This window comes from Onychomys torridus, chromosome 18 (assembly GCF_903995425.1).
Source record: "Onychomys torridus chromosome 18, mOncTor1.1, whole genome shotgun sequence".
Taxonomy (NCBI): Eukaryota; Metazoa; Chordata; class Mammalia; order Rodentia; family Cricetidae; genus Onychomys; species Onychomys torridus.
The window spans coordinates 13103718-13238977 of NC_050460.1; the positions used below are offsets into that span (position 1 = coordinate 13103718).

The 135260-nt window shown below is 39.9% G+C and overlaps 4 protein-coding genes and 1 pseudogene across 6 annotated transcripts; 4 read left to right on the forward strand and 1 right to left on the reverse strand.

Annotated features, from left to right (window-relative positions):
- Positions 1 to 33009: 33009 nt before the first annotated feature.
- Mmut (methylmalonyl-CoA mutase) lies at positions 33010 to 60082 on the reverse strand. Its single transcript, XM_036168252.1, has 13 exons — positions 59942 to 60082; positions 56102 to 56519; positions 54671 to 55038; positions 51972 to 52129; positions 49619 to 49790; positions 46913 to 47161; positions 44392 to 44503; positions 43151 to 43266; positions 41595 to 41710; positions 40433 to 40564; positions 38064 to 38211; positions 37352 to 37519; positions 33010 to 33363 (listed from the first exon to the last, which is right to left on the reverse strand). The coding sequence occupies exons 2-13, from the start codon at positions 56478 to 56480 to the stop codon at positions 33235 to 33237; spliced, it is 2247 nt and encodes a 748-aa protein (XP_036024145.1). The 5' UTR covers positions 56481 to 56519; positions 59942 to 60082; the 3' UTR covers positions 33010 to 33234.
- Positions 60083 to 60142: 60 nt separating this feature from the next.
- On the forward strand, positions 60143 to 77281 carry Cenpq (centromere protein Q). Of its 3 annotated transcripts, none has more exons than XM_036168411.1 (9): positions 60143 to 60344; positions 64657 to 64794; positions 65034 to 65088; positions 66385 to 66511; positions 67927 to 67995; positions 71265 to 71394; positions 76020 to 76139; positions 76274 to 76351; positions 77036 to 77281. In XM_036168411.1, exons 2-9 carry the CDS (start codon positions 64693 to 64695, stop codon positions 77165 to 77167), a joined length of 813 nt encoding a protein of 270 aa, XP_036024304.1. In that variant the 5' UTR covers positions 60143 to 60344; positions 64657 to 64692; the 3' UTR covers positions 77168 to 77281. The 3 variants fall into 3 exon arrangements, with proteins under 3 accessions (XP_036024304.1, XP_036024306.1, XP_036024305.1); XM_036168413.1 differs by having other exon boundaries at positions 60143 to 60341; XM_036168412.1 differs by lacking the exon at positions 60143 to 60344 and adding an exon at positions 60410 to 60573.
- A 6956-nt stretch (positions 77282 to 84237) lies between these two features.
- On the forward strand, positions 84238 to 84412 carry LOC118570120 (annotated as a pseudogene).
- Positions 84413 to 87139: 2727 nt separating this feature from the next.
- On the forward strand, positions 87140 to 96737 carry Glyatl3 (glycine-N-acyltransferase like 3). The gene is made up of 5 exons (XM_036167111.1): positions 87140 to 87217; positions 88135 to 88242; positions 90100 to 90226; positions 91340 to 91472; positions 96311 to 96737. The coding sequence occupies exons 1-5, from the start codon at positions 87140 to 87142 to the stop codon at positions 96735 to 96737; spliced, it is 873 nt and encodes a 290-aa protein (XP_036023004.1).
- A 27703-nt stretch (positions 96738 to 124440) lies between these two features.
- Positions 124441 to 129179, forward strand: C18H6orf141 (chromosome 18 C6orf141 homolog). Its single transcript, XM_036168421.1, has 2 exons — positions 124441 to 125167; positions 128226 to 129179. The coding sequence occupies exon 1, from the start codon at positions 124442 to 124444 to the stop codon at positions 124973 to 124975; it is 534 nt and encodes a 177-aa protein (XP_036024314.1). The 5' UTR covers position 124441; the 3' UTR covers positions 124976 to 125167; positions 128226 to 129179.
- Positions 129180 to 135260: the final 6081 nt, after the last annotated feature.

Here is a 135260-nt window from a genome sequence, read left to right on the forward strand (position 1 = left end):
AGCATATCAAAAACCATTCAATGAGAGCTGTCATGATCAAGAAGAGTCTAAGGAGAGAGCAATGACATGTAATTAGAGACTCACAGCCAGACATCATGCAGAGAGAGTCTAAATTGGAGGTCTCCATCAGATCCCATGCCCCCCTCGGAGCTTGGGAGGGAGAGGAAAGACTGAAGAAGCCAGAGGGGATGGTTGACTCCAGGAGAACATGGTCCACTGATTCAACTAAGCAGGGCTCCTGCAGACTCACAGAGACTGAAGCAGCAAGCAGTGGGCCATCATGGATCTACACCCAGTCCTCTGCATATATGTTATCATTTAGCTTGATGTGTTTGTCAGCCTCCAAACAGCTCCTAACAGTGGGAGTGAGTGTCTCTCTGACTTTTGCCTGCTCTTGGGACTTTTCTTCCTTTTGGGTTGCCCTGTTCAGCCTTGATAGGAGCAAGTTTTGCCTTTTCTTATTGTATCCTTTTCTGTCATGTTTCATTGTTGTCTCTTGTAGGCCTGATCTTTTCTAAAGGGAAATGGGGGCAGGGCGGGGGGAGGAGTAGATCTGGTGAAGAGGGACCATGTCAGGGAGCTGGTAGGAGTGCAGGGAGAGGAAACTGTGGTCAGAATATATTGTATGAGAAAATAATCTAGTTTCAATTTTTTAAATGTGTTTTTCCTAAAATATATTTCAATAAAATACCTGAAATTTTTAAAGGATATGAAACAACTTCTTTGAATCAACTTCCTTCCCTACTTTTATATTTCTTCCTTTCTCCAAAATCACCTACTTTTATGGTCGAGCTTTAGAAGACAGAGGTTAGGCAATGAAATTGCAGAGATCCATGGAATAGAGTATGCTGAGTTCACACATAAGAAAAGGTAGCATATCTATGAGACAGGATCAAGTTTCTACAAAGACACAAATAGCTACCACACCATGTGCTGCATACTATGAATGTGACCCATATTAACTTGTTAAATTTATAAACATATCAATGGTAGCCCTGTGTATGTTCACATACATGTAGGGGCATGTGTATGTTCAGATACATGTCTATAACCAGTCTTCCTATAGATTGCTAGCTCTCTAATAACAACATGGAGATTTTTATAAGTTATGAAAACTTGACCTCAGCTTAGAATTGTTCCCAACTAGTTCTTAAAACTTAAATTAGCCTATTTATATTAATCTACATTCTGCCACATGGCTCATTACCTCTCCTCAGTACTATACATCCAACTTCCTCCACATCTGGCTGGTGAATCCCCCACCTCAAATTCTTTCCCAGAGTTCCTATCTCTGCCAAGAAGTCCTAACTATCCTCTCCTGCCTAGCTATCAGCTCTTTATTAAACCAATCAGAAGGTGCCTTAGGCAGGTGAGGTAAAACACAGACACATCTTTACACAGTGTACAAAAAGATTATCCCAATACATGTCCATTTTCATGTGCACATGTCTGAGGTCCAGAGGAAAGTCAGTCATAGGCATAATTATTCAGGTGCCATCACCTTACTTTTTGAGACAGGATCTCTCACAGGACCTTGAGTTGGTCAATTCCACTAGACTATGGGACCATGGGTCCCCAGAAATCTGACTATCTCTGCCTCCACAGCCAGTGAAGTACACCATAAGTGCACGCTGACATAAACAGTGTTTTAGATCTTTCCTTCCTAGGTTCTCATAGTTATGTCATAAGAGCACTTTACCAACTGTCTTATTTCTATTACCTGATGATGGCACTCATCATCGTTTGCCCATGAGTCTTAGCTTATCATGATCCCAGAGCTAGCAAGTACTGGAGACAATTCGACATTTAATATCTCTTGTTCCTTCCCTCTGTGCAAACTGTCTCCTAAGAAAGCAGTAGAACTATCATTTGCCTTCTGCAGCCTGACACTTCCATTTGTGTATAACTGTCAAATATGTGGTGCTTCTGAAACCATCCCACTATGTTTCCTATTTTTATGGGTGAATGGAGGTAAAAGGATTAGAAAGAAACAGCAAACTTGGGAGGAAGAACTACAATTATTTAAATGGTTACTGTATCCCAAAGTACTTAATAGATGCATCTTACCTTCATAATTTTAATTTTTAATTGCATTGGCAGTATCTTTATCTCTGCTGTCATAAAGGGAAAAGTTCTTTTTCTTTTTATCACTCTCCACAATATTTGATGATATAGTATACTGCCTGCCCTGCTTTCTCTCTGCTTCATACCTGCTTTGTGCTGGTGTGATTTCATACACTATCTTCATATACACTGTAATTATTTAGGTAATGATGGCCTATGCACTTAGCTTTCAGATACCATCTAACTACAAACTTAATGAGTAAAGAGATAATACATATTTTGTTCTCATCTGCCTCATCAGCACAGTGTCTGACATTCTACACTTAAATATTTTAAGTTTGTGAACTAATAAATGATGTATAAATAATTACTTTCCTTTCTGAAATACGCCTATACTTTGCCAATGAAACATGCCCATATGCCTCTTATACATAGCTATGATTTTCAGTGAGTTTGTATGTATATTACACGTGTGCCTGTTGGAGGCTTCTCACATGCCTGTGTACATGTGTACGCCAGGAATCAGTACTGGATGTCAACCTTGTGTAGTTAGAGTTTTCCTGCCTGTCCCAGTCAGGACAAATCTCTCTTACCCGCCAGTCCCACAGTCGCTCAGACCCAACCAAGAAAGCACACAGAAACTTACATTGTTTACAAACTGTATGGCTGTGGCAGGCTTCTTGCTATCTGCTTCTTCTATCTTAAATTAACCCATTTCTGTTAGTCTATACTTTGCCACATGGCTTGTGGCTTACCAGTGTCTTTACATGTTGCTTCTCATGGCGGCGGCTGGCAGTGTCTCCCCCAGCCTTCTACTTCCCAGAATTCTCTTCTCTCTTGTCCCGCCTATACTTCCTGCCTGGACACTGGCCAATCAAAACTTTATTTACACAGAGCGATATCCACAGCACTTCCCCTTTTCTTTTTTTTTTTTTTAAAAGAAGGTTTTAGCTTTTACATAGTACAATTACATATAACAAAACAATTATCAAGCAAGAATTACAGTTACAATATTAAAGAAGATATCCTATCTATCTTATATTTGTGAGTCCAAGGTTTTATATCTAATTTATCTTTTATCATAACTGAGGAAATTATATCTAGTCTTCAACCACATCAAAGACCTCAGAAGGATATAATATTACCTGAGAACCGGGAGAAGGATGCAAACAACTTTCGGGAGTCTTGCAGGGTAGACAGAGACAGCTGGCAGCCTGAACAGTCACCTAATGTTCCTTTGTAATGTTGGGGCATTTGTCTTCAGCCCACAGGGCTAGAATCTCTTGGTCACTTCTCTCAAAGTCCTGTAAAATGTCTGGCATTTTCCTCTGTGAAGCAGGAACCTGAAGGACCATTTTGTCAAGCAAAGTTTATTGGTCACCTTTCTATGGGTCCTGCATGTCCAGTCGATCAAGCAGTCCAGGCAAGAACAGTTTCTTGCCCAAATGGCTATTTTTGCCAAGGTGAAGATAAGATATGAAGTGTCTTCAATGCCCATCGTTGTCTCTGAAGTAAATTGGTGTTGCCAGGAGCAGACATGTCTCACTGTCCAGAAAGTCTAAATTTTAAAAATATTTTAAATGCCATATTCTGTAGACCTTTGAAGTGTTTGAAGATTACCTGTCTATCTGAAATATCTCTATGTATATGTAGAAGACTTAAGTAACATGGCTACGAGTATGATTATCATAGATGACCAGTTATTAATCTATTTTTAATTATCCATTACAATTTTAAATGAGCTATACAAACATAATACCTTAAACACGAGTAGAAATATATACATAGTATAACAAAATTAACTTTAAGTTTGTATCAATAGACTAAAATCTAAACCAATGTAAAACATTTTAAACAAGTTGTTGCTCTTTAGAAGTAAGTTCCTTCCTTAATCTACCCTTTCATCCTATTATATCTATATCATATCCCCTTTTCTTCTTTAAAAAGAGATTGCATTTATAATCAATCTACTTTAAAGAAAAATATTGGTTTTTCTCTGTCCCACACCAGAGGGCTCTTCTGATTTGGGACACAAGAATCTCTTAACCTTTTCTTTTAGCAATATGTCTGGGTTTAGAGAAGGAGTGAGCCAATTCCATCTCCAAAGCCAGCTTGATAATTTTGGGAATGTGGGCGTAGTTTTTCTTACTACTTCCTGCTGGAAGGGGGCGCTGTACTTATGGGGATACAAAGAAAATTTTAGGATTATGGAGTAGTCCATTAGGGTGAACCTCTGAGCCAGTTGCCTTGAAACCATTCTGGATGTCGGATCATCTGGGCCATGGTGTCATTGGAGACCTTTCAGGTGGTCTTAGCTGATCAAACCTGATGTATCTTAATCTGGAACAAATCCATAGCCTCTGGCTTTCTGTGGAAACAAAAGCAGAGACTCCATTCCAAAGCAACATATCCTTATATCCAAATTTTGAAGTCAAGGTACCTTTAAAATTTACATAGTTGTTTAACTCAACAGCTTTTATGATCAAATCTTTTTCTGCAGTTAAAAATCCCAAAGACAACATAAGCCAGATTCTCTGTGTAATATCCATCTTTGTAAGATTGAAACGCCACTGTGGCTGCTGGCTCCACCCACCTCAGCTTCCCAACATGGCGGTGGTACAGTTTACTGCCAGCTCTGGGTCTGGAGCCATGTGTACCATCAACTATCAGAAGCAGTTCTATCAAAGCAGTGCATAGCCCAGAAATCTTTTTTTTTTTTTTTTTTTTTTTTTTTAACTAGCAAAGGCTAAATCCACCACGTAGCAGAGTAAAGTGCCGCTTGTAGACTCCTCATTCCCGCCACACTGCAGGTCAGACGCACACGCCAGGAACCCGCCATAGGAACTGAAACCGGCAGGCTGCCGCTAACTTGAAAGAGACACCTAGGAAGCTGTTTTTAGCTCCGTCTTAGAATCTTTTTTCTCAGGTTTTAGGTGGAAATTCTTGCCAACACATTGGGCGCCATTTGTAGTTGGAGTTTTCCTGCCTGTCCCAGTCAGGACAAATCTCTCTTACCCGCCAGTCCCACAGTCGCTCAGACCCAACCAAGAAAGCACACAGAAACTTACATGTTTAGAAACTGTATGGCTGTGGCAGGCTTCTTGCTATCTGCTTCTTCTATCTGAAATTAACCCATTTCTGTTAGTCTATACTTTGCCACATGGCTTGTGGCTTACCAGTGTCTTTACATGTTGCTTCTCATGGCGGCGGCTGGCAGTGTCTCCCCCAGCCTTCTACTTCCCAGAATTCTCTTCTCTCTTGTCCCGCCTATACTTCCTGCCTGGACACTGGCCAATCAAAACTTTATTTACACAGAGCGATATCCACAGCAACCTTGGTTTTTAATAGCGAAAACAATAAAAGGTCCAGCCTTTATTGTTTTCTCTCAGGGTCCATTGAAGTCTAACAACCAGCTGAGGATTCTAATCTGAGGGTTATCAAATGAATCTAAGCACACTGAGTTCTTTAGTCCATTCACTTTATTCTTCTAAGTCAATTCTGTCTACAGTTTCTTTTCTGTTCTCATCCTTAGCTCCTCTCGGTCCCTCCTGTCTCAGTCCCTTCTGCTGTTGTCTCATGTCTATCCAGTTCTTTCCATCTCCGTCCTCGTCTTTGTTCTAAATCCATTCCCCCAGTGCTCTGTGGAGACAGTATATATACACAAGCAGTAAATCTTGGGCAAAGCCATATGAGGCCTGAAGTTTTCAGGGTCTCAGAGAGAGGTGATAAAGATCCACACATAAAGCAATAAATGTCAGCTTCCAATTACAACCCAAAAGGGGAGTGACTAAAGGGGAGTTCTCTGGTAGGGTCAACTAAAGGCTAGGATCAATTAGGGAACCTAGGAATAACACCTGGTTGAGGAGGAATTGAAACTTAATTTGCACAAGAAAGAAGCTTGGCACCTATTGCCTGCCTGGCCTCCTTGAGTCAGTGGGAAGTAACTGCCAGTTAACTCAGTAACTAGCAAGCTGCTAAAACATCATCCCAGGAATGTGAGCAGTAAATCTCTTAAATTAGTGTCTTGTATAAATAACCTGGGGTGAAGGTAAGAAGTTGAGGATTTAATTGCTTAGTGGTTACTTTCTCTTATCTGTGAGATGAACTGATGTTTATCTACGTGCAGTTTTGTCCTTGGATAAAAAGGTATCTTTGCTGAAATACTTTTGTCCGGAGAATGGCCCTGGCCAGATATTTGTTAATAAAAAATAAACACAGCTGGGGATAGTTATCCGGTTACCCCAAATGTACAGGGAAAGTTGTGCCCCAGATTGAGATGCCATCGTGAGATTACATGTGCACATAACATGGAAATGCACAGTAGATGGGGAGAATCATGGCTGTTATTGCACAAGAAGTTTACAACAAGAGACAGCCAGTTCATTGAAGAGGCAGTAATTCCATAAACGCCTTGTGTGATGGGTCCTCTAACAGAACCCTTAGTTCTGATAGGTTGACCTTCTGCACTCTAGTTGTCACCTACTGTATACTCCATGGACTTTTAAGACCAGTCTCTCACTGAATATGGAGCTTACCATTTCGGCTGGACAGGCTAGCCTCTGCCCTACCTTTTCTAGAGTTACAGATGTTTGCTGCAGCACCCATACTTTATGTGGTGCTGGAGATCCAAATCCAGGTCCTCACACTTGAATAGCAAGCACTTTACCCACTAAGCCATCTCCCCAAGCCTTAAGGTTATTTTTTGCTCAACATTTCTTTAACTACACTCCAAGATTTATGAAAGAGCAGTTTTATCATTTTCATTCTATGTACCCTCTATCTCTTTATTCACACACTGTGAGCACCCTGTGTCACAGATGCCAATAATGACACCCTAGGTGAAAGAAAGGTGCTTAAAGCCAAAGAAAGAAAGCTTGGCTATGCTTTTACATCTTCCCTTCCTGGGACTGTTTTTACATAAAAGACACATTATTATAACAGATGCACAAAATGAATATTATCAAGAAACTTAATGACCCACAAAGTGAAAACCCATAGATAATAATGCTGTCCTGTATTATGTTTAATCAGATTGTAAATTGATTTAATGTATTGTGTTAGGGAATTATGTAAAAATAAAGTAATTGTACTTGGACTGGAGATATGACTCAGTAGTTAAGAGTATTTGGTATTCCTGTAGAGGACCTTGATTCAGTTCCCAACCCCAACAGAGCAGTTCACAACTCTCTGTAATTCCAGTAATTACAGTTCTAGAAGATCTAATGGCCTTTTTGAACCTCCTTGGGAATAAGCATGCATATGGTACACATACATCCATGCAGGCAAACACTCACATACATAGAATTAAATTAAACAATGCTTTTACAAAATAAGCAGTATTAAAGATATATTTTAGCTTTGCTCATCTCTGAAAGATGTAAATTTATAAAATAATATCTATCTTAGTTGGCTTTATTGTTATAATAATTTCCTATTTGTATTTCATGATATTATGAACCGCAAATGTAATTAATAAAATTGATTTTAAAATAATAAAAGATAAACCCGAAAGAGTATTCCTGAAGAGTGTGGCTGAAACTCACCAAAATGACTTCTCATGAAGACATTAGCATCATTAATGATTGTGAATGGAGCTTTAAAGATCAAAGGTCATTTTTCACTATTACCAAACCACATTCTAGGAATGAACTCCTCCCATTAGCCTAAACATTAACTTGCCTCTCTTTTAGGCTATGACTAGCAGAGAATAGGAGTAAACAGAGTTCTCAAAGCATTAAATAAAATGGCTAAGAAATACCTTTTTTGTTGTTTTGTTTTATTTTTTGAGAGAGAATTTCTCAGTGTCAGCGTGGATGTCCTGGAACTCACTTTGTAGACCAGGCTGAGCTTGAACTCAGAGATCTGCCTGCCTCTGTCTCTTAAGTGGACTACTTTGACATAGCCTCTTGCTCAAGTGTGGTGGTTTGAAAGAAAATTGTCTCCAAAGGGAGTGGTGCTATTAGGAGGTGTAGCCTTGCTGGAAGTAGTGTGTCACTGTGGGGGTTGGGCTTTGAGGTCTCTTTTGCTCAAGCTTCCCTCATTGTATGACAGTCAGTTGACTTCCTGTTGCCTATAAAATGCAAGACTCTCAGCTGTTTCTTCAGCACTACTTCTGCCTGCATGCCATGCTTCCCATCATGATGACAATGGACTGAGCCTCTGAAACTGTAAGTGAGCCATCTTAATTAATTTTTTATAAGAATTGTCATGGCCATGGTGTCTATTCACAGAAATAAAAACCCAAACTAAGGTAGAAGTTGGTACCAGGAGTGGGGGAATTGCTATGATAGGCTTGACCATGTGTTTTTGGAGGAATTTGGACTTGGGTACTTTGGGTTTAGAAGGCAGTGGAAGACTGGTGTTGAATGTGATTTGATGAACTGTCAGAGGCTACCTCAAGAGGTTTCAAAGAAGAATTTTAGTATGTTGCCTAGAGATTGTTCTTGTGATATTTTGGTGAAGAAAGTGGCTACTTTTTGCCCTTGTCTAAAAAGTTTGCCAAAGCTAAAGTGAAGGATTTTGGATTAATTCTGTTGGCAGAAGAAATCTCAAAACAGCCTAATATAAATTCTGTCATGTCATTTGTGGTGGTAACACTAATAAAGATTTATAGTGAAAAAGAACTAAAAAAAAAAAGCTTTGGGCTGAATATAATTATACTCCTTTAGTCTTGGCACTTCAGAGGCAGAGGCAGGCAGATCTCACTCAACTAAGTTTACAACTTGTGAAGAGGAATTTAAGAAAAGCTTAAAGCTAGGTGTAGTGGTGCATGACTTTTATCCCAGCACTGAGAAAGCAGAGATTGGCAGATCTCTGAGTTTGAGGCTGGCCTGGTATACAGAATAAGTCAAGAACACCAAGTTTAGGCAGTGAAGGTAGAAAATAGAAAACGGGTAAAGATTTAATTGAACAAGGGGGCCATGTTCCAGCCGCAGCAAGCAGTAGAACTTGGCAACTTTGGCTCTGGTTTTAGAGTTAAGGATAGAAGAAACAGGGTGTTGAAGAGTACCTCTACATCTAAGGAATGCAGCTGGAACCAGGCATGTGTCAGGGACATCCCTGAATGGAAACCTAGTAGAGAGGCCACACGTGAAGCTGTGAAGTTGAAGCCTGGATTGCCTTGGAGAATCCAAGATGTTAGAGATGCCAGTCATGGGATACCTGCCGAGGAGAGCTGCTAAATGGGAGTGAAATCAGCCCAAGAGAAATAAGTGTATTGCAGTCAACAAAGCTGAACAGAGTTGGAGAGCTCAAGAGCATTTCTATGCAAAGTTTGGAGTTTGCCCAGCTGGGTTTCAGTCTTGCTGTGGTCTAGTATTTCCTCACTATGCTCACTTCCCTGTGTTTTTGAATGGTAATGTATATCCTATGCCATTTTTATTTTGGAAGTATGTGATCTGCTTTTTTAATTTGATTTTTACAGGTGTATGACAATTAAGAGATTGCCATGAGTCTCAGAAGAGAATTTGGACTTTGGACTTTGAAACGAGTTTGGGATATTTGAAGTTGGACTGAATGCATTTTTTTTTTTGCACTATGATAATGCCTTTGGGGGTCAGGGAATGGAATTCAGTGGTTTGGAAGAAAATGGCCTCCAAAGGGAAGTAGCACTAATAGGAGGTTTTTTAAACTTGCCCTTGTTAGAGTAAGTGTGTCACTATGGGGACAAGCTTTGAGATCTCTTTTGCTCAAGCTTTCTTCAGTGACAGTCAGTCAACTTCCTGTTGCCTACAAGATATCGGATTCCCAGCTATTTTTCCAATACCATTTCTGCCTGCACACCATGCTTCCCATCATGACAACAATGGATTGAACAACTGAAACTGTAAGTGAGCCACCTCCAATTAATTGTTTTTTCATAAGAGTTGCCATGGTCATGGTGTTTCTTCACAGCAATAAAAACCCTAACTAAGACACCAAGTTGGACAGGTTAAGGTAAAAGAAGAAAGAAAGAGGTGGGGAGAGGGAGGGAGGAAAGGAGTAAGGAAGAAGGAGAAAAGGGAAAAGAAGGAAATGAGAGAAAGGAAGGAAGGAAAGAAGGAGGGAGGGAGGGAGGGAGGGAGGGAGGGAGGGAGGGAGGGAGGAAAAAAAGAAAGAAAAAGAGAAATAGAAAAAGAAAGATGACAAATTGACAAATGCTAAATGATGTCTGGACGCAGGGAAAGGTGAAAATTTATTGTCTGCAGGAGAGCAAACTGGGCAGCCAATATGAAAACAAGTGTGGAAGTTCCTCAAAGAGCTAGAAACAGATCTATCTTATGATCCAGCTATACCAGTCTTGGGTTTATTTCCAAAGGATTGCATATCTTAGTCTAGAGATAACTGCTCATACATGTTCTTTGATACTCTATCCACAGTAGTCAGAAAATGGAAACAGAAACAGTCCAGATGCCCAGCAACTAGGTGGACAGTGAACGTGTGTTGTATTTACCCAATGGAATCTTATTCAGCTGCTTGGAAAAGTGAAGTTGTGAAAATTGCAAGTAAATTAATAAAAATAACCATTCTGAGAAAAGTAACCTGGACCTAGAAAGACAAGCAAAGTGTTTCCTCAGTCCTTTGTGAAACTGTACAAGAGATGTTTTCTTTCAGGTTGGTGGGTGCTGTTTGTCCCTTCTCTGACATTTTTCCAGGATAAAGAAGTTCCACTTCCCATGTCTGTTTCCTTAGCACTTCTTTAAACTCTGTGAACTGCACATTTTCTTCTCAATGAATTCCACTCATTCAGCATTCATTTTGTTCTGCTGTGTTTCTTTTGTAACCAAGAATCTTGACTTGTTCAGATTTTACTTCTCTGCTCCTCCCCCTTCTAATAATTTTTGGTTTATGTCCATTTTGCTTGGAAGAAAAAAGAAGTACAGTTCTTAGTATATATGTTTTCCACAATTTTTAAATGCGTCTTGTTCTCCTAATACTTAACTCTGTAATGACCATATTGTTCAACATTAAATTTATACGGTATGCATTATTAAAAATATTTTAATGAGAAATAACTTGAAGAGGTTACATGGTTGCTGGGGAGGCGGTAGACTTCCAGGTGAAATTCAGATTCTCAGAGTGCCACTCTCAAGCAACTTCTACTCTACTCAGCCTTTTCATTGGTGTTCCCTCCTTCAAAGCCAGAAAGCATATTATCTTGCTTCTATTTGGGGGAGTAGCTTTTCATTGATGACATACTCTGCTTTGGGTTTGACTTTTTTGGCATAAATAACACTCAATATTGCATATATCCTCACAGATGCAGAGAACACAGTAGTGCTTCTGGTTCCAAAGGGCTGAGGGTGGGGAAGGTGAGGATATTGCAACATATATGTTGCTAACATTAACATTATCATACAATTCACTGCTTGTAGCACTTGTTTTAGCTAGCATCACTGAAGCCGTATGTCAAGGAAGTAGTTAACCATTTTATGTTTCCTTTGGAGAAACATCAGCTAAAATCTGTTGATCACATTTCCAGATTATATATAATTTTGGCGCTGAAAGTTTAGGGTTTCTTTATGTGTTTTGGAAATCAGCCCTTTTCCTTCCAAATTGTTTGAAGGTACCACCACCAACTTTCCCAAATAACCAAGTCCTGAAATTGCTTCCTGAATGCTCACCTCCTCTGGTATATGTAGCATTGCACACTTAATTTTGAGGAAGATATCAGCCTATTCCTTTCATTGGAACAGATGAGCTGAAATGACCAGGAATCACAGAGAGACTGATACTGCTGAGACCCACTGCCAATAACACTAAATCTCACTTTTGTCACTTTTGGCATTATGAAAAGTCAAGTCCACAACAGATGTGTCTTTACTAAAGCTGCTCCCTCAACCGGTTCTAGGCAACAGAGTTGAAAATGTCTGTCGAAGATTCTTTAGATTAAGGGTGTTTTCTGTAATTGGGTTCCCGTTGATGGTTTAAGTTTTCCCACTGTCATCTGTTAAGTCCCAGTGTCACAGCCTTCCTACACATGAGTCTTGATTCTGCCTAATTGAACAACTTACGTACAAATTGCAACGTTAGGTGACATACATAGCAAATTTGGTATCAATGTAAATTATGTGAGCAGGGCTATACACTTCCGTCTGAAATTCTTTCTGTCACTTGGGATGAGTCACAGTAAAGAAACTTATCCTAAAATCTAAAAAAAAAAAAAAAAAACTCCTGAGTTTTCAAGTACTGCTGCAAATAGCCTTCATTTTGGTCAATTTCTATCACCAATCATCACATTACAAAGCCATTTCAGGGGTCATAAACCTTTTTAAGCCCAGTAGAATAATTTGTTTAAAGCATTTGTCAGTCATTCAAAAAAGATTTGTATCTTCATGCTCAGAGTTAATTGCCTCGGATAGAATTAGAAAGCAAAGCTTTATGGCTAGGGCCATGGCTCAGCAGGTACAGACACTTGTCTCCAAGTGTAATGACCTGATTTGATCTCTGAAATCCACATAGTAACATACACACCATTCACACACTCACACACACACACACACACACACACACACACACACACACACACACTACACATACATACACACACAAACACCACACACATACATACCACATACACACACACACACACACACACACACACACACACACACACACACACCACATACACACATACCTGATAAACAATTTCAGGTGAACTATCTTGGTGATACCAGTTTCCACATTCTTAGAGTTTTCATAAAGCAGTACTTTCAGAAATGATACCTTTGATTTTGAGGATTTCCAAAGAAATATATTTGGGCAGTATTCCTGAATCTAAATTGTAACATAGGTCGTGAATGATACAAACTTGGTGCAATGACATCAGAAATGAGAAAAAGTAGTAAAAGAAGAAGCCGGCAGCCATCACAAATGGAGAAAGGGAGCAGTTTGCACACGAGGCTAAAGTTTTCCTTTTCCAGTTAGGAGCCATTGTTGGAAGTGCCGTCCACCATAGCTAACGTCTCTGGAATCTCTCTAGCTTGCCTACAGATGTCTTTTTCAATTGACGTCTTGTTTGCATCAGGCCTGGAGCCACTGGTATCTGGCTAATGACACAGTTACATGAGCTGAACAATCTGTTCCCACTTCCCTGTCTTGCAATGTCTTTGCCTTTGCAACCACTCTAAGACCTGAGTTCCCACTTCCAAAGCCATGCAGTAGAAATGGACACTGCAGTATTCAAACAGGGAGGAGGTATTTAAGAACCTAAACTTGGCCTTGATGCTGAAGGAGAAAATATAAACATGTATTAGAATAATTTTGATTAGAAGGAAGAGAACATGCCGGGGGAAAGTTTTCAAATCAATAAAAAGAAAAATAAGATCTACTTTCTCCTATGAAAAGGTTCTGGAGCCAGGACAGTTTCAGTGTCTATATAAAAACTCAGCAGTGGGACCAGAACACATCTTCCCCTGCCACACTTAGGTTATTGGAATTCATCTTGGTTTTTCTCCTGGGGGTTTCAAGAACATCATCAGAACCTCAATAAACCACAAAAGCATGGGTATTTTATTTTCATGAGTTTTTATACCTGGAGTGAAGTGTTTTCCAGGAACTATAGAACTACTATTTGGGACTCATACCCAGATCCTAAACATTAGGGTTGCAAGGATGAGCATTGCAGGCATCTTCAGCTTCAACAAGAAGTCCAGCATTCTGACAGCAAAGCATGTTAGGTGTGAGTGGGTGGTAGGTGGGAAATGAGTACAATCCACCACACAGTGTAAGGTATATTGTATTTCCAGAAGGCTTCCAATTTAGTACTCCTGTCATTTTGTATGGTTTTTTTTTTTTTGACAGTTCCTAACGCACTTTCAAATAAATTACCCCTTTTCATCTTCACATTACTTTGAAATATAGATTCTTCTGTTCAAATTTCTAGCCAGAAAAGTTAACTCCAGTAATCAAATACCCTAGTAATAGAGCTCAAATGAAAACTTTTTTGATTTTGTAACCATGGTGAAACACGAGTTTGGAACTCATTGATGTTGATGAGATTGTGACATTCAGACAGAGTCTCAGTGAGTAAGGGGAACCAGTGGCTGCACATCATGAGAGCAACCAAAACTTCCCTAGTGATCCAGGGGAAGAGGAAGTGAGTAAACAAGAAACGATTAGCACCACAGACATGGCCTTTTCTCACATCTGAGCTCACAGAGACCGAAGCAGCAAGCACAGGGCCTACATGGGTCTCCATCAGGTCATCTGCTTATATATTGTAGCTATTAGCCTCATATTTTTGTGGGATTCTTGACTGTGGGGACTAACGGGTCTTTGACTCTTTAGCAGGCTCCTGGGGCTTTTTCCTCCTTGTGATTTGTTGTGTCTAACTTCGATGTGATAGTTTTTACTTCACTTATATTTTATTTTGTCATGTTTGGTTGTTATTTCTTGGGGGACTTTTCTTTTCTAATGAGAAATGGCAGGGGCATGGATCCAGGGAGGGGAAGAACTGGGAGGAATGTGGGGAGGGGAGACTATGATCAGGATGTAATTATGAGAAGGAAATCTGATTTCAATAAAAGAAGAAAAGAAAGAAATGGCCATTTCTGACACAGGAACATGAAGCAAGAACAGCTGAGAAGCTTGATTTCACAGGACTAATTAGGCACCTATTGTATACAAGACAGCCCATGGAGAAAACTAATGTGAACTGGACTTTGTCTAGTCCTAAGAAAGCAGAATCAAACAATAATCAGTGTTCTAACTAAAACAAGGATAGTGCTATGCTATGAGCTCATGGGGAATGATGAAAGACACGAAAATACATTTGACAGTGGTCAGCATCACATTTGACAGTGAAGAAAAACTGAGACTCATGGGTGCACTCACTATAGGTGGCCATAAACCTCTTGGCCATGAGAGGTAGACTGGAGTCTCAGAAGCATGGTGAAGGGAGGCTAGCACAGCAGTGAAACTGTTTGGATAAGTAGGAATTGGTGAACAGCAAGGCTGGAGGATGGTCTCCTGGGACACACCCAAGCAAATAAAGGAGACAGAATGGAGGTGGGAGGTTCACAAAGACCAGATGGTATCACAGGTGTGTGCCACTGAGAACCAAGGAGCATATGCAGTAGCCATGGGAACGAGGATGGATGTGTGGTAAGAAGGTAGCTTATAAGGAAGAGGAAAATTCTCCTGTAAATAGATGAGAATTTATAAGAAAATAAGACAGTAGTTCTGCATACAGAAAAGTAGTAATTAGCATGGAACCCATGAAAGATTCAATGAGCTGAAATCTTGTGTTGGTGTCTAAGGCTAACGAGGAAGCAACAGCCTTCCTCACATGACATATGCTCGAGAGTAAACTGGTGGAAGCACTGAGCATGGAGAGAAATGCATCTCTGATAAATGCTAAAGAAATGCTGAATCACAGTGCAGCTCTATTTCCTGTTTTCTAAGGCTGTGTAATGTTTCCCTGCATTCCCTCGCATCTCCACCAACAGTGGATGAGTCCCCTTTGCTCTGCGCCCACTACAGTTTATTTCAGAGGCTCCTAAAGGAACTATTACCCAGCTAAACACAGAATGAAATTATCTTATTTTACCAGCAGCCTGGATGGAATTCGGGGATTATGCTATGTGAATATGTGAAATCAGCTAGAAACAAAGACAAGACCACACATCCGCAGTCATTTATAAAAGTTGATCCCAATAAAATAGAAAGGAGAATAGTGGTTTGTAGAAACTAGGAATAATCCAAGATGTAGGGATGGAGGACTAGAAGATGAATATCAAAATACAGTTAGAAAAGAGCAATCTGTTCTGTTGTTATACGCCACTGTAGGGTAACCACAGTTACAACCATGTATGAGATTCCCACAGAAAAGTAGAAGAATCCAAAGGTTTCTAACAGATAAAAATGATAAATGCGTGAGAAGCCAATATTAACAACCCTGATTTCATCATTACACTGTAGTCATGTATTAAATTAGACCTTACTATTAAATATGTAGAAATGTTTATGTCAATTAATTTTATGACTTAAGTTGAAAAACTCCGGAAACTGATGACAGAGGATTACAGAAGTGTCAGGAGAGTTTCTGAATGTTCTAGCCTGAAACAGAACAAATTGACATCATTTAGAGAAATGAATGTGGTCAGACAATTTGTCTGGAAGGTTGACTGATGTTTGCATCTGAGATACACTGATGTTTGCATCTGAGATACACTGATGTTTGCATCTGAGATACACTGAATCTGTGGGAATGATTAAAAAAAAAACCTTTATAAGATAGGTAAGATGCATATTCAGGATTTAGTGCTAAGGAAATAAAAATTGAAAAACCCTATGTTGAAACAATAACAACTCTTACATAGATGACTACAGGAGAAGAAGGCATGTTAGTGTGGTGGTGAGATGGACGCCTTAGAGAACCCTTCACTGGAATAAATGTGAACTTGTCAGTAGAGTTTAAAACTCCAGTTATCCACTTTTAAAGAATTAACATAAGGCTAAAGAGGATGTAGCTCAGCTGCTAGAGGGCTTGCCTAGAGTGCATGAAGTTCTGGGGACGATCTGAAGCATCTTATAAACGAAGCTGGTGGTCCATGCCTGGACTCCACACACTCTGGAGGTGGTAGGTAGGAGTATCTGGAGCTCCGTTGTGAGTTATAAGCCAACTTGTGCTATAAGATGCACTGATGAAACAAAGTACTCCTGGGGAGGAGAAGGGAAGGAAAGAGGAGGACAGAGAGGAAAAGGAGGGCTGGAAGGGGAAGGGCGAACATTGCAGAAATAGAGGCAGAGAAAGAATGGAAAAGAGGGAGGGAGAGAGAGTGTAGGGCTTTCGCACACTGATAGGACAGTGTGTGAAATGATCACCACATTTTCTGAAAGCTTGAATTAACTTTTTTATGTTTTTAATTAAAATTTAATTACACCACTTCGCACCTTCACTTTCCTCCCTCCAACTCCTCCCACACCCTCCTTCCAATCTCTCCCATGTACCCCACCCTCGATCCCCTCTCAAAATCATGGCCTCTTTTGCTTTTTATCTCATCTTCAAATTGTTTTGATGCCTATTTGCTTCTCTGAGGATCATCACTGTGCTCTGCCCTCTTTCCAACCTTCAAGCTGCTGTGCTCTCAAGGTGTCTGAAAGGGAATATTTTCTAAAATATCTCTGTATGTTTTATCTTCTTGTCTGTGTGTGTCACCATAAAATTTTGATTGTTGTGCTGAAATTCAGTGACCCAGACTCTGAGTGTAGTTAAAAAAAAAAAAAAAAAAAAATTCCATAAAACGAAACACATGAAGATGCAAAGCCTCCCACCCCTACCCCCATGGTGTCTGCTTGGGGCCAGGAACTCAGCCCCAAGTCTACGACTTTGCAGGTGGAGGATAGGATCCATGGGGTGAGTGCTCTGGAGTGTGCAGACGCTGCTCCTATTTTTGTCCTGTTTGGGATTACTGCTTAATACAGTTACCCGGGGGCACAGCCATTGCATCAAATCACCTTGTCTGTGAAGCGCTGCAGGGAGTTACTTCACCATCCATTTCCCCAGATGGTGTTGGGTAAGGTGGAATCAAATAGGTTAGAGAGCCACATACCCTGGTGAACTGTGTGATCTACGGTAGAGTTTGGACCACACTTCCATGAACAAACACAGGAAAAAAAATGTCTTCTTTGGATATTCAGAAGATCCAGGCCATCATCAATGGGCCTCTGTCAACTCCTCTCCTCCCTCTCATCACCTCTTCTTCCCTGATACCCTGATGGTTCCCTCTCAAGTCCCCTCGGGCAGATGAATCAGGAAATAAACACCTGATTCTTTTGCTTCTTAGTGTAGAGAAGAGGCATTTGGGGTCATTTGGAGCAGATGAGAATGGGCAACAGGGAAAAAAACAGTCCTTATATACTCTAAGCAAGTAAGGAGCAAACCTAAATTGAACAGCAATCGCACAAATGGCTGAGAGTCTCCTGCTGTAACAGCCTGGCTCGGGCCCTTAGTAGCTGTTCAGAGAGAAGACAAGGGAAGCATAAAGAATGAAGCAGCCATCTGTGGAAATGGAGCAGGCCCTGGCGATGCCCCTGGTTTCAACCCATGACTGCACAACTTGACAGAAAAGCCATTTAAGCATGCTGAGCCTCGTTTCTCATTTTATGTGGGAATCATAACTCATTCTCCTGGGAATGGCTGTGATAGTTAAAGGTTAAATGGCCAGTGCTGTCTAGGCAAATGCCACTTGTCCTTCCTCTCTTACAGCTCTTCCTCTGCCCCCCACACCTTTGTATTTCACCTCAGAGCATCACAATAGTGATGCAAACATCACTACGTACCACAGTATTTTATCCAGCTTTCTTCTCCCTCTACGTGAGGCAGCCCGTAGTCACAGAAATACATTCTGTTCTTATGGAACTATATTGATAGCCATATTATTTGACAAGAACATTGATTGGTCAGAATGATTATTGGCCAGTGTGCCATAATCTTATTCTCCAAGTCCTGTCGTTAAGAGTGTGAGTTGCTAAAGCCCTGTGATGGCTTCATGCAGAGCCCCTGGAGGGCTAAGATTAGCAGATCTCTGGAGTTTGTTTGTTTACCTCCTTCAGTTAGGCCTGAGTTACTCCCATTCATTTCAAAGCTGTTATGCCTGGCCATCACATTCCCAGTAACCATGTAAGTCAACACATGTCAGAATCTAAGATCTGCCCACAATTTAGCCAAAAATACATCTACTGAACCCTGATCTGATTCTTCTCTTTCTAAATCCCCCCCAACCCCTGTTAATCTATACTCTAAGTGGATTTGCTTCTGGCATATTCTTGTTAAAAAGATATAACTAGAAAGAGTGGAGAGCTTCTGGCAAAGGACAAAGTAAATCACAGAAAGCAGACAAGGACTTATCTCTGCTATTTGGAAAGTGAAAGTAAGAGTTAATCTATCTCTAGTGAATTCTTTTGACAAAATCGGGTTGATTGAACTTTACAACACAAATTCCTGTCTCGAACAATTGGGGTGTGCTCAGCAGAATAAACCCCAAGACGATAACTTTATTTTGTCCACTCCAAATTTTTCTGGGTTGGTCTATACTCAGCAAAAATTTCATCAGAGAGGTCAAAGGCAGAAATAATGAAAAAGTGGGATGCTTCAGCATTGCCTGACCTTCTAGGAAGCAGGGCAAATCCAGATTTGTGGTCACCTGAACAAATCCTTCAAGGACCTGCCCTCCAAGTGTCCTTTAGCTGGCTATGCCGCAATAGGAGCTCAGTGCATAGGAAAGTGAAAATTGCTGCTGCGATGTGAGCAACTGAAGGAGAATCGAAGCAGCCTTCTCCTCAGTAGCTAATAAAAGGCCATCTGGAAACACCCTTCAACTTTTGTGAAATTTTATTTTTTAATGCACCAGGGGTTGCATAGAAAATTAAGTTTTGTGGAAGCTAGAAAAGTGGCATATCTGTTGCCTTTCCTGGAGAGTCTGTCATTTATATTTATGACATTGTTTCAAAACTGACAAGGTGACTCAACTCCAATCCATTTGCAGAACTTGGGACGCACGCTACAGAGTCTGTGAATTACAAGTGCACACCTTGGAGAGTGACTAAATAAACACCACGTCTCAGGTACCAGTGTCCTTTAAGTCCTCTCGTAGACAATGCAAAGTGAAAATTCTCCTTTTGTTTCCCTTCCCACATGAACTGAGTTTGGAGCACCGGCTATCATGCAACTGCATAACCCACAGATTTGTTTCTCTCGCTAAAGGAAGCAAAACCTAACATGCAGGCAGTTGGCTCTGTCCGGGGTGCACATTTGTATTGAAGAAAAATACTGAAATAGTAAGAAAAAGGAGGCTCCAGAGAACAAGTAGATGATTTTTCCAAATCCAAGTGCTCTCGAAAGGCTGAATGATAGCTCCCTCCTCTACCCATCCAGTGTCTGAGTCACAAATACATTTATTTAGCTTACAAAATTAATAGGAGGTCATGTTCCAGGTGGACCTTGTGTTGCTTCTTGCCTTTGAGCTCTACGTTGAGGACTTGGGAAGCTGAGGCAGGAGGATTGCTAGATTAAAGTAAACTTCAACAATGTAATGAGTTACTTCTTTTACAAGGGCTCTAAAAGAAAGTGAAACTTTGATCAAAGGAACAAAAGGAACGGGCAATTCATTTTCACATTGGCATCAGAATCATACACATGACAGATAACATACCCATCAAAACCCAGAACTATGGTACTTCTCCCTCAGCTACACACGTGTTCATCTGCACACATACTCATTGGACACATGCTAAAATGCACATATGCACATATGCACAAACATGACTGTTCAAACCTCTCAAGTTATTTAATATGAGAATAAAGAACTTGACAGAAGAAAAATGTCTCTAGAGATGTGTAGGAAGCATTTCTTAGAACATTGATTCCTGCAACTGAGGTCCCTGTGGAGTGCAAAAGTCAATGTTTTCTGTCTCTTGAGGAAGTGTCTCTCTTCATACAACAGAAATTTTAGATACTTGAAGCAAAATGGCCTCATTAAATACATAGTTTCTTTGAGGCTAAATATTAGGGTAGGAGAAAGAACAGGAACTTGAGCTGAACATAGTGTGTGTGTGTGTGTGTGTGTGTGTGTGTGTGTGTGTGTGTGTGTAAGAGAGAGAGAGAGAGAGAGAATGCCAGCTTACTGCAAGAACAGATTCCAATCCCCTCCTCTGTGTTTTTTTCTGCACATTCTACATAAATTAACTTTTCACTTCCCCAACCCCTTTAGAGCAACTCCAAAATCAAAGCCCATGTGTGTAAGACAATAAAACACAGATTATACACCCCTGTTGAGGAAACAGTGTGTCCTCAGTTGTAGAGAGAATGATGTGGTCTGCCTGAGGTGAGTTTCCAGTAGAACTTAGCATTCATGGACTGGACTTTGGGCAGTAACTCTGATATCAGCTTGCTTGGTATTTCCTTTCCCTTGACAAGTCATTCTTAGCTACTGATTGATTAAAAACTGGATGTTAGAGATGGAAGCCTTCAATGTATAGCAAATGCAAGTTTGCAGTTATCTTGAAGAATAGAATTATTTTCCATGGTGGCAGCTGACATTTTAGAAGTAACAAAGAACACTTCAATTCTTGAGACAAAAAGCAAATAAACACATCTTCTGATTCTTAATCCCTTGCTTGTCAATTGAATACAACACAAATATTTGGATGAGAAATGTCTATAGGAATCACGTTGCCTATTAAATATATACTGTATATCTGTAAGTTCTATTTTTATCCACCAAAGAATGGTTTGTCAATAGTCTACCTATTAAATTTCTTTGTGACCAATAATTCAAATTACTGTAATAATCGTGGGTTCTAAAATGGACCTTAAAAAATGGATTGAAATTGAGAGTTCCGCTCTGCCATGACCAATGTTTTTAGTAATCACAATGGATTACAAAGAGTGTTGATCATATTCCACAACCTGAGAAATAGCTCCCTATGCACAAGGGGATTGACTATTCACAGGAAAACCACAGGAAAATACTTTCCCATTCCTATTTCACTGGCATTTTAAAATGCTATTGTCCCTCAATATCTTCAAATTCCTTAGATACAAAAAAAAAAAAAAGACACAAAATACAGAGTGTGTAAAAGGTTAGAAATTCTTTTAGAAGTAGAGAATTTTTTGATACATCAGTAATATGTCAATTTGAAATTAGCAAGCTCCCAGGAAGAAATCCATTTTTGAAACTGTTTCAGAGTAAGGTGTTAATGAGCGATACAAACTTAGAAAATATGTTCACCCTTATTGCCTTTTGTGGATTCCATGCTCTTCTCTCTAACTGCTCCCTTTTCCCTGAACATCCTGTATCTCTATGCATCTCTGCTATGCATCCTCACACATCTGCCCACTGTATCCCTCCCAAGGGATTAAGTTCCAGATGCTGATTCTTCCTTGGAGCTTTCCTTTATTCCACAGGAGAAAGTTAGCCACTCCCTCTCTACTTCCACTGCACTAAGGAGACCTCCTTCATGGCAGGTAGTCATAGTTACCATGAGGCATGCATGCATATTTCTTTTCATTTCTAGGGTCAAGCAGTGGGCTAGACATGAGGTATGCAATACATAATTAATACTGGGTTATGTAATAATGATTTCTATAGCAATAGGACGCGGGCTCTCAGAAAGTATAATATTTTCTATGCAGTAAATGTTTTACTTTGCAAATTTTACTTCACAGTTCAAAGACATCACAAACATTATCTCAGTCCTTCTACTAAAGAGTTTAGTGGGTCTCTGTCATCCTTTCATTAAATAGAAAATGGACCCAGCTCAAAATTAGCAGTGACACTCTTAGTGGTTTTGGAAATGAATTCAAATGATCACATTCATATTCAGCTTTTTCCAGGTATATTGCAATCATGGAGAATATTTTTAAAAGCATAATTACCTTAAATCAGAAAGAACATGTTGGAGACCGAGCCATTTGCTTTGTGTGCTTCAATACTTAATGTCTAGATATTGATGTATTCTCTCTGCAGGAAATTGCCACTAATATTGTTCTGATGACCATATGGTCTGACAGGACTGGCCACACTAGAGGGACTGTAGGACAGAAGCACCTGAAGTCGTGGGACCTGAGGATCACATCACATTGCTCTGGACCTGTACCTCTCTAAGCAGCTGTGAATGAAGCTGAACATTCACAGGATGACTGACCAGCAAAGTTGTCTGTCTGCTGCACAGACACATCAAGGTTATTGGATTTGCAGCTGTGCAAAATTTAAGAGCAAGGAAGTCACGCTTAGTGGACAAACCTGAGATCCTGCACTGTGAGGCGGAGGCAAAAGGACTGTAAATTCAAGGCAACAGTGAGAACCTGTCTCAAAAAATCAACAGTCACAACATCAAAAAAGAAGACAATCCTTACATTGCTTTTTTTCCCAAAGTAGTAATATATTATGATTTAACAAATACTAGTCAAAGCAAAAACACATTACACTGAAAACCATTTGCCTCTGAATACAGAGTAATACAAAGAATTGTTCTGAAACAAATTATTGATTTCTGCACTTCTCTTTTTAAGTATTTGCACTTAATTATTTATGATGTTTCACATGCAAAACAGATTCCAGTTCATAGCTTGGTCTCATGATGAATAGTAAGAGGTCAGCACAGTACTAAATTTGATATGAGACACAGGTCAGGAAAAATTTGCAACTTAAAATGAGTCAATGTGAATCAAAGATGGATTTACTCAACAAAATTCAACATTAATTTTGTCTTAGTTACAGTGCTAATAAACTGACCACCTCAGCAACCATGTGCATAAGCAATTACCAACAGAACATGCTCCAAATGATGACATCAAGAATGTCTAAATGGATTATTAAACAGACATGCTTTTTCTGTAAGTGCCTATGGGCCAAGGATTTTAAAACTGAGTATCATGTCAAGCAGGGAAATAGAGTAATCCTGAGCTTAGAGCGCCATCTACAGGTCAGTAAGGAAAAAAGAGAGGGTAGCTGTGAGAACCAAAGAAAAACAAGAACTATTAAGAAAACAGTGAGGGGGTGGTTCTTCTTTTAAAACGTTTCTAAAAGTCAAGAACATCTTCCATAGTAATAAATGTAACAGCCAAGGGCCAGTGAGATGGCTTTGATGATAAAGGTGCTTGCAAGTCTGATATCCTGAGTTTGATCCCAGGACCCATCATAGCACTTAAGACTGATCCTAAAAGTTGTTCTCTGACCTCTACATGTGTGCTGTGTCACATGTATGTCAAGCTGTGTATGTGCACATGCACAAACGTGCACACACACTCATGACTGTGCAAGTTTGCTTCTCGTTGCTGTGTTAAACACTATGCTTTGAAGGGATGAGTTCATCGGCTTATTATCATCAAGCTGAGTCACGGCAGGAGCTTGAAGTAAAAACTTAGGCAAAGTATAGAGTACCACTGCTTGCTGGCTTCCTTCCTCTGGCATTCAGTGACCTGCCCTATGTCTCCTGAGGGATGACACTGCCCATAGTGAGCTGGACTCTGCTATGTAACTTACCAATTAAGAAAATGCCTCACAGAAGTAGCCACAGGCCCTTCTGATGAAGGCACCCTGCCTCCCCAGATGAGGTTCCTTCATCCTAGCCATGCCTAGTTGATAACCGAGGTGAACCATCAGTATGTCTTAAAAGACATTCTTTACATGTGCTGTGAAAGCCTGAGTGCATACAAAGTTCTAGTCTTGATACACGAAAATTCTAGAACTTAAATTTAACAACTTGTAACTTATGTATAATGAGGGCTTGGATTTGGTTTTTCTGAAACGTGAGCTCTGTCTGTGGCTGCAGGAGAAAAGGTTCTCTTCCAGTGCACCCTTAGAAACCTTTAGACTGTTTATTTGCATTTGGAGCAAATCAATTTTATTACTCAGCTCATGGTCTTTTATAATTTTCTTCAAAGATGCTAAAAGGTGCCAACTAGCATTTTCCACAAATGTTCAAAGTTTTCATATACAGAGTTACTAAATTCCTCACACCTCACAAGATGTGAATTGAGATCAAGTGCATTTATCTCAATAAGTTGTTTGTCTGTTTGTGTGTTTGTTTGTTTGTTTTTATGGGTGATTATTTAACTTTATTATATTACTTATTTACATATAAGACACTAAAATTGATCATCACATAAGGTTTCATAGTATAATCATACATGAGATTATGATTAAGAGAGTGAATGAAAGTAAGTATGACTTGAATTTTGGAAAATACAAAGATGAATGAAAGGTAAGCAGATGCAGGGTTTCCTCACAAAATCAGGCAGGATGCACCCTGCAAAAAAGTCAGGGATGCTCTGGGACTTGTGTCTCTGGTATTGGTACATGCAGCGCCTAGGAAAGGGAAAAATCAGAGGACCATGGAGAACCATTGTGCCATTTAGAAATAGAATGGAACTAAACAGGCAAACCCAGTTCATGACTGTGCTAACTTTTCAATCTATTCTAAAGGAGTAGAATTTATGGAGAAACCAGGTAATAAAAGGGATATAGATCATTCTTGCCCGAGGGAACAGCCAGCCTAAAGTCACAGGGAGGGGAATCTATGTTGCACAGTTTTCAGAAAAGCTGTTAAGGCAAAGGCTCTACAAATGCTACCTCCACCCACCCTGCAGTGGCCCGCTTTTAGAAACCACATGCCCCAGAGAGGTGACTCATGCAGAAAGACTTCTCCTCCAGCATGCATTGGGGGACTCCAAAGATGGATGGATGAAGAAAGAAAAAATAGACTACCAAGCAGATGGGGTTGGGGGAAGGCTAGAATTAATTTTTATCTCCACAGATTTTTGAGGACCTTGGGTCTTCTCAGGAATCTGTAGTGGACAGGGCTGAAATTCTGGAGAAGAGAATGTATGTTCAACATCAATAAGTTCTTTAAATAGTACATACCATGGATTTCAGCATTCCAAATACTGTCTGAGGAGTCTTTGGTGACCAGGTTCTATGCAGCTGAATATTTAGTTCTAGGTACTACTAAAACCACTAGAGAAACTCATCCTTAAAATTTTGTTTCTCCAGAATCACTTTTGGTACCAATTTGTTTTAGTTAGAAGTTAGATTTTGCAGAGCAACAGAACCAAGGGGATGAATATGTATGTGTATGGGTTTGTATGTGCATGTGTGTCTGTTTGTACATATAAATTGTGTATACATTTGTGCATGTATGCATGCTTGTGTATATATCTGTGCATGTATATATGCTGTGTATATATTTGTTTATATGTATGGTTGTGTGTATGTGCATATATATGCTTGTGTATGTATGTAAGCTTATATATACTTATATATATATATATATATATATGGGTGTGTATATATGCTTGTGTATATATGTGTGTATGTGTGCTTGTATATATGTGTGTGTATGTAAACATATATAAATGTATTAAGAGAACTTTAAAATCACAATGAATCACACTTGAGATGCTGAGAAACTCATACTCAGGTGTTGTTGTTTTAGGGGGTCCACCACCAAGCTCCTAAATAAATCATACATGGAGGCTTATTCTTTTTTTTTTTTTTTTTTTTTTTTTGGTTTTTTGAGACAGGGTTTCTCTATAGCTTTTTAAGGCTGTCCTGGAACTCACTTTGTAGACCAGGCTGGCGTCGAACTCACAGAGATCCACCTGCCTCTGCCTCCTGAGTGCTGGGATTAGTCGTGCACCACCACCACCCTGTGGCTTATTCTTAATTATAAATGCCCAGCCTTACCTTGACTTGTTTCTAGCCAGGCTTCCTTAACTTACCCTATCTACCTTTTGCCTCTGGGCTTTTTCCCACTCTCTTACTTCTATAAATCTTATTCTTACTCTGTGGCTTGCTGGGTGGCTGGCCCCTGGAGTCCTCTTCCTTCTCTGGCTATTTCTTCTTTCCTCCTAGATTTCTCCTATATATTCCCTCTGCCTGCCAGCCCCACCTATCATTTCTCCTGCCTTGCTATTGGCCATTCAGTTCTTTATTAGACTGTTGGTGATCTAATAAAGCTTCACAGAGTTAAACAAATGCAACATGAACAAAAGTAACATACGTTGAAATATTAGTCCCCAACACTGCTTTCCTATTTTTAGGGAATATTTCATTGTAAATACATGCCACATTTTGTCAGTAGACAGATTCTGGGATTGCCTCTGCCTTTTGACTTTTATAAATAATGTCACTATGAACATAATGTCTATCAGTCAGATTGACAAAATAAAATAAAGTCCTGTAGACTCAATAGCCTAGAAAAGATGTTTAATTTTCAGTTTCAGAAGTAGTAAAGTTGCTGGGTAGTGTTGGCACAAGCCTTTAATCCCAGCACTCGGGAGGCAGAGGCAGCTGTTACTCAGAGAAACCCTGTCTCAAACAAAACAAAACAAAAAATTAGTGAAGTAAAAGATCAACACATCAGGCTTTGTCAAGGGGCATATTGAAGACAGCTCCCATCTTCTTACTGTAGTGGGGTTAGGGACCAGGGTCTTTGGCCTCTTAACAAGACATACATTCCATCATAGAGACTGGGCAATGATACCTTATCTAACCTACAAACACCATCACATTTCAGTATTCAAGATACAAACTGAGGCGACAGTCAGTACCTGACAACTGCTGCATAAATGTGTTTGAATCCCTGCACTCACCTTTTTAAAATATGAAAAAACAAAAACAAACCTACGTACCTAGAAATGGAACTACTCAACCATACGGTAATCATGTTAAGTCCTCCTCAGGACTTAACTGTTTTCCACAATAGATAAACCACAGTAAATTTCAGGAAATGAACAAGATGCCCATTTCCCACCCCCACCACCCCCATCCTAGCCTTTTGTTCATTTCCTTATTTTAGACTATGGAATAGACATTCTTATAGGAGTGAAATGAAATGCTACTTGGTACTGATTTTCATTTACTTTAAGACTAGGAAGTATGTGATGGTGAATATATTCTCCTATGCTTTGGATAGCTACAGGATTTATTTGGAGAAATGTCTATTTAAGTCCTTTGCCCACTTTAAAAAAAATATTTTCATTAATTCTGTGAGAATTACATACATGCGCATGCCTTTAATCCCAGCACTCGGGAGGCAGAGGCAGGTGGATCTCTGTGAGTTCAAAGCCAGCCTGGTCTACAGAGCTAGTCCTGGACAGGCTCTAAAGCTACAGAGAAACCTGTCTCAAAAAACACTACCATAATTCTTTCATTATGCAGCTGCACATTTCTTGTGTAGATAATGTACTTCGAGGCACAAGTTATTAATTTTTATTTTTATTCTTCTCTCATATATTACATCACAAATGCAGTTTCCCCTCCCTCCCCTCCTCACACTTCCCCTCTCCTCCAAATCCATCACACACACACACACTTGCCCTCAGACAAGAGCAGGCCTCCCAAGAAGTTTGAATAGATACAAGAAAATTGAAATATCCCCTGTATCCTATCAGAAAACTATGGACTAAAGGAAGACTTCAACAACAGAAATAGCAGAAAACCTACAAACTCTTGAAAACTGAACAAAGCCTACAAACTCCCTACTGAACAACTACTGGGTCAGAGGAGAAATAAACAAATTTTTAATTTTTATGATGTCAAAATATCCCCATTTTTCCCTGATATTGCTTGTGCTTTTGATATCACATCCAATAAACTACTGTGAAGTTCAGTCCCTTGTTAGCTCTTATTTTTATATTTGGTCCAATTTGGGTTACATTTTATAAACAGTACAAGGAAAGCATCCAACTTTATTTTTGTGTACTGCATCGCCATTGCCTTTTTGGGGGGGCCTACTCTACTGCTTGGAGGCACTTTTCTACTCACATCATACAGGTTTTACATGGGGCAGAATTTTCCAGAGAATATCTAGGTAAACCTTTGAGGAATAAAGAGTTGATTGCACAAATTGCTAATGCCAAAGACAGACAGAGAAGCAACAGCATGGTGAGAGCTTCGAGAAGAGTCCAGGCCCCATCACCAGAGACAAACGGCATGATGGGTAGAAGTGGAAGTCTGTTCTTACAGTTTTCTGAAGATAGGGAGGCTTCATGGCAAGAGATTGCAGCCAGGCTCTCCGGTTCCCAGGCAGAAAGAGGATAGGGGCAGAAATGTGGCCATTCTTTTTATGTGAGTGAGCTTCCCTGATAAGAACTGCTGGCAAGGGTTGCCTGTTATTCAGTATATAGGGTGTCTGTGGGAGAAGGGCTGAGCTGAGGCTGGATTCTTACCAGTCCCAGTGGGGAGAGGTTCCTTAGTGACTTTAAAGGAAAGCTGAGAACAAGAGTGAAGTCTAAGGGCTGGTTTTGAGAAAGACCATTCCAAATGGTGTAGCATGCATCTTAAAGCGTTCTTATTAATAAGAACAAACCTGAGGCAGGTTATTGGGGTGAATGCTGGAAGATCAGAGACACAGAACAAGCCACAGCTATCTCACCTTGCTAGTTCCACAGGTGATCCTGTTTCCTCAGGCTGGAAGCTTCTGAGTCCTCCTCCACATGAATCTCAGCTGAATTGTGTTGCTCCAAAGCTTAACTAACTACATGGTTTTTTTTTTTTTCCTTAGTTCCTGGTCCTCACGCCTTATATACCTTTTTCTTTCTGCCCCAACTCCCTGGGATTAAAGGCGTGGGTCACCATGCTTAGCTGTTTCTAAAGTGGCCTTGAACTCAGAGATATGGCTAGCTCTGCCTCCCAAGTGCTGGGATTAAAGGTGTGTACCACCACTGCCCAACTTCTGTTATGGCTTACTCTTCCCATTTTCTAGCCACCATTTCTGGCTCTGTTCTAGTGGCTGTCTGTTCTCTGACCCCAGATATGTTTATTTCGGGGAACACACAATATTTCAGGGAACACAATACCCACCACAAAATACCTTAGAGATAACCCGTTTGAGTCAGCATCCGTGTCCTTCTTCCTCAATTTTTTTTATCACCAAATATATATCTATTGTTTCTACATGCAGGGTGCTACACTAGATAGCAGACATGGACAGGCGTGAACCTCTGGGTCATGTGCCTTTCTTCATATAGGAATATGAACCCATACTCTGCTAATACAGTGTGTCTCTAGTTGTTTGGCTTCTAGGGTTAGTCACCTGAGATATGGTAGAAAGGTAAAAACAGTCAGTTCTGTGGTCACACACACACACACACACACACACACACACACACACACACACACACTATACCAATCCTTCCTGAATCTTTAAGGATACTGAGATGGAATTATATGTGATAACTCAAGTTCTTATTCAGTTGGCTTTAATCAAATGAGATGTTATCCTGAACGGCCCATTTGACCTACTCGCAGGAGCTCTTTGAAGGGGACCCAAAACCCTTCCTCCATAGACTCCAAATAGTGGCTGGACCTGCAGTTGCTATCCCAGAACCCTGTTGGCTTCCTGCCTGCCTGCCTACTTGCAGAGAGCATGCCTCCGCTTGTGCCTGAGAGCAGCTGCCTCCTTGTGGTCTTTTGTACATTTCTGTTCAGTTGTGTAAGCAAATTCCTCCTATAAATCATAAAGCATACATCACTCTTCCTGGTGATTGCTCTCATTACACCCCAACTGATAACAGAGGTTTTCTTCTCTCTCCAGTTCCATACTATGTGTGCAAGGGTCTACTGTTCCTCAATAATCTGTTTATCCTTTATCTGTACATACTTAAAGATTGGTGTCCTATGCCACATGGCACATGATTTTGTCACCTTTGCCCATACTATGGTTCACAAAACCAATGTTTGATCAAAGATGAATGCTGGGACTGAGATGTGGCTTTGACTGTTTTAGCAGCTGGTGGAGGTACTGACCTTCAACCCAGGTATCTCAGTAAACCTTCTTTGCAGTGTATTTTGAATGTGCTTTATAATATCACTAAACCTTCTGTTTTGAATCCAGTTCCCATCAGGAAGGTATGAAGTGGCAGATGCCTTCCTAATCTTTTTCTATTTTATAATATGTGATGACTGTGGAACATTCACTTTCTTTTTATACTTGGTCATTGTCTAATTCCAAAAGTGCCTATTGGTAAACAGTGAGGTTTTGATCCAAAGACAGAAAAATTAGACAGAATATTTTCTTTGGAATTTTCTGAAATAAATAAATAGTAAAATGTTTTTTAGATTTGTTTGTTTGTTTTTTAATGTGCCACAGTGATGTTTCCCTAGGTCCTCTGAAAGTTAGACAAACAGGTGGGATGCCTGGAGCAGACTACTTTATCTTTCCAGGCTTGGTCTCTTCCTTTTTTCCCTAAAAATTTATTTATTTATTATGTATACAATGTTCTGCCTGCATGTATGCCTGCATGCCAGAAGAGGGCACCAGACCTCATTCTACATGGTTGTGAGCCACCATGTGGTTGCTGGGAATCAATTCTCAGGACCTCTGGAAGAGCAGCCAGTGCACTTAACCTCTGAGCCACCTCTCTAGTCTTGAATAGTAAAATGTTTAAATGCTGGTATTTTCTATATACAATAATGATAAACACTTAATCTAGAGTAAGGCCAAGCTTACTACCTATGCATCATATTTCTGGGTACTTCAGGAAATATTGTCACATAGTGAGATTATTGGTTCTATTACTTTGGGGTTCAGGTAAAAAACACATGATAACTATCAAAATCTGGTAGCTTTTGATGACTAATCTTCTCAAAGTGATCATCAAAGAGAAATGTCAGGCCAAACCAAACTAATGGGAATTCATGAAAGTTGGATCAATGGCTGTAGAGCCTACATGGGACTGGACTAGGCCCTCTGCGTTGCGAGGCAATTGTGTAGCTTGATCTGCTTGGGGGGGCCCTGGCAGTAGGATCAGAATCCATCCCTGGTACATGAGCAGGTCTTTTGGAGCCCACTACCTATGATGGGACACCTCTCACAGCCTTGAGGCAGAAAGAGGGGCTTGGACTTGCCTCTACTGGATGTTCCTCCCCATGGGAGGCCTTGCCTTCTTGTGGGAGGGAGTGGAGGAGTGGGTTGGGAGGGGGATGCTGGGAGGGCAGGAGGAGGGAAGAGGGGGATCTTTGATTGGTGTGTGAAATGAATGGAAACATTTTCTTAATTAAAAAAAATGTCAGGAATTGTAAATATATAAAACGTAGTGCATGTCACGTCATCAAGCACATAAGGGAACACATCACAGGAACAACATATTTATTGAATATGCATTTCTTTTTAAAAAGTACATAAGATGACACAATGAATTTATTGCTGACCTTGAAGTCAAAACTGTTCATCTTTGAAATACAAACAATAATCATGATGCCCTACTAAGAGTTGTGTTCTGAAAATTAAACTGTATTATAGCGTACTTTAATTCTACAGCAATATATGATTATGCCCTCCCAAACCCAACTGTCTGATTTATAACAAGAAACATACAAAAGAACCCTTATTACTTACTTCACCTTCATTAAATACCTTAAGTTAACAAAGAATGATTCTCTTACTTTATTGAATGAATTAGTTAACATCACACTACAAGGGTTCTTTGGACTATTTTTATTTTTGTAACTTATCTTTGATAAGAAAACCTATACAGACAGATCAGCACATTTCTAGATCTGAAGACTTATTTTATGTAATGGACTTAGAATCAGCACTTCATTAAAGGAAGTGTTCACAAACATCCTTTCCTGAGTTTTGAATCAGGCCTGACATTAACGGTATCACATTCTTATGCTAAAGAAGAATTGAACAATCCTGGAAGACATATCTGGTCTTTGTCCCCTATTCCATCCTGCAGGGTATGATGCAATACTTTTATCGGAGCAATGGTAGATCTGGCTAAGGATCATAACCCCAATCTATTTCCATACATAAATACCATCCACTCTTTCTTCTAAAATAAATAGTATTTTATTAATATATTAACACAGGAACTTGATTTTCTAGTACTCAAAACAACACTAAATTGACAGAAGGAATAAGTCAAATGTTAATATGTAGGGTTTAATTATTTGCTGCGCACTTTGGCACACACCTTTAATCCCAGCACTCAGAGGCAGAAGCAAGTAGATCTCTGTGAGTTTGAGACCAGCCTAGTCTAAAAATTGAGTTACAGAACAGCCAGAGCTACATAGTGAGACCTTGTCTCAAAAAAACAAAACAAAACAAAAGTTTAATTGTTTATAAGTAATTGTACTATTAGTTATTTCTACGCAGTTCCTAGGGATGTCTTTCTGTATGCTGTGAAAGCATTGCTCTGATTGATTGATAAATAAAACGCTGATTGGACAATAGCCAGGCAGGAAGTATAGTATAGGAGGGACAAGGGAGAGGAGAATTCTGGGAAGTGAAAGGCTGAGTCAGAAGACACTGCCAGCCGCCACCATGAGAAGCAAGATGTGAAAGCAGAACTAGGAAAAGGTACCAAGTCACATGGCTAAACATAAATAAGAATTATGGGTTAATTTAAGTGTAAGATGTAGCTAGCAAGAAGCCTGCCGTGGCCATACAGTTTATAAGTAATATAAATCTCTGTGTGTTTACATGGGTCTGAGCAACTGTGGGCTGAGCAGGACTGGAGAAAACTCCAGCTACAAGCAGTATACCATTTTAATTTTTAATTTGGGTATAGATGATTTTTAGAGATTTTTACTTTAAAACTCAGACTCTTTAAATATGTGTATTAGCATGATTTCATGTTTATAACCAGGGTCTTTTATTGTGAGGCTGCCAAGACAGGCACATTAACAGGCACATAACATTTACTATCTTCTTTGGTCATAACTAAAGATCGAGATGTTATACAGATTGCTGCTTCTCTGTCAAACACTTCTCAATATCATCAAGCACTTGAACAGCGGCTTTGGGAATCCGGGTTCCAGGACCAAATACATGGGAAACACCAGCTTCATATAGAAATTCATAATCCTGTTGAACATATTTGCTTGATTAAGAGAGACATTATTTCAAGTTCAAAGAAATATACTTTATACATATGTGTCTGTGTAAGTGTGTATTCCTTTTCCTTTCTCTGCTGGTACACTGTTTGCATGTGGAGCTGAAACAAACACTTTTCTTGACTGGGGCAGGTAATAATATCCAGAAACACTATGCTCAGATCCCAAGTCTAAATCAGAACTCTGCCTGGGTTGTCTGTGATGTGAAGCTACGTGGCCCTAATGAGGAAGGAACTGAGCATAGAAACCTAATTCTTCTCTGTTCTACTGCTTATCATTCTCTGTGTTAAACTTAATATCATGATGTTTCCAAGTTTAAAAGTCTATTTATTTTCTCCTGGACATGTATCTGTCACTAGTGAATAGTGATACTTTGAATGTAGCCTCATGATAAATCAGATTTTCTGTTTATGAAGACCAGTCGTTTTTTTTTTTGTTCTGCTGCAGCAGTCATTAGCTTATTTTGGTGACAGCTAAGTTTTAGTGTAAGGAGTCCTGAGGCACAAGTTCTACCATAGGCTTTAGGCTGCATTAACAGCAGAACATATTTAGCTATAATAGTAAATTTAGGGTGTGCTCTGAGCGTAACCCTTACCATACACGACAGATGGTCTCGTCTATGTTTAACTGTTACAACAGTGGTCTTTTTCTCCCATTTTCAAATGATCAGAACTAGACAATAAATTACAAACCACATGAATTATCTGCCAAGTACCTTTTCCTACCTTTGTACTATTCTTACAATAGATAGTAAAATGTTTTTTGCAATAGCATTTAACACATACTCCTGAACCTGTGTCCTTTTTGCCTGAACTTCTGAGAACAGAGTTCATGTCCAGTCATCTTCATATACCCTGCACTGGACCTATAAGCACTGAAAACACATCACTGTCTGAAACAGCAGGTGCTTTGTGTTTTAAGAGCTCCTAAGAATGACTGAAGCATCTGGTTACAACCATCTCCAGAGGGTGACTGAGAGGCTGCCTTCTTTTCCTTTCCTAATAACACAACTTTCCATGGCATTATCCTTACATCGGAGCTGTGGACATAGAATGGGATATTGAGCTGGCAGCTTGTGGAGTCCTCTGAAATTCTGTAACTCAAAAGGTCTGACTTGCTTAAGTCTTATACAAGCTTTGTACAATATACCTTAGTGGGTGTGTTAAAAGTTAGCAGTTCCTAAATGTGGGCAAAGGGCACACAGATGTTGTTTATGCTATTTTTATTTTTGCACCTTAGGTATTAATTTGGAATTATTTTCAAATTAAAAGATACTTCACAAGGTCTTCCAGAAACCAGTCCAGGAAAATTATGCTTTAAAATGTAACTAGGATCCATGTGTTCACTCAGCTAGCCTAAATCATTTGAGGACAATGATGCAAAGAGGTCCAGATCCTGGCTGAATTGCAAAGTAGTGGAGATGGGACATGTTTAATCAAACTGCAGAAACTGTAAATGCTGAATCTGGAATGGGTACATCTGCTGGACTCAACACTGTGTCACTTTCTAGTTCAATAACTAAGTGGCTTTAAGTTGAATAACAGCAGCATTTCACATCCACCCTGTACTATAGTTTAATCAGTGTTCCCCAAAGGACCACACATTAAAGGGTTGGACCCAGGCCTTTGCATGACTGTAAGGTGCTGAAGAGGTACAGGTGGGATCCAGGAGTCTTGGGTCACTAGCCTGAGAATTCTTCTTTATTTTTCATGTTGGACCCTGAGGTGAATAATTTTCCTTCCCTATGCTCTCCTTGTTACAATGTAAATTCCCAAAAGCAACAGGAACAATAGACAATAGACTGAAATCTCCAAGACTGTGAGTTAAAATAGCTTTTTTACTTTGAAAGTTGTTTTTCTTAGATATTTGTTACAGTAACAGAAAACTAATAATGAGTATATGAGCTCTGACTGTTTTCACTACCTAATAAAGGCTACCCATACTAATAAAAGTATGTCAGAGAAAGCAGTCATGCTCAGACTTTAACTTTATAGTAAAATATTGCAAACGGTTAAAAAGAAAGTTAATGTGACTTGAATATATTTCTTGAAAATACCAGCTTATTCACACGGCATATTTAATTTTTTCTCAACTATTATTTTAATCCAACTATTTTTCACAGCTTAATTACTTTAATTCCTACATTTTAATATCATGCCCTAGAGCTTAGGAATTATAATTTCCATAGCTGCAAGACATACAAATTATTCCATAGATAAGCAATCTCAATAAATAATAGCCATTAGCAAAGTGTGGTAGCATGTGCCCGTGACTGACATAGGGACTGCTTGAGCAGAGTACTGAGACCCACATCTCAAGAAATAAAATGTATACAAATAAATTGGACTTTCTTTTCCCAAACATAAACTACACTTATGAAAATTGGAAAGTATATTAATAAGGACTTTTTCATGTTGACTATATCATGTTAAAACCTTATTGATGTAGGAAGAAAACAATATGCAAGCCACTCACTGCATCATCACCATAGTAGAGGAATAAAGATTGTACATCTAGATGCAAAATCATATTTTACTGATGGATGTGGTGGTGGGATCTCTGCAGCGCCTACAAACATTTACTTTCCTATACACTCATAGCTAAGTTTTTCCCATTCTGAATTAAAAAGGAAAAGTGGTTATCATTGGAAGCCAGATGGGGAACAGGCCTTTTTTGCATCTTAAGTAATTCTTCTAAACCGACAGTAATAACACAGGGTGGGTGGTGTCATTAACAGTTAACTGACATCATCTATTCTCCACTCCTAGGAGAACTCAAGTGTTTGCTAAAGTAGCCACTTCCTCCCGCTCTAGCCTACAACATTCAGGACAAGCTGATTCCATGTGCTAGCAGTATGGTATTTTTCACTCCAGAAAAACTGTCTCAATCAAAATAGTTTCATTAGTAAAGGAATTTTATAAAGCTGTGAAAATGGCATAACTCTAGGGTAGAACAACATTCAAGGATGGGGTCATCGAAGAAATAGGTGAGTGACTCTCTACCAGATGCAAGCTACCGAAACAACCCATCGAAAGCCACTGTACCGCTGCCTAGGGTTTGACAGACACACTGCATTTGCATCATCTGTCTCTTTCTATTGTGAAGCCCATTGCTCTTATTCAAGTCTCTCTGCCACTGTTCACTGAATATGAAGACGGTAGATAGCTATCGTAAATTCCTGGCAGTTTTCTCACACAATTTTTGTGGAGAGTTAAGTTAAATGTTATATAATGAATTAAAATATAACCTTAATAGAAAATAATAGTACCATCTGCAGAATTTACCCAGAGAAATCACCAGGATATAATTTGCCTCTACATCTAAAACAAATTCATCCTTAGAAATATGCCAATCTGTCTGTCTGCCTCTATGTATGTATGTATGTATGTATGTATGTATGTATGTATCTATCTATCTATCTGTCTATCTATCTATCTATCTATGCATGTGTTAGTCCTGCATTACCTTCAATTTTATAGCCTAATAGATATGCATGGGGGGTGGTCGATGTATAAGTGCTGTTTTACATAGCAATTTTCTCTGAATTATTGAGACCTTCCTTCAAGGAAGAAGCAAGGAGATTCCTGAGACTCAGGAAGGAAACTAAATCCCCATGTCTGGGACAGCTGAAACTTGCAGGATTCATAAGGACCCTACCCCAAGGCTACTGCTGGAGGACACTGACCAACAAAGCTGCCATGGGGAGATTTTTCAGACCTACGGAGGTGCCTATGTCCTACAGACGGCTCCAGGGAGGCATTTTCTTAAGTCTTTCCCCGGGGTCAGGGTGGGCTTTTTAGTGATGCTTTTTCAGTGATCTGTGTTTGAGTCACTCCTTCTCCTGTAAGAAAAGCCCTCACTCACAGTCTTGTTAGCAACTCCAATAAAAAGCTGTGCATATCCATGTGTGTGCACATATCCATGTACCTATGTGCACAAAAGTATGAAGAAAAAATTACCTGTGGAGGAATCACACCACCACACATGACCAGGATATCTGGCCGTCCCAGGACAGTAAGTTCTTTGATGAGCTCAGGTACGAGGGTTTTGTGACCAGCAGCTAGTGTGCTAATGCCCACAGCATGCACGTCTGCGTCCACAGCCTGCTGAGCCACTTCACGAGGGGTCTGAGAACACAGAAAGCAGAGAAAGACCTCTGGTTATTACCAGGGAAGGGTGAAGGAAAGCGCTGGGTACTGAAGTCAATCGTCCCGCACTTCTGTCACTGCCTAGTCCCTCATCTTAGGATTCTGGATAGTAGAGAAGCTGTGATGGAATAAACACCAATCCTGCATGTGCTTCTGGGACTGGAATTTATCAATTAAGTCTCAGTCAAAACAAAAAAATGTCCCCAAGGAATCTTCAAGGTAATCTTCATGGACCACAAAATACCAATCAACACTCAAAGACAATAAAAAAACCTTTAAAGTAAACTTCCCTTTCCAAGAGCCTCATTCTCAACTGACAATTATTTCCACAAAAACAAGAGTTAACATGAACTTTTTATTTTAATCATAAATTAAATGGATTTATATATATATATATATATATATATATATATATATATATATGTTGGAAAATGCAGAATTCATTGGACTTTTTGAAAACAATTTCAAAAACATCATCTTGGCTATTAACATTGACTTTACTTTTTCTAAATGTGGCACATACCTGAAAAAGAGGGCCTATGTCCACATCAAAACCAAGATCAGCAAATCCTGTAGCAATGACCTTGGCTCCTCTGTCATGGCCATCTTGTCCCATTTTTGCTACAAGAAGACGAGGTCTGCGACCTTCACGTTCCATGAATTTATCAACTCTGGGAAAATTTCAAAAGGCAATAATATTTAAATATTCACTGTCCAAATGTAAGATATAAAAACCACAATTTACCCACATAAATTTTTAAGAACACTCACTTATGTGCACGTCATTAATATCCATGTTTAATAGTGAGAATGCCATGCAAGCCTTGATTAAATGGTTATCTTCTGTTTAGAGCCAAGTTTGAAAGATGCACAGTCTGTGAGCCCATCACCACAAGGGCAAAAAAATTCCTAACAAATATAGCCTACTGAAATTAAATCAAAGGGCAAACACCTGACTGATCTACAACAGACAATGGGATCAAGGCAGAAATACTCTCCCAAGAAAGAAAAGCTTTGGACTGGAGAGCTCATTACCAATCACTGGAGAGTTCTACCAATCCTTCAAAGGAAAACAAACACCAATGCTTCTCAAATGGCTCCATAAAACAGAATGGGAAGGAACATTACCACAATCATTCTGTGGAGCCAGTATTACCAGACAATGTGGCCCATTGTGATGATACATAATCAGAAGGCTCATGTGTATGCAATGACAAATTATGGTGCTGGAGAGATGGCTCAGAGGTTAAGAGCACCGACTGCTCTTCCAGAGGTCCTGAGTTCAATTCCCAGCAACCACATGGTGGCTTATAACCATCTGTAATGAGATCTGGTGCCCTCTTCTGGCCTGCAGTCATACATGCTGTATACATAATAAATAAATAAATCTTTTTTAAAAAAAGTGACAAATTATACCAAACATGTCAAAACACAATATCAATTTTTGTTTTAAAAAAAAGGCTCCTTCTGATGACTTTCACATTGGCTATTATTACATAATACAGTATTAACAGACTGTATAAGTATTAATGCAGTTTTTAGAAGAAATGTGTTCCACAAGTTGAAAACACCAATCACCCAGGAGTCAATTTTATACCCAAGAAACAACACACATTACAGCTTCATGTCAGGCAGTGGCAATAGTCCTCACTGTCAACTCAATAAAGACTGACTTTACATTTTGTACGGGTAGCAGCCAGATGTTTATTTTTCAAATGGGAAAATTAAGTTTTAACTACTCAAGCAACTGAATCATGTGAAAAAAGTTATGAAAGTCTATAGCAATATGATGGTAAGCTCTCTACCTGGAAGATATGAAGCAATATCAGTATTAGTTAAATAAACAAGGTTTGAAATGAAAGACTCCTAATGGCGACTATGGTGCAAGGTAAAAACAGTATTCATTTTGCCAAATTTTAATATTTAATTTCATTCTCATTAGTCAGTAAATACTATATTTCATGTAATTATATGTAATCATTATAGTCATAAATTATTAAATAACGAAAGACATATTCAGAGAAACACATGGGGTGGCTTTGTCAATATGCAAACTTATACTATATATAAGCTTAGTGGTACAGCTTACTACACATCTAGGCTATGATGTGTGTATGTGTATGTGTGTATGTGTGTGTGTGTGTGTGTGTGTGTGTGTGTGTGTGTGTGTGTGTGGTGTAGCTTTCTGTTCCAACAAGTGTTAAAAAATAAACACAAAATTAAATCAAATTCAGGAGAAAATGGTGCAATTAAGATTCAGGAAGCAGAAACATGAGGCTGCTTAGAGCCTGCATACTATTTTGCAGTACACCATTTTTACCAGTAGGAAGAGTGCACTCTAAAGCGTGAAAATTAAAAGAACAGCAAATGAGTAACAGCACTGTTTGTTATCATCATTATTATGTACTGCACGTGACAGTAAGTGCTACACTTCTATATAACTAGCAGAGCACAAGTGTATAGCAGTGTCACCATCAACACATGACTGTGACCATAGCTACAACACCACTAGGTGGAATATGAATGGGAGACAGGAATTAGCACCATTAGAATCTTATGGGATCTCCCTATGTATACAATCTATGGTTGGTCAAATATTAAAGTTTCACATACTGACATAGGACAGTGTATTTATAATTATAGTTGTGAATAATAAATTACATAAATATTATAAATTATAGGTTAACCACATATTATATTAACTGTATTATATTATATAATATATTATATATATATAATATTTAATATTTATTAGTTTTATAAGAATAACAGACTAGAAGAAAAGTCGATGTATTTCCCAAGTAGCAAGGACACTAAGCCAGCAGCAGGCTCAAGGGAACTGTATTAACATCATGAAGATGAGCTCAGAGCTCACTAAAGCTCACACAGTACCTCTTGATGGCAGATGTGATCTCTTTACTTTCTCCAAACTCCTGCCGATAAGCCCCACTCACCATACGATCGTTAGCTTTATGCTCACCAAAAACCTTTTTCAAAGCATCTGTGATTTCTCCAACTGTACATCTACAATATTAAAAAAGAGGTGTCAGGGACAGCATTAATTGACAATAAGTAAATAAATGTTCACCTCAATATCAATACAATTAGAATATTTTGTTAGTAAGTAAAAATAGGCTGTAGAAACTCAAGAATGTTTTTAAGATAGTATAAAAGCATCTTTCCTGAGAATACTTAATATAAAAGTAATTCTTGGTGCCATTGTACATTGTAATTCCTTTATAATATTCATCAACCAAAATAAAGACTAAATGACCTAAAAGTTTCAAGTCAGTAAGCATCTGAAGACAAATCAACAACGTCCCATTTATCAATACAAATGGGCAGAGCAAAAGTATCACTGCGATTTTCTGATGAGATAGTAACCTTTCAGTGTGTTTCAGCCAAGCAGAGTGGTGAACTCAAGAAGACCAGGTAGATTACAGAAGAAACTGGAACAGGCCAAGCCATCAGCACAAACCAGAGAGGAAACCACTTCACAAGTACTCTCTTGCCACCCTCTCCCCGGCCTTGTCTCCCTTCCTTCTCCTTCCATTTTCCACCATGAGACTCATCTAGCCACAGAGGAGAAGGAATTAGTATTGCAGGTTGTGTATTCTCCTGGCTGCACCATGACTAATGATTCCAAAGCAATGATGTGACAATAACTTCTTCCGAACAATCACCAAGTAAGAGTTTCCCCTCTTTGCTTCAAGGACTATCTGTGTCACGGCTGTACACACAACCTTGATCATACGACTGAGTACTTCAGACCTCAACCTACCAATCAGAAACTGATACATTATCATAGTGCCAAGTGTTCTGAGCTACAGTGAATTACACAACTACTAATACCCCTCAAAATATTAGATATTAATTTTACACATTAATAAGTACTGAACGTGAGAAAAACCAGTATAGGCTTTCTAATAGTCTCCATTCTTTTCTTTTAGGCTCACAGAATTTACACAAGCAATGCTTTATTTGAGTGCAGTCTGAAAAGCTAAATTGGTCAAACTTCCATTATTTGGAACTCTCCAAATTCCTACATGTTCACCTTGCACGAGCTGCATCCACAGCAAGAGCCAAAATGTTGCCATCTCCACTGGCAGCACACTGGGTAAGTGCCTGGAGACACCGCTCAGCCAAAGCTGGATCTCTGCTGGATTTGATCTTAGAGAGAAGAGAAAGGGCAATAAAACAGGTATTACAAGATTAAACTCTGGCACACACTTTATTGGCCAAGTGCCATATTCTTTACCTCAAAACAGGGGAAGAAGTGGAAGAGAATAATATTCAACCTAAGAGGTGTGTTCATTTGTTTAATTCATTTATTCAGGATTCTGTAAAATAATTCTGATTTAGCATGAAGCCAACAAATTAGAAGCAAGCAGAGCGGTAACTTTCTAAATAGTTACCTAGGCTTTTCTGAAGCAACAATACAATGAAAACAGGTGGGCCCTTTATAGGGGAATGCCAAGGAACACAATTAACAGAGGGAAGAGCAGCAGACCGGAGCTTACAGTGGAGTTTAACTATCCCAGAAGTGTCCTTTAAATGACTGACAAATGCTGGCCATAATACATAGTGCTATTAGTTTTACTTAAAAATCATTCTAAGAAGAGACCTGGTCAGAGACAGAAAGAACCCGAAACAGATAACAGAAAGCATGGCTAAAGCCATGTCCCATCAGGTCCAAGCTCTACTGTGCTCTGTCATCAACTTGAACAATCAACATTACTCAAGCCCAAGTCTCACAAACTGCACCTCCTGCAAAAAGAGTCCAAACTGTGACATTTCCCAAGATGCCACTGAGAATATAGCATCTGTTATCAGAGATGGATGGAAAATGTGTATTACAGCAAGGAAAAAACTCAATTCAACTCCTCTTCAAAAAGCAAAGGTTTATTTTTCATTATTTTCTGGCTGCATGTTTTGAATCTCAATTTTCCATCTAAGGACAGTGTACAAGAGTGTGGTGCTTCTGAGTTATGACGTGTAATGTACTACATTATGATAGTGTAGAATTAACACTTGTGATAAACCTTTTATGGAATTTAAATAGAATAGAAAACATCTATGGTCATGGAGCTTGTTTACAAAAGTATTGTTTGCTGAAACTTATCTTTGTAACAGGTGCACTCACACAATGCACATAGCTAGGTATGTAGGAGAAATGCACCTTTTGCTCAGAGTTATGGTAAAAACAAAAAAGGAAATACACTAGTATTAGAATGAAGAGAACAGACACAGGAATCTACTTATACTGGGTTCAACCTCCATCTCACATTCACTTAAGAAAAATACAGACATCTCTCCAAACCGGCTTCCTGTCATATTGGATTAATTAACAGAATTAAATGAGGAAAATGTGTGTTCTTACTTTGTGACGTCAGCACTAAAGTCTTAAGAGACCTAGACTGAGTCATGATTGTCCAATTATTTATTCCAAGCAAGTTTCCCAACGTCTTACCTTTAAAAAAAAAAAAAAAAACAGGAGAAGTAATATTGACCTTTTCCACTCTTCCAGATATTGTAGAAGCTATGTGGAACAATGTAAGAACTCAAAACCCACAACCCAGGACATACTTAACAAACAATGGTCAACAATACCTTCTTAAGTTTTTCAATCTGCTTCTTACGCACTGAAGTATTGTCAATGGCCAGAACTTCTACAGTGTCTTCTTTTTCCAACTGATACTTATTTACTCCAACAATTACTTCAGAACCTATTGATTTCCCAAAGGAAAATAACATGTGGATTTACTCATAAATGGTCCTGTATTGAAAATGCTCTGATTATCACATATTTTTACAAGTTCAATATTTTTAAGTAGCATTCTTAACTCATAACAAATTTCAGCATAATGCAGAAACTCCACCCTGGGATACAGGTAAGGTGGGAAGAACAGTTACACAGTTACATGATGGGTTCTCTGCAAGGAAAGACTTTGCTATTCTCCTGAACTACATACTGTCTCAGTTCCTAACACACACACACACACACACACACACACACACACACACACACACAAATGAAAAAAAAAAAAAAAAAAAAGGACAGTCGGTTACCAGGACAGATTTAGAAAGCCAAGCAAATAGCCATGACCAATAGCTTTCCAATATTTTCTAGAATTTTCTTACAGCTAGTTGTTCTTAAATGTCAATAATAAATCAATATTATTAGCATACTTTCTCTCATCTAAAGGTAACTTATCATCACATCCCAGTTTATACTCTTACTTCCTTACAGCACTTAGTGTCATCAGTAATTACTTAGTTTCATTTCCTTCTTTATTGCAATGAAATCTCTATATGCAGAAGTGTTTGTGTCTGTCCTATTCACAGCTGCATGTATAGCCACCACAAGCAAATCAGAACACACCAAAAAGTATCTCCAGAGTGAATGAGTGAATTCTTCCTCCTAGAGTACAATGACTGCCAAGCATGCCATCCTGAATTCTCTGAACACACTGGCAATAGCTCATACATGCACATCTATGTTTTAAGTATATACAAGCTTGCCTGTGTGCTTGCAAGGATGCAAAGATGTAAGACACAGACATACAAATATATTTGAATGTGCAGATATGAGAAATATTCTACCAAAGCCCTACTTTTCCTTTTTTTTTTTCATTTTAAAATGTATTTGTGGGGTTGGGGATTTAGCTCAGTGGGAGAGCGCTTACCTAACAAGCACAAGGCCCTGGGTTCGGTCCTCAGCTTCAAAATAAATAAATAAGCAAATAAATAAATAAATGTATTTGTATCAATTGTGCATTATATCCATAGACAGAAACTAATAGTCCTCCTTAATCATTGAATTTTATATACAAGCTTTTCTATTCTCTTACCAGAATCTATTCGAGCTTGTCTTCGGGCAGCACATTCTTCAATGCGAAGTTTAGGTATTCCTTCAGCTACAGCTTTGGCCATCCCACCCATTTCTTCAATTTCGTTTATGAGCTAACCAAAAGAAATAAAAAGAAAGAAAGACAAAAAGGAAAGGTTAAAACTGAGAAATGATAAAGCATTTACCCTACCTGTATGTTATATATCCCCTAATAGCATTCAAATTACAAAGCAAATGTTAATTCTTTATAAGAAAGTAATCAAATAAATAGAATAGAAATAATTAGAATTTGTGTGTTTAAAGCTATCTAAAAGGACAAAAGAAAAAATTTTAAAGTATATTCTGGAAAACCTGAAATTTCTCAGTCATGTCTTGTGGGGAAATGCCAACAGTTCCAATTCTGCCATCTTTATTTTTAGTTACATGAACAAGATTTTTAAGGTTTACGACTCTTTAAGAAAAATATACATCAAAATGCAATTCTACTTTCAATATGAAAAACAAGTGATATCATATATGTGTGTATATGAGATAGAAGAGAACCATCAAAGACCCAGTATAAAATAGAATAAAATGTGCATATGAGATAGATACCAACACAAAATTCAGAAGAGATCTTGATGCTTTTAGAAAGAAAGATCTGGCATAAAATAGTATCAAATTTCTGATCACAAATACTAGAGGCAAGAGTGAGAATTTAGAATGGAAAGCAGGCTAGTATTTATAAAGTTGATCACAGAATCATGAATAGAAATAATTTTAAGCCAAGTCTGCTGTAGCTCATGCATGGGTTTGTGAACTTGACTGGGGTGACAGGAGATTAAAAGAGACAGGAAGATACAAGTAACATAATTAATGCTGGGATAGGGTGGACCATAAGTTCTCAGGTGGAAAGAAATGCACCAGTCAAGAGCAATGCCCAGGAAACTCAGTGCTTTTTATGTACACACAGGAGGAGAGGTTAGCTGGTCTCCCCGTGAAGTCTCTATAAGGCAACAGCCTTAGGCTGCAGTCATCCAGGTACAAGCTGCACTTGCTGTTCTTGAACACACTGTCAACATCTGCCCATGGACCAGAGGAAGGCTTTGGCAGTTCCCTGGTCTGAGGCACTGAGGTCTGTGACATGGCTGTGCTCAGGATTTCTCCTTACACATTCACCCAGGACTGTTCCTCTGCTTCCCATGCTAGTCCAGGATAAGAACACAATGGAGGAACTTTCAAGCACATAAAGTTATAAGTGATTCATCTCCTAGGAAGCTTCTATGAGAAGTGCATCAAGATTAGCATAAAGATGCACAACTGGTTAGTGCTTAGAGACCAAGAAACTGTGGAATGGGGTGTCTACATCCCATCTTTTCCCCAAAGGCTCAGGTGCCCATTTTGGAAGAGGAGGGGGAAGACTCTATGAGGTAGAGAAAGTAGAAGTCTGGAGAGAAGCAGTCTTGCCAGGCATGACCACACACTTGCACATGTGGACACACGGTGGCTGTCTGCGGCTGCACGCAAAAGAGCTGCACAAGACCAAGCCAGTTACAATCCCAGTGCGGATGGGAGGGAGTTCAAGTTCCATCCCATCTCAGGAGCTCCTGGCCATCAGACTCTAGAGGACGGGGAGCCCATTACCTGTAGGGAGGAGGCTTCTGACAGCAGACGGTCTGCATCCATGCAGAGGCAGCACAAATGAACTTGGTATTTTTTTTTTTTTTTTTTTTTAAGAGAGAGCAGGTGAAGTTAGGAGGGAAAGGTAGATGAGGAAGAATTCGAGCAGAAAGAATAGGGGGTAGATTTGATCCAAACACATACATGCATGTAAGAATATTAAGGAATTTTTTAAAAAGAAGTGCTTCAAAATAACAGGCATGAGATTCAGGTTTTATATTCCATAAATGTCAGATCTAGAGAGAAGCCAGTTCAAACCAAATGAGGACAGGAAGGGAGAAACTGAGATATCATTACACTGCTAGTAGGGGAAAGGAAGAAGTGGCATTTATCAGCTGAAATACTAAATATTACTAGACCAGGGAAGCAGAAGACAGTATCTGAAGCATTGTGTCTAATGCCTAAAGCCAACAAAATCTGAAGACACGGTACATTTGTGAGTTACAACACACAGATAAAAAGAAAAGAAAGTGTGTAGCTTACTCTAGTGAACAGAAAAGTCAGAACTGAAATATAATAGAGCACTGCCTCTCTCTCTCTCTCCTGTGTGTGTGTGTGTGTGTGTGTCTGTCTGTCTGTCTGTCTGTCTGTATCTGCCTGTTTGTGTGTTGTCTATGTGTGTGTGTCTGTCTGTCTGTGTCTGTACATCTATGAAAGCATTGCACTTTTAATAATAGCTATCTTTTAATTCTGCATAAAATTTAAAATATACTTTTAAATTATGTTTTAGTAATGAAAACTATAAAGGTAAAGATAAATTTTGCTTCTCTCACATATATTTTATGACTTTTAGTATAAATCTAAAAATGATTATAGATCAAAATAAATCTACAAAAAGCAAAGTTGAAAGAGGAGAAACTGACCTTCAGAGCAGCTTCATAAACATCATTTGTGAGTGATTCCATCATGTATGATCCTCCCCAAGGATCAGCCACTTTGGGGATCCCAGATTCTTCCTGAATGATGATTTGGGTGTTCCGGGCAATTCGAGCACTTTTCACAGTCGGCAAGCCTAGAGCTTCATCGAAAGAATTTGTATGCAAAGACTGTGTCCCTCCAAACACAGCTGCCATTGCTTCGATTGTAGTGCGGACAATGTTATTGTAGGGATCCTAAAACATTTGACCAGAAATCAAAGGCAAAACAAAAAAAAGGTTCACAGACATCAGAGCTAGAAGAGACATTATAATTAAGCAACAACTATGTAACCTACACCAATGTCCAAAGCAGTTTGGGAATGGACTGAACACCAGACATCAGGGGATCAAATAAACTCACACAAATTAGTGAGTAAGTTAGAAATAATTAAGAGCCAAGGTGTCTAGTCCAGGCTCAGGCATGAAAACGAGTCATATATAACTCTAAAATATCAAACAATTTTACATTGTTTAAATACTGTTCCATAAGCATACCATGAAGTATAATTTTTCTTAATACAGGAATCTTTTTTCCTAATTTATAGTCCCTTAATTATTTTGCATGCCTGCAATGGATGTGTACAAAGTAGACACTTAATAAATGACTAATTAAACTGATTAAGTGTAAATTCTTCAGTAGGAAATAGGATTCTATTTCATTACATTCCTAACTGTGATGTTGACTAGTCTATAGATTTCAGTTTTAATTGTGAATATCAGTGTATTAAAATAAGATTACAAAAGTTCCTTCCAACCTCGGAATCTCTACTTCCCTAGTCATAAAGAACATGTTAGTTGTTATTCAACATTAAAAGTAGAAAAGACATATAACTTAAAATCACAGTAAGCGAACGTATAAAATTAATGGACATAGAAGCAAAACATCACCACACAATTTTAATGGAATCAAATTATACTATGCAAATGATAATAGTCTGTAAATGCCTGTGTGCTTTCTTGCTTAAAACACAACTTTTATTTGAAAGTGTGTGTGTGTGTTAGGATAAAATCAAATTTTAAATAGGTAGCTTTATGCTAAAATGTATCTCTTAAGAATTATTTACAAGTATTGATTATAATATGGTTTTCATTTCTTCTTCATCAGCAAATAATTTTTCACTGTATTAGCACAGTAAATAGTCCCAAGAATTGACAGAAGAGGTTTCATGAAATGCAGAAGCTTCTGTATAAGGAAACAATCTCCAGAGTGAAGAGACCGGCTACAGATGAGGAAATAAAAATCTGCCACCATAAACCAAACAAGACCCTGATACCTAAGATAAAGAACTGCAGAAACTAAGCCCCTAAACCTGAACCACCACATCCCTAAATAAGCTAATGAACTGAAAAAACTAAAGAGGCTAAAGACCAAAAAGAACTCAAAGGAATAAATACAAATGGCAGATAAACATGAGTGTTTACAGCCGTAGCCACCGAGGAAATTCCTATTAAAACTGCTTCCCAATTCCATTTCATCCAAGTCTGAATGGTTATCATCATGAGCACCATGACATTAGGTGTGGCAACGCACACCTGTGATGCTGAAGTAGGCAGAGGCAGCCCGGTCTGGTATTGAGTTCCAGACCAGCCAGGGCTATGCAGTAAGACCCTGGATCTGAAGAGAAAAAAATTTAAAAACCAAATGGAAAAAAAAGGAAAGAGAGGAAACAAGAAAAGGCAAGGAAACAAACAGCAACAAATATTGGCAAAGAAGTAAAGAGGAGCCCTTGTTCACTGTGGGTGAGAGTGTAAACTGCTGTATAGCCACTACAGACGTCAGCGTGCACATTCCTAAGGGTCCTAAAAGTAGCACTCCCATAGGTTCCAGCTATCCTACTCCTGAGTATACACCAAAAGGACTCTCAATCAACATACCACAGAGATACTTGCACACCCAGGTGTATTAGTTCTCTAGTCACAACAGTTAGGAAATGAAATCAACCAAGAGCTTTATTAACAGATGAAAACAGATTGACACCTAAATACAATGGAATTCTACTCAGCTCTAAAGAAAAAGGAAATCATGACTTGCAGGAAAATGGGTATAACTGGAAATCATATGTTCAGCAAAATAAGCCACATTCAGGACAAATACCTTGTATTTTCCTCTTATCCACAGAACCTAGATTTAAAATTAAACATATGTGTGTGTGTATTTACAAGTGAGCTTGTAGGCCACATAACTAAAAAAAGGGCCATGCATGAAAGGAAGATATCTTATGGTTGGTAAGGAACAGAAAGGACCCAAGTGATAAAAAAGTCAAACAGGGGACTGTCTAGGAGCAGAAAGGGAACCAGTGGGAAAGGGAGTGGTTAGAGGTAGGGGAATGAAGAGAACAAAGTTTAATGTCATATGTGTATGAAGAGGATGTGGTGAAACAGATCTACAACTTTGTACGCTAATCTAAAATACTAAGATAATAAAGGAGGCCTATGCACAAGCCAGCTATGAATGATTTTAGAGTTAACCACTAGAGGGAGCTAACTCTTTTCAAGATGTGTAAACCTAAGTGTGCATTCTGCTTCAAGTTATTCATGACTTTCAGATGTTAGCAAACAGGCTGTTGAAGGCAATCCCTTGCTCTATCTGTTACCTGGAAGAAAATGTTTGTTTTCTTTATTCAAGATCTCTATTTTCAGATCGATACATACCTGCTCAGTAAGTGACCACCCTGACGTCTGGCAATGTGTCCGCAGAAGAAGAGATTTGGGGTTTTTAGCATGGAACATTTTTTCTACTAAGTGAGCCCAAAGTCTTCTCCCAGCTCTCATCTTCGCTATTTCCATGTAGAAGTTCATCCCGATTCCCCAAAAGAAAGACAATCTAAAACGGGGAAAGTCCAGAACCAATGAAACATACAAACAAGAAAATAAAACTAATTGTATCACACCCTAGAAAAACCCATGTCCAGATTTGAATATCAAGCAATTAATCTGAATTAAAAGCAAAGCATACGTATACAAGTAACTATGAGCCTAACATTAAAATGACTGTGAACATCTGCTCTGGGAAGAGTTATTCCCTTCACAAGTGATTTTCTTTAGGAAAGACTTTCCTCTAGTGTGCTGAGTAAGACAGATTCTTGGGCTGGGGGTGCAGCTTAGTGGTGGAGTATCTATTCAACACACACTAGACTCTGGGAATCAAACTCTTATTTCTCAAGTTTGAATTTAGGGTCTTATACTTGTTAGGCCAATGTTTCCGACATCCAACTACATGTCCAGCTTAAGATTCATTTCTTTAAAAAGAAAAAGACCCAGGAATTCCAACTCTGTAACACAGAGATTGTGACTGGAAGAACAGAACCACATTCTTACTCTGTTTGTATAGCATGGAGTTGCTTTTTTGTGTGTTTTAAGAAAATGACTGGGTATTGAATTTGGTCACATTCCCCTCTAATTTGTCCTCAGCCTCACTATTCCCTTTTACCTCACATTCTGTAATGGATTTAACTGATTTACATATTTAGATTACCTATTTGCCTCTAGTGGCTAAGAAGGTTGTAAAATCTCATGGAAACCAAATGAGCTGTAAGACACTAAAGTTTAATAAAACTCAATGTACTCAAGCTCTGAGGTCTTAGGATCTGTGCTCATCCTCAAAATCTGCTAAAGACTGAAGAACTTTTCTTTATTTCAATATATTTATCTAAAATTTATCCATTAGTTCATGTAAAATAATAAGCATATAATATGCCAAATGGATATCTTACAAACAGTAATATTTCTCTATCATAAAAACAGAATAAAATAAACATTTTACTTGTTATTTTAAAATGTTTTTATGAGAAGGGTGTCCATATTCTGTGTGTTCATGTGTGTGCAGGTGGGGGGGGGGGGGACAAAGAATAATCTGAGGTGTGTTTCTTGGGTATCATTTACCTGTTTTTGCTTGTTTATTTTTGAGACAGAGTCTATCACTGATAAGGAACAAGCTGAGACAGCTGGCCGGTGAACCCTGGAATCCACCTGCCTCTGACTCCTCAGCACTGGGATTACAAGCATGTCTATAGCTTTGATACATGGGTTGTAGGGATTAAACTCAGATCCTCTGTATGTGATTATCAACTGAGTCATTTTCCCAGTCCTGTTTTACATTTTGGAAAACCTCTTTAATGTGCAGCTTAAATGAACACAGCTAAAACTGTATGTATGTCCAATCTATTGCAATATAGCATACCATGAAGCTTTATATAAACTCTGGAGAAAATTAAAATGCGAAAGAAGAACAAAGTTTTAAAATACTCAGGAACAGTGTAGACCTTGAAGGTCTACGTAATCCCCAGGAGTCACTGGACCACATTGGGGAAGCTGCTGTAATGACAAGCACACAGTAGATTTAGAACAAAGAAATGGTCACTAGCTATGTTTTCCACATTTGAATTGTCATCACACAGGTGAGTCTCGCTTCAGGGACTGATTGGATTGATTTCTGACCAAGTTAAATATTTCATAAACTTCATTTGAAATGTTTCCATATTTTTCATACAACTTTATTAACAACTCATTTTGAGACAATGTAGTATATAGTATTGTACATCCCCAAACATTTTATATACATATTATAGAAAAAAAAAAGGAATAGGTGATTTCCATATTTTCAAATGAAAAAATAAAGGTAACTTGATTTCATGTTTATATTTTAATATAGCCTCCATGCATGTGTTAACTGTTTTCTGTAAATCACTAGAAAGATGGTGTTCTTCCAATTTACAGAGAAGTATGGTCAAATTAAATTCTGATTTTTTTTTTTTTTTTTTTTTTTTTTTGCCAGAACTGAATCCAGGGCCTTTCGCTTGCTAGGCAATTGCTCTACCACTGAGCTAAATCCCCAACCCCCCACCCCTTTATTTTTTTTTTGCTACTGATAATATTGGCTTATTTTCTCTCACTTGGAAAAAATAGAAGACAATCTAAATCTATCATGCCATTTATCTCTACAAATTTATTTTATCAGTATATTTTGTTGGAAAATGGTTCTATGTATGTTGTTTAATCTACTGACCTTGGTGCAAATTCATCAATTGTGAGTCCAGCCTGGAGTCCAGTTCTGCAGTACTCCACCCCATCTGCCAGGGTATAGGCCAGTTCCAGAATGGCATCAGCTCCTGCTTCCTGCATATGGTACCCACTAATCGAAATGGAATTAAATTTTGGCATGTGCTATATAAAAGAATAAAATATAACAGTGAATAAAATATGGAAAGGTTCTATTAAACTTATGCTACAAAAGTAAGTACTATCTATAAAGTGGTTTATTACTTGGTAGTTTATAATCTTAACTGAAAACAAAAAGCAGTATTTGTTAGAGTAAATGCCCTCTCAAATGTAAGTGACTGATCTATGAAGCATCTTCAAGACGTTCTATTTGTTTTCTACTAGGAAACAGTTGCACCAGGCATCCTTTAGGCTGAGACTTCACAAACACCTTATTATCTGACTGATATGTTGATACATTTTGTATGACTTAACATTATTTTCTTGTTTGAATGAATGTATCCAATAAGAACAAGTACACAGTGAAGAAAACTGATTTTACCCTTAGTGTTATATTTTTAAGTAAAACAGAATAAAACGCATAACTTAAAAATATCAAAGACTGGGGCTGGAGAGATGGCTCAGTGGTTAAGAGCACTGACTGTTCTCCAGAGGACCTGGGTTCCAGACCGAGTACCCACATGGCAGCTCACAACTGTCTGCAGCCCCAGTTTCAGGGGACCTGACACCCATATATAGACATACATGCAGGCAAAACAACAATGCATATGAAATAAAAATAAATTATTTTTAAAGGTTAGCTTTATCTTGTTTTTTTTAAAAAAAAATTAAAGATTTCAGTTTAATTCACTATGATAGTTAATGCTAAGCATATTCTAGGGTCTTTCTACCATGACCACTAAAAATACCACATACCATTATTTTTTACCATTACATGTGAGGTCAAGTACCTGACTGAATATATCCTGAAGAACCAAAGACTTATCATACTACTTGAGTCAACTCAACATAAGATAAAAACACTGAAAACATGGGCTCTGATGTCAGAGGGCTCAATTTTCGCCATGACATTTAACCACTGGAAGTTCCTCAACTTTGCTATTCTTTGGTTTCCTACAAAATAGAGGTAATAATTGTATTGTTCTTATGAAATATTTTAAGATTAAATGATTTATCTAAACTATTTAGTATTATCCTAGCAGACACTAAGCACTCAAAAAAGTTAGCTGGCATTGCTTATGTATGTTATAAATTAAATACACCACATTTACATATACCATGGTTATGTACATTCATACAATACACAAACATAGTTGTGTGTTTTACATTCTCAAGTACTCTAACACAAAGTTCTTTGAAAATTCTCTATAACAAAATCAAAAAGGGGATAGAATCACATGAGGTTGAGAAAAATAACTGCATTTTGAGAGTTTACATACAAAAGCCAGGAAAAAGGTGCTTTGCTGTGCAGAGGACTGTACTGATACAGACTTTTAAATAGTGGAAATATAAGCATGATATAATACTATTCAACCTTAAAAAGAGAGGACACTCTGGTATGGCAAACAAAGGACAACACTGGAAACATTATGTTAAATGAAATAAGTCTATCCAAGAAGAGAAATACTGAATGATCCTACTCATGTGAGCAATCTGCAGTATTCTAACTTGCAAACGTTATAGCAATACAACGGTGGTATCCTAGAGAGGAAAGGAGGGAACAATGGCGTTTTCTGTCCTATAGATAATTTCAGCTCTGCAAAATTAAGAGTAGAGGTAGATGTTGGTAATGGCTGCACAACAGTGGAGAAATACTTAATGCCACTGTACACTTATAAGTGGTTAATACGGTAATATCATGATATGCATATTTTCCCATAGTTAAGAATTCTTTCAAATATACCAAGTTCAAGATGGGCGGTGGTGGTGCACACCTTTAATCCCAGCACTTGGGAGAAAGAGGCAGGTGGATCTCTGTGAGTTCGAGGCCAGCCTGGGCTACCAAGTGAGTTCCAGAAAAGGCTCAAAGCTACACAGGGAAACCCTGTCTCCAAAAACAAAAACAAAAAAATAAGTTCATAGGTTAGACAATATTTCAAAAATTGTATCATTTGATCAGAATCTGAAACCCTCATGCTGTCATTTACAGGAAGGATTATGTAAAGACAATTTAGAACTTCTAGATAACATTAGGACCTTTTTGTTTGTTTGTTTGTTTTTTGTTTTTCCGAGACAATTTCTCTGTGTTGTTTTGGTGCCTGTCCTAGATCTCACTCTGTAGCCCAGGCTGGCCTCGAACTCCACAGAGATCTGCCTGGCTCTCCCTCCCCAGTGCTGGGATTAAAGGCATGTGCCATCACCGCCCAGCTTTTTTGTTGTTGCTTGTTTGTTTGTTTGTTTGTTGTTTTTTTGTTTTTGAGACAGGGTTTCTAAAAAAAAAAGAAGAAGAAGAAGCCAGGCAGTGGTGGTGCATGTCTTTAATCCCAGCACTTGGGAGGCAGAAGCAGGCAGATGTCTGTGAGTTCTAGGCCAGCCTACGCTACAGAGTGAGTTTAGGAAAGGCGCAAAGCTATACAGAGAAACTAAAAAATAAATAAATAAATAAAAATTTAAAAAAAAAAAAAACACCACCACTACAAGAGGACAAAAACACTTTGTGAAAATCCCTATAATGATTACAGCAAACTGCGGGGGAAAAAAGCATACCTCTGCTGTGTATTGGAAAATGTCAGCAATAATTTTCATGGACGGTTCCGGGGGGAAAATGTAAGTATTTCTGACCATAAACTCCTTTAGGATATCATTCTGAATTGTGCCTGTGAGCTTCTCTTTCGGCACGCTTTGCTCCTCCCCAGTTACTATAAACATTGCTAGCACTGGGATAACTGCTCCGTTCATGGTCATGGAAACGGACATTCTTTCTAAAGGAATGCCATCAAAAAGGATTTTCGTGTCTTCTACAGTGTCGATAGCAACTCCGGCCATTCCAACATCTCCACGAACTCGAGGGTTGTCTGAATCATAACCACGATGTGTTGCCAGGTCAAAAGCAACAGACAATCCCTGCTGACCAGCTAATTAGATAAGAAAAAACAAACAAAAAACAAAAACAAACAATGAGTATGTTAGAGTCTCATAATGAAGTAACTGGAAGCAGATTACCTCACTCCCATGCTCATATGAAACAAATACTTGGCTTCCTAAGAGTCAGCTGTTTCCAAAGAGGCTAAGGCACACAAACTGAGCTTCTAGATAGATAAGAAATAACAGAAACAACAGCGGGTCGCTTATTTCACACCTGCACAAGGATATTTTTCTCAACCTAATACATCAAATAATTTTTGTAGTTGTTTTTATTGAGATGCTTTCGAAATTCACAAAAACATCTAGCTGATCAGATATACTTAATACAACTTAGCATATATATGCTTTCTTACCTTTTTTATTCCTTACCACAATCATAGCATAATGCCATGGCCATTCAAAGTATTGTTGAACTAGAATTTTAGATTTTATTCTCATCACCCCCCAAAACTGTTAATAAAACTAGGAATGAAATCCAAGTTGGCCTTCAGCACATTAGGCAAGCACACTACCACTCAGCTAAATATGCATAAATATGCAGTCCTTATACAAAATTTCCAAATAACTAAACTACATTAAATATAAATCCAATCCTTTCCTAAGCAACATAAGCCTAGAAATTCTAAAGTTTAACATGAAGTTAAGATTTTATCATACATTAGAAGGGAAATTGTAGACATAATTTTCTTGTGAAGGACAGATTTCACTGTATGTATAGTTAGCACCTCATTTCCTGCTATGGAGTTTGGCATCACATACGTTTAAGCTTTCCCTCCAATTCTTAGCTCAATAGAACTAAAAGCTTCCCAAAGATAAACTCCATCTCTTTCCTTCATGCATCTTCATCTCATTTCTTTTCTACAATGTAGCTAAAAGTGTGGTTTATCTCCAAGAAATGTACTTTTTACTGTTGCCTCTTATCTTTTTGACCAGAGATGAAAAGCATCCATTTGTTTCACAGTAAATTTAACCACAAAATGAATGCCATGTTTCCAGAATGAATTAATGTCTTTTATATCATCATAAGCATCATGCCTCACACTGAAATCTTACCCTTAATATTGTCCTTATAGAATTTATTGCTTTCTTCCACAGTACTAAAGCCTGCGTACTGACGGATGGTCCAGGGCCTAAAGGTATACATGGTGGGATATGGCCCACGAGTGAAGGGCTTCATTCCTGGAAATTCTTCAGGTAAGTCCATAGTATCTGCCCTGGAATATAAGGGCTTTATAGAGATCCCTTCTGGGGTGTGCCATATCAGGTCCTCTGGATTTTTGCCTTTCAGTTGCTTTTTGGCCAATACAGCCCATTGTGGGTGGAGGGGTTGCTTCTGATGTAGGAGCCGTTTCCATCTGGAGGTTGATGTATCTTTTAATTGCTTCAGGTAATGGGGTGATAACAAAAAAAGCTGATTCTTAGCTCTCAACATGGTGAAGCATGGATACTCCCAAAAGGAGTGAGAACTGACCTAGAAAATTTTAGAAAAACAGTATACATATAGTTAGAGGTGTGAAGGAAATCCAGGGCTTTCAGTGAGTAGGGAAAAAGAAAAGATGGAATACTGGTCCTGTTTCATCTTTCTTCCCTTTCCTGCTTTTGCACCTGATATTATATTACACTTACCCTTGTTCTTCATAATGACTATTGTTCTAGATACTGTCTTCTTCCTCCACAGCCTCTTAGCTGGTCTTACAGACCAGTCTTAGCCCCCTCCAACCCATCTGACACTTGGTAAAGTACAAATCTGACTATACCATACTCCCACAGAATTTTTCAAGGGTTACATCTCAGGGTAGATGTAACATAGTATTTCAATTAATTTTCATTCAAAGCCCACTTACAAATCTTTTAGTTTATGGTAGATATTACATTGGTGTATAGAGAAAAATGTAGTAAATAGGACTAGCAGGCATCCAAGGCATCCATGACCTGGTCTCCATGGATCTATCAAATTTATTCTGTCTTTGTCATTTATACATTTTATGTACTAGAAATACTAGAAAACTCATAGTTCGCTGCATATGCCAAATATTTACCCACACAGAAAAGCAGCAAACAACCTCAATTATTTGACACTGAAGTGTTACATGGCCTCAACATATAGAGCCCACAATTTTCAAAAGAAAGTCATATACATTTTTCATGAATATAGTTGTCTCACCAGGTGCTTTAACCTAATTGGGCAAAGTGAATTTAGAATTCTATTTTTCAGGCTGGACAGTTGGCACAGCAGTTAAGAGCATTTCTTACTGTTGCAAAGGATTCCTGGGTTTGATTCCCAGCATGCACATGGAGCCTCACCACCTCCTTGAGCACCAAACATGAATGGGTTCACAGATGTACAAGCAGGCAAAACACTCATACACAAAAAAAATAGTAAAAGTAAATCTAAATATATTTTTCAGAAATTCTATTCTTCATATTAACTTCTGACCTACCAAGTTAGTAAAACATTGAAGACTGCCAACTAGTTATTATGGATCACAAAACAAGAAACATAAAATCACTGATGGAAACATTAAGTGTTTCAACTACTTTACAATGTAAATTTCTAATACATAAAAGGTCTCAAAAATGTAACCCCCTTAAAGTGAATAACATCCATTCTGGGATAACTTCTACAATGAAAGATAAAAACAGACATTCTCTGCTGTTTTATTTACACTAGAGAAACAGAAACATTACAAACATCTAAAATTAGAGTAAGTGTACTACAACACAGATAAAGCGATAGAATTTAATGGAACTATTAAAATAAATTTAGAAAACAGGAAAAAGTAATATTTCTCATCAGAATTTGCAGAAGTATTTATTTATGACAGTTAGTACAGGAAAAAAAAAGGAAGCATTTAGGATGACTGTTGTGATCTGGACATAAATGATATTAATGTATTTTGTTTGTGGAAATTAGTACTCTACCCAACTACCATTGTGTGTCCTTTCCCTAAGTAGGTACTTTGACATCAATTTAAAAGTTAAAATTATGTTGAGTATACTTGCTATTAGAGTAAAAAGGCTCAAATAAGTATTAGGTGAAAAAAAAATCAAGATATATCCCTGTAAATGCAATACAATCAACTAGACTTTTTAAAGTTAGCAGAACAGAATATAAATATAAATACAACAGAAGCAATGCCAACTTTTTAAAGCATTTGTAATTTTTAACCTATTAAATCCAAGGGAGCCTTGTCATCCATTTTTATTTCAAGCCACTTGCATTTCTAAGAGCCAAAACAGTGAGCGGTGAGAATGCTGGGCTCACATCTGCACTCCTTCTACAGTGATGCGGAAAACTGAAAGGGATTTGACCAATGTCTGGACTACAGTGGAGACAGGAAGCATACCCATTTCAAACCAAGTTTTAATGAATCTTTCTTCAAACTAGACAGATGATAAAACAGGATCCCAATAGAACAGGGACTTCCTAAAAAGCCAAAGGCCGAATTAGGAAACGTTAAAACAGCACTTCAAAATAACTGTAGACAGGCATAGTCTGCCTTTAATCCAAGCACTCGGGAGGAAGAGGAAGGTGGATCTCAGTGAGTTCAAGGTCAGCCTGGTCTACAAAGGGAGTTCCAGGTCAGTCAGAGCTACATAGTGAAACCCTGTCTCTAATAAATAAATACATATATACATGCATGTATGCATACATGCATACACACACACACATTTAACAGCACTGCTGTTGACAATAGGACTTCTAAAGTTTCTTTAAAGAGTCATTAAAACAGACTTCAAAAATTCAAAGAAGCAATATGCAAATGTGTTAATAATGATTTGAATGTGTTAAAGTGAAATAAAAAAGGTATCCTCACAACTCCAAATATTTACATATGTATGTATGTATGTATGTATGAATGTATATTCCCCCAGATAAAAGTAACTTAGAAAAAGCCAGAGAGCCTTTAAATGCAGCTCTCTCCCACAGGCGGATCTCTAAATTCAAGGCCAGTCTGGTCTACAACATGGAGTTCCGGAACAGCCCAGACTACATGGAAAAACCCTGACTCCAAAAACCAAATTTAAAATTAAATAAATAAATAAGTAATTTAGAAACAAAAGTAACTGTCAAGTGCAAGTGTAACCTTAGGTAGTGGATACACAGCATGAAAGTTACTAGCATAAAGGAACTATCAGCCTAAGGCAGAGGTTCTTGATCTGTGCGTCGGGACCCCTCTGGCAAACCTCTATCTCCAAAAATATTCACATTACGATGTATAAAAGTAGCAAATTACAGTTATGAAGGAGTAACAATTTATGGTTGGGGGAGGGGGTCACAACATGAGCAACTGTACTAAAGGGTAGCAGCATTAGGAAGGCTGAGAACCATTAGCCTCAAGGAAATCATTAAACACAAAACTCTGTTGGAAGAAAATCAGCAAGTGGTTTAAAATCACACGCATGTGTCGCGCTCTGAAAGGCAAAGCCGCCAGAAGTTAGTTTATTTTTGTATCACATTAGACGTGCCTTTTCTTTTTCATCTCTTCCTCCTATCTCTTACTTCTTTTGTCCCACCACGTCTACAAACAACCTGAGCCTCAGGTCAGCGTGGACCCAGGGCACCTCTTAACTACGAGTGACCTCTGCCAAGCGTGGGAAGCCAGGAAGGAAAGGGATAACAACGCTACCGCGCTGCTGAGCAGCACTTTGCAGCGGTGGCCTCCGAACTCCACCGCCCTAACCGAAAATGAGAAGTCGGTCGAAGTAAACATCTAAACTTCAGGGGAAAGCGGGGGGGGGGGGGGGGGGGGGGGGGGCCTCCCTGTCACAGCAGGACGGCAAAGAAGGAAGGAAAGCACTGGAGTACAGAGACAGGAGGCAGAAAGATGAGCACAGTGAGGGGAGAGACTCGCAAGCCTGACGTGCTCCACAGCGTACAGGCCTACTCACAGGCCACAAAGTGGGAGGCGACCCGGCCGAGCCCCGACCCCACCGCCGAACCCCGATCCCCGGCGGCTCGCAGCGGGAGCTCGCGAGCCGGTCCAATCAGGGGGGCGTAGCCGACACCACCCTCCGACCAGCCAATTCGATCCCGCCGTCGCCGGCGCGTTTCTGTGACGTATAAGAACGTGACGGGCGGACGAGCCTTCTACTTCTGCACCAGGGCTTCCGGTTCCCGGGTCGTGGTGTTTGTTTTGGTTTGCCGGGTTTTTCTTCCTTCTTCCGGTTGTTTGGGCGCGAAAAGAGTGAGCTGCGCTTTCCGAGGCCGGGAATAAACGGCCATGAGTGGAGAAAGAGGTGAAGCGACTGAGGGATCCAGAAAGCGATGAATTTTGAGCCTCACGCTCTGGTGGTAAACTCCGTCGTTTGTTTGTTTGTTTAAGGGCAATGTCTGATATCCAAATAGGTCTCTGCCACCTAGGGCAGCGGCTTGAGATTCTCCGGAGAGGAGTGAAAACACTCGCCCTCCCTCCCTGTGTACCCGGACCCTCCCGATCCTGGTTCCTGAAGCTCTGGACCCCGTCCAGGAGCGCCCGCCTGTCTCCCCGAAGTTCGTTCTGGTTTGTGGCACTCAGATAAAGGTCTGAATTGAGAGAAGTAGCTTTAAAGTAGTTTCAGCAAACCGGCAAAGAACACCAACAAAAAAGTAGGGTGCCTCACGGTTTTCCACTCCTCCCGTAAACATTTAAGTCTGAAACCAGTGGTTCGTGAAGCGTGGCATTCTCTGAGCTGTCATGCCGTCAGACTTAGCTGAATTCGCTTAAAGGCTTCATTTCTCTTCCTCTAGCATATTCCCACACCTGCTTACAGGTCAATTTGATTGTATTTAGTATATTTCATACATAGTAATTGTTTTCGTATCTGTGTCTGCCAACCCACTATTAAGTTCTGATTTCCTATGGATCTGGAAACAGTGAGGATATTTCTGTATATACACTGAAATTGTCCCAACGGGGACAGAAATCAATACCCTTGTTTAGATTCTTACAATGTCTGTCTCATGGACTTATCTAGGAGTTTTGTATGTTCTGTGCTGCCCTTTCAGCATTACAGGTGTCTGATATTGGCACTGCTTTATCAGTGGGAAATTTTACTTAATTTACTGGATTTTTAGGATGTTTTTAGTTAATTGGGGTTCAGAACCTGGACTGTTTGTCTCCCGTTTATAATTTGTTCTTACCTGTCATGCCATTGTCTGTCCACCGTGGGGCGTTTTTTGCTAAAGAGATATTTGACAGTGACCAGACACAACTTTGGTGGTCACTGCTTGAGAGTGAGGCCATTCTAGTGTCTGAAGAGAGATGAGAATGCTGTTAACCATCTTAGAGTGCACAAGCCAGCCTCTCACAACAACAAAGTCATCCCAGTGTTAATGAGGCTGAGGCTGACAAGCTTTTCCGCTCCAGTCTGTTACCTCAGCTTGAAACCATGATAACACCACTGGCAAAGAACCAATTTTGTTTGGTCTTGCTTTTTTATTTCTAGTCAGTCAGTACTGATGATTCTGTTGACTACAATTTAAAATAAGTTAGTAGTCAACTTCATAGACAATGCATTCAACACTTCAATGAACCCTAAGGTAAACTATGAATGGGGGTAGTAGGGTGTGTCAGTGTAGGTACATTTGCTGGTAGCTGTTGTACCACGTTGATGTGGGAAGTTGTTCATAGTTGCTGAGGCGACAAGGAGAAGGAATCATTAGGTAGCATATAAAAATACCTTATACTTTCTTTGTGATTATTGGAATCTGAAACTAGTCGGAAAAGCTAATCTATTTTGAAGTATTAGCTATTAGAAAAAAAATGAAATTCAAAAGACATGGCCAATTATTTTGTGAGTGAATTTGACATGCATGAAATTCTGTTAAATTTCTATAGAAACTTTATTCTCAATTTCTGCATTTAATGTAATTTTACAACACAGTTTGTAAATCACATCTGGATTACCTTTGAGTTAAATGTTATTGAGTATATATCTGGAGAAAACGATTGACAGAACTCACCTTTGTCAGATGATGGGAATTATAAGAGCCCACAGATTTGTGTAGAGAAATGAAGAAGTGTGATTAGAAAGGAATTGGAAAGATGATGGCTCATAATCTGAGTGAGCAGAGATAGACTAGAACACAATTCAGGTGGAGCATTACAATATGTGTATGAGAGACAGAAATGGTCAGTGTGTTAAGAAATCAAATCTAGCTACAGAGGGAAATTTAATGTAAGAGTGACAGGAAAGAAGGATTAGCAGCTGAGTAGGGTTAGATTCTTGTCGACCATAAATGGCAAGGTAAAGTGTAGCATGAATCTTAGAGAGTTTTTACTAATAAGTCAAACCTGAGGCCAATTATTAGGGTGAATACTGGAAGATCAGAGAGACAGAACAAGCCACAGCTACCTCACCTCGCCAGTTCCTCAGCTGGTCTTGTTTCCTCAGACTGCAAGCCTCTGAGTCCTCATCCAAATGGCTCTCAGCTGAACTGTGCTCGAAGCTTAAGTGCTTAACAGCCAAATGCTGCTAGTTTCTGGTCTTCATGCCTTATATATCTTTCTCTTTCTGCCGTCACTCCATGGGATTAAAGGCGTGTGTCTCCATGCTGGCTGTATCCTTGAACACACAGAGATCCGCCTGGCTCTGCCTCCCAAGTGCTGGGATTAAAGTTGTACACCACCACTGCCCAGCTTCTGCTATGGCTTGCTCTGACCCATTTTTTAGCCACCATTTTTGGCTCTGTATCTAGTGGCTGTCCTCTGACCCCAGATAAATTTATTAGGGTGAACAATATTTTGGGGAACACAATTCCACCACAGTAAAGAGTACAGGTGTTAAACATAGTAAGTGAATATTTAATCACGTATTTTGTTCCGAAGTTTAGTATTGTAGCTCTTGAACCACTTAGTAAGCCTGACTTGTATATTTTCTATATAATTAAAAATATATTGGCTCAGGCACATGCACCCGGCGCTAAGGTGGTTCTGCAAGCTCAGATAAGGCTTTGCCACGAGTTTCAATTCCTCTTCATGTTGACCTTCCCATCCCTTGGTGACGGTTCCAAGAGCAGGTGTTTCCAAGCACAAGGAAATTGAAGCTGCCAATCTCTTCCTGCTTAGGCAGTACACCTCAACAGAATCACATCCACCATATTGTATTGCTGAAACAGCTGCAGGTTCTGCTATGACAACATGGAGTGGCATTGACCCTACCTCTATAATTCCTAAATGTGATGTGTGATTTTTCAGCTACTTTTCCCATGTATTCTTTCTGTCTTACTTTAAGCAGGTAAGAGGAGACTTTAGTTTTAAAAAAAATAAATATTCAGGACTCGGCACGGACTGCTCTTCTCTCTCTCTCTCTCTCTCTCTCTCTCTCTCACACACACACACACACACACACACACACACACACACACGCTAGCTTACAGCCATCTCTACCTCTAGTCCCAGAGTCCTCTGCTCTTGATGACAGCCAAGCACGTTTGTGGTTCACAGACATGCTTCGAGTTCAGAGAGAGAGTGGTAACAAATGTAGTAGATGTGTGCTAAGAATTAAAATACATGTGTGGCTGGGAGGCGGTGGTGCACCTTTAATCCCAGCACTCGGAAGGCGGAGGCAGCGGATCTCTGAGTCAGGGCCAGCCTGGGCTACAGAGTGAGATCCAGGACAGCTAGAGCTACACAGAGAAACCCTGTCTCGGGAGTAAAAAAAGAAAGAAAGAAAGAGAAAATCACATATATGTGTATATATACTTTTTTATACTGTGCCTAACTTATAACCTATCCACTCATTATAAAATGCAGGAATACATAGCCCATGCCTCTTTTCTTTTTAGCAGAAATAAGTTTGATTTTAAAGGTCTGCTGGAGAAAATAAGTTACTCTAAATGTTGTCATTGATAACCTCCATCGCCATTCCCTTGTCTGGTCTGTAATTCATGAACGAACTGAGTAGTCAGTTCTTTCTGTACCCTTATTACAATTCACACAGTCCTGACGGAGGCAAAGCTTACTGCCTTATGAGTGGCAGATTTTCACATTACTATTCCTAGTGTGGAATTCGAGTACAAGCCCTCACCTTGGCCATAAACTAAGTTGGGGTGAACCTATTACTTAAAATCCTGAACTGACTTTGCCTGTGTCTGTTGTTGTTGTTGTTGTTTCCTTGAATTTAAAAATGGAGATATTTTGCACGTGGGAATATATAAATTCAAAAGCATCTTTAAAAATTTTTTCTGAAACCATGAAAATTATAGCCATTTTAAGGAGTGAAATTAAATTGATACCATTTTACTAATGAGAACCAAAGGTCTTTGTTCATTTGATTTTGAGACAGGGTTTCATTTATCTTATTAAAGACCTGCCTCAAACTCACTCTGTAAGTGAAGATAACTGTAAACTTACAGTCTTCCTGACACTACTCCTAAGTGCTGTAATTATAGACACGCACACCAAGCTAGATTTATACAGTGCTTGGGATGTGTTCAACCTCCTGAGCTGCATCTACAGCACCAAAGTGATTTTTTTTTTAAACAAGTTTAAATGTTTTAACAACCTAAGATGTTTTTCCCAAATTCTGAAACATAGTTTAGAAAATTTGCATATAATGTTTTCCACAAAACTTGGTACAAATCTTTATCATTTTTCTGGTTTTTTTTTTTTTCACCTCTGCAGACTATGTATCATTGCAATTGTATTGTTTAGATCAAAATGCCTGGCAAAGCAAATGCTTCTAAGAGGAAATCTCAACAGTTATCAAAGAAAAATTCAAAACAAAGAGCTGATGAAGAAGTGGATTTTCCAGAGAATGAGGTAATAAAATATCAAATATCATTTAGATCTCTGATTAGAAAAAGCTATTCCCTTAAAAAGAGTAAAAGTCAGTTTTACTACAAATTGTAATTCATATCACCATTCTTTAGTGCATTCTTTGTTCATAATATATATTTTATCTGTAGAAAGAGCAGTAACAATACTGCTCTTTAGTATACATGTTAATGTGTTGAAGAACCATCTTTTTATCTGACTTTTAATTGTTTGTATACCTCTAGGTTGGAAACACAGCGAAAAGAAACAAAAGTCAGGCAGGGCATCTGTCCTCTAAAGGTATTGCTCTTCTTTGTATGTCTTGTTTAAAGTGTCTTCTACCGATTTTCATGAAACAATTTTCAGCTTCTGGGTCATGAGTTCATCAATAGTAAAAGGTGGTCATAAGCAGCCACATTCACAGTATTTAATTCTTCTAGAGAATATAGAGAGGTTTATCTGCCACATTGATAGAAACTAGAAAACAAATCATTGTCCTTGACTCTGAATTACTCATCTCTGAGAAATAGACAGTCCTGCTTCTTCAAGACATCTATACTTTCGGCTCTGCCAGTACTATACAGATAATTTTTAATCTCTAGCTTAAGCTTTTCAGAGTCAATTAGTCTGAAGTACTCACATTTTCTTAAACATCATTTCTTTATAAGAAGATTCCTTAACTCTCAATGTAGATGTGTTCTGATTTTATATTTCCTGGGGTGCCGTGCTTTTTTTTCTTTTGTAATTTCTGTACTCCTGTAATTTGTATAATAATATCCCCTTTTTCTTTACCTGATCTTTGTGAAGCCAGTACTGTATCTCATTGCTTGTTTATGCCTTGTGAATAGAACAACACATTTAATTTTTCTAGCAAACACTATTGAGGCTTATCTGCCACACTGATATGTACTAGAAAGTAAATCATTGTTCCCCGCTCTCTCTGAATTACTCAACTCTGATATAAAGAGATGTCAGTCAGTGTCTATCTGTAGCTTGTTCCGTCGCTTCTAATGTTTGATAGAAATAGTCTTCCAGTCTTTTTATTGAAATTTTTAAAATTCAAGTCATTTTTCATAAGCAAATTTTAGTAATGATAACTTTATTTAAAAGTATTTGTGCCTGGCGGTGGTGGTGCACGCCTTTAATCCCAGCACTCAGGAGGCAGAGGCAGGTGGATCTTTGTGAGTTCAAGGCCAGCCTGGTCTACAGAGCAAGATCCAGGAAAGGCGCAAAGCTACACAGAGAAACCCTGTTTCAAAAAATCGAAAAAAAAAAGAAAAAAAGTATTTGTATTGGGGTTGGGGATGTAGCTCAGTGGTAGAGCACTTGCCTAGCAAGTGCAAGGCCCTGGGTTCAGTCCTCAACTCTGGAAGAAAAAAAAAAGTATTTGTATTTTAGTGTCTCTTGATAATATATCAGCTATCATCACAGTGGGCAAATTCACTTTCAATAACTGAGGTGTTATAGTTACAATAAGATATGAATTGAAGAGTAGGTTGTTTTACTCACATAATGCCATTAATGTTCTTTACATTAAAATTATTTTTAAATAAAACTACAAACTTCTATATTGATTAGACTCTCTTGTATTACCAGCAACAGGACAAGCAAAATCTATTAACCTAAAGCAGATAAAAGTAGCGTCCAACAAGAGAACAACCTGGCAGCCTCTTCCAAAAAGTACTGAAGAATATTTGCAAAGTATGATGGAGTCAGTAATTCTGTGAGTTTCAAATTTCCTTTGCAAATCTTTCCTCCTACTTTGGTATTTACTATTTACATTTTTGTAAATACTACTATATATTTTAGTTCATTTTTTCATGGCGGTGACAGGATGCCTAACGTAAGTATCTTAAACAGCAGAAAGATTGTCTAGGCCCAGAGTTTCAGAAGACGTATCCATAGTCCTTGGCTCCATTGATTCTGAGCCCTTGGGAGGCAGAACATCCTGGTCGTGGAAGCATGACTTGGAAGAAGCAGAGCACAAGACAGGGACCAGGGACCGGTGTCACTTAAAACCACACCCCAGTGTCTTGTATATCCTTCAGCCAGTCTCTGTTTCCTAAAGTTTCTACAACTAAAGAACATATGCCAATGACAGGCATATAAAATTTAAACCATGACAGTATTAGCCTTTAACAGAAAAAGGTTTTCTTAATTATGGAAACCTGGAACCTATCAGTGAAGTAACAAGTCTGTGTGGATTGATTTGCAGTCTATTAAATTTTTTAATTGCTCTGTCAATATTGATTCTTTGTAAGTTGTATTCACAAAAATAACACTTTCTATGACAACACTATGTTATATGAAATACAAAGATACTAAAAGAAAAATCCTCCGTGGTAGAATTTAACTGCATCAGAAAAGTTGGGTGTATAAATTATAATACAATATGATTCAAAGAAAATGTCACTGTTCTACTTCAAGTGTTTTGTGTGTAATAGAAGAGAAATGCTGTCAAATAATTGCACACGTGTGTCTCTGTGTGTGTGAAGATGTCAAAATAAAACCCACTACTTTGTATTAATATACACCAGTAATAATATAAACATACATAATACTAAAAATCTTAGTATCATAAATTTCAGTTAAAGATAAGTTATATTATTATTTTTGTTGTTGTTTTTAGAGACAGGGTTTCTCTGTGTAGCTTTGCTCCTTTCCTGGAACTCACTTGGTAGACCAGGCTGGCCTGGAACTCACAGAGATCCGCCTGCCTCTGCCTCCCGAGTGCCGGGATTAAAGGTGTGTGCCACCACCTCCCGGCAAGTTATATTATTAAAAAATTATCTACTATAAAAGAGAAGGTGGGGCTGGAGAGATGGCTCAGAGGTTAAGAGCACTGACTGCTCTTCCAGAAGTCCTGAGTTCAATTCCCAGCATCCACATGGTGGCTCACAACCATCTGTAATGAGATCTGGTGCCCTCTTCTGGTGTGCAGACATATATGCAAGCAGAACACTGTATACATAATGTTTAAAAGAGAGAGAGAGAGAGAGAGAGAGAGAGAGAGAGAGAGAGAGAGAGAAGGTGAGTGGCTCTGCCTAGCTAGTGAGGTTGAACACTTGAAACATTTTTGAAAGACAGATTGTATTATGTTTCAAACTAATACGTAGTCAGTCTCTTTTTCTCCCTCAGAGAAATTTTAACCAAAAACATTAAAGGAAAAGAAGAAATTCAGTATCATCTCAACTACTTGAAGAAGAGGTAATACACAATTGGAGATGATTAAATTATAATTATTTTTAAACTGTGATTTGTTCCTGTGTTCTAAAATGACAGTGGATTATACTTTCTAAATGAAATGAAGTTTGAAAATACATACTTCCTAAGTTTTGGAGAATATATACAAAAGAATATAGTCATAATGTAACTTTTATTGTCATGTTTCACTGTTCTGTGTTTTGTGTCAGTATTTGAAAATACATGATGACTGTAACTCCTTTATACTTTAATTTTAATAACTTAGAGTAATAGTTCACAACTCTTAATTTTGACTTGTTTTCCATTGCTGTTGTTTATTGTCATGTCCTATTAGTTTCCTTCACCTCTATCTTAATTAGCTTTTCCTTTGTTTTAATAAGACACTAGGACTAAAAGCAGCTTGGAAAGGAAAGGGTTTATTTCACTTATAGCTTATAATTGATCACTGAGAGAATCCAGGACGGAAATCTGGAGGCAGAAACTAGAGCAGAAGCCATGGAGGGACATTACTTGCTGGTGGCTTGCTTAGTCAGCTTTCTTACAGCACCTAAAAACCACCAGCCCAGGGGTGGCACTACCCACAGTGAGCTGGACCCTCCTATATCCACTCTCAATCAAGAAAATGCACCACAGGCCAATCTGGCAGCAGTATTTTCTCAGTTGAATTTCCCTCTTATAAAAAGACTATAGCTCGTGTCAAATTGACAAAAACTAACCCTTACGACCTCATATTGTATTGCTCAGTTATTTATACAAACAGCATGTATAATTTTCCCAGAAATTGCTCTTAATCTTGTGGCACATCACTAATGGAGGTTGCTTTTTAAATGTTTTTTGAAGCCACAGCGACACTGGTGGTTTTGGGTAAACATTTTACTCTTAGTACAGAACTTTTTCTTGTTGTACAAAAAGGTTTTACATTTCAGCTTCAGGTTTGAAAGAAATAGTTGTGGTCTGGTTCTTTTCATGAGATGGGTCCTTTGAGCATAATTCTCTTTACATTTTCTTCAAGAATGGTTCTCAAGCTATAGAAAGAATGGCATGACTTGGGGTGGGACAGGTGTGGGAGTTTGTTGAGCAAAGTCAACAGATTAAAGAACTTCTGGACTTCAGCTCACAGACCAGTGTGTTTGACTTTCTTTAACCTAATACCTCCCAAACTGGTATTTAGGCAGGAACTCATTTACAAAGTTTTCAGATGTTCACAATATATCAAACCTGCACATATCTCTTCAGCCTTGTAAAGAAAATGGGGGGAAAGCATTTACTCCTTAGTGCCAGTTCAAAAAAATCTGGCGATGGTCTCTGACTGGCCTGGCTGAGAAAATGTTCCTATGTTTGGACTGATTTTATTGCATAATTGATATAAACTAAGTCACAATTGCCTACCCCCATGAGCAGAAAGTACTTCTAGTCAAACAAAACCATCAGCTTATAGCTTCTAAAGCAAACTGCCCTTAGAAGCCAGTGAGAAATAGTGATTGTGTTGTTGATGTACTAACTATCTTCACGGTGTACTTTATTATAAAGTTTAATAAGTTTTTGAGATTCTTCAAAATCTAACCATGACTTCAAACATTTGGAACAGTAAATTGAACCTTACACATAATTGATCTAATAAACATAGGGAAATCACAGTCTTTTATGTTAACTCAAAACTAAAATGACTGCTGCTTAGATCTTATAAAAAAGGCTGTGTTTATTGTAATCTGGTGCTGACTTCGTGGCAAAATGAAGACTGTCTTAACAGTTTAGTGAGACTGTAGGGTTTATGCCAGCAACATTTTTCTTTATGAAGACTAAAATTTTGAACATGATCTCTAAAAGATAAATGTGGGTTCCACTCTTATGTAGCTGCTTTCAAATCTTAAGTACAAGTATCCATTCTCTGAAATACTTTCAACCAGAAAGTGTTTCAGGTTTTGGGTTACTTTTAGATTTGGAGATATTAACATATAAACAACAAGGAATCTTAAGGATAGGGCCCAAATACAAATGCAAATTCTTTTATTTATCTTGTCATTTTGCTTTAATTCATTTTGTGTAGTATTTCTTAAAACTTCATTTTGATTGTGTGTGCATGTGCAAGAGAGAGCATATGGTGTGACATGCTTGTGTGTGCATGTGCAAGAGAGAGCATATGGTGTGGCATGCTACTGGAGGTCAAACACAACCTTGAGTCCTTGCTTCTCTCTTTCTACGTGGTCTTCCTACCTGTGGTCCAGGCATACTTGCTAAGGGCCTTTACCTGTTGAGCCATTTTAACGGCTCTTATATAGTATTTTTTATACGTTTTTTTGCATGAGTCAGTGTTTTATAATGGTGAATTTTCCACTAGTGGCATCATATTGGAACTAAAAGTGGTTCAGATTTCGGAACATTTTTGGTTTAGCTTTGGGAGGGTGTTCAACTTAGAGTAGAATTTTTAGAAAACCCACACTGTTGCTGTGGCAGAAGCAACTACAATGAGTTTATTCTCCTTGATTTCTTTCTCATAAAACTGAAGAATCAAGTCTGAGAACATCATTTTACTGTCTGCTGGGGAAGTAGGAACCACACAGATCAGCAAAGACTTTAATTAGAATATAGAATAGAATTCATGTCATAGTGTTCAACAGCAAAGCATGTAGCGATCATCATCTTATCTGCCTTGAACTATAAAACTCAGTCATCTTTAAGAACAGTTAGATTAACCTGTATTGGTTACATTCTTTAAAAGTTAGAAGTGAGGTTTGGGGTCAGACTTAAAACTAGAGTTCTTTCTCTTGTTCAACAATCCATACTAAACTAGCAGGCTCACATGCTATAGTAGTATAGAAACAGAAGTAGGAAATTCTGATTTTAAAATATGTTTCTAAGCCGGGCGGTGGTGGCGCACGCCTTTGATCCCAGCACTCAGGAGGTAGAGACAGGCAGATCTCTGTGAGTTCGAGGCCAGCCTGGGCTACAGAGTGAGTTCCAGGAAAGGCTCCAAAGCTACAGAGAAACCCTGTCTTATATATATATATATAAAAATGTGTGAACTGAAAAATGTTATAGTAAAGTGGCCTTAGCATTCCATGGTTTGCGGTAATTGTTAATGTATTGAAAACTTAGGTGATGATTTGTCAGGCAGAACTGGTTGGGGAAGAATGCCATTAGCTATTCTGAGAAAGAAAGAGAATGGTGTAGCCCTTACAAGTGTGATAGTAGGGGAAAAAATGAAATCGTTTCAAAACCAAAACAAAATAGTAATGTTCCCCAAAATACATATGTGTAATTCTATTTTTAAGATTACTGCAACAGTATGGAACACTGAAAGTCCCTCCCAGAAAGCTGAACTATTTAACCGATGTGTCAAATCTGCTGAAAGTGGAAAGGGCACAGGAAAGAGCTCATGAAGAGGACCTGGCTTTACTGCAGGTATGACATCCAAAAAGGCCTCAGTAATTAGAAAGCTGGCGAAAAAGTCTACAAAAAATACTATTTAGTTTGTTTTATGTTGGCCAAATATTCCTAGTCATGTGCAGCTCTATTCTTTGAGTTACTCTATTTTAGCTGAAGTCTCCATATTTTTAATTACCAAGTATTGTCATTAAGTACTATGGAATTCAAAACCTTAGTACCATACTGTTATGGAAGGTTATAGTCATTGTCTCAATTGTTAGTATCTCTATAGCTCATGTGTATTGAGCTTTTTCTATCCAAACATACCCTAGTTCCATCTCTTATCCTCACATAGTCTGAAGAGTCTAACCTTTATCTTCTTTTTTTTTTTAACTCATCTGAGAAAAATGTTGCTTTTCCAACTGAGACATAAACAAACTACCTAAAGTTAAATGCCAATCTGTCAGATAAGCAGAGCATAGTGCTCAACTTTCAGCTTTTAATTAGTTGATACTTGAACAAGTAAGAAAACCAATGTTAAAGAACTGACTATAAAAATTAAAACAAATTAGACCATATATTCCTCAGATATTTTGAAGTAATTTGTAGATGTAGTGATATTAGTGTTTGAATAGGCCTTCAGGAAGCTCAAAGTAGTAATAGTTAGTATAAAAAATATGTTGTGAAGAACATCTAGTAACTTCAACTCATAACCAATTCATTCCCACTTCTCCTGAATATGAAGAATGATACTGTGCAATCTACATATATTACAAACTAATGAGATGTATTTATGGAGTAGTGGCCCTACTTAATTCATACATTCATACTACGATTTCCATCCTGAAATTACTGCTCTGAGCATCTTTTAGTATTGGTACCACTTCTACCATTTAATAAACAGTGACATGACATTAATATAGGGGTTTTATAAATATTTTAGACCATAATAATGGTGAGTGTTAGCATCACTATTTGTATCAAACAAGAGTGTTCGGAAGCAAGCAATAAATGATAGTGTGGCTTTATGGGAAAGTATTTCTAGTGTCCAGTTAAAACTTGATGGTGATGAGAGAAATACAGATGCCATCTGTGGTTTCCTTGGAGCTCACTCAGAGGAAGTACCACATCGGGGGGGGGGGGGGGGGGGGGGGGGGGAGTGTGTTATAGTGCAGCATAAATATGACAGGAATGCCCAAGAGGATAACAAAAGCAGTGGGATGAAATAAACTTTAAATCTTAGTGATTCCCCTTTTTTCTGTGATGCTGGAGACTGAATCCGGGGCCTGAAACACTCTGCCGTTGAGTTACACAGCTAGGCTTTTTATTATATTTTGTGACAGATTCTTGCTAATTTCCCTGAGCTGACCATAAAATTGAAATGTTCCTGCCTCTGCCTCCTGAATGCTTGGATTAATTATAGATATATGCCACCATTCCTAGTGTCATAATGAAGATCTTCATTCCTTATTGTATGTAACACTTCATTTAGTGAGTGATGTGGACTTGAGGGGAGGGCAGAGGGCAGGGTCTCACTATGCGGCCCTGGCTGGCCTGTTACTCAGCTTGACTCAAAATTAATTAATTAATTGAATTAATTTCAGAATGAGACGTTCCTGGATTTCATGGGTGGTTCTTAGATCCAAAGACTTTACAAGAAGCAAGAGAAGGTACAGAAACAAAGAGAAGGCCATGTGAGGACACGCGTAAGAGGTGGCATAGTGTAGTCACAAGGAATGCTGTCAAAAACCTAAATAGACATGGAAGAAATCTCTAATTGGGGTTTTTGAGACAAGGTTTTATAGCTCCAAGGCTGTTCTCAAAACTCCTAATCTTCCTGCCCCAGTCTTTACATGTTGTGGTTGGGAGCATGTGCCACCATGCCCGGTTGCCCATAGAATCTTTTTTTCAGAAATTGAAGAAAAATATTCATTGGGGAAACAGGCACACAGCAGAAAACAAAGAGAAAGACCCTCCACAAAGCAGGGGGCTCTCAGGAAGCTGAAAATCCAGTCTCTTCACCTGGATGGGTTTTTTTTTAACTCTCTGAAGACTCTTCCTCCCCTAATTTAGTGGTTGGTCTGTTTGAAGAAAGACAGGATAGCCAGTCTGTCAACAAGGAGCCAACTGGGGTTAGAGGGAGTCACAAGGCCTTTGTTTTAAGCTGCCAGACTTTTGTCTCAGATTTAGAGAGTAACAAAGAAGCCAGCCATCTTGGGAGTTTGCCACCTTTGTTACCTAGCCAGGCCCCTTGCCCTGTCTACCTACCAGGAAATCTCTCCAACTCCTAATCCCTCATTTCTTATTTTTAGAGGTCACCCTAACTACTGTTAGGGGTTTGGGGATAGGGTGCCTACCACTCTAGCTCCTTTGAGCTGTCAAAATGGGTAATGAGGGAGGAGGAACCATCAGAGGGCCTCAGGGGAGATTGATCTAAGTGACCACAGTAAAATTTACGCTCTCAATTTGGTGATAGCGTTCTCTTTGGATTGTGACATTTGAGGGAGGTAGCATCTTAATAATTCACTGATCCTTAGAACAAATTCTGAGGTGAAAGTCCCAAAAATTTTACCATCTAGGTGTCTTGATAGGGTTTGTTTTCTCTGCCAGTAAAATTTAAAAGGCAGGAAATAGCTGGGTGTGCTAGCACACATCAGGAGGCAGAAGCAGGAAGATCTCTGAGTTTGAGACCAGCCTGGTCTACAGAATGAGCTCCAGGACAGCCAGGGCTACACAGACAAATCATGTACCAAAAACAAACAAACGGACGGATGGACGGATGGACAGACAGACAGACAAACAAACAAATAAGTAAATAAATAGAGGCAGAGAACATCTTGCTCAGTATGGACGGATGACGGATAGATAGATAGATAGATAGATAGATAGATAGATAGATAGATAGATTGATAGATAAGGCAGAGAAAATCTTGCTCAGTAAGTAGCAGTGGGGAAATCTTTTAACACAGCAAACCAGCATTGGAGAAAGACTTATTAGGGTCAAAGAAATATACACACAGTAGGGGCAAGGAAACATACACAGATGGAAAAGACCCTCTGCAAAGCAGAGAGGGGACTTGGGAAGCCAAATCCCCATGCCCCCTCCCCAGGCCTCCAGATAATTTAGAGGGATCATAGCCAAACCATCACCTTTATTTTGGGCTATAGTCCTTCCGAACTGTAACAAAATAAATCATTGCACGCCACTTTTGATCTATTAGAGTAGCCTTGTAAACTGATATATATGGTGTTTACTTTATAATTATCTTAATCCGCACTTTGTATATCCAGCAGTCAGTTCATAACAGCATGATGCTATGGAACAGGTTAACTTCACTATGGAATGCAGTTCACAGAATTCAAGCCCTGGAGCATTCGTAAAAACAAACAGCCTACTTCCTTCTACCTAGGAATTTCAGTGACATAAAGAATTGGACAAAAAAACTACTTAGAGGAAAAATAAATATATCATAACTAATATTGAGCCTGACTCAAAGTATAAAGTAGTTTCTGTGTACAAGTAAATAAATGTTAATAACATATTCAACATTAAGTAATTTAATAGGATTTTAACTAATGTGGTGATACAGATCTTACATAGTGTTAAGTCCTTTATAGTTGTGCATTGAAATATTTTCAGATGAAGTGGTATGATGTCTAGGATATACTTTAAAATAGTGCAGCTTTAATAACCCGGAAACTGGTTTATACTGGTCTACAATCAGCATATTCTTGTTATCTCTATAACTAATTTCATTCATTTTGCATATTTGTCTTTCTCTATAAAATAACATTTAATTTAGAAAATGCTCATATATTGTTTTTATTAATATCTAGTCCCAATGCCTAGCATTTCATTCTCTTGGCATATTAAAACAGGCATTCAAATGTTCCTAACTAAAATGAAAAATATTTTCATTTTTTTTCTGGCACTTGAAATTATATGCTACTTAACAAATGCTGTTGCTTGGTGTCATTAGTCCTTGGGCTCTGCAAGACTCATACAAGGGTTTTCCAGGACCTCTGTGTAGTTGGAAGGTTTCTCCGATCTTGCCCAGCCCCGCGGTCCTACAGCCGCTCGGACCCAGGTAAACACACAGAGGCTTATATTATTTACAAACTGGATGGCCTATGGCAGGCTTCTTGCTGGCTAGCTAGCTCTTATAACTCAACCTATTTCTTTTTATCTATAAGTTGCCACGTGGCCATGGCTTACCTGTACTTTTACATCTTGCTTCTCCTGCTGGTGCTGGTGTCTCCCTAGGCTCTGCCTTTCTCTTTCCTTGGATTTCCCACCTGCCTCTAAGCTGCCTTGCCATAGGCCAAAACAGCTTATTTATTAACCAACGGGAACAATATATTCATATATATTCACAGCATACAGAAAGATATCCCCCAGCACCTCTGGTACTTGTTAGCTTCTGTGTTAAGTTTTGAAGAAGCATTGATGAGCAGTTATCTCTTTATCCCATAAAAGTAAGTTTCCTAGTAATTCATGTTATAGTGGCCAAGCAGCTTTCTAGGGGCTCTGTTTTGAAAGATAAGTAAAACTCTTTTTGTCCAGAGTGTCTCAAAATATAAGGTATTATATGTATACGGTCTCCTGGTGTTTCATTTATAAGACATTTACTTTAAAATATTAACTTGTCTTTGTGCTTCAGGAAGAAATAGACAAGATAGTAGAGACCACAGAGTCAATGACTGAAAGTATTCAGAGCCTAAAGAACAAAATTCAGATTCTGACAAATGAGGTAGAGGAAGAGGAGCAGAAGGTGAAACAGGTAATGCTTCAAAACCATATTGCTAATATTTAACTATAATTTTTAATGCAAAAGTGTTACCAAGGTAACTTGAGTTCTGTAAGGTGAACAAAACCAGCCTTTTGAAATAATCCCTAGCTTTCTGTTTTATTTAGGAATTTCACCTGGATAGTAATAAGGTACTATCTCTTCCAGAACTTTCTCAGAAAAGTCTTAGAGCACCCACTCTTCAAGTAAGTACCATACTATTGCCAGGCTGTATTACACACACACACACACACACACACACACACACACACAACACACAACACACAACACACAACACACACACTCATATAAAACCATATCCCATGTCTTTAAACTAATCCTGTTATAAATTTCTTGACAAATTCTTTTCTTACTTGGCATTTAATTGAACCCCTTTTCCGTCAGTTTGTATAGACTATTCTTATCAGTATTGATATAACAGTTGATTGCACAGATATGCCATTGGTGTAAAGTACTGATAGAAATGAGCAATTTTATAGTACACTCCTTCATATATTTTTACATGTTTGTATTGTCCTAACGACAGGTATATACCTCTCTAACTTTGGACTTTTAACAGTGACGTACAGCTCTTTATGCACTAGCACTGGAGTACTTGACATTTATCTGTACGCTGGTAGTTTGTCTTTCTTCCGAGGAGCTCATTGATGTTGTCATATAAGTGCTCATTATCTGTAGTGCTCCAGCAGAGTAGGGATGGGAGAAGGAAAGACTTATTGAAAATGAATGGCCATCAGTTGATGACTAGTGAAGTGGTGTGGTGGATACTTAAGATTATTTTATATATATATATAATCTCCAAATAACAGACATAAGACATTTTTTTTCATCGTAAAGTGCTATAATTAATTGTACTCTCTTGCCCACAGGAAGAAATTTTGGCAGTAATTCCAAACCAGAATGCTCTTCTGAAGGACTTGGATGTCCTTCATAATTCATCCCCAGTGAAGGACATATCAGCGTTCATTCAAGAAGCCTATAGGAAACTTGATGGCTCTTAAGGAGTTGGTTGTGGTTTTTGTTTTTAAGTATTGTTTCATATTAACTTATCGTTTATGAATTGTGAAACCTTCCTTTTTAAGACAGAGTCACTCTGTGTGTAGCCTGGGCTGGCCCAGTGTCACCCATGCTGGCCTTGAACTCACCGTTGTCCTGCCTCAGCATGCTGAGTGCTAGGATTACATATGGGAGCGGCACATCTGGCCCAAAGGTGTACAACTTAACTGTAATAATATATAAAGCTGATGTTTTTGCAGAACAATTACTCCCTGTTATCCACTTTAAAAACAGCCTTTGTGGCCCTATCATTAGTATCTAATGTTCTAAAAACAGTTGATAGCAGTTGCTAAATCTAGGAAATCCATATATGGTATGTCTATAGTTATCTGCTAAAACTGTATACTATGAATGATTTTTAAAATTAAAAAGGCCATGTTGTAACAGTTTATGATTTCTGAAGGGAACTTATTTATTGAAAGTAGTTTTGTGGATAGGAAGAGTTTATGTGTGGCACTTAATCAGGGAAAACATGAGTGTGTCTCTACCTTTAGCTAATAGCTTGCATTTTCTGTTTGGTCATGTGGAACTTGAAAAAATCCCAAATGCCTCTTAAATCCCTGGTCTTTGTGGAATTATTGCTGTTTTTTCCAGATGCTTTTATTTTGAAAGTAATAATATTTTGGTCCTTTGATTGGTAAAGCTTGGGTGCTGGATATTTTCCACTATCATCAAAGCATACTCTAAGAAGATTGTTTAAAGGGAACTAAGTATATCTGTTTGCCTAAAAATGAAAACAAGTTAACAAGCAGCCAGAAAACAGTTTCAGGAAAAGCCAGTCAGGAGAACTGCCTGCTGAAGGTAGAAGCCGAAGGTGAAGGAGTAGGCCATGTGTGAGACCTGCAGCTGAGAAGAAGACCCAGCACCCTGCAGGAGAAAGAAGGGTTGCTGTGGGAAGCCACACAGAAGTGGCCCACAACTGACCAAATGTACCTGGGCTTTCGGAGAAGCTGTTAACGCATGTCACTTATGAGGCAGCCTGTATGTTCATGCCCACCACGGGTGTTCATCTCACATCTCAACAACTATCCTCTAGAGGAAGATATGTGCCAGGCAAGGTGGCAGTTTTGACCAAGACAATATTAGTTATGTCATGCTGTATCCCACAAAGTTTTTACATTAACCTTGCCTCATGGCGAGTTTATGTACATAAAGAAAAAATTCCATACGCAGATCAAAAATCATCTCTAAGCAACAGCAGTATATTGGCTTGGATTTTTTTTAATCTACTTATAACTGCAATTGAATTTTTGGTAAGAAAAATTTCTAATAAAGAATATTTTTGTGGATTTATTAAGGAAATGCTATAATACTAATTTCCCCCAAGCAGAGCTCCCCAGAATTCACATTCAGTTAAGTATGTTGATATTGATGCCTATTATAGAGGGAAATCATGTCTTAGGAATCCTGGAGCTACTCGATTCCAGAGAATCAGAAGCAGGCTCTTCTTAGGAAGTAATGGTCAGGAAGACTTCAGGAAAGGACCAGATTCCACAGAATGCCTTAAAACCCTCCACTCAGCAACTGATTGATGGCTTCAAGCTTCTATACTAATGGAATCCTAAGTTATCATTGTTTATCATTACCTACAGTGTTTCTACCAGCATGCTGTTTTCCTCAGGATATCTGCTTGAGAGATTTTAGTAGAATATTTTAAGGTGTGTTACTTTCAAAATATTGGTTGGGCTTTGCTCTTTTTTGAGGGGCCCGCCACCCAACTCCCAAATAAATCACACACACAGAAGCTTATTCTTAAGTGTGAATGCCCGACCTTAGCTTGGCTTAGTTTCTAGCCAGCTTTCTTTTCTTTTTTTTTTTTTTTGATTTTTCAAGACAGGGTTTCTCTATAGCTTTGGAGCCTGTCCTGGACTATCTCTATAGACCAGGCTGGCCTTGAACTCACAGAGATCCACCTGCCTCTGGGCTTATAGGCGTGCGCCGCCACCACCAACTGGCCTTAGCCAGCTTTCCTTATCTTAAATTATCCTGTCTACCTTTTACCTCTGGCCTTTTCCCATTCCCTAACTTCTGTAAATCTTATTCTTACTCCATAGCTTGCTATGTTGCTGGGTGGCTGGCACCTGGAGTTGTCCCGTTTCTCTGGCTCCTAGATCTTAGAGCTCTTTTCCCAGATTTCTACCTCTCCATATTCTCTCTGCCTGCCAGCCCTGCCTAACCTTTCTCCTGCTTTGCTCTTGCCCAGTTCTTTATTAGACCATCAGGTATTTTACACAGGCACAGTAACACAGCTTCACTGAGTTAAACAAATGCAACATAAAAGTAACACACCTTAAAATATTCTAGTACAAGACAATTTCAAGTCAACTAAAATTTTAGTCTATCAGTACTGCTGAGTGAGAGGCAGCTCATTGCCAAGGATGAACTGATCATGCTACCTCCTAGCTTTGGAGCTATGTAGCCTTTAACATACACCTATGCTACTGTATGGGACCTAACAGGCAATCAGAAACATAGTTTTTCTTGAAATGCTTTATTTTAACATACTTCCGGTGAATGTTTTCAGATAAATACATGACTGATATTCTTTAAGGGCAAATAGATGCTAAGTAAATAAATAAGGTATGAATGGACAGCAGGTGTCAGTGTAGCAACAGCCATGTCCTAGCAAGCAAAGATAATGCTGTAATGAAAAGTAGATAGCTGCATGAAGCTCTGATGGTTTTTAAAAGGATTTAAGAGCCAAGCCAGACAGGAGTACAGACTAGAGTCTTACAGACTAGAGAATTCAGTATATATTAAACTAAGTCTATATATAGAGAGAGACTTATATTTATATATATATAAAGAACCACAAAATAGGTATAAGTTAAATGCCAAGAGAAAATGGATTAATTCCTAAGGGAAAAGTTTTAAAGTCAAGCAATGTTTGAAAGATACTCAACCTTAAAATGATCACGTGGACACAAAATAGGTGCTTTCACCAATTAGGTTGGGAATGTTTATTATTTTGAACTCAGAATGAAAACTGTTGAATTAACCTAACAGGTAAAGAAGTTGCATAAACTGCCATACAACAGGAACTTGGTACAACTGTTTTGGGAAACCACTACAGAGGTAAATTATAGCCTCCATGTCATGTCAGTCATTCAAAATTCTTTATGTAAGCCTCTCCATTCCCTCCCAGCTCTGTTGGGCATTTCTACAATTAAGCTCTGTTTAATGTGAAACACCTGCGGTAGAACCTCGAATTAAAGGATTTACTTTATTTCGTTGGATATCATTTCTTTTCATTCTCTGTTTACCAAAAATATGCAGTTTGCACCTGTCAAAATTAGCGTTTGGATTGTCCACCTTGGCGTCTTTTCTAAGCGTGTCTAAGCCTTCTCATGTTTCATTCCTTGTCAAGAAATACTGGGCTTTGGGAAAGAGAAGGAAAGAAGGAGAGCAAATAGAGAAACTCAAGCTTCCCAGTTGAGGGATAGCTTATCTACAGGTGAGAGCCTACATTTCTGTACTTCTAAATCACTACACGGCCACTTTTCCTTGGCTTAGGAGTTTGCCTTCTTGGAGTTTTTAGAGAGAGAGCCTCAATTTATAGCCTAGGCTTGCCTGGAATTAGTGTCAATCCTTCTGGCTCTGGTTAGAGAAGGCTGGAGTTAACAGGCATGTACCATCATGCTAAGCTCACTTCCCTTTTTAAAATCACCTCTGTGACAGAGCTGTTAATGACTGTAGCAGTGATACAAAGATGTCACGACTCCATTCAAATTAAACAGAAAGACGAAAGATGTCTTCCAAATTCAATGAAACTTCTAGAATTCATTTTTAAATGAAATTGTGTGTAGAGCAATAGAAAAGGTATGTCTTGGCCAATTGCAACTGTTTTCATTCCCAAGGAAATTCTTAAAATTAATGCACATTTTTCAAATGAGACAAATATGACAGAGGGGACTTGGTGACAATTACAGTGTTAGAGGCTGACATGGCAGTGTGTGTGCGCACCCATGCTCTGAGCACATTCCTGCCCTATACCAATAGTTAATCTCTTAACAACCCAGTGGGAATTAAACCTCATCATACTCACTATTATATCAAATCAGCAGATAAGCTGAGGAACCAGAAAGCTAAGTAACTGTCTTAAGGTCACAAATAGTCAGTGACAGAATTTGAAAATTGGCAATGTAGTTGAACCTTGACTTCCTAGAAACTTCCTGGACTACAACTGGAAATAATAAGTTAAGTACATATTTATCACTTCTGTTTACTGAGAGAAACCCCTTTACATTTATTTTACACACACACTTTCTTTCCTTGAAGTTTGGAGTTGAGTGCTCACCATACTATAAAGGCCATACCGTAGGATAATCATCTTGAACCTATTCAGTTTTTCTGGAAAGTGCACTTTGCCGTTGTTAGTTTCCTTTAGGCCAGAAGCAACCATTCTGATGTTATTCGGAACACTTGTACAGGCTATCACTTACATTGCAGGAGACACTTAGCTCTCAAAGGCCATAAATAACCTTACCTCTAACTTTAAATTCCCTTGGATGCTCTACACACAAATGGTTCTATCTTGCAATAATAGTATCAGTTCATTTTTTAAGGTTATATTTATTTTCCCTGAGGCAGGGTTTCTCTGTGTAGCCCTGGCTGTCCCATAACTCTGTAGACCAGGCTAGCCTCAAACTCGTTCTATATTTCTTATCATTTCTTTAAAAACTACTTAGAAAACTCATGACCACAAAAAGCTTATATTGCTTGTATGTGCCTTACGTTTTTATCATCATGCCAGTATCTAACACCCTTAGTTCTTTTCTATTTAAAAAAACATTATTCATTTTACATACCAACCACAGATCCCCCTCTCATCCCTCCTCCTGTTACTCCCCCCCAGCCTCAAACCCCCCCGAAAAAGGGGAAAGGCCTCCCATGGGGAGTCAGCAAAGCTTGGTACATTCAGTTGAGGCAGGTCCAAGCCCTTTCCTCCTGCATCAAGGCTGTGTAAGTTGTACCATCATAGGTAATGGGCTCCAGAAAGCCAGATCACACACCAGGAACAGATCCTGATCCCACTGCCAGAGGCCCCTCAAACAGACCAAGCTACATAACTACTTCCACTATGCAGAGGACCTGGTCCAGTCTTGTGCAGGTTCCACAGCTGTCGGTCTGAAGTTCGTGAGTTCCTATGAGCTTGGATCAGTTGTCTCGGTAGATTTCCCCATGATGATCTTAACCCACCTTGCTCATATAATCCCACTTCCCTCTCTTCACACCCTTAATTTTAGCACAAGGTAACTGACAGAATGATTTCTCAAATTGCAGGTTTTCAATTGCTGGGTTACTCGTTTTACTCCTTAGTCTAGTGTCTTAGTAAGAACATCCTAACTTACCTAGTCTTAGCCACTAAGATGGTAAACAGTGTCCTCCTTCATGACCACTTCAAGAAAGCACTCCCGTGTGCCAGGGATACATTTCTGCAGCTTATTATCTGAAGACCCGCGGAGTTCATCATGTGCTGAGATGCTCGTTAAGTGCCCACTTGGTAGTGGAAATTCAAAACCTGACTTTTCATTTAAAAGGATGTGGTGAAGGAATTAAAATTCTCAAAATGACTCTCAGTTCCACAAATACCCTTTTCTGAGGTTTTTTTAGCTTTGAAAGTTTAGGGCAACAAAATCATTTTCTTGAAAACAATTTCAAAAACATGTGAGAAGTCGGTACAAACACATTCTCCGATTGTACTTCCTTTGCCTGGCTTCTGTTCCTATTTCCTCCCCAACACCCCCCACATAGAATTCTAATAAATAGGTAGGCTGCGTGTATAAATTGTATCTAACTAGCAATCTCCTACTCAAGATTCATGTTGAATTTCACACTACAAGACTAGATGGGGTTGAGAAATACCTGTGCTGTTTTTGAGATGACTGTTACTAGGCCCTGCATAAACCCCACCCCTTCTCCAGGTAGGGCCACTCTCCCTCCTCTTTTCACTAAGGCTTAAAGAGAAAAGTAGCCCAGACGTCTAGGTTTACCATTCACACAGAAGCAGCTCTGCATGGACGCAGCTAAAATACCTGTTTGTGACTGAACGCTCAACAGCAAGGTATGTTATGAAAATAACACTCTCCAAGTGATCAGTCTATCATTAGGAAGGAAGGAGAGAAACAGAAAAGATAAAATCCACCTTAGCTAGATAGGATACGTTATGAGATTTACAGGAAAGAATACTTTGGTGTGGTTTCATTTCTCTCTTTATATTTTGGTGGGAAAATAAGCATTACAAAGTCTTAAACTGCTCTGTGGTGTGATTATCACTTGAGTAACAAAAGATACATCATCTGAACCAAAACGTCCTTTAATATGTGGTAATTACGAGCAATGGATTACAGGTCCTCCAAAGAAACTTTCCTTGTTTAAAAAGAAATGACAACGGTCTTATATTTGACCCTAATTTCGATTCATTTCCCCTATAGTCTAAAGTGCCACATACAGAGAAAAAACAGGAATTGTGGACCTAATTGACGAGGTGCTTTTTGGTGTGAGGGGTGTGTGTGTGTGTGTTGGTGTTTTGTTTGTTTTTGTTTTTTGGTTTTGGTTTTGGTTTTTTTCCTGTTACATGGTATTTAGATCAGAATCAGAAATCAGAACTGCATTCAAAGATTCACAGCTAAAGGAAAATGGTTTTAAAACATGCAAATCTGCTGCCCCCGAAAACAACTATGAATTCCTCAAATAGTAGCCTTAAAATTGACATTTCGTCGGAGGCCGTGTATTTATTACTCTTCTCTTCAAAAAGGAGCTTCCCTAGACACAGTTCTGTGCACTGGAGTCTGCTGTCAGCAGCTTCCAGAGGCTGGAAGGGCGAAGGACTCTTGCCTAGAGCAACAGCATGCCTATCCAAACCCTTTCCTCACTAGCTAGCCTCCAGAGCTGTGGAACAGTAAACTTCTTTTGTGTTAGATGACTCAGATTGTAGTACTTTTGATAAAGTAGCCCTAGAAAAGTAAAAAGCTTTTTTAAATTAATAATTGCAATTTAAATACAATTTAACAGCTTACTGGCAGGCAGCAGAGATACCATACATAATAAAGTAGGTAGTTTTCCTGGGGTAAGACTCAAAGGTTCTTTCATCATACCTAGCATGTACTTACCCCTGCAATTTCTACAAATTTGGGAAACAGGATTGCATAATTTATGGTAGCGGGAGCCTATGTTCATATGAGCTCTCCTCTAAAAATTTAAAAAAAAAAATGTGTACCACTATGAAAACAAATTGTTTACTTATTTATAAAAATCATTTTCCAAGAGAGACTCATGCTTCCATTGTATGATTAGTCAATAAAATTTTCCAAGTACTTTTCCTTTGTTGATAAACAATGTCCCTGTAGAAACTTGAGTTCTTAAAACTTGAAACCTTTATTTTCCTTGGCAAGATTTTGTGTGTGTGCCTATTGATAGAAGTTTACATCAATGGGTTATAAACCTTTACTTTCCAGTTCTAGAAGACATTCTATTCTGATTATTAAGGACCTGTAAGTGAAGTGGGAAGGATATGACAGTCTGGTTACTTTAACACTATATATATATTTCTCCACCTATGGGAATTTCCATATTCTGTTTTATGAATTCGTATATTCATATTATGAAATTCGTCACTGTTTATTGAACAGGCATTTTCACATCTTGTGTGTTAAAATTAGTATCATGTGTGGAAGGCCCTGTAAGTGTATGGTTTTAATTTTTTTCACCTGAGTAATTTGTTGGCAAGAGCTAAGCCTAGAAAGGAGAATGATCCAGGGAGGCTTTGAATGTAGGAAACTGGACTGCAGTGTAGACATGGCAGACAGGCAAAACGAAGCGAATGCCAAGAAAAGGACATGGAATAACTTTACAGACTGCCAAAGCAGCACCTAATCATGTTTCTTTCTCTGGTGTTAGCTGCTGGGAGGGTTTAATGTCAAATGTGAGCTCCCAGCCTGTCATTTCTCATTGTGGGGGGTTTCAGTCTCTAACATCATGTGCTACACTGATCTAGTTGATACTGAAACATTGCTCCTAGGGAAACTGAGCTAGGTTCCTACAAAACTGTTTTCCTTCACAGTACATAACCTTTGTATTTTCTTTTTGTTTAAAGACATGGTTTAATTCGGTATGTATTGCTGATTGGCTCATCGAACTGGTCAGTAACACTAAAACTCATGCTGGAACAATGCTTACTTAACATGTTTTCCTGCAAGATACCAAAGCCTCCCTGCACTTGGGAATATCTAAGCTGTGGTTATGCACTATGCCTAGGAGCCATTTTTACATTTTTTAATTGTTTGACAGTTTTGCATATTTATGGCGTGAGCTTTATTTCCTGTTACCCCTGCTGCCTGCCATTCCTCCCTCTCTTATCCCCGTTCCTAACGAACCTTCCCACCATGTCTTCCTTCTGTGTAAGCCCACTGCATTTGATTAGAGTTCCTTTCCTTTGAACACGGGTAGGAGGTTACTCATTGGACCAAGAACCACTCATCAATGGCTTCACTACTGAAGAAAATGGCATACCCTTCTTTAAGACCTGTTAATTGCCAACAGTCAATCACAGAGATGAGGAGCCTCTCCCTCCCCATCCATGATGACATGTTAACAGGTCTAATCTTATAGAGAAATCCACAACCACAGTGAGTCCACAAGTGCAACAGTCATGTCATGTTAAGGAAACATCTTTTGCTACACACCTCCGACCCTCTGGCCCTTTCTTCCTACCTCTCTTCTATACTCCCTGAGCCTTAGAGAGAGTGATAAAGCTGTCCCTTTTAGGGCCAAGCACTGACCCATTGCTTACCCACACACTTTAAACAGGAAATTACTAACAAAAGATATTTTTATTTAAGGAAATAAAAGGAGCAGGAAATAGTGACTATTGTTTACATCATAAGAAGTGAAATAAGACAACAAAGTTCTCCATTGAACTTCACTGAAAATGTGTGTCAAGAGACAGTTTTGGTTTTTTTTTTTTTTTTTATTGTTTTTTGAACATCTACAGATAACTGCCACAACATTGCCAGGATTGATTCATCAGTTACAAATAAATCTTAGGTAGAAGGCAGCCGGTTATCACATATGGAATCTAGAAATAAGATTCTATCTGCTGGACTATAGTCTGTGTTTATAGACTAAACTGTCTCTTGGCTCTATTCCCTTTATAATTTTTTCCATTTGCCTGAATTTTGATTTCAACTTATTTGTTATATATATCTATATAGATGTGTATAGATATATATTTACCTATGTTCAAAAAAATATTTCTCAGCATTTAGGGGATGATACAGCTAGCAGGTGGTTTCATTTAATCCTTCAGTTGAGAGGTAGGAAAGAGTTCAGGACAAGCCAAAAGCGACATTTGTTGACAAGCATTACAGTCCTCCAACAGCAGAGAGGCCTCCAGAGCCAGGGAGACCATTGTCTCTAAAGGAGTTGGCGTTTTTATTTGGCTCCATGAGTCAAACCTAGTTATTTCTCTTTCCTCCCTGTATTCATTGGTCCACAGGTGTCTGTATTTCTCTTTTATCACATACACCTTACACAGCAGGTGATCGTAAGGAAAATGATAAATGGGAAGGCCCTCCCTTCTTGCTGCCAACAAGCTATTTGAGACTAACTGAAACAGAACACATTTAAAGGTAGAAGTCCAGCTCTTACAAGTTCCCTGCTGGGGATGATCACAATACAGTGGCTGTGTAGCCCCCTCTATAAAGGATTAGGTCTAGTGATCTCTGTTTCCACATATTCACTGGTTTACCTACCCTGTGGCCTCCCCACCTTCCATTTCCATCCTCTTCAAAGGAAGCGTCAGTGTTCGACCAAAAGAAAATAGCATATTCCCAGTAGCATCCAGTGTTAATAGGCAGAAATTAAATGTCTATCTTCAAGTTTCTAGTTAGGTGCGGAAGTGCATAACTTTGGAGACGATGTTGGTGCTAAACTGCTCCACCAAATTACTTATACTGGAGAAAATGTTGAAGAGCCACTTTCCTGAATCACTCAAGGTAGTGTAAGCCTAATCATACTAAGTTTCTCTATTGTACTAATTTAGGAGATAATGTCAGATGTGTGGCTGTTCCTGCTCTTCTCTGATGAACACATTAGTGGTGTCCCAATCTGTTCCTGTCATCCTCCTGTTGCTCTGGAGGACTCCTTTGGGGAATTTGGGCAAGCTAGACCATGTTATTTCAGAAGAAACCTGTTTTAAATGATAGACCATGTTATTTCAGAAGTAACCTGTTTTAAATGATAGACCATGTTATTTCAGAAGAAACCTGTTTTAAATGATAGATGATGGTGAATTTTATGGAATTGAAGGTAAGAATATGCTTGAAGACTGAAGTTTAGTTGCAGGTTTGCTACTCAAGCTTCTGATCTAAAATCCAAGGGGCCTGCTGATCACTGTGTGACAGTGTAAAAGATGTCAGAAGTCAAATATTCTGATAAACGGGAAAATGGAGCTGCGGGGAGCATGGAAGTTGGCTTTGGGTTGATGGACATTTAGGTGTTTCCTGTTTGATGATGATGATGAAAATATTATTAATATTAGCACCACAATCTTTGCCATGCTGCAACTTTCATTAATTCTGGGTGTACATGATGTTTTTAGGACAGACATTTTTCCTCATGAAGGAAAAAGTTGGGAAAGATACAGAACAGCTCCTCATAGTACCCTCATATTAACTGGTGCTCAGTCACCAGGCATTTTCTCAGCTTCTTCAGGATTATAGGGTATCAGGATTTAACAGACTTTTTAATCAGTTTCCATGAACATCTTTGAAATGATGACTCTAAAGAAACCTGTGTTGTGTATATGTGTGTGAATATATCTGTAACTCCTCTCTCGGGGCTGTGATTTTAGAGTAGAGAGGAAGAAGGTGATGCAATTGGAATAGCTAGTGCTGTGATTATCTTGTCTCAGGTTTATGGAGCAGTGATGAACATAAATCGTGGAAACCCCTTTCAAAAGGAAGTAGTGTTGGACTCATGGCCGGACTTCAAAGCTGTCATCACCAGGAGACAGAGAGAGGTACAGTGCTAAAAAGCAAGTAAGAAACATTAAAAGTTAAATCAGCACCAACTGGAAAGAGCGGGTTAGATAAAGGGAGCAGGATGACTATTGTAATAGCACACATTATCTTCACATGGTATGCAGTTCATCAACCGTTTGTGGTTGACGCCTTTGGAGTCTCAGGCATATGGAAGAATGCTAGCCAGCAAGTGTTCCTTTAGTGACTTACAATCTCTAGAAGATGATGTAGCATGGATCTTAAAAGTTCTTATTAATAAAGAAAAATCCAAAGCCAGGTATTGGGGTGAACGCTGGAAGATTAGAGAAGCAGAACAAGCCACAGCTACTTCACCTTGCCAGTTCCTCAGCTAATCCTGTTTCCTCAGGCTGGAAGCCTCTGAGTCCTCATCCAAATGGATCTCAGCTGAACTGCTTCTCGAAAGCCTGAAAGCTTAACTAGGCTCTAGTTCCTGGTCCTCACACCTTATATACCTTTCTGCTTTCTGCCATCACTTCCTGGGATTAAGGGCGTGTGTCACCATGCCTGGTTATTTCCAGTGTGGCCTTGAATTCACAGAGATCCAGGCAGATTTCTGCCTCTGGAATGCTAGGATTAAAGGTGTGAGTTCCACCATTTTTTAGCTCTGTATCTAGTGGCTGTTCTGTTCTCTGACCCCAGATAAGTTTATTAGGGTGCACAGTATTTTGGGGAACACAATACCACCACAAGATGAAGCACACAATATGAACATACTAGCTCCTTCACTAGTAGGGTATTTCTTAGGACTGATGAATTTGGGAATTTGAAAAAAGAAAAATTGAGAAAATTGAAGGAAGCCAGCACAATGAGACCAATGACCTCATTCTCCCCCTGAGTGCAAAGAGAACCTCTAGTGATCCAAGATGATCTGCCCTCTGCAGAAGGAAGACTGTGAGGACTGTCATTCTTACCTTCTACTCACTGGGTTTTACCTTCTCTGTAGTGTGTGTGTGTGTGTGTGTGTGTGTGTGTGTGTGTGTGTGTGTGTGTGTGTGTGTGTGTGTGTGTCTGTCTGTCTGTAGCTAGTGGTTAAAGCCAGGTGTCCTGATTAGCATCAGCTGTTAAGGTGATGAGTTCTAGAGTCATCTGAGGCAGTCTCAACTGAGGCACTGTTCAGTTTCCACTGGCGTGTTGCCATGTCTGTTATGATTGACATGGTGGTGGGGTGCAGCTTTCAGTGTCAGAGACTCTGGCTATATAAGAAAGCTGGCTGAACAAGAGCCAGGAAGAAGCATTCCTCCAAGATACCTTCTTCAGTTGCTACCTGACTTCCCTCAGCGAAGGACTGTGACCAGGAAGTGTAGGCCAAATACCCCACCCCAAGGCTTTTGGTCAGAGTCATTTTCTCATAGCAACAGAAGGCAAACTAGACCTGGCCTACACTGGCCAGCTGCCGAGCTACATTTGTAGCAAACTTCTTCTTATCTTTTGCTGCTGTTGTTGCCTTTGTTTTGAGGTGTCTTTCTCTAGTCCCCAGCTGGCCTCTTAGAATCAAGCAATTCTCCTGCCTCAGCCTCTCCCAACAACCCCCCAGCTGAGATTGCAGTTGCTGGCCACTACAATTTCTATTTTTATAAATTAAATCCTAGAAAGTCTGAAAGATCTTAAAACTTTCTTAGTTCTGGGAAAAAAGAATCAAGGGAAAAAAAAATCACAGGATCTCCATTTTCCTCACCATAGTATATTAGCTGCATTCTTGTTCCTCTCTTTCTAGGTAACTAATTTGAACAATAGAAAATTAGCTAGATAGTAATCATAGCTAATCTTTCTAGGATATGGATTACCAAGAAGATAATGCTTTCATGTTATATTTATGACTATGTTTTCTGCCCTAGGCTGAGACAGATAACCTTGACCATTACACTAATGCATATGCTGTGTTCTACAAAGATGTCAGAGCTTACCAGCAGCTATTAGAAGATCGTGATGTTATTAACTGGGACCAAGTTTTTCAAATACAAGGTAAGGTCAAGTTCAAAGTATATATTATATACCCACCCTCAGTTTTAACTGGTCATGTACCCAGCAAGGGCCACACCCATTGGGACAGATAGCCCAAAGGTTATTGGTTGAACAGATCAAATTCCTACAATGGGGGACTTGGAGAGAAGTGTAATTCTATTAACAACAGAGACCAAACCCTGTATTTGTGTACTGGAGTGGGAGAGATGGTGCCCAGAACACTGCTGAATAAATACCAAACAAAGGGGTATAAAGAATGTAGCAAGACTGTGAGAAATGAGCGGGATCTGGGTAGGTTCACTGAGCTCAACCTTCCAACCCCAGGCTGTACCTAGAATACCATAATGGACGTTGTGGAAATGGACAAGAAACTTCAAAGTTCCCTTGTGTTCTAGTCTCATTCCTGTGGATGATAAAATACCATGACAAACGTAATTTAAGGGAGAAAGGAGTTTATTTCAGCTTACAGCTCCAGGTCATCATGCATCCCTGGGGAAAAGTCAAGGCACAAACTTCCAACATTACATCCATAGTCAAGCACAGAGAAACGAGTGTATGCACATACTTGCTCACTTACTTAGCTGCTTGTATTTGATTTCTCTACACTTAAACAGTTCAGGCCCGATGCCTGCTGAATGGTGCCAGCCACAGAGGACTGGTTCTCCCCACATCAGTTAACTTATTAAGACAATAATGCACAGACCTGCCCACAGACTAACCCCAAGATAGTCAATCCTTAGTGAGACTCTCTTCCCAAGTGATTCTGTGTTGTCAAGTTGACGCTAACCATCATACCTAACCATACTAAAGAAATCTAAACTCTTATTAACACTTGGTCTTTAATTTATAAAAAAGGGACAATATACTCTTCAAGAAATTTAATCTGAGGCATTAAGAAGATTAACAAATAAAACTTTGAGTAAGAAGTTGCAAATTCCCTTGAGGTATTTTCAGCAGAAATGGAAGAGCATGACTGGTCACGACAATATGATTTGATTTTATAGATCAGTTAGAGGGTTTCTGTGGTAATACATATATAACTAACTCTATCATGGTTATGACATCAAACAGTGGTACTGATGACATGGTGGTTTTGTGTCTGTCGTTATCCAGGGCTGCAAAGTGAAATATATGCTATTTCCAAAGCCGTTGCCAATGCAAAGGGGTTGGATTTGGATATAAAGCTGACTTCCTTCAAGGCTGTCCATTTTTCTCCTGTTTCATCTGTGCCAGACCACGGTTTCCTGTATGTAAAATAAGTTCTACGTTTGGAGCTGGACTGGATTTACTCTTGTGCAAGTCCCAACCTTAATGTTGGAATATTTATTATCATAAAAGAATAGTTAGACTTTCTGAAATGGGCCATTGGGCTAAGGAATGTGTGTGTGTGTGTGTGTGTGTGTGTGTGTGTGTGTGTTTATGTATACTCTTTTCTCTTTCCTGTGCTTCACTGCTTATTATTTCTCTGAAAATCAAATCAGGGTCTTTGTCTATAGTCATTGAGCTCATGAAACCTGCATTTTCATAGTATATATAGAAAAGCCGTTTCTGGTTCCATTCTTCATTCTTCATGATATAATTCTAAATAATCCATGTGGTCTGAGTCCAAAGTTGGTGAGGATTCTGTTGTTTAAAGCTAGAGGTGTATTACTGATTTATGTTGAGGTTTTTTTTTTTTTTTTTTTTTTTTTTTTTTGAGCTGAGGATTGAACCCAGGGCCTTGTTCTTGCTGGGCAAGTGCTCTACCACTGAGCTAAATCCCCAACCCTTATCTTGAGATTTTAAGGACAAGGAACTAAACGATTTAAATATATCCCTCTCCTTTTCTCTCTGTCCTTTCAAGTAGAACCACCAATGATTCCATTTCTAACAGAGTTGAAATTAAACACACAAGTGAGTTCGGAGGCCAGCTACTGATCACAGGAAGTTCAGCTTGAGAAGGTGGTCCTTGAAAACACTTGTCAGTGTGTGTTTGCATTGCCTCTCCTCTCTTATTTGGAGGCCTTGCGTTGTGAGCATCTTCTCTTCTGCTTATCCTTCCTGGATCTCAATCTCTTCTCAGAATTGGGGTCTAGGAGCTAGAGGGACAGATGTCTCACTCAGGTAAAGTGCCTTTAACACAAGCACAAATACCTAAGATAGAAGTCCCAGCACCCACTTAAACGTTAGTTGTAAGCCGGGCGGTGGTGCCCCATGCCTGTAATCCCAGCACTCGGGAGGCAGAGACAGGTGAATCTCTGTGAGTTCAAGGCCAGCCTGGTCTACAGAGCTAGTCCAGGACAGGCTCCAAAGCTACAGAGAAACCCTGTCTCAGAAAAAAAACAAAACAAAACAAAAAATCAACAAACAAACAAACAAAAAAAGTTAGTTGTGGCAGCAAGCACCTGTTGCTCTGGGCAAATAAGAGCCTCTCTGATGCTTGCTGACCATTCAATCTAGCTGTAATAGTCAGCTCTGGTTCAGTGAAAGACTGTGTCCCAAAAGACAGAGTGGAAAACAATTGAAGAAGATACCTCATGTTGACATGCACACACACACACACACACACACACACTTTATTTTTAAGTTACGTACATTAAAAGAATTAGGGAGTAGTGTCTTTTTTCAAGTGATTTTTTTTTTTTTTTAAGAAACAAGGTTGATTAAAAGGTGCCCACCTCTATTCATGTTAGCTTCTGTGCTCCTTTGGTAGGTGTTAGAGGACCTGGTAAGCACAAACTAACCTTTAAATTTCAGGAAATCACTAGGACTTTCTTTCATGCTTTCACAGTATGGAAACTTTGAGCACACACAAACACTGAAAGGAGAACACCTTCACCCAGCACAGGGGTCAACTTTCACATACATCCTGACAACTATCCCCTATGAATACTGTACTCCTACTCAATTAACTGAAATAAAATGCCACACACTTTATCCTTAATCCTAACACCTTTAAGATAAACATCTAAAAGAGAAGTTTTGTGTTGTTTTTTAGTGGTCATGGGGGTTCAACAGAGGGATTCTTTGTGCCACCCTGGCTGTCCTGAACTCTGTATAGACCAGGCTGCTCTCAAACTCAGAGATCTACCTGCCTCTGCCTCCCAAGTGCTGTGAATAAAGGTGTGTGCCCCAACTCCTGAGTAAGACAAAGATTCCCCGACCCCACTTGCTTTCCCTAGAATAGGCTAGCCACTATTTAGTCTCTGCTTTCTAGAGATTGCATGTATGTGAGATCACATGGTTTTGTCTTTCTGCACTTGACTTGTTTTGATTAATATAATAACAGTCTCATCCATGTTTTTGCAGATGATATGATTAAGTCTTCTTTTTAAGGATTAATACTATTTCACTGTGTACATATCACCTTGTTCATGCCTGCTGAACACAAATCTGTGTCTTGCTTATTGTCTAACATGCTGCAGTCAACAGGGACTAGTTTTACTACTTTGGGGTACATTCTCAGGAACAGGGTGTCTTGATCATATTGCAATTGTGATTTTAATTCATTGAAGTATCTCCACACTGTTTTCCTTCATAGCTGTACTAATTTACCTTCCTCTCAGTGCTGTATAAAGTTTTCTTTTCCCTCTTCACTACCCCTTGTTGTCTTTTGACTTCTGGACAGGAACCATTCTAACTGCAGGGAGGTGATGTTTCAGAGAGGGTTTGTTTGGAGTTTTTTCATATACCTCTTGGCCATTTGTGTATCTTATTTTTAAAATGTCTCTGTAATCCCGTTGGTTGTTTCTAAATTGGGTTATTTGGTTTTATCCCCATTGGGTTTCACTCATTCTGCGCATTCTGGATATTAGACACCTACCACAAGTATAATTTTCCAGTGCTTTCACCATTCTTCAGGGGTTCCCTTCATTGGCTTGTTTCTTTTGCCGTACACAGCCCTTTTCCATGGAGTGTTGGTGGTATAATCGAGAGTATAGCTGCCTCCTGGAATCTCTTCTGGAAGTAATCCTCCTTTTGCAATCTCCACCATACTTCTGTATCTTATTCAGAATGTCCCTGTCCATTCAAAAGTCTGGTGATCCCACATAGTGACAGTTTGTCTTTAAACCCAAAGCCATACTCAAACTCTTGACCGTACTCCAAATACTTGGTCTTTCCGGTACAAACATGTGATACACTGTGCCTGAAGTTCTTGCCTTGGCAATGTTTCTGATTGTAGCAATATTTGTGCTTGAAGTTGTCTGCCCTTTCTTTGAAGTATACTTTCAAAGTTGCACTTGTCAGTCAGTTTCCCCTCTTCACCCCCTGAATAGAAGATTGGCCAAGGCTACAGCTGATGGCCACTAAGAAAAGTGAAAGGCAGAATTAGATACATTTTTACAACCACAACAGGGCTACAATATGAGTCTTTACTAATCAATGGGTTAAGTAGTATTCACAAATTCACAATGCAACCAAATTCCAAGGCTTCCAAGGCACATAGGTTATAATCTGTTTCAGTTCTTTTCATTTCATAAGATCAATTTATTTATGTGTATGAGTTCTCTGTCTCTGTGTGTGCCTGCATGCCATAAGAGGGTATCAGATCTCCTTATAGATGGCTGTGAGCCAGCACGTGGGTACTAGGAATTGAACTCAGGTCCTCCGGAAAAGCAGCCAGTGTTCTTAACCACTGAACCATCTCTCAAGCCCAGCCAGCCCCTTGTTTCAGTTCTTAATATGTACCAGGAACTTTATCTTGACATCAGGGTTTTTACATATAAAATTACTAGACACTTCTATTATACAATTAAAATAAATAAAAGCTAGTGTCCTGCAAAAGTTGGCCAGTGAAAAATTGAGAATATTCAGTCTAGAGAGGAGCAGCAGGGGGAAAACCAGTCAAAGCTAATTCTTCCAGAGTATGTGCATATGCATAGCAAATTGTATTCATTTTCTAGCAATGGCTATGCAAAAGCAGAAGGAGCCTGAATGCTAGAATACAATTTAGTCCCAAAATATTAGGGCTCAAAACAATTTGGACTGCCTAAGACTTCACAAACATCCTTTAAGGGCAATTCTGGGTAAAATTAATAGTAACACAACAATAATAATAGGTAAATAAACATAGATGTATGTGTTAACTGTAGCCTCACTTATTTGTAAAAGGAATGATTCAAGAGTCTGGCAGCACTCAAAATCAAAAGAGATTCCAATACTCCACCCATACAGGTGGACACACATGTTAGAGCAAACTAGAGAATCACATGATTGGCATCAGCTAGGTGTCTGCTTCCTTTGGGAGTGATTCCAGCCTGCTGATACTGGCTGAACCATAAGAATCTGTGTGAGAAACCCTGTCTCGAAAAAAAAAAAAAAAATCTGTGTGAGTACATAAACAATCCAAACCTAAATTAAATTGTACTTCCTCCCCCAGAGAGTGGAGATGGAGATGCAGCAGCAGCCGCCTCCACCACACTGCAGTCCAAAACAAATGGGAAACCGGGCGGTGGTGGCTCACGCCTTTAATCCCAGCACTCGGGAGGCAGAGACAGGCAGATCTCTGTGAGTTCGAGGCCTGCCTGGTCTACAAAGTGAGTTCCAGGAAAGGAGCAAAGCTACAACAGAGAAACCTTGTCCTGAAAAACCAAAACAAACAAACAAAAAAACCAAAAAACTAAATTGAGCATGCATGTTTCATCTTTCAAGTGAGACGTATTTAAGTTTTAAATTCTTGAAAAAGCCAGACATAGTCTCAGAGATGATTTCTCATTTTAAATTCCTATGAAAGGGTAGCTACTGATAGTCACGTGACTCCGAGGGCCCATTTCTATTGGTGAAATTATTAAGGCCACTCCACATAGTTAAAAGGGAGGTTTATTCTGTGGGGTAACTTACAAATGAAGGGATAGGTAACAGGGTCTGGCAAAGGTATGGCGCAGTCTCTGGCGGTGTTCTCTGGAGAACTCTGTTCAGTCTACCTCCAGCGTCCAGGGTCCCAGAGCCAAGAGAGACCTCTCCTCTAGATCCTGGGTCTTTAGCTTCCTCCTTCAGCCCCGCTTTGTGGGTGTGACCTTTACGGAAGCCTCAATGGGGGTTGGAACTCCCAGGCCAAGGCTGGAATGGCTACCCACTACATATTTATTTATTTATTTTTTCTAGAACTGGGCCTTCCCCGAGACTGACCTACCTAAGTGTCTCAGATGCTGATCTCCTTAACCGGACTTGGTCACGTGGTGGCAACCAGCAGTGTCTCCGATACATTGCCAAACTCATCGACTGCTTTCCCAGTGTGTGTGTGCGTGATGAGAAGGGAAACCCAGTGTCCTGGGGTATCACAGACCAGTTTGCCACCATGTGTCATGGCTACACCCTACCTGATCATCGTAGGAAAGGTTACAGCCGACTGGTGGCCCTCACACTGGCCAGAAAGTTGCAAAGCCGTGGATTCCCCTCCCAGGGAAACGTTCTGGACGACAACGTGGCCTCTATAAACCTCCTAAAGAGTGTCCATGCTGAGTTCTTGCCTTGTCGTTTCCACAGGCTTATTCTCACCCCTGCGTCTTTCTCTAGGCAAGTTCACCTTTAGGTCAGAGAAACTCCCAAGAATGTTACACTTTCTCTGAGCATATACCCCCTTTTAGCTACCAATGAAGTGTGAATTAAACCAAGAGAAGCATGTCATTGAAAGGGGCCTGAAAAAAGTATGCAAGATCACCCTGAGAAACTTTCTGTCTTAGATTTCCACCATCAAGAACTCTGGGGGCTGGGGTCCCAGTAGGTGTGTCTCAGAATAAAGGGTGTGTGTTAGGACCCGCCACAGGGAAGAAGTCTCTAAAGCCAGCCATTCCTGACCTATGTTAGAAACGCCTGCATGAGAAAGAGTGATTTAATTTGGGGCCATAGGCCGCCTTCTCCACAGTCTCCAACCACACAAACCCCTCCTGCTGTAAAATCCTCTTGGTCCCAGCTGGATCTCTGACCAACCTGTCTAAGCTCTTGGTAGGGGACCTGCCATTTTCCCGTTCAATGACTGACTGCTGGTGCAGACAGTTAAGCTATAGTACTTCCCTGGGAGTGTTTGTGGGTAGTGGTTCTCACAGGTTCCTGTTTATCAGAATCACCAGGAGGAGAGGTTGCAGCACAGAGGCCGACCCCTCCCCCATAGCTCCTGATGCAGTGTGCACCTGGCAGGGCCTGAGAATTTGCATTTCCCAGTGTTCCTTCTCATTTGCCTTGGATAGGTGAACAACGGTCATCAGAAGACCAGACCTTACCCATGACTGTTCAGACCTTACCCATGACTGTTCAGACCTTACCCATGACTGTTCACACCTTACCCATAACTGTTCCAGACACCTGGATTATAATCTGCTTTTTCATGAAAATCTGTAATTCACATATAGGTGTGTATGAGTTTATAAAAATGGCATGTAAGATGTCATGGCATGTAAGATGTCACTTAGATCTTTTCTATAGACATTTTTATAATCTTAGAATTTTACATTAAAATCAATTTTAATATTATTATATTGAAGAAATTTGAGATCTAGAAACAATAAATGCTTCAAGATTACATTTAATATAGTCAGTGCTGAAAAGCCAGAACTCTGTAATTTTTACTTTAGTTCTCAAATAATTAAATTAATGCTTTATTGTTATTTTATCAGTGTGATTCTTCTTTCTTTTCTTTTTTTTTTTTTCCTTTTTTTTTTCCTTTGTGGAGCTGAGGATGGAACACAGAGCCTTGCACTTGTTAGGCAAGCACTCTACCCCTGAGCTAAATCCCCAACCCCCGGTGTGATTCTTTTTTATGTTATTTGGTCTCTGTGTGTAAATAGGAGGACAATAGGCAAGGGTTAATTTCCTGTTTCCACTATGTGGGTCTCAGAGCTCAAACTCAGGCTGTCAGACTCAGTGGCCAGCACCTTTACCTGATAAGACATCTCAACAGACCTGTTATCATTCTTGTAAATTTAATTTCCACTAGTCTAGGCATATGTATTTTTCAAGGTCCATAAAGGAAAAGATGAGCATCATGAGGAGAGCGGACATAAATGGAATGGCTGAATTTATGTAGACTAAATAAAGTTAACTTCACCATATAAAAACCACTGCTTCCCTACCCCATGGAACTTAAAAATCCTAACTATAAAAATAAGGCAAAATTCAAAGTTTTGGTGTTTATTCTGATAAAAGGAGACAAAATGGTTGACGTACAGGACATGTTAATAATAAAACATCTTGAGGGTGGATTTATTCTTAGGTGATTCTTACCCAATGGTTACCTAGAAACTCATCCTTGGTACCAGAGAGAGAGAAAAGTCCATAAAACTCTTGGGAGAACATGGTCTAATTTCTGCCCTTGGGATGCTCATTATCTTTAGCCCTGACTCAACATGAGTAGCACCTGCCTCAGTCTTGGTGCTATTGTTATTGCTTTGTTTCTTCCTTGTGATAATTGATCTACCACTTATTGATAAGTACACCAAACACTGTATGTACATAATGTAATCTTTGGATAGAAGAACTTTTCTCTTACTGAGTTAGTGAAGTAATGACTCACCAGAAATTATTCAATGTGTAAATGGCAAAATCATGACCATAATCTGAATCTGTTGCATTGCAAATTGCACACTTACACCATTTTATTAGTTGTTATTGTTCAGTTGGAACCTCCAGCTTACTCCTGCACAGTCTGAGAAGCCCCATCTTTCTCTCTCTAAACCCTGCCCTCTCAGAGAATCTCCAACAAAGAAAAGGCTCCAAAAAGCCCAGTTCTAAATTCTTGCAACAGCTTCTCCGCTGAAGTTGCCAGCAGCCCAAGTCCCCACCTAAAGTATTCAGTTTTTGACTATACTTGGGCACAAGCCCTGCTTGTGGTGGACATATCATCCCTCTTCCCCTATAGGCTACTTAACCTCCCTGCTTTAGTTAGGGCAAGTGACTTCTCCTGCCTCCATCTCTGGGACTGGAGAACTCACCCGGGAGTTGCTTTACTCAAATAAACTTGTTCTTTTACTTTTTCAGTTTGACTTGATCTGGCTTACTGTGTCAGCAGAGAAACATATTATAGCAATACAGGAAACCTATTAGTTATATTCTTAATTCTTCTTATTTTTATATTAAAATATAATCACATCATTTTCCCCTTCCCATTTCTCCACAAAACCTTCCAGTTCACCCCAAACTCTCTATCAAAATCATGACTTCTATTGTTTTAACTGTAGTTATACACACACTTTCCTAAATATAAAAATACGATTTGTTCAGTCCATATAATATTATTTGATGTATTTGATTACAAGGCTGATGACTTAATATTGATTAATCAATTGGGGGCTGCTCTTCCCTGAAGAAGACTATTCTCCCCACTCTCAGCATTCGATTACCTTCCTGTTGTTCTTTGTCTAAGGGTGGGGCCCCATTGGATTCCCCCCACCAGTCTATTGGTACTGTTCTTGTTCAGGTCTTGCTTAGGCATCCATGTTGGTGAGACATCTTGGATGTGGCTTCTCTGACATTTCTAGGAGACACCATCTCATTTCCTGTTCCTCTGGTTCTTAAAATCCTTTTGTACTACTCTTCTGCAAAGTTCTCTGAGCCTTAAGTGCGGGAGTTGTATTATAGTTGTTATAGTTTTAGAAGGATGAAATTATCAGTGATGGCAAAATGAAGATGACCGTAAGCCAATGTGAACAGCAAGGTTGTAGAAGAAAGGATATTAACATCTCTCTCCAGCTGTCTTCCAAAAAGATTTGGTCTCTATATGGATGGTTCTCCTCTTTGCTGTGAACACAAACTGGTATGATCCCTCCCAATTCCTTCTGGAACAAAGTTTCGTTTTCTAGTTGTTTTGATTATTTGTCATGTCATTTAGAATCTTCTAGAAAGAATTCCATTATCTCCCTGTTTTAAAAAATGTTTACCTCTAACCAAAGAACCCTCCCCCCTTTTTTGGTCATTTTTCAGCTTCATTGTCTGTATATATAGGAAATAATTTTTATAGACTTTAATTAATCATACAAGTATACAAAATCATATGGGTCTGTATATTTATGTGTTATACACAATGGATCATATTTTAGTATGTCACTCATTTAAAATATGTAATTTTGTCAAAAAATATTGGATCCAATATTTAAATCTTTTTCCTTCTAATTTGCACTACATGGAGCCATGATGGATTTAATTATTCTACTTGCAACCCTGTTTTAATCATATTCAAGGGATGTGCAGATGGATGGAGAAATGCCTGGAGGAAGAGAGGGGGTGAGGGAGGAGTGGCAGGTTTTATTTTCTCACTTAGAGAATTTCTTCTGTGTACTATAATCCGATGCAGACTTTTTAAGTACAGTTTAATCTTAATATTTGAAAGGCTATTAAGTAAGCAAGAGTCAATAGAGACTTGGGTTTGGATACTGGCAAAGCTGAGCATGAGAAGTGGACAGTTACCTGAGCTACAAGAAAGGAAATGTCAGGACTGAGCTTAGGGGCTCTCAGGTATAGTGAGTAGTAAACACCAATTATGACTGAATTCTCAGCACTGTGACAAGCTGGTGGTATGTGTCAGACACCAGAAACAACGGCTGGGTAAGAGACCCTTGAAAGGGGTGAAAATGTTTGCTCAGTCTTAGACTGAAGTTTGGAGTTGTGAAACAGGAAATGGTGGGGTCAAGTTGAATGTTAAGTTTTAAGCACAGAGAAGTCTGCTGCGGGCCACAGGAAAATATTTTAAGAACTCAGCTGGTTATGGCAAAGCCACTGCCTAAAGGAATCAAGGAATTCCTCCAGAGGAAGCCGAATTCCAAGGAGCATTTGGTGTTATTTGGCTTGTTATATATCAGCTGTCTTCTGTTATGAAAATCATGTGTGCCTTCATAGTTTTCCCAATTGATTTTCCCCTAAGAAGTGCTAACAGTGTGGACTGATCACTCTCTGGACATACACATTCCAGGTATTTAGAGAACAGCCTCAGGAAAGGCTTCCTTCCCACCAGCCCTTCATTTCTCCCTTTTCAGCACTGGAATCAGATTATCTATCTCCCTTAGCCACTTTCAAGGACTAACAGAAATAACAGTCCAGACCACCACATGCTAGTCTCCTGATTTAAGATCAATTCCACAAGGAGACACCACCTAGGTCAGGTGTACCTTAAGTAACAGCTTTACACAATTTAGCTCGGAAGCTCCTTTCTTACAGCCTTACTAACTTTATAGACCCCTAACTTCCTACCTAACCACTTCTAGGAATGTAGACTGAGCACATAGATCCCCTTTCTCATATACTAACCCATCATTAGCACTCAGTTGACCTCCTCCTTTACCACTCCCATTTTGGGCTGTAAAAGAAAGCCTGGTGGTCACTGCCTGAGGAAAATTCTTACCTACCTTTATGGCCCTGTAAGAATTCAAGCCTTGTGACCTTACTTGACCAGGGGATTGTTATTGCTTGAGTTTACAACTGGATTCCTGAGAGACTTGGGGAGAACTGAGAGGGAGAAGGAGGGTTTTGTCAAGAGAGAACACGTGGATGAGATGGAAGATGAGGAAGAGCCTGATGGGGAAGTACTAGCTGGGTAAGAACGAGATGAAAAGGACCTAGATGAGGCAGAATTAAGACAAGAGAATTAAGATAGAACTTAGAGGGAGCAGTAGATGAATACAGAGAGAAATCAGGCAAGAAAGGAGCTAGGCATGAGAACAGAACTGAAGCTGTGTATATAGGATGTTATCCCAGAGGAATTAAAGCAAGTGGACTATAGAGCTTTGTGTGCTGAGATTCTATTTCCCAAAAATAGTCCTCACCATTCATAGTTTTCTCTCCTGAGTCCCTGGGAAGCATTAATATTAAGGCTGGTCCTTTTAATATTAAACAACAGAAGTCTAGGACATAAATATATAGTCAAGAATCATCAGGATGCAGAAAAAAATATGCCAGGAGTCTCACTAAACCTGCTTAGAACAAGACCTTGAATAAATCACTTTTAAGGTGAGTGGAGGCAAAGGCTCTATAACAGACAAAGGAAGACAGAGAAATGCCATGAGATGACCATTGAAGAGAAAAATTTCCAAGATGAGAAATGATCAAGCTATGCAATTTTGCTGAGGGTCAAGAACACAAAATGAGAGACTGGAGTTGTGGAGCAGGCTTGTAATCCTACTCCTCAGGAGGTCGAGATAGGATCCAAGTCCATCATCAGCTACACAATGAGTTTGAGGCCCATTCAAGGTCCATGAGATTGTCTCAAATGAAGCAAAACTACAAAAGACCATGAAAGGAGAAGTCTCTATTGCACCAGGGTGTACTTTAAAGGTACATGTGCTGACAATCGAGGAGAAACAAGATTACAGATGGATGATTCTGTTTATTATAAACCCTGAAAACAGACCAGGCAAAAATAGTCTGTGCTACACTTCTGAAGGGCTAGGTTTCCTTCAGTGTGTAGGGACTTCCTGATAGGTTTCACTTTGTGAAAAGCCATCAAGTTATAACAACCCAAATATGTCTGTGTATCTGTGTTATTCTTCAATTTAATCATTAGTAGAAAATGAGCTGGAATCTAACAACAAAAGAACAGCCCTTTTACCTAACTGCTACTTGTAATTTTTTTAATAAAACAAAATGTAAAGATTTATCTAAAAGCACTGCTTATAAGAGAAAATACTTTTTAAAGCAGCACACTGATGAAATATAACCCCAGATGAACTCATGTGGTATATTAGAATATTATGTTAATAAGGAAAAGTATATCATGTGTAAATGTAAAGCAGTTACAGAGAAGCATATATTACCTTGTTAAAATTTAACTAAAAAGATACAGAGGAGGAAAATAGATCTGAAAGCAGCTCAATGATGCCCACTGAGGGAGAAGAGCCCTTGGTAAGTAGTAACAAGTATTATAAGGTGCAGCCAGGGCTGGGCATGATGATACAAAGAGTCAGTAGTGACAACAAGCCCCATTTCTCCAAGACATGCACTTGTCTGTTCTGTGTGGGCCTTCCCCGGGTCTTGTAAGTGTCTAGTATTTCCTCAAGAGTGAATTCACTCTTCCTGAGATCCACCAAGGAAAAGTGACAGGAACAACCAAGAACGAAATATTCTCACACTTCTGTAGCAAAGGAAGACATGCAGAGATTAGCACACACCCAGGGAAAGAATCTCAGTGGGAACACAGGCTGGGACTTTCTCTGTCTGTTTTAATTAATGGTTTCTGTGTGATGATTTAACTTCTGAGGAAACAAACAAGGTAACTATGCATTCAATCCCCTTAAGTTGTCTACTTTAGACCTATGGTTTGTTCATTTTTGCCTAACCTTGGTAAACTTTAGGACTCAGAACAAATGTAAAAGAAATGGAATTGCATGGCCCAGATTACAACAATGATATCTTCCTTCTTCTTGGCGATGGTTGCTTAGACATTTTCAGTGGGGGAATGATAAAGTAGTAGAGGTGTACTATAGTGTTGGCATATGTTTCTGCTTTACAGGAGGTAGACTTAACAAACTAGTTCACTTTACAACAGTTTCTCTAAGCTCAAGTTTTTGTTTTTGTATTTTTCCTTGCTCTTCCTGGTGTCAGCCTTCTACTCTTTCTGAAGACTGAAATAAAATTGGACAGGTCAACTGCATACAGCTCCTCTTTTCTAGATGCCACATAACCTCAGCCTGGTGTGTAGATGTAACCATCTTGTTAAATAAGAATCCCAGAGTCAGTGCAGAGATGAAAGCCCAAGAGGTCAGAGTAATAGCTAAGAGCTAAAAACCTTACCCCTCACTGGTGCTCTTGTCCTTCCCTCAGCAAGAGACCTACTTCCTGTGTCTCTGTCTTTTTATTGACTTTTTGTTCTGCCTTCTCAGTGGTTGTAAACCCAACCACATGACCTCCTGGTCACTGCCCACCTATACAGACCTCCAGGTCTTCTATGGTTGGTATTGAGATTAAAGGCTTGTGTCTCCATGCTGGCTGTATTCTTGAATGCACAGAGATCTGCTTGTCATGTGATCTGGAGTAAAGGTGTATGCTACCACCGCCTGGTTTCTGCTATGGCTTGCTATTAGCTCTCACCCCCAGACTACTTTATTTATTAACATACAAATAAAATCACATTTCCGTACAAATAAAATATCACCATACTGGTGGATTATCACATGTCCCCACCACTGTTTCAACCTGGCTCATTACTTGGGTGATTTTCTTTTCTTTAGGAAAGTTTTGTTCACATCTTCTATTCCTGTTTTAAAATAAATGAAAGGAATAGGCACCACATAGGTATTCCTCCCCAGCTTTCTCTTTACTCAATGGGTCTGTGTTTCCAAGGCAAAATGTACATGAGATTTGAGACTGTTGAATACAGGGTACGTTAGAGGATGGGCAGGTGGTTAGCCAATTCAGTTACTACAGTGAACACTAGATGGCAGATTTTAGTTCTAGCTTATTTTCTTTTCTATTTTTTTAAATTTTTTAAAATTGAGTCTTTGTGGATTTCACATCATGAATCCCAATCCCATTCATCTCCCCATCCCCTCCCCTGCATCCTCTGCTCTTGTGACCTCCCCGCAAAACAAAACAAGATTTAAAAGTATAGCCAAAAAACAAAACAACAACAAAAACAAAATCTCGGAGTGGAAGCCAGTGTGGCCCAGTGAATCACACAGTGTACCCCTTAGTCCATGCATCTTTACTGGTAAGTGTTCTTTGCAATGGAGCGTTGGTCTCAAAGCCCCTGACTTCTGCTGTACTATCAATACTGGGCCCTCACTGGGATGCCTCTTGGATATTCTGTTGTTGTCCTGTGTCATAGAGATCCTGAAGCTTTAGATCTGCAGGTCTGGCCCTTTTACATATTCCAACAGTTCCTAGATGAGGTGGATGTTGGGGTGGGCTAACTCATGGCACTGGTTCTGGACCTGGGGGTAGCAGGGTTGGTCAGCTCGCCAGATTTCCTTCATCATTACCACCAAAGCCGGCTCTCCAGCACTCTCCCAGCTAGCTTACCCAACCAACACAGCAGTTCACAAGGAGCAGGGACAGTTCTACTCTTAGGCCCTCAGGTCTGGCTCTCTGGCACTCATACCACCAGGGTCAACTCAGGTCCAGTGTTTTGCTTAGGAGAGGGCTACAGCTCTCCCACTTGCTGCAGTTGATGAAGGACAGTATCAGCTCTTCCATTCTCAGGCCTTCTGACCCCCTGCAGGCTGGTTCTCCTGCCTGCCACAGTTGGCAAGGGGTTGGGGGAAGAGAGCATATTTCCCTCGCCTATGCCACCACATGGCATACAAGAGAGGGGGCAAGTTCTGCTCTCTTGCTCTCCCACAGGACTGGATTACCTGAGTCCCTACCGACAGGGTCAGCTCTAATGTGTTGCCAGGTGAGGTGCAGGGCGTGTTTGCCCATGTGCCACAGCCAGTGAAGGGTGGCACCAGCTCTCCCACAGGTGGCGAGGGATAAGGGGGGAGGGCATCTTTCCCTTACCCATGCCACCACATGGCTGGGAGGGTGTGGGGTCAGCTCTCCTGCTCTCATGCCCTTTCAGCTGGTTCACCTGCACTCCCCACCCCCTCACCCCCACCAAGAGGGTCAGCTCTACTGTGCTGCCTGTGTGAGATGCAATGCCAGTTCTCCTGCTCTCATGACCCCAGGGCCAGCTTTCCCACCCGCCACAGGCAGAGAGGGCCAGGGAAGCAGGGAGGTCTTCTCTTGCCCACTGTACCATATGGCAGATGAAGGGTGCACCAGATCGCCTGTGCATCACCTGCCTCCTCACCCAACAGGGCCAGCTTTGTGCTTTGTGGGCCAAAGTGCAGGGCAGGCTCTTCTGAGTGCTTCAGCCAGTGAAGGACAGGGTCGGCTCTCCCATTCTAGTAACCAGCATTTGCCACCTGCTGTAAGTGGTGAGGGACAAGGGGCTAGGGGTGAGGGGTTATCTCTTCCTTGCCCACACCACTGAGTGACAAACAGTGGTATTGAGAACCACTGATGGCAACAGGCCATGGGAGTGTACAGCAGGAGACAACTAGTGTTCAGAAGGTCAACCTATCAGAACTAAGGGTTGTGTTAGAGGAAACCATGACACAAGGCATTATGGAATTACTGCCTTTTGAATGAACTGGCTCTCTTCCCCCCCCCCCCCCCCCAAGACAGGGTTTCTCTATGTAGCTTTGCGCCTTTCCTGGAACTCGCTTTGTAGACCAGGCTGGCCTCGAACTCAGAGATCCGCCTGGCTCTGCCTCCCAAGTGCTGGGATTAAAGGTGTGCGCCACCGACAGGCTGGCTGTCTCTTGTAAACTTCTTGTGCAATAACAGATATGAGTCTCCCCGTTTACCATGCATCTCCATGTTATGTGTACATGTAATCTCATGACTGCATCTCAGTCTTGGGCACAACTTTCCCTTTGCATTTGGGGTCATAGATAACTGCCCCCAGCTGTGTTTATTTTTTATTAACATAAATCTGGCTAGGGCCATTCTCCAGACAAAAGTATTCCAGCTAAGATACCTTTTTACCCAAGGATAAATGCAGATAAACATTAGCTCATCTCACTTACAGATAAGAGGAAATAACCACTAGCAACTAAATCTTCAACTCCTTACCTTCACCCAGGTTATTTACAAAAGACCCTAATTTACGAGATTTACTGCTCACATTCTTGGGAAGATGTTTTAATGACTTACTAGTTACTGAGTTAAGATAGTTATTTCCCACTGACTAAAGGGGATTTCTGACAAGGCCAAGCAGGCGATAGGTGCCAAGCTTCTTTCTTGTGCAAATTAAGGTTTTATTCCTCCTCAGCCAGGTGCTATTCCTAGATTTTCTCCTCAGCAATTACTCTGAGCAGAAGGTGCTTTTATTAACCAAATGCTACATGCTTGGACCAAGGTTGCCTAGCAACTGAGCATACTCCCCCTCCCTACTAGAAAACAGCTGCAGCTGGGATGAGCGGTGCCAAAGACAGTTTACTTCCTTGTGATTTATCCTATCTAGCCATTTCTAGATTATAGTTTGAGCACATAAATTCCCCAATTAATCTTAGCCTTTAGTTGACCCTACTGGAGAACTCCCCTTTAGTCACTCCCCTTTTGGGTTGTAATTGGAAGCTGACATTTATTGCTTTATGTGTGGATCTTTATCACCTCTCTCTGTGACCCTGAAAACTTCAAGCCTTGCATTGCTTTGCCAAAGAATTATTGCTTGTGTATATATACTGTCTCTCTGAGAGCACTGGGGGAATGGATTTAGAAGAACAAAGACGAGGACGGAGATGGAAAGAACTGGACAGACATGAGACAACAGCAGAAGGGACTGAGACAGGAGGGACTGAGAGGAGCTAAGGATGAGAACAGAAAAGAAACTGTAGACAGAATTGACTTAGAAGAATAAAGTGAATGGACTAAAGAACTCAGTGTACTTAGATTCATTTGATAACCCTCAGATTAGAATCCTCAGCTGGTTGTCAGACTCTTCCACAGACCCTGGCAGAAAGCAATAAAGGCTGGACCTAGTATTGTTTTCTGTACAGTGGGACTACTAGCTCTCACACTCCCACACCTTCAGGGGCGGCTCACCTGTACCCACCCCAACAGAGACAACTCTACTATGCTGCCCAGGTGAGGTGCAAGGCCACTCTTCCAAGTGGTGCAGTTGGTGAGGAGCAGGGCCAGTTCTGTACAACACTATCCTCACTGCTTTCTGTGGTAACAGGAACCACAGGCCTCACCTCAGACCATGGCTTCAGCAGGACCATGAACTCAGACATGGTCCTGTTGTGCCCAGGTCGCAAGACCCCCAAGCAAGGCCACCACAGAGCCATTATCCAATGTAAGCACACAGAGGTTTTTATTTAAAAAACAAACAAACAAACAAACAAATAAAATAAAATAAAATAAAAAAAAAAAACAACAAGTAAGCTTGGTCCATAGTCCAGCATCTGACACAGGGGGTGGAGGAGAATTGCCCCAAGCACCCCCTTTAAGGGGTTTATATAGGAAAAGTTTACATGCAGCTTGGGATTGGACAAGGGGGCTAGGGGTGAGGTCAGCATAAAGTTACTAATTGCTAACAGGATTCAGGGTATCTACAGAGACATAAATTTTTATTCCCTGTGTCCTATTTTTGTTGACACATTCAGAGTTATTGTTGCAGTCCTGCTCTCCTCTGAGGTCAACTTCTGGTCAATTGAGTCCATTACTCCCCATATCTTGTTTTGCCAAGTCCAGGATACACAGACTTATTGTCCCAGCCTTAAGTTCAACTTCTGATCACTACTAAAACTGCTGGTCAGCAAATACCTTTGGAGGAGGGGAGGGGGAAGCATCTCTTAAGATGGGCACTGATTTTTCCCTTTCAGTCTCTTTTAGGATCCTGGAGAAGTCCCACAAGAGACCACCATCCATATATGAAATCAGCAAGAATGCTCTTTATTCCAGCATGCTGGGGCTGACCATTTCACACAAAGACAAAAGGACCATGACTCTGAGGGGAGTTTGCATGCTCCTAAGCACAGCCAAGAAGAGGTCCTAGAGCAGTTAGGTTATTTAAATATGATTGGCTTAAGCAATTAGTTTGTTCTAATTGGCCAGGGCTAATCAGGGGCTGGTCAGGGCTATAGTTTTTCATTTTGGAGCAAGCCTGGACAAGTCCCAGGCTCTGTCCTTATTTGGTTATCTGCTGACTGTGGCCTGATCTGATTCTGCATGTGCCAGGCCTCCTTGTCATTGCTGTTGTGGGTGTTGGAAGTTGATTGTCCTTTGCGGGTCCCTCATAAACTGCATGCTCAGTGTTGGGAAACTGAAATTGAGGCCTCATCTCTGAGAGAAGACTGAGCAGCCTGTTATGGCGTCTGCTCATTCCGGTCCTCTCAGTCCCTAGCAGCAGCCTAGGCCCATAGTCCTGGGTGGCAGTGCAGGCCACTCATATCTGTATAGCTCAGCAGAAGCTCAGCACTTGGACACTAAGGTGACTGTAGGTGGTGGTCCAGACTGTCTGATGGGATGCACTGTGCAAGGCTGACAGTGCTGAGGGCACAGCTTCACCCATTCCCAAGTAGAAGTGTTGTCAAAGGTGTTTAGACAGCCAACCGAGGAGGCTCGTGACTTCAATTTCAGCCCCAAGTTAGAGACCAGCTTAGGCTAGAGTGAGATCCTGTCATAAAATGAAGCTCCAAATCAAAAAATATTTGACTGAAGTTGGGTGTGGTACATACCATTGACCCAAGCACACAGGAGCTGGAGACAAGAGAATTGCTAGTCAAAGGTTGTAGTCTGGGCTACATGGTAAGACCTGTTGTGGAGTTTTGCTCTTTTGCGGGGGTCCGCCACTCAGGTCCCAAATAAATCACACACAGAGGCTTATTCTTAATTATGAATGCCCGGCCTCAGTTTGGCTTAGTTTCTAGCCAGCTTTCCTTATTCTTTTTTTTTTTTTTAAAGGTTTATTTATTTATTATGTATACAGTGTTCTGCCTGCATGTGTTCTTGCAGGCCAGAAGAGGGCACCAGATCTAATCACAAGTGGTTATGAGCCACCATGTGGTTGCTGGGAATCCAACTCAGGTCCTCTGGAAGAACAGTCGGTGCTCTTAACCACTGTGCCATCTCTCCAGCCCCCTTATCTTATTCTTACTTACATTCTCTTACTTCTGTAAATCTTGCTCTTACTCTGTGGCTTGCTATGTAACTGGATGGTCAGCCCCTGGAGTCCTCCTCCTTCTCTGGCTCCTAGATCTTAGATCTTAGGTTTCTCCCTTTATGTATTCTCTCTGCCTTCCAGCCCTGCCTATACTTTCTCCTGCTTTGCTATTAGCCAGTTCTTTATTAGACCATCAGATGTTTTAGACAGGAAGAGTAACACAGCTTCACAGAGCTAAACAAATGCAACATAAACAAAGTAACATAACTTAAAATAGTCTACTACAAAGACCCTATCATAAAATAAAGCAAAAACTTTAACTGGAATCTAATCATAATAAAAACAATTTAAAAAACCTATAATGTGGAACATTTTGGCAGACAATTTACCTGAATGATTCAAAAGTTAGTGTCATTGGAAAAAATTTGACCTCTTCATTCTATTTTATAAGTCAGACAAAAGTCTTAATTGTAGTTGACAGACATTCAGGGCAATAAGATATAAAAATGTGTTTTGAGGTCTCAGGACAACTAAACCAGAAACTTCTATTAAGTTGTACTTGTGAATTAATGTTACTTTTCTTAGATGATAGAGGGGGGTCAAGTGATTACATAAGAATAAGGATTTATTTTAAATATTTTGGCCATGTTTATAGTAAGTCACTTAATTTCAAATTTTTTCCTAGTGAAAGATGTATATAGGTGTACACTGGTGTGTGTGTGTGTGTGTGTGTGTGTGTGTGTGTGTGTGTGTAAAGAAAGAACAGGAAAAATAAAGATAATCCATGTGATAAAATATTAATAGATGCACATAAAGGGCACATAGAATTTTATTATATTATCATTTTAATTATTTTGTTTTTGAATCTAAATAAAGCTATTGCTTAAAAGTAAAGATTTAAGAGACAGCTCAAACTATACAATGGACCATAGAAGAAGTTACCACAATCTATACTCAATGTTACATCAAACTGTCATTTTATTTTCACTCTGGTTAAGGAAGCCCACAACTACACATTGTCAATACGTATTGAATCTGAAATGCCGTACTTTGTTTTAGAACCTAATGCCCAGACATAAACAGGAGCACTGGCAATAGACAATGGAAAACTGAGAGAAGAGGAATTCCAATGTGGGAAAAATGGGTGAGGGGGTACATCTCACAGAGGAAAGAGAGAGGAGGTGAGGTTCACAGGGGGAAATAGTACAGTGAATAATACAAATCCAAATGGCCTGAATGAATTGACTGACAGCAATATTGGGAATCTTTAGCTCAGCTATTAGAACAGGGTAGGTATGATTGTACAGAAGCAAGTAAAAGAAACAAAACCCTCTGCCTTTGTCCCAGAGGGTTGACATTTACTGACAGGCATTATTCCAAGGGCTCTAGAGATAGTATCCACCCTATCAACTGGTATTCTCCTCACTCCCTCTTTTCCCTTCCTTAAACTAGGGCTAGATGGAAATTAGTGTCTTGCCTGAAGTCGTCCAGCCAGCTATATAGCAGTATATAGCAGAGGTAGGAGCTGACTTTACAAAGACTGACTCCAAGCCGGGCATTGGTGGCACACGCCTTGAATCCCAGCACTCAGGAGGCAGAGGCAGGCAGATCTCTGTGAGTTCAAGGCCAGCCTGGTCTACAAAGTGAGTTGCAGGAAAGGTGCAAAGCTACACAGAGAAACCCTGTCTCGAAAAACCATTAAAAAAAAAAAAAAAAAAAAAAAAGACTGACTCCGAGGCCTGAACACCTACATTCTGTACCGAATTAGTCTACGAATCAAAGGAAGGATTGCATAAAAGAGGAAATTCTATTAGTTTCTTAATGAAATTATAGTGTTGAAAATAAATAAATAGAGCCAGACTTTGTTGAGTGTGCCATTTGGACAAGTGGTGTTGTGCCCATGTCACGAGACTGCCAAGCAGACCACCACAAAGCCAATATCTAGTGCAAGTACAAAGGAGTTTATTGATAGTAAGCAAGGCTGGGTTGGTCTGCGTCCAACACACTGGCTAGCCAGGTGAAGGAGGACGATCCTGAGCTCTCAGAGTGAAGGGTTTTTAAAGGGAAAAACTGCAAGCTAGTGAGTACAAGCCTTTTCATTTCAGGGTCATACTTCAGTTAACAGGAACATTTAACTAGGAGCAGAACTACAGAAGACAATACAGTTGGAGACTCTCCCAGAGCTAATCCTTTGTTTTAGTTTTAAGGCTATTTCTCAGCCTGCAGCCTAGCCATCCTGGGGCTGGGAGGTCATCTTGATGGAGTCTTAGCTGGGTGTTTATGACTCTGGAACTTGGTTCAGCTCTTTTCTAGTATTGCTAGAAATGAAGTTTTCTTTAAAATGGAGTTCGTCTTGCTCTCTCAGTGGAGGCATGGGGATGGTGAATTCAAAGCTAGCCTGGGATACACAGTGTGAGCTCTTGACTAGCCTGAACTACATAGTGAGATTTTCTCTTTCTCTCCCTGTCTCTCAAAAAAGAAAAAGAAAGGAAAGAAACAAAAGAAAGAGAAAGGAAGAAAAGAGAGAAGGAGGAGGAGGCAGGAAGCAGGAAAGAAAAAGGGGCAAAGAGGAAGGGAAAAGAGAGAAAAAATAAACAGAAATGGCTAGTACATTGTTGAGGGCTGAGAAATAGTAAAGGGCAGTTGAGAGCAGTTCAACTCACTGCATTTTGCTCAAGCCTTGCTCTTAGGGAGTGGATTATGCAATATGTACAAGATGGAGAGGGAAAAGCAATTACTATTAATCTGTTCTTTGAACTGATAGACATTCCAGAACGACTAGTTTGCAAACTTGGTGAAGGACAGGAAGTGTTTCCCTCCATCCGTCTCTTACTGAGAGTAGCACATTGATGAATCTTCATACAAGACTAAATATTTAGAGAGCAAAATCTCTGGATATAACATTATTCCTAGGGTTGTCAAAGCCTGATTTTAAAAAGGGGGGAGGGGTAGCAGAAGACAGAGACAGAGAGAGAGAGAGAAATAGAGTTTATACAATGATGTCATTGGAAGAAAAAGGGCCTTCCACCCTTAATTGTGAGATCATGACCAATTGTTGTTAGTGGCTCTTGATCCTTGTGAACAAAGTACAAAAACACACAATTCAGAGAGAATGGGTTTAACGTGGATTAAAGTTACAGTGATTTCTCTTCAGAGCTGTGCTTGGGTGAAGTATCAGAGACACAAATGTGTGGCAGAGGCTGTTGGTGGATAGGAAGCAGCGAGAGCCACACAGGAACCAGTCACCATGGGTAGGTACACTTGGAAGACACATCCCCAGTGATCCCCTCCGTCCAGCTATGTCCCACCCCCTCCTAACACAGTGCCTCTGGTGGAGGCCAAGCTTTCGGACACATAAGCCTCTAGGAGACAGCATATTCAAACCACCACAAATACACAGATCTTGACATTATCTCACTAATCTCCGTGAGTGTCATTTGAAATGTGTAATTAGTGCTAATGTATTGGGTCAAAGGTGAAATTCTTACTCTGGCAACACTACAGGCTTCTGTTGAAGAGGTGTATCTGTTTATGTTGAAGTTGGATATAGTCTGAAGAATACTGGGTCTTCATTAATGTCTTGTTTCTTTCGGGTGGCGCAGCTTCTTGCTCTGTAAAAGGCTTGTGTATCATCAAAGAGATGAGTCCTAAACTGATCTCAGACCGAAGAGAACCATGATAAATTGACTCTAAAACTTTGAATAATGCAGACAGCCAACAATTTATTATGATTTAAAGTTTCTATGTAAGCAGCCAGTTACTAATAGAATGTCATCTATAAATATATTAATGATATATGTTTATATACATATATATTACACCTTGTAGTTAAATGTTTTCTTTGTCTTTTAACCAAGAATTTCAAAAGAGCTTACCAACACTATTATACACAGCAATTGCCACCTCTTCTATGGCATGGACGTGCTCAAATGTTTCATAATGTCTTTCTGCAGTGAAAGTCACAGGGACACAGAACACAGGTTAGGTAAAGCTACGTTTCTATAACAGTCTCCTAGGAACATACATGGAACAAACACGAACACTTTGAGTTCAAAGTGTTAAACAAAATTCTGTGTTGTAAACACTATCTCAGGGGCAGCCAGACAGATGGCTCAGCTGGTAAAGGCACCTGCCACAGCCAGAGGTCTGTCTCTGGGACCCACATGATGGGAGGAAAGACTGACTCCACAGGTTGTCCTCGACTTCCACTTGTGTACTGTGGAAAGTACATTCGAACACACACACACTCACACACACACACACACACACTCATGCACACACGCAATGCACATTTTTGACTTCCATTCTTCTGGATATAAGAAACTTATAAAAACCATGCAGTGTGTGTGGGGGTAGTGGGGTGGAGGGTGGGGGTGGGGAGGAGGGTGGGGGTGGGGGGTGGAGGTGAGGGGTAGGGGTGAGGGGGAATGGGGGGGACAAAAAAACAAAACTATGCAGTAGTTTCTCAATTTAAAAGAAAACCAAAGCCTTAAACATTAAAGTGTTTTAAATTTTTATATGTTTGATGATTTAGAAAAGCTTAGGAGAGTATTTCATTTGAATTATACAACAGTGCAAGAAGCATTTGGAGACAGTACTCTTTACACTTTGCACAGGTTGTAGTCACAGAACACACACACACATATATTCACAACACACTAGCAGAAAGGCTTGTATTTCTTTTCAGTCAGGATGGATTAGTCACAGAACATCAGCTATAAAAGAAAGTGTGATTAATCCCTCCTTTAAAATGCTTGTAGTCTTCAAGATGATTCATGATGAGATTAGATTTTACCTATGTTGAGTCACCTCACATTATCTCAAACCTAGACTTTGTGCTTATAGATATTATTCATTAGGCTCCTGTTTGGAAGATTTGATCCGCCATATGTAGTAATTTGGTTAGATAAAGTTAGATATTTTTATGTCTGGCCTCAAAGTCCGTAGCTGTGAGGGCTAACAAGGAAGGGAATAAAAAAAGAAAAAACAATAAGGAAGCGAGAATTACAACATTTCATTGAATACTAGATATGTATGGGAGAGGGATCTTTGAGGGAGAGGAAAAACAATAAAATTGCAGTCCTATTAACTAGTGATATAAGAGACACAGGAATGAGAAAACAGAGTTAAGAGAATAAAGGAGCTGGGGGTGGTGGCATATACCTTTAATCCTAGCTGGAGGATCTCTGAGTTTGAGGCCAGCCTGAAACATAGCAAGTTCCAGAACAGTCAGTACTACAGAGAGAGACCCTGTGTCAACACGTGTGTGTGTGTGTGTGTGTGTGTGTGTGTGTGTGTGTGTGTGTGTAAAGGAACAGAGACAGAGAGAAAAGAGAAAATGATACTAACCTGGATGGTTGGGTTTTGATAAGAACGGGGAATATTCTGTAGAGATACCCAGTAAAAAATTCACCAGGGACAGGTTTTATTAGGCCTTGATTGTGTGAGAAGTAAGCCCCAACATCTCACTGGATTATAGCAACAATAGTGATGACCCAGATAAGAATCTTGATCAAGGCTAAGCACAGGGCCAATCTTGTAATGACTGTAAGCTCCCACTTCCCAGATTCCAGTGTCAGGTCTCTGGGTGCCATCAACTCAGAAATTGGATGACCAAACCCAACATCAGTGGAGTAGAGTGTATTCTCAAAAATGAAGCCTGGCTAGTCACATAGTCACAAACTACAAGCTTGAGGTGTGATTCCACTTCAGACGAGGAAGGGGATGATTTTCGACAGCAATGCTGTCTGCTGTAAGAATAGAAGTGAGCAGCACAAATGAGAATCAATGTCAACTTGAGAATTATCAGAATGGAGAACATGGTCAGCAGTGAGTATGGACAACATGATGGACGTTATTTTTTAACTTGTGGGAAATGTCAAAATAACAAGGTGGATGTTGTTAGCATTTAGGCAACTGTACTAGTCTGCCCTTAGAGTCCTGACAGGATATAACCTCAGCTGTAGCCACTAAGAGCGTCTCCTGTGCGCATTCGCTATGATTCCTTATAAAAGGCAGGCCTTGTACACCTCCTGGCTCTTTCTCTTCTCTACTTATCTTTCTTTGCTTTTGTACCCAGGGACCAGTCTCTGCCCCTTTCTCTGCCCCCTTCTCTCCCCTCCCCTCAATAAACCTCATATGTGGGCCCTGTTGTATTGTGTGACTCCTTCCCACCATTTTAAAAATACAACAGATGTGTATTCTGTTTGATTTTAATGATTTTAATCTCAGCACTCTGGAGGTGGAGGCAGGTAGGTCTCTGTGAATTCAAGGCCCTGATCTATAGGGCATTCCAGTCAGCAAGGACTATGTAGCAAGACCCTGTCTAGACAAACAGTTAAAAAATTCTTCAAGTGTGTCTGTTTACCTTTTATTGTGGCTTATAATGTTGTCTTATGTAGAATACTCAGTCATACCCATCTAAGTTGTGTATTGCTTCAGTTTTCATCACTGACAGGACACTTGATATAACTTAAAAACAGGAAATTTTCATTTTGGTTCACACTTTTATTTTAGTTGTAGACAAGGGTTGCTTGGCTTGGTTAATGTAAGCCTATGGTGAGGCCCAACACTATGCCCAAGGACATAGAGAATGAGAACCCTCATCTCGTAGTGGTCAGGAAGCAGAAAGGGACAACTCAGAGCTGGGACAAGATGTGATCACAATGATATGACATCAGTGACACACTTTCTCCAGGTAGACCCACCTCCAAAAGTTTCCTGGGCCTTCCCAAATAGACCCACCAGCTGGTGACCAACCTTTGAGGCTGTGGAAGACATTTCATATTAATACATACTTTACAATTTTATTACTCAGTTAACTGTTCTTCCATTATAAAAGTCAGTCCACTGAAGAGAAGGCTCAGTGGTTGAGAACATTTACCATTCTAGCAGAGAAACAAGTCTAATTCACAGCACGCACTTAGGAGAGTGCAGCTCACAACCACCTGTAACCTCAGTTACAGGGCATCCAATGACCTATTCTGGCTACTACAGACATTTCTAATCAAGTCAATATATCCACACACAGATATGCACATACACATAATTATAAAAAATAAATTTAAAATAGCATGAGCGCCACCAGTGGTCCCCAGAAATATTTTCAAGTGTATCTTTTGTTTTATTGATAATAATAAGGATAAGGTTGTGTGAGCCAGTCCAGTTTGGTTCCAAGGGAGGGTCTGATTACTGAGTAAGTGCCTCAAGAATGAGTGGCAGAGCTCTTCATTCAGCTAAGACGTGGAGCCTGCATGTCTGCAGACCCAGCTTGCTATTCCTTTGTGACACATTTTCCTTCTTCTTAATTTAAAGTCTGGTGTTCTTAATACCCTTACAATTAAGCCCATCCTCCTTAAGCAGCTTTGGGTGTGCAGGCAGACGTGGTGCTGGAGCTGAGAGTGCTGCATCTTATAGGCATCAGGAAGTAGATTGAGACACTGAGCAGAATCCTGAGCATAGGAATCTGTTGGGCCCTGGCCCCTGTTCTTGGGGAGCTGTTGCCTTGCTTGCTGACCTTGACCAGATGTCCTCCCTATGCTAATTCCCTGTCGGTTTCATTGCTCCTAAACAGCTTACCAGAGATTCCTTGTTTTCGGATCCTGCATATTGGTGTAATGCTAGAATGTTAAACATCTGTAGGGAAGTTTTGCCCTCGCAGGTTCTCCCACTGTTCTGTAAGCCTGTATTTAAGGCCTCCCCCCTCCTTCAATAAAGGGCATTCTGCTGAGATGAATGACCCACTGTCTTGTTTCTCTTTTTAATCCTCAGCCCTTTGCTCGACATGGTGAATGAGTAGTAACGTGGGCGTTGCTACTAGAATCCTCAAAGCCTGCTCCCACAGTAATGCACTTCCTTCAACGAGGCCATACCCCCTCCAACAAATCCCCACCTCCTAATAGTGCCACTCCCTGAGATTATGGGGGAGGAGGGCAATTACATTCAAACTACCCACCTTTGCTAGTGCACATCCTTAATATGAGTGATTTGTTAAGATTTTGGCATTGTTATCACAATGCAAGCAAATGGGCATGTTGGTTGAACTTTCCTTCCTGCCTTGCTCCCCATGGACCTCTGGATGCAGCAGATGTGCATCTTGTCATCTCAAATTACTTAGCACTTTCCAACATCTCACACAACATTTCCACACAGGGCATGTCCTTTTCTTCAGAATACCATATTGTGAACCCAGGATTCATTTCTTGTTATTGCTGGGTAGTAGTCCACTGTGTGAGTCAATCAGTATTTGTTGTTCTTTTCATTCATTCATTCATTCATTCATTCATTCATTCATTCAGTGTGTGTGTGTGTGTGTGTGTGTGTGTGTGTGTGTGTGTACATTCTTATGTATATGGAAACCTGAAGACGTGTTCCTCAGGTTCTGTTCCATTTAAAAACATATTTATGGTCTAGGCTGCCACCTGAGGCCATGTTGATGTCTGAGGGCTATGCTGCCATCAGGGCCTTACTGATATGAGTGGCCTGTGCTGCCACCTGAGGCCATGGTGACATCATAGCCTGTGCTGCAGCTGAGGGCCATGTCTAGGTCGATGGTCCTACTGCAGCTGGGGTCTGTGTTAATGTCCTTGGCTCTTGTTACCACTAAGTGCCATGCAGATGCCTGTGGTCTGGACTGCCATCTGAGGCCATGTTGATGTCCAAGGTCCAGTACTGAGTTAGTTCCGTCCCTCATCCTCATTTGTTCTGGGAGAACTGGCCTTGCCCCTCACCAGCCACAAGAGAGCTGGCTCCACCCCTGGGGAAGTGGAGGTATCCTGGTGGAGGCCTGGGCCAAGCCCACATCCAGGGCTTTGAGTTAGCCCACCCTAACATCTACCCCATCTATGACCTGCTGGAGGGACCATATGGATCCTGCTGAACCATAGCCATAGGAGTTCCATGTCTTGAGGCAACAGCAGGATACCCGAGAAGAGTCTCAGTGAGGGCCCAGTATTGATAGTGCAGCAGAAGCCAGAGGCCTTGTACGATGAACATTTACAAGTAAAGCTATTTGGGCAAAAGGAAAAACTGTATGACATACTGTAGTTCCCAGTGCCACTATGACGAACAAGTAAGTGATGGATGGGAGGGAAAGATGGAGGAGCAGAGTGATTTAATATATATATAATTTTTTTTTTCTTTTTGGGGGAGGATACAAGGCTGTAGGGTAGACATAGAAGAACTGAGAACTGAATGGGATTGGGGTGTATGATGTAAAATTGTCAAAGAATCAATAAAAAATTTAAAAAATATTTATTTAATAGACCCACAGTAATTGTATAATTTCCAGGATTTAGTGTAACATTTCAATATATTGGAATAAATATATTTCAATAAATAAAGAAAAATAACTTTTTCTTTATTTTTTTCTTTATTTAGTGTTGCCTCAAAGATGATCTAGTTCAATGATTCTGAAATGTGGCTGTTAGAACTGTCTGGGAAGCTTTAAATATGGGCCCAGCCACATTCCAGCACAGTTATGGTAAAATCTTTCAAAATAGACCAGATAACATCTATTTTTAAAAAGATTTATTTTATTTATTATGTATACAGAAGAAGGTGCCAGATCTCATTGCAGATGGTTGTGAGCCACCATGTGGGTGCTGGGAATTGAACTCAGGACTCTGGAAGAGTATTCAGTGCTCTTAATCTCTGAGCCATCTCTCCAGCCCCCAGATAACATCTTTTAAAAACCCTCTCTTAGATTATCCCAGTGTCCAGTCAAGTTTGAGAAGCCGTGAGGTGTTTTCATTCATGTGTAACTTGGAATTTGGTTGCAGGGCAACTGGAGCTGAGCCATGTTTTTGTTCTGTGAATGCTGGACTCATGACATTCCATTCGGTTTATCACTTGCTGGCTGCTAGAAGGGCTGCAGTTACTTTCCCATGAGCTGAGAGCTGGTTGCTAGACCAGTTTTTCAACTCTTGGATGTTAACTTTGATAAGAGAAGAAAGCCGTGAAGTGCTAATATGGGTGTAAATTAGAGCCAGGAAGCTGCCAGCAGACGGTTTATCTAGAGGAAGTGGAATTAGAATAACTAACTGTCAAGAATACTGTAATATAGGTGTGTGAAATAACTCCTGAAGGCCAGAGATGTGGTTAAGTGGCAGAGTGCTCATTTAGAATGTTCAAGGCCCTGGCTGCTCCATACCCTCCCCCTCCCCTCACACATATGTACGTACACACACATATGAGGAGAGAGACAGAAGGGTGGGAGAGAGAGAGAGATAACCATCCTTCTGAGTCCAACTTATAAAGTAAGAAGACCAACAAAAGTATACATTTATACTATAGGGAAAAATTGTAATTATGTTTTTTTACTTGTTTTAGTTTTTGAGACTATAACACAATCACAACATTTCTCCCTTTTCTTTCCTCCCTCCAAACCATACACACATGCATACACACACACACACACACACACACACACACACACACACACACACTTCTAAATATCACCTGCTCAGTCAGTACAACGTTTTTATTTGTGCGTATGTTTTCAGGGTGGACCATTTGGTATGAGTAACCAACTGGAGTGCTCAACCCGGAGGAAGACTGTTTCTCCCACTCCTGCACTCTTCAGTCGCCTGTAGTTCACCTGCAGGGTTTGAGGCCTCAGGGCTTTTCCCTTGTTCACGTTGGCATGGCCATTGGTGTCAGCCTGGTTCAGCTCACATCTGGGCAGCCTTGTCAGTGGGAACTTATCGGTGTAGCTTCTGACATCTTACTAAGAGACACACAGTCTTACAGCGAATTAATGAAAATCTTCTGACTTTTGAGGATTATAGTGCAAATTGGAGTTTCACCATTACTGTTCAGTATAGCTCAGTACCGACTGACACACCAACTCCCGCTGGCCAGGGTGCTTGCAGCTCTCACAAGTAACTTAAAGAGTCAGCCAGAGGGTCCATCTCAGTACTCTTTACACATTTTAAAAATCACCCCGATATATTAAAACACAATGTTGTGTCACTTATGGAAGGGACTCTGAACACCTGTGCACTCAGCCCAGAAGGGACATCAATGACAGGCCAAAGGCATGATGTCACTCAAGTCTAGCTTGGTGAACCTGTGAGCTTATTGGGGTTAACTACAAGAGCATAGGTGACTCAAAGGCATCACTGGAAAGCCCACCCAGCATGAGCAATGACTCACTAACTGCATTCTAGGAGGTCCTTGTGCAGTCAGAAGGCTAATTCTCCCACAGCTGCTGCCTCTGTGTATACAAGGTTAGGGGGCTTGACAATTGCATTATCTCCCAGTAGCTTCTGGAGCCTCCTAAGTTTTGTTTACTCCCTGACTATCATGAACCTCCCTCCTACTCCCATGGGAAAATATTTTCATTGGGAGGCCACAGAGCTACACAACACACAGCACGCATCACCCTGCATGAGAGCTATGACTTTTGGCCTTTGTGAGTGTGTTTCCTCCACATTTTCCATTCACGGCCTTAATGTGCACAGATACACAATCTCTTCTCATTTAAAAATGCAGGTGCTGTATGAGGGGGCGACCTCATTCCTTAGAAAATAGTTTTTCCTGTTTTTCATTCCCTGGTTTAATTCTTCATCCCATCCTGAGGCAAGAAAAGTACTTGGAAGCAATAATCTTGTACTTCCTCCAGATACACACACCCCCAACTAGGATTCTCTCAATTTTCCTGAAAAGAAGGAATGAACAGAGTTCTCCTTGCTGCTTCAAAGGTGCAAAAAGGAGCCCGGGACTTTTACAATTTCATATAGGCATGTAATGTATTCTCATTACTCTGTTCCCCACACCCTCTCTGAACCCCCCCCCCCATTCCTATCTCCTCCCTGTCCCTACCAACCTTTCTCAGCTTCATGACTTCTGACTTTTTTAATTTTGAAACTATAATATAAACACATCATTTCTCCTTCCTCCAAACCCTCCTATAGTCCCTTCCATGCTTGTTTTCCAATTCATGGCCTCTTTTCTCATTTATTGTTGTGGCATGTTTCATATATATTTATATTCCTAAATATAACCTACTCAGTCTGTATAAATCTTACTTGCGTGTATGTTCTCAGAGCTGACCATTTGTGGTGCATTAATCAGGGTCATCTGTGTGACCAATGGATGGGATTATTCACTGGAGCCTAATGGAGTTACCAGTCTGTATACAAATGAAGACAATGATTTCCCTCCTCCTTGAGTGAATCATTCAATAGCAAATGGATTAGCAGTGAGGATTATGGCCCCCAGAGCCCCTCCTCCACCCATGCCTAACTGTTAAAGGGCCCTTTCTTGTACTGAAATTGTGGAAGCATCTGCAGCTGCTGTGAATTTGTGGTATGTTTCTCATCATGTCCATGGACCACCAGCATCAGAATGACTGAGGGATTTTGTTGCTGAAGTTTTCCTGGTCCTGCCTGGCCCATGGTCAGGACAAATCTCTCTCACCTGCCAGTCCTATAGCTGCTTGGACTCAAGTAAACACACAGAGGCTTATATTCATTAAAACTGTTCGGGCTGGAAAGATGGCTCAGAGGTTAAGAGCACCAACTGCTCTTCCAGAGGTCCTGAGTTCAATTCCCAGCAACCACATGGTAGCTCACAACCATCTGTAATGAGATCTGGTGCCCTCTTCTGTATACGTAATAAATAAATAAATCTTAAAAAACAAACAAACAAACAAAAAACTGCTCGGCTCAGGCCCACCATTGACTAGCTCTTACATTTAAACTAACCCATAATTCTTATTTATGTTTAGCCACCTGTCCTGAACCTTTTCTCAGTTCTGCCTTAACAACTTGCTTCCTCTGTGTCTGGCTGGCAACTCCTGACTCAGCCTTCCTGTTCCCAGAATTCTCCTCTCTACTTATCCCACCTATACTATATTTCCTGCCTGGCTACTGGCCAATCAGTACTTTATTTATTACCAATCAGAGCAACACATAGCAATCACAGCATACAGAGTGATATCCACAGAAGGATTTGCTAGAAGTCAGTGTTCAAAGCCTAACTCCAAACCCATGGAGACTAAGTCTGAGAGAATAGGTCAGAACGTTGATCTGCAGATGATTCTCATCTACACTACAGCTATGACTCCTGAGTGATTACATCACTGCACCTCCAGGGAAGCACACTATGGAGATAAGGAGTTTGGCTTGTTCCTCAAAACCTTCTATCACCTTGTTACTGGCATTTAGCAATACTAAGTACTTCCTCATTAAGTATAGGAACAGAACAGAGGCTTATAGTTGTAAAAGAAGAAACTTTGCAGGTCAGTTAGGAACAAACATATAAACATAATAGAAACCAGGCTCTACTGCTTATCAATGTTTGACCAGGGTCAGGAATGCTACAAAATTCCCAAAGATACCAAAGAAATATTACTATCTTATTTCATTGTGAAGGATAACAGAGTTTAAAGTACTTAAAGCTATTTTCATCTGAAGCAACCAAGAATAATAAATGTGGAGTAGCAGTGGCCAGCCACAGCAAGGCTTCTAACCAGCCAGACTCCACCCTGATACCGGAATGTCTTTTTCACCATGCCGTTCAGTTTTTCTTGCCACACCAGAAATTCCCACAGTTGTGGTCATTTTTGCTAAACCAGAAAGGAAAATAGTATTATTGAGTAAAACAAACAGCTGTTATCAAGGATGGACTAGAACTTACGCATACAAGCTTTTTCTCCTATTGGCTAGTGTTCTCCATGAACCTCAGCATAGACTAATGTGGCATAGGCCCTGACCATAAATGTCCACAAGCTTTGCCATATAAACACACATGGGAACATATGTATGCGTTTATTATCTGTGGGGTGAACTGGAGGTTACAAGAACATAAATTCTGAAGCCTGTTTTAGTGATTTGTTCTTGTTTTGTTTTGTTTTTCTGATTCTCTCCTAGACGTGCTTCAAGTCAAAGGCACTAGGTCTCTTTCTGATATAAGAGATGCTAACAACCAAAAGATGCTGGCGTTCCAAAGGAAATGTGCAAACTAACAGCACTGTTCCCTAAGACTTTAACCGATTCAACCTCACCCCTGTGATCTGCGGTCCACAGGCTTGGCCATGTGTGATCGCCTAGGGGAAGAAAATGGACACAGAGGGATTCTTTTCAGTTCAAGCATGCGGGAAGCTGAGGACTGAGCATTCCCAAGGAGTTCAAGAACAGTCATGCTACACGGTGAGTTCCAGGGCTACAGCATGACACCCTTTCTCAAATAAGTATTCTTTTCAGAAGAATTTCATTAAATCACATGATTAAAAACCAAATGTACTTGTTTCTTCGTGCTTGAACATCCATGGAAAGGAAATAAGGAACAGTATTTTGGGAGGGTCACAGCACCCAAGTGCCTCTTACTTCTGCCTTGGAAGAAAGGGATACGGGTGTGAGGGCAGATGGACACCTCACTAGGCAGTTGTGAGGTTGGAGTCAAACACATCAAAAAAAAAAAAAAAAAAAAAAGAATCCGGTCTATGGCCAAGGGTAAAGAAGAGGCGCCAAGGCTGTGTTTGAATAGGTGGGCAGTCATGAGGTCTAAGGGCTGAAAGGAGCCCAAGAGAGGAAGTTGGAATTCTCAGCTATCCTGGCCTCAGGCTGGTGTGACTCGCTCAGGCCACACCCAGTGCCCGCACCACCCGCGGTTTTCTGAGCATAGCTGGAGTTTTCCTTTGAGAACTGGAGAAACGAGGACCTATGAATGACCCCCTCGCCAGGGACCAGGCCCGGGGGAGATCCCGGGGGCGCGCCGAGTGCACTCCGCGCGCGGTGGGGTGTGGGCCACCCTTGGATCTCCGCGCCCCGGATCCCGCCCTGGCTGGGACCGAGGCGGATTTTTCAGCAGCAAGTGGGGACGTGAGATCCCGAACGCGAGAGAATCTGGATTGCCAGTCCTGGGTCAGAGAGAAAGTGCTCTTTCTTCTGCACCCCGAGAGGTGGTTGGGAACACCAGCAGACCCTGCTTGCGCAGAGCTGGAGGATAGCGAGGATTTCCCCCCAAGGATTAGAGACCACCGCGATTCCGAACCCGACCCGAAGCTTTCCCGCAGACGGATTGCCACGGCTCCCAGAGGGGACCCCGCAGCCACACCCAGGCCGGTGCTGGTGCGGGTCGTGGATTACCAGGTGACGCAGGAGGTGCTACAGACTGCGTGGACCAAGGGGCATATGACTACGAGGACCGAGGAGCGCTCTGTGACCGCGGTCACCTTTCGCACCCACAGTGAGTAACACGGTTTGTGGGGTCCCGGGCCCCGGCAGAACCTGGATGTACCCTGCGTTGCTACGGGAGGATAATTCGTCGCCAAGGACCCGAACCTGAGAAATGTTACAGGGATGTGAATGCGAGAAAATGCTCGAAGAACCAACTCTAAGAAGCCTTAGACTTCGACTGTGTCTCACAGTCGTTTAAGAGAACAAAAGGTATTTTTACCTTGGCGGTAGATGGGAGTTTGAAAGCGCAAAACCTTAGTTCACTTGTTGACGTTTTTTTGGAAGTAACTCTTATTGCTTGTCTGCGTCTGTCTTTTCCTGTTGAGCACCCAAAAGCGGAAGTAAAGTTTGAAGTCTGCTCTCTAGGATGTGTGTGGTGTGTGGAGCGGGTGCGGAGAGGTTTGCTTTGAAAGCCTTAAGAACTTTTGTTGTTGCTGGTTTTTTTTTTTTTTTTTTTTTTTTTTTAATATATAGAAGAAAACAAAAAAGAATCAGGAAGCGAAGCAAAACGTTTGTAGGTACTCTGTATTGGTGTGCAGCTTATACCCCTGTCATTTGTATTTCCATGTTAAGAAGAAAAGGAGTAAGGGAAAGAGACGGGGTGGGAGGGTGGATTTTTCGGGAGGAGGGGACTGGCCTGAGCTTTGAGGGTAAGATGCCATTTAACAGGGCTTTATCCCAGAGGACATCTAACCCAGTTTCCGGTTTAATAAGAAAGGTAGACATTCTATATGCAATATGTCATGAATGGTTATATGACATATTCTTATTTTTTTAATTATATTTATTTATTTTACATCCCGACCGCAGTTTTCCCTCTCTCCTCTCCTCCCATTACCCCCGCCCACCATCCACTCTGCCTCTGCTTCTGTTCAGAAAGAAATATGCCTTATTCTTATCCATAGTTTTTAACGACTAAGAGTTCTAACTAGGACTGAATGGACAATAACTCTGCTGTTTTTAAAAGTCTAGTTTTATTTTTATTCAATTAGATGTATCAGTATGTGGGTATGTATGTGCATGTGAGTGCTGGTAGGTAGGTGCCCGGAGGCCAGAGCTCCTTGGCACTGGTGCTATAGGAAATTGAGAATTGTGGAATTGAGTGTTGGGAACCAAACTTGGTTCTCTGCAAGAGAAGTCTGCATTCTTGACCACTGAGGCCCCTCTGCAAACTCTTCCCTGTGTTTAAAACAATCTAAGGCTAACACTTGGTCTTTTAATGCCATAGACATTATCATTAAAACAAACTTTATTATTTTATTTATGTGAGTGTTTTGCTTGTAGGTACATCTGTGCACCGCTAGTGTGCCTGCTGCTCTCAGAAGTCAGCATTGTATCCACTGGAATTGGAGTCAGAGGCGGTTGTGAGCCACTGTCTGGGTGCTGGGTATTGAACCTGGGTCTTTTGCAAGAGCAGCAGGTGCTTGTAACCACTGAAACATCTCTCCAGCTCCACATCATTATTGTTTTTAGTATTGGGACTTAGTTTGGAACTCTGAGGAGCAAAACAAAGCTCTTAGAAAGAGTTGGGGGGAGGAGGCTTGAATTTACCTTATGAGAGGGGTGTTTGGTAACAGACCAGTAACAAAGGAGAGGGGCTCTGCTTTTGGGGGTGAAGCTTGAACAGCTGCTCTTGTTCAGTCCTTCCAGCTGTCTTCAGTTAGAGTTTGAATGGCCTTCAAGCCATCCTCTGATCCACCTCTTATATTCTGCCTGTCCAGACAGTGTCCTTTTACAGATGAGCTACTTTGGGCCTAGAGGTCACTTAGCTTGTGGAAATCATAAGCAAGTGTTTGCATATGTTTACTAAGTAGACAAGAAATGTGATCATCTCTCTCCTGAAGATTCATGGATGAAGTTTGCTGCGTCTCACTTCTAGGAATCCAAATAGGCTCAACCAGGAGAATTTGAGTTCTAGGCCGCCCTGCTACACAGGGAGACCCTGTCTCAAAAGTGGATATCTGAAAGCACCATGGGTTTCTAAGGCAGGTTTAGGGAAAGTATGAGAGTAGAATCCCTGCATCCTGTAAGGCCTGTTCACTGAGGTTCACCACTGGCACTTTTCAGGCCTGGGAGAGCTTCCCTTGAGGAACGGCATTAGTCCTTGAGTTTATTCACAGATCTGTTGAGTAGCTGGAAAACATGATGTTAGGCCACCAGTAGATTCTTCTTTTGCAGAAATTCTTTGTGGCTTCTTTGTAAGGTTAATCATGACCGGTAAATGGCCTCTCTGCACTTGTTGGATTGGTCCTAGGAGATTGAACACTGAATGGAGACAAGAAAAACAACCCTCTTTTGCAATGAACCAGAACAGTAGCATCCTTTAGCTCTCAGAAGGCAGGCTCTGGAGTCTTGCGGCTCATACCAACCCTTTGTTAACTAGTAACCTTGGGCAAGGTGCCTAATCTCTATGACTTTACTTGCTAAGTGGTAATAACAAATGCTGAGCTTTCTGAGTAGGATTTAGTTAAAATATTGGTGACGGCAGCGGTGGCAGCGGTGGCAGCGGTGGTGGCGCACGCCTGTAATCCCAGCTCTCGGGAGGCAGAGGCAGGTGGATCTCTGTGAGTTCGAGGCCAGCCTGGTCTACAAAGTGAGTTCCAGAACAGCCTCCAAAGCTACAGAGAAAAACCAGAAAAAAAAAAAAAATAGAATACTGCCTGGCATGTAATACATGCTCAACATTTAATCCACTGTTCTCTGAACCAGGATTCAGGTTTTCGGTTTTTTTTTTTAATTTCATAATGTAGTATAGAAATCAACAACAAAACAAACAACAACAAATAATGAAAACTGAACTAGTGGTTTTTACTAAGACTTCTATATTCCTGAAAGACTTATTTTTAGCTTTTCCCATCATTAATGGATCATTATGTACATTTTCCAAATTTCTTAGAAACAATTTCTACATCATGTGGGAGACCTCAGCTAAGGCTAGAGGACCATGGTCACTATGCTGAGTGAGTGGAGTGACTGAAAAGCTTTCCTTGCCTCCTTGGCAGGTTGAAGCTTTGAAGACAAGGGTCTTGCCATATAGTCTTGATTGGCCTGGGAATCTTGATGCAAATCAGACAGACAGACTTAAGATCTGCCTGCCTTCCGAGTGCTGGGACTAAAGGCATGTGCCATCACACCCCAAATGAAAAATCATTTTTGAGCTACTTTACTAACCCCTCAGTTAGCTGTCTGCAACATGTTTATAGGTTTAAAATAGATGTCACAATGAAAGCAGAAAGTAGTTGCTGAACTGTCTTGATTTGCCTTACAGGTGAAGAACATTTTCTATTTCACAAGTGTCTTGGGAAGAGCATCCAAACTTGTCTCCAGTACTAAGGAATCTCTCAGGATGACCGTGTCTCCGCTCTTTGACTTAACCTCTACCTCACAGAAAAACAAGTTAATCTAAAATTGTCTTTGTTAGATAAATTGCATCAAAGACTCCCAGATGCCCATCTAAGCATTTTATGACTGGAACAAATGTCAAAGCCACATAACCACCATGGATCAGGCCAGTGTCTACCTCTTTTTTTATTAATATGCATTTTTAATTTTTTTGAGACAGTGTCTCACTGTGTGTCCCAGGCTTACTTTGGACTTGGTGTCTAGCCTGTGATGATTGAACTTGAAATCTTCCTCAGCCTTTCACATACTGGGATGACAGTGTGTGCTAGAATGCCTGACTACCACCTCCTTTTAACCCATTTTTCCATACCTGTTATTACCTGTGATATTCATTATATTTGACTTGCTGTTGTTTTGAGGGGCCTTATTAGCTCATGTTAATAAAGCTCACTGTGACTCTTTTTTCTTCCTAAGATTTTAAAATTTTAAATTTATTTTGTGTATGATTGTATGCTTGCATGTATAGATGTGTACAATGTGTGTGCCAGCTGTCTACAGAGAGCAAAAGAAGGTATTATATTCCCTAAAACTGGAGTATAGGTGGTGGTGAGCCTCCGTGTGGGTAATAGAAATGAAACCCATGACCTCAGTAAGTGCCGCAAGTATTTTTAACTGCTGAGCCATTTATTCAGTCCTGAAAGTGATTCTTAGAAGAAGAACGAATAGCTTTATTTTAAAAATAAATTGTTGGGTCCCAGTGTAGCATAAGCCTTTCATTGCAGCAATCTCGGAGGTCTAGAAGTGGGAGGATCTGGGGTCCTAAGGCCAGCAGGAAGACATATAGTGAGACCCTGTAACAAAACACAACAGAAAAAGAAAAGAAAGAAAATGAGAAAATGTTTGCTCATCTAGAAAAAAATAAAGAAATATTATGAGGTTAATAAAGATAGACTAAAAGACACCCCCCCCTCCGTGATCCCACATCTCTTTAATATTTAGTATCACTTAAATGTGATTTTAATTCTCTTTTTATGTGTATCCTTAGGTTGACACAGAACATACAGTTTTCACCTCAATGGGAATAAAAGATAGTTCATTCTAAAACCAAACATGGGTGACCATGGCCCAGGAACCCAGTGATACAGGTTATGCCAAAACCCATGTGCCAATGTGGTTTCATGACATTCTTATAATACCAGAACATCAGAATAGTTCTTAAATCCACACGCTTTTTAAACACACTGGTAGAAACATCAGGTAGATGGGTACAGCAAAGTGGGAAACTTCTGTTAAAGGTCTCAGATGCAATCTGCCTTTGTGTTGGTGGAAGCCAAGAGTCTATATATTCCATGGATGTTAGATCACTCAGAGAGGTGAGCTTACATAACCCAAGATACATTGGGTCTTGGCCTGCAACATTCAAACTCTATATAATTATTCAAGTTATAACCAGTTAATTAATTAGTTAATCAGCACTGTAGAATGTTTAACTCAAAGTGTGGCTTTCATGTACAGTTTCAGCTAATGCATACTTATGCATTTATTTTATTATAAGCATAAATTATATAAAAAAATGGTCCTGGTGTAACTCCTGTGTATTTTTTGAGTAAAGTTTTTAATGTAAGTATCCTGGTTGGTTAGCTGGGTAGAATGAGAAGAAATGAAGCTTTTCCTCTACTGAGTCCTTTTTGGTCATAAAGTTTTATCACAGCAGCAGAAAGGAACCAGAATGATGATAAACTCACATACAGGCTGGTGTCAATGATAAGCTCACATACAGGCTGGTGTCTCTGGTGATCTAGCTGAAGGGGCCCCCCAAGGAGAGAAAAACAGAGTCTCAACTTCCTTCTGAGTCAGAGCATATTTTTCTGGAAAGATCCCTGGTTGATTCACATTAAAGTTTCGCAAGCGTCAACCTATCCTTCAGGTTTACTTCAATGTATCAGTCACTTACTAGAATTAAAAATATAATTTTTAAAAAATTATCATTTATTGTTAACAATGCCTGGGCAATAACAATGTGGAGGATTATGGAACTAGTGTTTGTAAAAGGGCTCATACAGTTCATAAGGGATTTGTAAGTTGGAAAAAAAATTGTGTCTTTTTAAACAGCCATATTATTCTATAATTGTCCCCAGTGAACTATTGATTGATTATTGGCTCTCTTACCTGAGAATGAGTCTTTCTTTATCAAAGAATGTGAACTGGTTTCTTGTCAGAAGTCCCTTGGGGGAGGAAGGGCAGGAAGTCATTACGGACAGCTCAATGGCAGACCTCTGCAGCTGAGTCACAGCTTGTCAGTCACTCGTGATGAATTATGAGGGAGTGGGGCAAAGGTGGGGCTTGAATTTCAATCAACTGATTCAGGTAAGAAAACAGGGCCCGGACTCTGGAACACCCTGAAAATCTCTATAGCCACAGTTAGTACTTTGCTCTTTAATTAGAAAGGGTGACTCTTTATGAATTTATTGCTCTAAATAATCTCATAAATGGAGATAGGGAAAGGAAAAGTCCAGATTACGTGGAGCAGCAGAAGGAGGTATGGTCAGGTTATAGGCACTGCTCCAGCCAATAGTTCCTAGTAGAGTGAGAACAGTTTATGCTCAGAACAAGGAAGTGAATTTAAAATCAGAATCTGACTTCACAGCCTGAAAGAAAATATTGGAGGGCTGGAGAGAGGCTTGCTCAGCAGCTCAGGGTGCTTACTGCTGCATCTGAGTTAGGTCCCTGTATCCATGTTGGGTATCCCACAGCCACTTGTAACTCTAGCTCCAGGGGCTCCAGCACCTTCTGCTTCCTCAGGCACTAGCACACACGAGACATACACTCAGACACACATGAGACATACAATTACACCCATGTACATACATAAAAAATAAAATCTTAAAAAACAGAATAGAGGTTGTAATAATGTTAAGGGAGTTGGCTAGCATCTCTCAGGCTGGCTGCAAGCAATAACACCCAGGTAGTGGGAAAATTTTACTTGCTTTCTTAGTTTGATGAAGGGCCCATGAGTTATTTCTGTGAAATGGAGTCATTGAGGAAGAGAGAACCCTGGATTCTCTTTCTCTGTGTGGGAGAACAGAAGCTCTTGGGAGATACCTGATTACGCTGTGTAAAGATATGTCACTGTGATTGGCTTAATAAAAAGCTGAATAACCTATAGCCAGGCAGGATTTTGGGGGGCAGAGAGGATGCTGGGAAGAAGAAGGCAGAGTCCCTATCCAGACACGGGGGAAGCAAGATAACAGCATGGGCAGTACAGAGAAAAGGTAATAAAGCCACGAGGAAGAAAGTAAACTAATAGGAACGGGTTACTTTAAGTTATAAGAGTTAGTTAGAAACAAGTCTAAGCTACTGGCAGAGCTTTCATAATTAATAAGTCTCTGTGTCATTTGGGAGCTGGGGCAGGAGAAAGACTGGATACAAGAAGCCTAAATTCCCTAATTGTCAGGTGACAAACACGGATGGCCTAATCACACTGGCCAACCTGTCTCCAATACCCTTCAGTACATTCTCACCACTTTAAAAACTGCCATGGCTCTCAAAGGAACTCAGTTTAGTCTCCTTCCCGAACATAAAGCTCTCCGATAGATAAAGTCTCCTTTTGTTCAAATCTGTCTGGGCAAATTTTCTTTAACAGTGAAGTGGAAACAGAGAAAAGGAAAAGGCTTGAGATATACTGCTTTCAAATCCTTGACATCAGAATTTGGGGAGGGGGCTGTATAGAAGACAACTCATCATGGGGATTTAAATCAGGGAGGGACTGAGTGACAAGGTGGACACATCAGAAAGCAGGCAGTTATTGAGTAAGCTTGCCATTAGGGACAGATGGCAGCAGAGGCTGAGTGGCATTCTGTCAGCATTGTAGTAATTCTCTAAGATTAAATTTAATGAAAGCTATGTAGTGCCTGTCATATAAGGAACACCTAAATTAGCTATTATTATCATAATAGCAATAAGTCATGGTGCTTATGTTTACTTCTCTCTTCATTCTAATCAACTGTGATTTTTATTTATTTATTATTTTGTATGTGTGTCTCTGTGGGGGTAATATGCACGTAAGTGCAGGTGGCTTTGAAGGACTCTGGAACCCCTTGAGGTGGCGTTATAGGCAGTTGTAGGCCACCCAACAAAGATACTGGGAACCGAATTCAGGTCCACATCAAGAATAGTCTCCGGGGGTTGGGGATTTAGCTCAGTGGTAGAGCGCTTGCAGGCCCTGGGTTCGATCCTCAGCTCCAAAAAAAAAAAAAAAGAGTAGTCTCCATTCTTAAGCACTGAACAATCTTGCCAGCACCCCAAGCTGTACTTTCTAATGACAAAAAGCAGAATACTTGCAACAGTTTCTGCAGAGATCCCTTTCCATCTGTTTTCAAATATCTCCATATAAGATCTGGCTACAGTCACACGGACTCAACCTTGGCCTGGGGACGTGGTCTAGCACAATGCTTGCCTGACATGTCTGAGGCCTTGAATTGGATCCTCAATATGTCCACTAACTCTAGTAAATAAACTGACTATGGATCCAGTCTTCTACTAATTTTGAGTTTTGCATGTGTTGGAGATTAAACCTAAAGCCTTGGAAATATAAGACATGCTGCCTGCTATGGTTACATATCCATCACTCTTCAATTAAGAAGTGTGAGAATTCTGGGAATTAGAAAGATTTTGTCACAGAATAATAACAAGGCTGCAAAATAATTAAGGCTGGGCTAGACTTAATGCTGACCTAGATCCTCAAAGTTACAAGGACTCAGTTGACAGGGACTCTCCATCCTAATGTGGGGGAAAATTACAAAGGCCTAAGTGAAATAATCTTATAATAAAATTCTCTTTGGGGATTATGTTGGAGTAGAAGAAAGGAATCAGCAACCCATATTCAGGGTTGAGCCAAGGTTTAAGCAATGGGGATGGAGGATTGTCCTGAGAAGTAAACATAGGCATTCAAAACTGATAAATCAGGCTAAAAGTTGGTCTGCTTTTTATTATCATCGTGAGTTTAAATATAAAACACTTCTGTTTTTAAAAAGTTATTGATCTGATTTTTTTATTTTAAAAATTTAAATCATTTAAAAAATTGCTAGTAAATAAGTAAAAACATCACACATCAAAACTAACCAGACCCGAAGTCTACACTACTCAATACATATGATAACCTGGAAGTGTGAAATCTAATGTGAAGCTCTGCAGCTTCCGTTCTGAAGGCCAAGTCTGGCTGTGGTTGCTGCTTGAATTTTAATCATGCAGATGTAAACTTTAAAGTATCATGTTTTAATTTCCCTTTACCATTTTTTTTCATGTGGAAGCTCATTTTAAAGAGCAGTATTTACTCCCGCACCACACACAAACAAAACAAACACAAAAAATCCTGACCTCGTGTGTTGACTAGTGGACCCTCCTGAAGGGTAGACCTCATGTCCGTTTTAAGTAGGCCTTTTCTTCATTTTCAATCTACTCCTACATTTCAAGAATAGATTCAGCTGGGGTGGCACTTAGCGACATAGCTTTTGTCTAATACAGTTTCAACTTTGAGCTTTGCAAAAAATAAATTCAAGGGCGGAGCACGAGATGGCTCAGTGGTTAAAGACATTTTCTGCCAAGGCTGACAACCAGAATTCAATTGCATGTTGAAAAAAAGATGCACACTTGTGTACATACAATAAATACCATGTAATAAGAATATTAAAAAATTTTAAATGACTAATATAGACAATAGCATAGTAATTATGGTAACTAAGAAAAAAAACTAGGTTACATTGATTCTGATATATAGTTTATTAATACTTAAAATAGAGAAACAATAAAATAATGTTTTTACTATATAAGTACAATGTTATTAGACATGAATAGCTTGAACAAGAAATTCTTTATTTTATAATTGTTATTATTAAAGAATGAATCAAGGAAAAAATACATTAGCAGAAATCAGTTTTCTCAATGGTATCTCCTACAGACATTTTTTAGCTTTGTTGAAGTTTAATTATTAGTTATTTTACAATGACATAAAATGTTTTTTATTTTACCCTCTGACCACAGCAAAGACGCTTCTTTGTTTTACTTTATGCTTATCACTAAACATTATTTTCTCTCCTGCTCCTGGTGGCAGACAGAGCATGTATACCTCACCAGTGTGTAGTTACAATGTCATAAAAATAGAAAGGTTGTAACTTGGTTAAAACTTGTGTCTTCTGATACCTGACACAAGATATTTTCACCACTCCCCCATCAGAGAAACACATTCACCAGCAAATTTTGATTATTAACTCAGAACTGACTGAAATACTAGTGAACCCCAGCAAAAAACTAAGAGCTGCCAAGAAAGTGCACTTTGCGCACGTGTGTGCATGCGTGCGTGCGTGCGTGTGTGTGTGTGTGTGTGTGTGTGTGTGTGTGTGTGTGTGTTCAAAAAGCATGTAAGGCTAGTAAGTTCCATTTCTTTGTTTCCTTTAGCTCTCTGGCAAGTCAGGGTACCTAAGGACCTCCCATCAAAAGTCTTTTTAGATAACGATGCCTTCATGTCTTGAGGATGGCCTAGATGGCTTAACTTTGTCTGGCCTTACTGACCCAATGAAGGGACTTCTCTCTTGAGATTTGAGTTGAGAAATGTTCTTGTTAATTCTTTCCCTTTGAAATCCAAGTCTTTTAAAAAGATCTCTTGCCAGTTTCACAGACGTGGACTGTAATTCTGAAGAATCTAAGAGCTTTCCTTGAGATGAATTCTCAAGGAAGATAGGCCATTCTGACTGCTATTGTCCGTGAGAAGTAGCAGCTTTTCAAATGAGGCTTAAGGCCTGGCCCTGGAGCTCAATGGTAGAATGTTTGCTTAGCATGCACAGTGTTCTGAGTTTAATCTATAACACTGGATAAAAAGATCAAATGGGCACCGGGTAGCAAGGAGACAGCCAACCACGGAAATATTTGAAAATGCAGGAGTAATTCAGTGAGCTCAACAGAGCCT

Coding starts and splice junctions, on each gene's coding strand:
- C18H6orf141 (XM_036168421.1), top strand. CDS start 124,442: ATGAATGACCCCCTCGCCAGGGACCAGGCCCGGGGGAGATCCCGGGGG.
- Mmut (XM_036168252.1), bottom strand. CDS start 56,480: ATGTTGAGAGCTAAGAATCAGCTTTTTTTGTTATCACCCCATTACCTG. Junction 47,162..49,618: donor GGTGGTCACTTACTGAGCAG/GTATGTATCGAT, acceptor CAAATGTTTTAG/GATCCCTACAATAACATTGT. Junction 41,711..43,150: donor AGATTGAAAAACTTAAGAAG/GTATTGTTGACC, acceptor CTTCTCTCTAAG/ATCAAATCCAGCAGAGATCC.
- Glyatl3 (XM_036167111.1), top strand. CDS start 87,140: ATGTTGGTGCTAAACTGCTCCACCAAATTACTTATACTGGAGAAAATG. Junction 87,218..88,134: donor ACTTTCCTGAATCACTCAAG/GTAGTGTAAGCC, acceptor ATCTTGTCTCAG/GTTTATGGAGCAGTGATGAA. Junction 91,473..96,310: donor GTGCCAGACCACGGTTTCCT/GTATGTAAAATA, acceptor TATTTTTTCTAG/AACTGGGCCTTCCCCGAGAC.
- Cenpq (XM_036168411.1), top strand. CDS start 64,693: ATGCCTGGCAAAGCAAATGCTTCTAAGAGGAAATCTCAACAGTTATCA. Junction 65,089..66,384: donor AGGGCATCTGTCCTCTAAAG/GTATTGCTCTTC, acceptor TTGTATTACCAG/CAACAGGACAAGCAAAATCT. Junction 66,512..67,926: donor ATGATGGAGTCAGTAATTCT/GTGAGTTTCAAA, acceptor TTTCTCCCTCAG/AGAAATTTTAACCAAAAACA.